Below are 123,215 nucleotides of genomic sequence, written 5' to 3'. Positions count from 1 at the left end.
AGCAACCATTCCGTGTAAAAGCTCAATGCCATGAAGATTGTCACCTTCATGGCCAATATAATAAAACGAAAATACGCCCGAACAGATACTTTGCCAAAGATTTAGTAGTTAATGTTGGTCAGACAATTTCTGGTTAATATCGTGATTTAGATAACTTGGTGAATGTGATAACGCAATCACATTTACTAATTGTTCATGGCAACGTGCAACCAGCATTCTTCAATGTTTAGATAGTATTAAGGGCATCATTTGCTTTTGATATCATGAAAATCTGTTCATGAAAGTTTTTTTTATCTCAAGTTCAAAGGATTTGGGTATGACAATTCAAAGCAAATTTGCAATTAACCCTTTCCACTCCAAGAATATAAATTCAAAGATTTATATGAATTTTGCCGCCGGAGCGATGGCATCCGAGTGGAAAGGGTTGAAATACGCTTATAAAGATTGAAAAGAAAATTGTGCATTGGTTTTAGTTTTTGCAAAAATATGCATATAGTTTTATTAGAGTTTTTTATTTGTTACATCCATAGATAAAAAAGTTGCATCCTTCTTATTCTGATAATGGCAAAGAATATTCTAAAAGATGTTTCACGTGAATTTCAACGCATTCCAAAAAATTCTAAATTTTACTACGCGTGTCTAATTGCTTAAGAAAGAATCTATTCGTATATTTGCATACATTATTAATGAAGTAACAATCATTTGGCAAACTTTAACTTGTTTTACGTGTTTTCACTTGGTTTTAGGTTTTCTTCATTGACTTCATTGAACTTTAAATGTTACTCATTTCTTTTATATATAACTCAGCTTATATGCCTGATGACGTCATAACAATAACTAACAAAAACGCATTTGTGTCGTCATAAGAACATTTATATTAAGTTTAAGCTTTATCAATATAAAATCTTCATGAATCTATAGAGATAGGACAAATCTGGTAATATTACCTAAAAAATATTACGTTTACTTTTAAAACTAATTGCGTGAATTTTTCTTGAACCTCTATAGATCATGAAAGACATGACGACCAATTAATAGATATAAATAAACATAAACCAGAACCGTAGCGATTCATAAAAATGACGATAAAAGGCTAAGTTAGACACATCTATTTTTACCTTAATTTTTGATTGGCTTGAGTTCAAAGTAAAGTTTATGTTCTGATGTGGATCGGGAGTAGACATTGCCCTAATGTCTTTTTCGAAATCTTATCCATTGTTGTGGAATGAGAATGGAGTTTTATCTCCTATCTTTGAGAATCACTGGTAAGAATTGACACTAGGGCTTGTTTTCTCCATGTCCATATTATGGTAGAGGCATGGACTTTCCTTTTGATTGATGTGGATGTTGCACTTGTGTAACATCAATCGATCGACAATTAGAAGAAATTAGATGGAAAATTTGTCATTTTTGATGATTCTCGTGGTTTTGGTTTATTCGTTATTTATATTTTTGTTATTTGTTAATAATTAATTCACTAATTTTGTGATAATTTAAGAATTATTGGACCACACATCTGCTTCTAATTCTGACCGTCGTTCAACTGATCCGATATTCAACATTTTTAATTTAATAGAATTAAATTAATTTTAATTTAATAGTAAATAAGAATATAATTTCAATTCAAAATAACTTTTTTAAGGTGCAGTCATGTGATTACAAATAGAACATCTATTGCACTATTGCTTTATTCTTTACCAATTTTCTTGATCTTTCTTCATATGAAGAGTAGATCATGAATTATTTGATGCTGTTAAAAAATATTAGGTGAAAAATAAAATATATAGATACATGCACTTCGTCTTTGAAAGCAATATCCAAATGGCTACAAATGCTGCGGTTAAAGCATTCTTTTTACAATTACGAAACTTTGGAAACACATTTTAGCATATTTTTGGAAAATTGTTGGCATTTGTTTTGAAGTCTCAGCTTTCAATTTCAACTTTCAATTGTTTTTCGTCCACTATGTGCAGAAGATATTCCCACTAAGATAACTTTTCTGGCGACAGATGTGGATTCCTGATTTTCCAAGCAATGTTTTCTATTTGGACAAATAATTGTTGAATGCTGAAAGGGGCTAAAAGCTCCGTCTTGGTTCAACCATGTATTGCGATTGTAGCCGACAAAATTAATATTTAAACTAATTATTGACCTGCCTTGTGGGTCTTTAAAGTTATCGTTTACATTGTACTAAAAATGTTTCCTGTTGGGTCAACTGACAACATCGGAGAGGCATAAAAGTTTGTGGTCTGCAAATCATTAATTAACCCACTAAATGCATTTTATTTTTATTGTATGGATTTCTTCAGTTATTTGAGGAAATCACACATAATCCTATTATGACTTCTAAATCATACTTTAAAATCGATGTCATTTTCTAAATCTATCAATGACCTCATCGTCATAAATCGACTGATAAACGTTAATTTTATGGCGGATCATCAATATCAGTCTGAAAAGCCAATTAGTTCCGTTATAATAATTAATATAAGACATATAATATTATTATATATCAATAATTCGGAAGTTTTATTTCTGTGTTTGTTTCTTTTTTCTGTTGTGTATTAATTATGTACATATTGTATTTATCAGAATCTCACTTTGATGATAAATGAAAGTTTAAATTAAATAATTGTTTAGTAAATAAATATGTCCAAATATTCCTAATGTTTAGCGTTTTATTTGTGCTTGTTTTTTTTTTTTGTATTTGTTACTTTTTCAGATGCTGAGATGATCTGAATTTCTTAATATTTTGGAAACTGTACTCTATTTAATCTAATTCTGGTAGCAAAATCGCAAAAAATGTTTATTTTGATGCTGGGAATGGGCTTATCTTGAGCCTCGAAGGTATGAGCTTTTAAGAGATCTAGGGCAGCTTTCAAAGAAAGCAGTAGAAATACTTGTATTTACTTGAAATATACCTAAATAAAAAAAAACACGTGGTTAAGAATATTGTCATAAAAGTTCATGGAACTTGCTCAGAAGTTATGATTGCTGTTCAAAAAAAATGTGGAATAAATTTAAAAATCTCAAAAGATTGTTAATTTTGATACCAATGTTGCGATGTTTACCATTGGTCAGTGGTAAGAGCTGTGAAGGTATGAAAAGATATCGGGCGGCTTGAAAATAAAGCAATAGAAATATTTGTTTTTCTTGAAATTGATCTAAAAAGCCACGTGGTTAAGAATATTATCATAAACGCATGTGGAACTTGCTCAGAATGATTGATGTTCAAAAAAATTTTGCGGAATAAATTTGGAAGTTTCAAGAAACTTGATAATTCCGAATTTTTTATATTACTTAAAAGAACCAACATTTTTTGATGATTAGTAAAACAGTTTAGTCGAGTACAGTTTCAAGAAATATGTATATTCGTAATACAGTATCCTGAATTAGATAAAAATAGAAACACTTATTTTAAGGACAATTTCACTCTAAAATTTCACTGAAATGAACAAAATTCTTGGTTTCAAATCTGTTTGAAATTTCTCATTAGCAAAAAATGATAACTTAGTCGTTTTTGACTGCATTTTATTTATTCACTTTTGGCTTTCTTTGCAGGCAAATTTGACGCTGATAATACAAATCCAACGTTTTTTTAATGGTCCAAATTTGCGGATTAATTTATTCATTTTTGTTAACCCCATATAATCAGGATGTCCTTAAAAATAAATATGTGGGCCAAATATTTTTATCCCTTTGAATCACATTGTCATTGCAATTTTGCGCTCTTGGTTTCAGCAGCCAAGAAACATATATAATGTTCAAAAATATATTACATATTATATATTAGTTTTTAACTTTCCGAAGAAGAAGTCCATGTTTTAGCCAGATATTTGATTTTCAAATTCTAAAAGTTTTGGCAGATATTAACCCTTTCCACTCGGATGCCGCCGCTCCGGCAACAAAATTCATATAAATCTCGGAATTAGCAAGGGTTAATAACATTCATATCAAATCTTGAAAAAAAAGACAAATTATTCTTTGTTAAAGGTTATAGATTCCAAAACGACACCAATAGTCAAAAATAATTTATTCGTTTTTTATACATATACCAACATTGATAATAAATATATACACAATAAATATTATACATTAAAAAAATTAAGAGCCTTGCCGTTTTGTCTTCTCTTCGCTCTCGTTTTCTTGTTCCCGGACCAAATTCCAATAGTGTCCTTTAGCCTTTTTAAGACTTTTGTGGTCGCCCATCTAAAAACAAACAAATATAAATAATTTCCATTGTAGGGCATTATATTTCTGATGATATCAACTAATTATATTGAATCATCAGTAAAAGTAAAATTAAAATTAAAAATTCGTGGAAACTCAGTTGAAGATAAATAGACATTTATTGATGCAAACCATCAGCGATTTTCGCATAAGTGAGAAAATTGAATTTGTCAAATTTAACTATATTTAACCACTTGCACCGTTTTCGTAAAACCATTACTTCACATCCCATCCTACCTCTACGATTTTTCCATGTTTCATGACCACTATGATGTCGGCATTTCTGATAGTTGATAAACGATGAGCTATAACTACAACAGTTCTGCCTTTGGTGGCATTGTCAAGGGCTCTCTGCACAAGGGCTTCACTTTGGGTATCTAGGGCACTGAAAATATTTTTTTGCATAAATTACCAGCCTAGAAAATGAGAAGTAAATTTTTCATCTAACCAAGAATGGCCATATGGCCAGTTTCTGTAACTTATCATAGTTCGTCTGATTAAATACTTAATTATTTCGCTTACCTTGTGGCTTCGTCCAACACTAATATTTTAGGATTCTTTAGCAGAGCCCTAGCAATGGCGATCCTTTGTTTTTGGCCACCAGACAGAGCAGCTCCTCTTTCGCCGACTAAGGTTCGGTAACCATTCGTGAATCCTAATATGAATTCATGGGCATTCGCTTGCATAGCTGCTTCGATTACCTTTCGATAGAATGATTTGTACAATTAATTACTTCTACTTTACAATTATTATTAATAATTGTTTTATTATTTTAAATCTATTGGTCAATAAATAAATGAGGTACTATAGTCACCTATAGTCACCTATAGGTGATAATCAGTCAAGGAACCAGATCAGAGACGGGTAAAAGTAAATTTAAAATTTTACTGCTTAACCCTTTCCCGTGCCATTTAGCTCGTCGAAACTTGCACCCCCTTGCTCATATTCATTTTTGGTCAAAATTTTTCTTCACGAGCCAGAAATGTTAAAGCAAGGGAAGGGGTTAAAAAGTTATAGGTAAGTTTCACTTCAATAAATATTCATACAGTATATATTACAAATTAATTTTTACTTGTTCATCCGAAGCAGTAGGTTTTCCATATCGTATATTTTCCATCACTGTGGTAGCGAATAGAGTTGGATTTTGTTCTATCAATCCGACGCTGGTTCCACGAAGCCATGTTGGACATAATTCTGAAATGGTAAGTGAAATCATGTTTAATAAATAAATAAAAAATGTCAATTTGGAATCTATATTATAAATATATAAACATTTTATGCAAGATCGAAAAGACCCGTCTTCCCAAAAGGTAGTTTGTTTTCGCCCAACTATTAAATTTAGGTCTGCGTCAACGGTGATCAGAGAATTAATGTAATCCCGATAATGTGTCCATTGGTTTTAAGAATTTTAAAGACTTTTGATAAAATTCACTCATATTGACTAACTGTAACAAGTAATTAACAGTTGTTAATTGTTCAAAAGCGACGAATCTTGTCCAAAGTTTTTTGGTAAAAATCAATTGAATTCTTTCTCCAAAAATAAATGTTAGCAATTTTTTTTAAATATTTCAAAATTTCAATAATCACACGCTTTATTATTGTTTGCCGAATTTATCTTATAATCGATTCAATATTTATTACAATTTTTCAAGTTCAAAAAATTTTCAGTAGCCAATGGCTATCGTTAGATAGCTTCATTAAGTTAAATATTCGGTTATTGTTTTATCACAATATTACTAGTGGGGTGCATGGCATCGTGCCTTAAGGCAAATTGCTGGAACTTCCCGTACCGTAATTAAAAATCTTGGCCAAAAAAAATTACGCAAAATGTTTACACATTATTAAAATCTCTATAAAATATCTGATAATTTGATGTACATATGTCCAATAAACATTTTTGACCGCCAAGTGTCATTTTTTTTATTTTTTTTTATTGAGAGTCCATAACCGCTGGACCTGCCTTCCCAAAAATTTAATCAGTTCTTCATCTTGTCGATACAAGTAAAATGTTTTTTGAATTATTAAAATCGGACGCTCGCTCCTCTTAAAAACTGAGTTACCGTTTTTGGCACTTTTTGCCCCGTATCTTCGGAACGGCTAGACCTGCCTTCGCCAAAAACTAATCACCACATCTCCTGATAAATACGAACTGAATGTTTTAAATTATTCAAATCGGTTGATCGGTGTTCCCGAAATCGTCGACGAAAATTTGTATCCTCACACACACACACATACAATTTTCTCTAAGGTATGGTATGCCAAAATGTTCAAAAACCTTTAAAACGTAAAGATATATAGAAAATTGTCGATTTTTTTGCAATTACTATAACTTTTCCTACGGAAAGTTAATAAAGATTCTCGGAATTTTAAATTATTAGAAAAAGTATACATGGAAAATGCACTTATTAGCTTGCGTAAAATTACCAATAGTTACCAATTTTTTTTTTGACAATATTAAAAGTTATTAAGTAGGCGCTAAAGTTAGATGAGCAAGCACAATTTATATATCAATAAGATATTGCAACTTGTTTTAGGGTAAATGGCACCACACTCGCACCACATTTCGCACTCTAAAAATTAGTTTATAGATTTAGCTGTATATAATATAATTAATTAAATACGTTCACAATCATCTTTTAAATTGCTCACCTTTCAAATCATATCCATCGATAGATATTGAACCAGTTTTAGGCTCGTAAAATCGTTCTATGAGATTGGCGACCGTTGATTTTCCACTTCCAGAAACTCCAACAAGTGCAACTGTCTTTCCGGCAGGAATGTCTAAACTAAAATCTTTGAGAACAGTCTGGGAAAAAATATATTTAAATTAATAAATAATATATATGGTCTTTAAATAATGCTATTGATCTCAGTTAATTATCAAAGTGTAGAGTAATTTTCAGTGTGCCTCAAAGAACGGACTTAAATAATGATGATGGATATTCATAATATTAAATTAAAATAGATAATAAGTACACTTACATTTCCTGGTCTTGTAGGATATGCGAATGATACCCTACAAAATTTAATATTTCCATTGAATTCATTTGGTGGAATCTCCATCCCGCCTTTCAGTGGAACTTTTGGCTCGATGCCGATGTACTGAAAGAAAAAGTGTATTATTATAAATATGCATATAAAAAAATTACTACTTTAAAATCAGTTTTACTGTGAATATAAGAGAAAATGCACTTTCATGATTTATGCCTTTCTTGTCTAGAATTATACTGATGCAAATAAATTCAAATTTTTCAAGAATTATTATTTAGGCAAATAATTTCAAACATCTTATTAGTGCCTTAACAATAAAAAATTAAAATTATTCGTTTTGCATTGTCAGGCAGTACATTTGATTACTACAATTTTTTAAATTGTATTTTTTTTTAATTTAAAAAGTTTTTTTTTGAATATCGAAAATAATTGCGATTTTAATTGTAATTCTAGCTAAAGTTCTAAAGCGCACTTATATACTTCAAAGAAATAATTTTAACTTTGCGATTCAGTTTATCTAATTCTTATAAATATTAGACTTCATTTTGAAACCGATTGATTAAGTTCTATTTATTTACTTTTTATGTAATATTTATTTTGATATTGTTTATTTCGACTTTAAGTAATATTTATCTATATTTAAAGGTCGTCCTCCAATTCGAGCGCTCCTTTTGTCTATAAAATATAAATTAAAGTTACAGTATTTATAATAATAGATTTGAAAACATTTAATATTATTCGCATATTTATTTCATTAAGGTACGGAAAGTTCGAGCAATTTGTCTTAAGGCACGATGCCACACACCCCTAGTTTTATTTGGCATTAATTTTTATCAATGCCGCTTGTTTTAGATTAACGTAAAAAATAGGGTTGAAAATGCGTGGTCCCATTTTTGCATAATTTCAAATATATTAGGGTATACATTAATCAGGTTTTTAGGGGGAGGGGGGGTTTGACAAAAAATCACGAAATATCACATGGGGGAGGAGGGGTATAGTAAGATATTACGTGTATTTATTTTTTAACTGATTTCTTTAAAAAAAATCAAACATTTTAAAAAAAAATCAAAAAATTTACAGTTTTATCACGTAACTAAAAATATACGTGATGTTTGGTGGGGGAGGGGGAGAAGTAATTTTGAATATCACCATGTATTACCAAGGGCGGGGGGGTCCAAAAATCCTTAAAAACTCGCACACGTAATTAATGGACGCCCCCTAATATTTCCGATAAATTATATCTAATTCAAATTATTTAAAGGACTGATATACATATTAATAAATCCGATAGCTTTGATGATAATTATCTAACATCAACAGTTTATATTAACCCTTTCTACTCGCGAAATGCAGCTGCATCTGAGTGGAAAGGGTTAAAGTATAATTTGTTTCTAAAAATTGATATTTTTATTAATTATTAACTCTTTCCAATTTTTTATTAACCATTTTTCTCAATTTTCACACCTCTCTTCTTCTTTTTTCTCTTCTTTTCATGATCAAACACTCTTTTATCCTCTTTTCTGACATACTGCCCTTCAACACTTTCCAAAATACTCTCAAAATTTATTTCTCCACGATCATGCAATTGGTGCAATACCTCCATAACTCGGGCACCGGCACTCATTCCTCGGACCACGGAACCCAACAGCATAGAACCCTGGGCCAACGATTTTTGGACGTTCTGAGAGGCAACCAGGAATGCCATCAATTCACCAGCCGTGAGCTGGTCGGTGGCTAAAAGGGATCCGCCTGCGTAGAGAGTACCTAGCACCAAACTGTAAGTGAATTGAAATAGATGTATTTGATTTTTAAGATATTCGCAAGAAAATTAAAATATATTTTTTTATATTGTTATGTTTTATTTTAACATAACTTTAGAAAAATGAAAGTGGGTTTGTGTGGTGTATGTATTTGTGAATGTAAATATTTATACAGTCAACTCTCCAATAACGCGGTACTCATTGTCAGGAAAAGCGTTTTCATACTATGCCCGGAGTTGTAATAACGTCAACTTTTTTATAATAACTATAGAGCATTTCTGTTTAACCGACCACAAGTTTCTCCCGCCCAGCCTATGAATTCATAGTCATTCAAATGACTAGTAACTACAGTAGTAATTTTTTGTTGAAAATAGTTTCTTGACTTTCTTTTGTTGAAAAATAGCTTCCCGAAAGATAAGTTATTGTAATCGTCCAAAAATAAAAAAAATGAAAATTTTTGCATATATGTACTTACGTTTTAGAGGTTTCTGAACATAAGAAGACGTGCTGTTTAGTTTTAAGCAAAGACAGGTCCAGCCGTTTTGGCGATACGGAGTAACGATGCTTAACGTAAAGAAACAAACAATCAGTTTTTAGGAAAGTCATTTTTTTATTTCAAAATTTCAAAAAATTTTATTATCGAAAATGAATTGGATTTTAATTTTAACTAGTGGGGTGTATGGCATCGTGCCTTAAGGCAAATTGCTGGAACTTCCCGTACCGTAACGAAATGTTCGAGAAATATTGAATGTTTTCAAATAGATTATTATAAATATTGTAACATTGTCTAATACATATTTATAAGAATTATATAAACTGAATTGCAAAGTTAAACATATTTGTTTAAAGTACACTAGAACTTTAGTCAGAATTACGATTAAAATCTGAATTATTTCCGATATATAAAAAAAAAATTTTTTTGAAAAAAAAAATTGAAAATCCGTGCGCCCGAAAACGTGACTGGAAATTTGTATCCATACATACATACACACTAGAGGTGGGTCGTTGACGGTTTTGCCGTCAACGAAACGAAACGGTTATCGGGGTTTTGTCAACTAGTTAAATAACTAGTTATTTTTCAACTATAGTTATTTTTAACGATTCAACGCTGGCAACGTTAAGAAACTGATAGTTGAAATAACTGTTTCATTGAAAGTTGGTGAAATGAAGTTTGTTCTTATAAAAGTCAAGTTGAGGTTGTCAACTGATTTGATGAATAAAAAGAAATAAATGTGAATTGTCACATTTATTACACACAGATATATATATATATATATATATATATATATATCATATTTATTATTATTAATAATAAATAATGGTTTAATTTATTTTTTAAAAATATTTTTTATGAATATTTATTAAAATATTTTCATTACAGCAAAGCCGTATACTAAAACATTGAATTTACATGTTATATAAAAATAGCAATATAAAAATATATAGTTGCATAAAAATGTTATGAAAAATAAAAAATCAATTTTCAGGTTTAGTTTAAAAAAATTATTACAAGACAAATGCTATAAGAATTTTCTGAAAAAATATTAACCATTGAAAACTATAAAAAATGTAACTGATTTTCTAAAATTAAACGATTTGGCGCGTGTTGCAAGTTTCTATAATATGTGCACGAACATCTGCAATATTATAAAAGCAGTAGCCTAACAAATTTTCATAGTATTAGTTGATCCTTTCCAACGCCAGGTACCTGCGTACGTTCGTTTTCGACAATAAACGAATTCCTATATCGTTGAATAACTGACCGCCATGTTTTCAACTGTTTCGAAACTAGTTGATTTTCAACTAGTTATTTCGTTGCGACGAAACGGTTAGTTAGTTAACGAAGAAGAAACGGTTGAAAATAACCGTTCGTTGATTCAACGCCCATCACTAATACACACACACACATCCATTTTTTCTGTGGTATGCCAATATGTTCAGAAACCTTCAAAACGTCGAGAAATGTAAAAATTTTCAATTTCGATTTTCGGCTCATTACAATAACTTACCCTATGGAAAGTTAATTATAACTAATATGTTAAAGCTCACTTATATACTTGAAATAAATAATTTTAACTTTGCAAACTTGCAATCCAGTTTAAATAATTCTTATAAATATTAGATAACGTATTTTATTTTAATGCCCGTTGATTAAGTTTTGTTATTATTTTGCATATAAACATATATAAATATCGTGTCTAACATAAAAATAATATACGACATCTATAAAATACGAATAATGAAAGTTACAATATTTATAATAATTTATTTGAATACATTTGAAATTCTTTGAATATTTCATTACGGTGCGGGAATGGTCCAGCAATTTGCCTTATTGCACTACTACCCTTAGCCTAAGAATTACTTATATGGGATTACTTAAGGGTCGTCGGTGTACCGGTAAGTTATATTTTGCTATATTTAATATATGTGTTATTTTTTGATATTATTTTTTGTTTAGAAAATTCCGAACAAATCTTAAATAAAGAATCAAATAGAAAATATCTAACATTAGTTAGTTCGTGGATGTATTGATTTGAGTATACCCATAAATTCCATAGATGGCGCAAATGTGCTACAAAACAAAAGCGCTTACGCTAAAGTTCACCATTTATAGGGATAAAATAAATCCGAGTTGTCGGCTCGTCACTCTGGTTTCCCTTCAGAGCGAATAAATCTTTCGCCTTTTACTAAAGATTTCCGTGGAGGGGAGCACTCAAATGAGTATATAACTCAATTTTTTGTGTGCCCGGCATTTACTTGCTGGGCCAATAATCTTCTTCATCATTCTTACAATAAAACGAACATATATATTACTTATGTTAATGGTAATATATTTTATTATAATAATTTAGTGGTGCATGTATGTAATCGTCCTAAAGCAAATTGCTGGAACTTCCCGACCGTAATTAAACATTCTAGGAGTGAAAAATAGTCAATCAATGTTTTAAATAATTTCGAATAATAATTTTTATATATACACACTGTAAATTTAAGAGTGCTTATTAAATTGGGCTCGAACGTATTTTACCAACAACTTATGGGTATATTTACAAGAAATTTGTTCATTTTTGTTTTTAATTTGATTTTTTTTCAGATCATTTTTTTAAAAAAAATTCAAGATTTGAAAATTCTTTTCCAAATTTTTTTTGAATTTTTGAAAATAGTCAAAATATTCTCAAATTTTTGTAAGAAATCGATTTTTTTTTAAATTTCGTTATTATTTTGATATTTTGATAATAACGTTTTGATTTCGATTTTTTTTGAAAATTTGAATTTTGTGAAACTTTTGTGTTTGAAAATCTTGATTTTTTTTGAAAATTTTTAAAATTACGAAATTTTTTGCACACCATCTACGCAAACAAAAGGTTTTTTGAATTAATCTAATCGGATAATCATGATCTCAAACATGACCATTTTTACACCCTTTGCGCTCCATACCTCCGAAACGGCTAGGTACCTTTTGCAAAAACGCCTTGCGATCGAGTACGAACCGAATGCTTTTTCAATCATACAAATTGGTTATTCCATACTGTCGAAAATGTCGAGGACATTTGTTTGAACCATATTATAAATGAACATCAAAATTAAAAATCTTGGTATGGAACCCAAAAAAATGACACAAAATGTGAACATTATTAAATTCTCTATTAAACATCCGATAGTTTGATGTGCATATGTCTGTCTAATGAACATTTTTTAACGCCAAATTGCATTTTTTAAACTTTTATTGAGAGTCCATAACCGCTGAACCTGCCTTCCCAAATATTTCTACCAGTTTTCATCTTGTCAATACAAGTAAAATGTTTTTTGAATTATTAAAATCGGACACTTCGTTCTCTTAAAAACTGAGTTACCGTTTGTGGCTCTTTTTGCCCCGTATCTTAGAAACGGCTAGACCTATGTACAGTCGGTCAAGTAAGAGCGTGGCCGACTTTAACGACAGTTAATGAAAGATTTCGGTCTAATTCTTTCGTGAGCCGATAAAGTGAAGCTTTGTCCTTGATGCATTGTCAAAAAAGGTTTAGTTGTAGTTGATCTTTTGAGGAAAAATCATATTAAACGCCATGAGTGCTAAGTTACGCGTCGCGCTTCGAGGCTGCGCCCTATTGCATGCACCTTAAAGGTACCCAAATGTAGCAATCAGCTGCTGCTAAACATATGAGAAAGTTGAAGACAATTGTACAGAATTCGATACACCTATATAAAGTTGCTAAAAATGTCGATGATTTATCAAAATGTGTTTCAAATAAAAAAGAAGAAAAAAGAACAGTGAATGGGTATTTGCGGAATCCTGCTTTAACACTCCAGCAAGGACAAGCAAAATTATTGGCAAAATGTTTAGAAATATCTACAAAAATATCTACAAAACTATCTGTACCTTTCTTCGTATTCATGATCAGAAAGGCGCAACACAACGGGGAAGCCTCTGACGACTGAAAAACATGTGCTTCTTTTCCGCTTGGGCACATGAAAATATTGTTAGAGATTTTGAAAATGTCATTTTCACTCATGAAAGTTCTATATGAGCACGTACTGCCCTCATCGAGCCGTTAAATTAAAATCCCTTGCCCCTCATAGAGCCGTCAGACTAAAATAATCCGTTAAATTAGTAAAAAGCAGGCGTCGGAGATGCCAGCCAATTGTCCACTCCGGTGGTGACTGGACACATATTGACCGAATTGCATCCTTGCTTTTAACGTATACAATGCATATATAAATATTAAAGTTTCATAAAATAATTATTTTTATAAATTAACCCGGCCACGCTCTTACTTGACCGACTGTATATGTTTATTTACAAGTTTTTGGTACTTCGGAAATTAATTCTTCAAAATTTTGAGAAAAGCAAATCAAGCTACTTAAGTGAAATTCAACAAATAAAACATTCTATAACCATTTGTTGAGCTTTTTTTTAAACTCTGCGAAATTAGATTATGAACCCAATATAGATCGTTGAAAATTATAACATAAAAAATTCACAGAGTAAGTGGGATAAAGAAATAAAAAAAAGAATGAAATAATTTAAAATATTATTAGTAAAAAATATGAGAAATAGTAATAATTCAGGCATCAGCGATTCTACAACGTCTTTAAAACAATATAAAAGATCACCAATGTTATAGAATAGTTTTTATTTCAAATTGCCAAAAATTCGAATGCATATATGGACCAATTTTAATTTTTCATTTGATGAATACCGACGAGACTACCAAAAAATCATTCTTAATATTAAAGTTGTATATGTTTTATCTTACCCATTGAGGAAAAGGTTAGTGGCAGCTTGAAACATGGCAATGCCCACTCCTAAATCTTCGTTCAAGGTTTGAGCTCTTTCGGCTTCCCATAAAAATAAATCCGACTCTGTATCCTCCATCGCGAATGCTCTTACAGTTCTTATGTTTGAAATTGCTTCGTCTAGAACTCCGGTAGCTCTTTCCATCTAAAAATTGAAAACTAGATTTTATATTAATATGTAAAAAGAAAAGTAAAGTGAGCAAATAAGATGACAAATGAGTAAGTACTGAAGACAGTTGGGGAAGAAAGAATTGTCCTGAGCACGATTATGAAAATGAAAGGAAACTGGATCGGACCCATATTACAAAAAGCGTACCTGCTTTGGGCATCAATATGGAATCAAAAGTGTTCAATTGCAGTATAATAATGATGATAGCAAACAAGGGAGATGAATGGAATATATGATACTATTAATATTATATGTAGAAAATTTTTATGTCGACAGCAGTTATAGCACAATTGTAGTGTAGGAGTTGTATTTTAAGCTAAGAAGCGGTAAATCAAATTATATTTTTTATTTTAAATAGAACTTGATCGGTATTATTAACCCTCCGTCGGTCGGATATTAATTTACCCTCGAACGGTCGGAGTGGTTTGGCTGGACCACACATTTTTCGTCCTGATTTTTTCATTGATTGACAGCTAATGAAATTTTAGGAAAACTCCAGAAATTTCAAGTCAATAGTATTACTAAAAGTATTTTTTTTTAAATTGAAGTCAAAAAAAGGTTGGCCAAACCACTCCGACCGACGGAGGGTTAATTGATGAATTACTGCAAAAATATGATTTGAAAAAAAATAGTTTTTCTGTATCCAAAATTATCCTTTCGATCCAAAAACGTGATAAAAATATTTGATCAAGCAACCCATAGTGAATATGCACTTTCTTCATAAAACCAAGACATAAATAAATATCTTTCTTTTAACTTTTCTGCATTATATTTATAAACAACTGGATGTACCTGTTCACGCTTTGCCATGTTTTACTTTGAATTAAAAAGTTGAAAAAAAGTATATTTGTTAAATTTAATCTACCAGTCTACATGTCTATATCACTATCTATCTACCTCTCTACTTGTCTACCAGTTTACCTGTCAACTTGTTTGACAATTCACAAGTACACTAATTTACCAGTCCACCAATTTACCAGTCTACCAATTCACCAGTCCACTAATTTACCTATCCACCAATTTACCTATTCAATCATTTACCTATCTATCAATTTACCTTTCTACCAATTTACCTATCAACCTGTTTATCAATCCACCATTTCACCAGCCTACCAATTTACCTGTCAATCCGTTTCAAATGTCTTCCAATTAACCTATCAACCTATCTTTCTACATATTCGTCTATCTACCAGGTGTCCTGTCTACCATTTTACATATCGTCCAATTTACCTTTCCACCAGTTTACCTATCAACATATAGTCTACCTGCTCATCTGTCTACGTATGTATCCATCTGCTTGTTCAACTATTTATTTGTTTACCAGTTTACCTGTCTGCTAGTTTAGCTGTTAAATTAAAGTTAAATTAGTTAAATAGAGATTTGTGGTAGGAGGTGGAAAATTTAGGGTTATATGCGTTTTTGTACAAATTTACCAATAAATTTTAGAAAAGTCTTCGTGGCGGCCAACTCCTACCATTTGGCTTCAATCAAAATATCCGAAAACCCGTCTCGCAATTTACCTTACAATTTCCCAAATTTTCACGACGATCAGTTTATGAATGCATAACAATTACACACACAGAAAGACAGACATACATCCATTTTTATATATACCTATAGATATGATAATTCTCTCACCTGAGCCTGAGCCTCTCTAGATTTCTTCCTCAGTATGGATCCCACATAGCTTCCAATAATAACAGCTGTCGGAATGCAAACGAAGGCTATACTTGATAATGCCGGAGAAATAATATAAAGTGATGTTGAACCACCAATTAATTGGGCAATTGCTCTCAGTCCCTGAGATATCGTTTGTTTGAAAGATGATTTGAAGTCTTGTACATCAGTCGTTAATCTGAAATTAACACGCAGGATTAAATCATAAAGGACCGTCGTCAAATCACATGATATTTTTCCTATTTTTAACCCTCCCCTTCCCCTTGCTGATATTGAAAAGTGCGTTCCCTTCCTCTTCAGCATCAGGTGTTTTTTAGTGTATGTACCTACAAAAATCGTAATTTTTTTGGAAATTTTGTTAAAAAGTCAATAAACACATGATAATCTACCAGACCCCCTATTTCTCATGTAATATTTCTGGAGAATGGTGAAGAATGAATGAGATATAATGGGCAAATTAAAATATGGACATACCGAAAAAAACTCGGAAAAACTAAAGATATTGATGGGAATCTTATACCTCTTTCTCAAAATCCAAATAAAAATGACAAATAAATATTATTTATTGTTGATGTTTTGGACCAATGCACGTATAATCTTCTGGCCATGGTCAACAATTAGAAAATGATCAAATTTGTGGGCCCAAAGTTAACCAAATTATTTAACTATGTTAATGTTCTTAATATACGAGTTATTCTGAATAAGAAACGTGCGAATAACGTTTTCCTTTTAAAAATGAACTTATTTTGATTGGCATTATTGTATGCGAAATGCAATTGTGTATTAATATTTCTTTAAAAATTTACCTGTTGACCAGTTCTCCAGTTCTATGCTTATCAAAAAATTCAATGTCCTGCTTCAACAACGATTTAAATAAATCATGTCGTATACTTGTTGCTAATTTTTCACCGATTCCGGATAAAAGATAAATGTACATAAACGTGAAGAATGACTGCAAAAATTGAATATGGGCAGTTAGTATTATTAGAAATGTTGTTATTGTTTAATCCAATGTAAATAAATATTATTTTTAATATGTACCTGTGCTCCATACATTGATAAGAGATGCAAAGCCGGAGCTTTCATATCTTTGAAAAAACTTCCAGAAGCCATGTCTCCTGATCCTATTATAGCTATTTCATTAGAATGTTTTGATACAACATCAATAATTCCTCCTAAAAGCTGTGGTATTTGTATGTTCAAATATGCTACGACCAAGGCCGCCTAGAATTAAATTAATAATTTACTAAAGTGAAATGTATTTACAACTTACTCAAAACTTTCTTTATGTCACTTTTTGTCCCGTATCTTCGGAACGAATAGGGTTGCCTTTGACAAAAACTAACCAGCGTGTATCCATATCAATACGATTCGAATGTTTTTTGAATTATTAAAATTGGTTGATCGGTGTTCCCGAAATCGTCGACAAAAATTTGTATCCGCATACACACTCATACAGACACAGATACATCCATTTTTTTAAGGTATGTCGAAACGTAGGACATGCTAGTGCTACGGCCTTGCGAAAATTGAATTTTTTTATATATGTATCTTCACGTTTCAGGGTTTCTGGACATTTTGACATACCTTAGAAAAAATTGATGTATGTGTGTGTGTTCGGATACAAATTTTCGTCGACGATTTCGGGAACACGGATCAACCAATTTAAATAATTCGAAAAACTTGATTCGATTGAAGAAATTTCATTTGTACTGATAAGGAGACGCACTGACTAGTTTTTAACTAAGGCAGGTCTAGCCGTTTCGAAGATACGGGGAAAAGAGCCACGAATGGTAATTCAATTTTTGAAAGAACGGAGCGTCCGATTTGAATAATTCAAAAAACATTTTATTTATGTTGACAAAATAAAGTACCTTAAAAAAATTTTGCTAAGGCGGGTCTAGCTCTTTCGGAGATCCAGTGAAAAGAGTAAAAAAAGCCATTTGGCGGCCAAAAATGATCATTTAGACATATGCGCATGTAATGATCAGATATTTTATAGAGATTTTAAAAACAAGTACAAATATTGTTACATTTCTTTGGGTTTCATACTAATGTTTATCCGTACTAATGTTTACTTATGGCGCTTACGCGCTTTTATATTTCTTCTCTAAAACAGCCACGCAGCACGATTGTTTTGAAAAAAGTTTAAAATTTTCAGAAAAATTCAAAGCATAAAAAAAATTCGAACAAATCAAATTTTTTCAAAACTTTCAAAATTCTCAAAAACATTATTTTGTTCAGTTTTCAAAAAATTTTAAAGGTTTTGTAAAAAATGTAATTTTCGGTACGTGAAGTTCCAGCAATTTGAATTAGGGCACGATGCCATGAACCACTAGTTATTTATTACTATTATTGACTTATTTATTCATTAACTTCCCGAAGGAGAAGTTTGTTTTCATCAAAAAATACGATTTGCTAATATTATGTTTTCTCGACGTTTCAAGCTATTCTGAATAGAATGAGACCAAATTTGGAAAAAGTATTAGTGTGTGTAACTGTGTGTATGCGAACAGATTTCTTCGTTTGCTTTCAACTTATTGCAATTACTTTAGATTATTATATTATAATCTGATTGTTGTAATTAGAAGTATTAAACAAAGTAAGAAGTAATCAACATTTTGAAATATCAACATTTCTCAATAAATTGAAAATAAAGTTAATTATTGTCTATTTTCAGATGTTAAAGTAAATATTAAACATTTTTATTGTTGAAGTTAGTTTTTTCCATACTTACAATTATAGCTCCTAATAAGTGTAACAGATGAGGCTTAATATATTTCCAGAAGAGTTTCCAATCAAATTTGAGGATTTTATCTGCTTGAATTGTCCCATGTAATCGATTTTTATTACTTTTCTTCTCACATAGGACAATTCGCTGATTTCTTAAGGTATATAATCCAATGCCTAAAGATACTCCAAAAGTCGTAGATATAACGTTTATTAAACATTTTTTATCTTCAGGGGCTTTTGGTAAAACTGGTTTATTATGTAGGCTGAACGATTTCTTGCCCACCGGAAATTTGGATAATAAAGATTTTCTGAAATTGAAATGAAATGAGAGGTCTTATAAGTCGGGTTTTTCCTAAATACCTTGTCAATATTGGACATAAGTAATATAAAGATCAAGTTTTGATATAAAATGCAATGTTGAAATTGGTGTAAGTTAATAAATTTTATACAACAGAAATTTAAATAAAACTTAAGGCTGTTATATAAAATATTTGCAACATTTCTTCAAAAATAATTCAGATTTTATAAAATAAGAGACAACAAAAAATTTAAATCGAAGGATATGAAGTAACTGAAGTAAAATTAGAAATTACCATGGTAATGAATGAAGTAAAATGGATAGAAGAAATAAAGTAAAATTAGAAATTATCATGGTAATTTCTAATTTTACTTCATTTACTTCATTGCTGCAGCAATTACCAGTTAATAAAAAAAAATTATATCACAAAACTAAAGTTATTTTCAAAATGCATTATACAAAAATATCATCACCAGAATTAACGTTCTCTAATGTTAAAATTCATGTTCATCTGATTTTAAATTTCGCGCCTTTAATTTGAATGGTTGCGCAAAACGTCAAAATTGCTCCGGCGGGTTTCACCAAGTGTGAAATAATAATTTAAAATATAAATATTTATTATTAAAATTACCTACCTAAAAGGATTTGCACTGGAAGAACAATATTTTATTAATTTGAACATTTTGTTTAATATTCACAAACTTTTCTGTCAAATTAGTTTCTCATTGAACACAAAACTAGAAATGGCGTACCTTAATTATTCACCAATTGTAATAAAATTAAATTTTATGCATAAACGTTTTCATTTTGTACTATTTGGTAACAGTATATTAAATATATTATAGTATTTGTAAAAAATACTTGAATAAAGAGATATGTTAGGTTATATCACTTTTGAAATGTACTTTGATTGCATAGGGTTGGTAAACCTTTAATAATTGAGTATGCATTTTAAATATAATGATATATTTTATCAAACATTTTGTTACAGGAAAACTATTATTAAGAAACAATCGCTATAATCTTAATTACTATTTTTGTACAATATTTTTCCTGCTTTATATAAATAAATACATTTTATAATTGTGCAATAGTTTTTTTTTCAAAATGATTGTCCTGGACGTCCTGGATTTCTCAATTTGACGTTACCAAAGTAAAAATAATCTGATCTTATCTTCAATCTTATGAATTATTTATTTATAATAACTAGTGGTGCATGGTATCGTGCCTTAAGGCGAACTGCTGGAACTTTCCGTGACACAATTAAATATTTGAGAAAAAAATTAGTAATCAATAAATATTGATATTATTAATAACAATTGTTTTAAACATTTTCGAATTAAAATTATAATCAATCCGTATATATTTCATCGTTCACAAAATATAAAGTAACGATCTTATCGCTCAAAACACTTGAGAAAGTTTGCATTAGCAAGAGGTGCCGAATAAATCCATCTGAGGATATATTTCTTACGATTAGAATAACGTGTTTGAAATATATTCATTTTAAAACTGAATTATAAATTTAAAATTCATATTTCAAGAATGAAACTTTGTATATTTCTCTTTTTTTTCTGAAAATTTTGAAATTAGCTTGAACAGTATAAGTAAACTTTAAAAATTAACAATCTTGGTACGGAATCCAACAAAATTAGTTTCCATTTCTAAAATAAAAATATCTGATAATTTGATGCGCTAATGTCTAATGATCATTTTTGACCGCCAAATATCATTTTTTTTACTTTTTCCTCTGTATTTCCGAAACCGCTAGACCTGCCATACCAAGAATTTCATCATTTCTTCATTTTGTCAATACAAGTAAAATGTTTTTTGAGTCACTCAAATCGGATACTCCGTTCTCTCAAAAACTGAATTACCGTTTTTGCCACCCGTATCTTCGAAACGGCTGGACCTGTCTCCACCAAAAACTAATCAGCACTTCTTGTCATCAATAGAAATCGAATGTTTTTTGAATCATTCAAATCGGTTGGTTCGTGAGTCCGAAATCGTGGACAAAAAATTGTATCCAAACATCATCAATTTTTCTTAAGGTATGCCAAAATGTTCAGAAACCTTCAAATCGTGCAGATATGCAAAAAAAATATTTTTGATTTTTTGCGATTACTATAACTTACCCATTATACTTGTTTATCTATGAACTTACCCTGCAGGAAGTTAAATATAAACAAAAGTTTAAAGACAGTATCGTGCATTAAAAACAAACTTAAATGAGAATATTTTGAGCGTATTTAAATTTATTGCCTTAAATAATCATTAAAAAATACCAATATGTAAATAATTTTAATAATTTAGGCTTGTGAAAGAACGAAAAATGTCAATTTGTATAAATGTTGACAACCCCTGGTAGAATTTTTCACTTTGTAATGTTTTCGGCAATGTTTGTTATGACTGTTCTCTAAGTTAGGTTAAAAACGCACGAGTTCTTTGTAATGGGTTTTTAATCATTATTGCTTTTATTAAATAATATTATTATTTATCATAAATAACATGTGAAAAAATATTAAAATTAAATTGCATTTATTATTGTAAATAATTAGTACGAAATAATATTAATTCAGCTTAAACTATTGATGAAATTGTATTCCTTTTAAGTATTGTTTTTTAATTATTTGGTTAATAATGTCTCAAAATGTATGCATAAAATTAGCTTCTGAACGTGTGGATACAGCAATTGATAATAGTACATTTAATGTACGTCTATATACACCTGGGGAAATAATTGTTCAACAAGGAGGTTATATGCGGTAATATTATTTTAAGTAATATATTTAATAATAATACAAATGGTTGCACTTAAAAAAATGCAAGGTCTAATTAGATGATGTATTTTGAGCCAAACTATAATTTTACTTGTGTTTGCGTTGATTACTCTTATTTTTCTTTGCAAAGATTTTGCCTTCATCATAAGCTTATAAAACTTGATAATATTAGTAGCAACTATTCTATTAAAATACAAGTTGTGCAAAATTAATTTAGTGGACTGTAAGTTAGAATTATTCTGTCATCATTAGAAAGTGAAGAAAAGCAACTATTTACTTTGCGATATATATTGATTTTGTATCTTCTCTCATTCCTTTTACTAGACACTGTAAGGTATAATAATACATAGGTATTTGTATGTACAAACATTTATACCCCTACCCCGAAGGGTTTTAGGTAAAGTAAATAGTTCGTTTCGTTTTCCGCGATAGACGGCTTTAGTTACAAATAATTCAGAAAGTGCAGATTACAGAGGCACCAGTGATTGCACCACCAGTTAGAAAGTTGACTCTTTGAGAATTATTTTGATGGTATGATCAAAGAAATTGGTCAACTGGTTGAAAAGTTATTTGTGCTTGAAAATGAACAAAACTAATGAAAAAAAAACGCTATATTTTGCAATATTATTATGATGGAGGGAAAAACACTGTGCAGACTTGTGAAAAAAATTATGCTGTATAAGGTATTCGTTCAAAATCTGCTGATGGCAGATGGTTCGATCTCTTTCGTTCTTGTAATTTTGATGTGAAAGATGTGCCACACTCCGCTCGTCGAATCACTGAAAAATTTGATGAAATTATTAAAAAGGTAGAGGAAGATAAGTAAATCAGCTCTGTCGACATTAGGAGAAAACTAGCCATTGATAGGAATAAATGTCAAAACATTGTCGATATTAATGAAGCATTTGAATTTGAAGCATTTGAGTTTGAATAAATTTATTTGCACCCTATAAAAAAAACTGGACGAGTTTCTAAATAAACAAAACAAACTTTTTACTTGACCCAATACAAAAAAACCCTGGTCAAATCTTGACCAATTTCCTTAAATGAATTATGTAAAATAAAAAAAAAATTAAAAAAAAACTGGTTCTTCTATTTTGCTCAGTTTCTCATTATTGCTTTAATTTGATTAATTATATGCACCTTTAATTATTCTATTTAAATGTGAAGTGTTGCCAAACTAACTCTTCCCAAAAGTTAACTCTTCTTAATCATTAGTTAATAACAAGCATTATTTAGTCAGTGCTTTTAAGAACCTCATTAAAAGTTAAAAAACATTCCTAATAAGTACTTATAAGATTATATTATACTTATGAATTTCTTCAATATTCAAAACCACTTTATTTCCATTTGCTCATGTATCTTCTTACATTTGTAGCTTGTTCTTTGCATCTTTGCATATAAATTATCATTCTTATTCATATAATTCAATCAATTAATTTAGTGGCCATGGAACTTACACTGAAGATGACTACTTAAAAGCTTCAGTTGCTGGAGTTGTAGAACAAGTTAATAAATTGATTTCTGTGAAACCTCTGAAAAGCAGATACGTTGGTGAAATTGGTGATGTTATAGTTGGACGTATCACAGAAGTTCAACAAAAAAGATGGAAAGTAGATACAAACTCCAGACTTGACTCTGTTTTACTATTGTCATCGGTTAACTTGCCAGGAGGAGAGCTGGTTAGTATAACATGTGTAACATTTAACATTCAAAACAGTATAGTTAAATATAATTGCATTTGTATAAATAAGCTTAAGATTTTATCAAAAGTTTTAAAAGTTTATATAAATATTTTTTGGTTTATTTTAGCGTAGACGTTCTGTTGAAGATGAACAAGCTATGAGACGTTATTTGCAAGAAGGTGATCTTATCAGTGCAGAAGTTCAAAATGTTTATGGTGATGGTTCGCTATCACTGCACACAAGAAGTTTAAAATATGGAAAGGTATTGCAGCAATTAGTTTTATTTATTAGATTAATACATCAGAATTTGGATGATATACCATAATATGTTTCTAATATCATTGTGCTTAATAAGAGGCATTTTAAGAGCTTTATTATATTGATAATGGATAAAAAATTGATTATGAACATTATCATTCATTCAAAATTGATTTTGTCTCATGCATTTGTGGCAGTGATTAAAATGCATTATCAATTCATAATTTATGATTTTACTTATGATGTTTAATTTATTTCTCAGTTATCTCAAGGAATTATGGTTAAAGTTTTTCCATCTCTAGTGAAACGGCGAAAGAATCATTTTCATAATTTACCCTGTGGTGCTTCTGTTATCCTCGGAAACAATGGATTTATATGGATATGTCCAACAATCAATCAAGATGTTGGTGGTGCTGGTGGTTTTACACAAAATTTAGAGGAGGTATAATAGATACTTTGACTTATCTATTTTATTCATTATAAAATCATAGTATGAAGCCCTGCATCAGATTTAAAAAATTATAAATCAAGTGCCTCTTCAACTAGTCATATGTCATGAAAATCTAAAATTCTTATCTCTAATGGTTTTATCTTAAGTGTAACTTTGTTGGTTTTCAACTAAGTTTGTTAGTTCGAATTATTCAACATGCATTTGTCATTTTAGGTGGTTCCAAGAGATGACAGAGAAATGATTGCCCGAATTAGAAATGTTATTTTAGCTTTGGCGCATTTCAAGCTTCAGTTGTGTGATACTAGTATAACCTATGCAGTGGAAGAATCTATATCTGCAAATTATACTCCTAGAGATTTAATCACACCGGAATATATGTTAGATGTTGTGATAAGAACTAAACACAGATTACAAGAATTAAATGAGTGAATATATTTTTCAGAACTGAATTCGTTTTATTTTAATTTCATTCAAGTTTAAAATAGCTTGGGATGTACTAAATGCCTTGTAAAAACGTAATTCTTCCAGAACTGAACTTTTGTCCAGAATACCTGATACAATTTAGTGATATCACAATATGACAATTTAATAAATGTGGTCGTTGTTACTACTTATTATGGGAAGCTGGGAAAAAATTGAAATTTAATTAGTTTATTCAATTACATAACTGTATTAAATTATGTAATCAATGCATTTTATTTAATATATTTAATACTGGTGTTTATTTTATATATTTATAAATATATCATTAATGGTATAATGATAGTGTTAAATATACTTTTATAAATGTAAATATGAATCAGTTGCTGCCATAAATTTCATCAAAATCTGCTGAAAACTGGAAGCTAAAATGCCCTTGCTCTATTTGATATTATTATAAATATATATGAAAAGCACTGATTATCTGATCTATTTATCTGATCACTGATAATATGATCTAAATGCAGTAAATTCACTACAAGACTGTAGTAGATAAAATACAGTAATTCTAAATATACTGCTACGAGTATATTAAACCAATGGTATATTGCATGTTAAAGCAAATTGCGGAAACTTTCTGTACTGTAATTTACACATTTCATAGAACTTATAATTTTGATGACGACGTTTATATATGTTTACATGAAAAGTAAATAAGGACTTTATCTCATTACTAAGAATTATAAAAACTGAATTACTAAGTTAAAATCATTTATTTCAAGCAAGTAAGTAAGTATATATAAGTCAGCTTCAGAATCTCAGCTTTGATTTGATAGAAATATAAAAAAAGTTTGAATTTTTGATATCAAAATATATTTTTTTGCCTTCTCCAAAAACTAATTATTACTACACACTGTTAACACAAGAAAAATGTTTTTTGAATCATTCTTCCGTTCTCTCAATAACTATTATTATTATTTGCTTGTTTTGCTCTATATTTCCAAAATGGCTAAAGCTGCCTTTGCAAAAATAAAAACCAGCAAATCTCCCTGTCAATATATATATCTTATATCTTATAAGAATCAAACGTTTTCTGAATCATTGGATGCTCCGTTCTCTCAAAAACTGATATTTTCAGATCTTTTTGCTCTGTTTTTCACATCAGCACGTCTTCCAATCGGTTAATCCGTGCACCCGAAATCGTTGAAAAATTGTATCCATACATACATACACACACACATCCTTTTTTTCTATGGGGTATGGCAAAATGCTTGGAAACTTTCGAAACGTAAAGATATGATACCACCTTAAATCAGGCTAAGAATTTTGACATTTGCATATTTCAGCCAGCATGAAGTTGGCGACGAAATAGAAGTTAGCCGTCAAGTTGAAATGTATTGGATTCATAGATAAAAGAAGAGTATTGATGATTGGATTCATAACTTTGACAGCTAAAACCTGTCAAGATCATTATTATCACAGCCAAACAAGTATTATTATTATTATATTGTCTAATACCAAGATGATAGCCTTTATCTTAGACAATATATTACGTTAAAATACAATATATCTTGTTCCCTCATAGCAAATATTGCAGAAAAAACGAAATATATCTGTCAATTCCAAGACAGTATGAAGTATTTTGGTTTAGTATTATAACATCAGAAGTGTTTCAATTTTATTTCATTTACTGAACCTTCTATTTGTTGTTTGTTGAGTTTTAGTTAGCTTCCACTGAATTAAGGTTAAGATCGAAACCAAACCTAATAATGTATACAACGTAACCCTAACAAAAATAATGAATAAAATGTAACCCTATGCGTAAAACGTAAGCCTAAATTATTTTTTAAAACAAAATTATAACTAAAACATTGTATAAAATCTAAGCTAGACTAAAATGATCTTTGAATGAAAAGAATCCTAAAACATAACCCTAAAATGTAAAAATTAAAATAAGAACTAAATAGGCGCGTAATCAAAAAGCCAAAGCGAATAAACTTGAACGGACATAAAAAAATAAACACAAAAAGAATGAATCATAACGAAAAGCTAAAAAATATTAAATATGAAACAAGCCTACTTAATAAAAAACAATACGCCGACACAACGCTGATATAAAAATGAACAAAATGGCCGACGCGCTCTTGACATCTGAAATGCTTGACAGCTTGATATCAGTCTTCGCCGGCAACTTCATGCTGGCTGAATTATGCAAAGTCTTAGCTTGATTTAATGCCTCCTAAAGATATGCAAAAGCGAATCATTTTCGATTTTCGAACAATTAACTAAATTATGGCAGCGTAATTAAACTAAAGTATTTTGGATTAATTTTAATAATACAAATTATTCACTAATAAAACTAAACTATATTCACCTGATTTGATCACTTAGAAATTCCACATTTACTTAGTTCAGGCAGTAATCAAAGCTTCTGTGTTCTATTATTTGCATGTTAATAATTTAACCGCGATATGAAGTTTCTTATCACATTAATTAACAATTATTAAGATAAATTTTATCTAACGATGCTCTAACGTATATGATTATGATTTCACATATTTTTGCTAGTGGATACTCAGCTACTTCTTTTCGCATGGTCACAAACATCTGTGAAATTAGCCGCATTAGTTTTTTGACAACTAGCACATGTTTAAGTGTTTTGATTTAACCAAACACAAATAAGCATTTGAAATAAAAGTTATAAAATAATAGAGAATGATTATAAAATTAAAAATAAAACGATTCAAAAATGAATTATGTGAAAAGCGTATTCAACAAAAAGTTCTCTTTTCAAAAATCTTCTACGTGGGTTGTACCTGAAAATGAACATATTTTAACTACCCCTGAATTTTTATGCTTTGAATTGTTACAATTAAAGGAACATTTGAATTCTGTGAAAAGTAAATTAAACGTTTATCCTATTGAAGAATGGAGTATGCACACGAAAAAACGGAACCCAGCTGGGGAGGTATAATTATTATGAATTTATTTTATTTATTTAATTTAATTTATTCTAATTTGAAGAATTCTTTTGATATATATTGTTACTTATTTTATTTCATAACTAATATTATTTGTTCACTTGTTCATTGACATTTAATAAATGAAGTAATTAGTACCCAGCTAAACCCTATGTAAATAGTTCTATATACAGAAATTGTTAATGCCTTCTTTAGAGTCGATTTATTCTCTTTGACAAAGTATGTTTGTTTTTATTTGAAATATTTTACCCTATTTGAAATATCACTTTTTCTTCTCTAATACAATTTTTAAATTTCCTTTATATTCTAGATACAATGGAAATTAAGGAACACTTACAATGCAGAGTTTGTCACTCAAGCTTGGTGCAAGATGTTCGAGTGTTTATGTTCTTATGACCTGGTATCATTATCGCCTGGCGATAAAGAATTTAATAGCTTGCATTTATGTGAAGCTCCAGGGGCTTTTATAGCTGCTTTAAATCATTTTTTAAGAACTAAACATAAAGATGTTCGGGTAAGAAAGAACAATTATTTATAGCTTAAGAAAGTTTTTCAAATTATAAATTTTCAGTAACGATGTATATAAGTAATCATACAGCAATGCTGAGTTTTATTAATTGTTTTTATTTTTTATGCTCCTACTGGAAAGATGTATTTGTAAAATTGTTGATAACTAACTAACTAACAATGATCATAGTGCATAGTGTAATGATCATACTATAGTGTCATAGTACTATTTCTAAATTATTCTCAAAATCTTTTTAGTAATAACATGTATCAGTAACAGTTATGTTCCTTCTTTATTTACATTGTGTATCAATAGAGTTTAGTTTATCAACAAACATTTATGTTTAAATTATTTCCCAATTTTCTACAGTGTTAGAATATAAATATTGATAACAGATTTTGTTTTAATACATATCTATCTTTCTAGTTTTCTAATATGAGTGTTGTAAAATATATTTCTAAACAATTAAAAGAATAATTATTATTTCCAGTTCAATTGGATTGCAACTACTTTAAATCCGTATTATGAAGGCAACCAAGTGTATAACATGATCTTGGATGACCGGCTCATGCTGCATACATTGGCCAATTGGCATTTCGGACATGATTTTACTGGAAATATAATGGACATGAAGAATATAGAAAGTTTGAGAACTGAATGTGAAAAAATTAAGCCGGTTAGTTTAATTTAAATATAAAATATTTTTTATATTAAGTATATTAAGAAATAACATAGTTAAAATGATTTGAGTTTTACAAATGGTTCTGCCAATTTTACTGCATTTATAAGATTTGCAGTCCAGTAATCTCTGAAAAAACATATAAATATAATTTTTTAAATTTTCAAAGGAGAAGTTCATATTCTTGCCAGAAAATTACTTCTTAATTTTGTTTTCTCAACATTCCAAGTCATTCTGAATTGTTTGACAACAACATGGGTAACATGTGTTTGTGGAAATTAGTTTTTGGTAAAGTTCAGTCATAATTAATTGCTGAATTTTGTTTTTTGTCTATTTTTATGAAACCTTGTATGGCGATATAGATCATGATCTTATAGGACATACTAAAATATTGAAGGCCTACAATAAGTAGCTCAATCATAAAAATTAATTGTAGACTGAAGTAATGTACTGCGCTTTCAGAAAATGCACAGTATATGTATATTTAATCCATTTGTTAATGAATGAATTGTGAATAGTATGCATTAGTTTCTTTCAATGTAATACTCTACAACAAGGTGTAGAGTATATTTATAAATCAGTCATAAATTAATATACTGATTTTTTATTGATTGCCTTAAGGTAAAATGCTACTTACATCTAGTTTCAATATTATTCAAATTTGAATTTGGACAATTTACTAGATTGTTTTCACATAGATTGTCGATGATGCTTTTAAATAAATTATATTATAATTTAGGTTGTCCTAATTACTGCTGATGGATCCATAGACTGTTTTCGTACACCAGAAGAACAAGAAAATAAAGTAGCACAACTGCACATTTATGAAGTGTTGACTGCATTATTAATTTTGCATTGTGGGGGTTCATTTATGCTGAAAATGTTCACATTTTTTGAATGTTCAAGTATAAATATATTATATTTATTAAACTTATGCTTTGCATCAGTAAGTGTTTTTAAGCCGGCCACATCCAAGGGTGGTAACTCAGAAGTATATGTCATTTGTATGGGTTATAATCGAAGTAACAAATTTTTAGATCTTGTTTATTTACTACTAAACAAGCTTGAAAATAAAGTGCTTTTTGAAAAATCAATATTCAGAAGACAAGATGTACCAGATGACTTTTTAGAGCAAGTGTATAATTGTGCACGGTATTTCATGAATATCCAATGTTCGGTTATTGAAAATAATATTTTGACCTTTCACAAGCCAGTCGCTTATCATCTCGTGCAAAAATATAAAAGTTCAGTTACACAACATTTTTTAAAAGAATACCAAGTCGAAGTTATAGAAGAAAATTTGAAATTAGTATGTGGTGTTATACAGTATAATTCACTTAACTTAAATCCTCGCCTCCATACCGGAAACTATGATGAGCGCACCAGATTATTAAAAGATGAAGAAAAACTTAAATTTCTTCAAGAACGTTGTAATCATTTTCAGGTATACCATTGGACAGAAAAAGATGGTTTTAAGCTTTTAAATATTTGTACAAAATTGAATGATTTTGAATTATTATTTAAGTTTGGTAAACCTGTTAGTATTTTAGGAAGCTCCAAATTTATATTTGCCCCTCTTTTAGATATGCATAAAGAGTGTTTAAGAATATGTAATAACAATGCTTTACAAAAATCAAATGAAATAGCATGGCTTAATATACATGACTTTTTAAAAGGTGAAAAATTTATTTGGACTGTGAATGAAAAAATAGATTTTTATATGAATTATGATGAATATGAGAAAAAAACATTCACAAAATTTTTACAATTCCAATTACAACCTGGTCAAAATATTGCAGTTTGGAATTTTCCGACATATACTTTATTTTCTGTTGGAGTTTTGTATTTATTAGCTAATTTTTATTTTGAAAGGATTGTATTTGTTAAATATAACTGTATATTATTTTTAAATTTTAGAAGCTGTATAAAACCTTATTTAAAAGAAATATTAGATTGTATAAATAAAAGAAAAGTTGACAAAAGTATTTTATCTGTAGTACCAATAAGTAATATTTGTAGCGGACAGTTTTATAGTGATGTTCTAATGTTCAACAACGCGAACTTGATGTACGAGAGTCATATACTTTTATACAATTAATTTATATAAATAATTTTTATAAGTTTTGAAACTGAATGTGTTATTAATTCAGTGAGTGACTCCTTTTAAGTATACCTTTAAAAGCAACTATTGATGGATAAGATGAATAAATTTATGATCATTGTTTTAAGTGAAATATTTTTGCATTTACTAACTTATTTATGAACAGTATAAAGATAAGAGATGTAAATTTTAATTATTATTATGTTTTTGCCTTTTTTCATATATATGTTATCATATAAGTGATTCTCTTTCTGTACTTAATATATAATTAAATCTTGTGACACTAATAACCAATATTGATTGTAATACTAAATATCATATATTATTTATATTTTAAGTCCAAGAAAGTTATTGTTAATAGCTGTAAGTATTTGGTGCAATCACTTTTGGTTAGGGAATGTAAGAAAACATTTGCAATAAAAACAACATTTAATCACATCCATTAAAACAGAAATTCATATGGTGAATACAGATGATAAAAAGTGTATTGATGTTTCAAATGTAAATGATTAATTATAAAATAATATGAAAAGAATAATTAACTCAAATGCCTTAAAATAATTTTAATTCACATTTTCTGGGAAGAAATATATTTGGCGCAGACTTTCTACAAATGAAACAATGTTCGAATTAATAATTTCAAGTGATATTTGCAGAGGTTATGATCAGTTTTAAAACAAAATTAGCCATTAATGATCAAATGTTCGATATGCTTTTTAAATTTGCTTTGTTGGATTTTTCGTAACTCCTCGAAACATATTTTTCTCTGGTTTTTGGTGGAATTATCAAATTGCATTTTCTGTGTGTTTTTAACATTTGACGCAGAGGTAGTCTGTGTTAATATGGTACTAAAATAAGCAATAAATTATCTAATTATTCATAGGAACTGTTATCAAAATTCTTATTAAGATTATTATGATTTCTGACATTGCAATTTATGAGATAATATAATTAAAGATATTACATATAAATTATGGTTTATAAATAGTCTGCAATGAAAGTTATGTTAAACTATTGTTTACAAAATTCAATATTTTAATATTGCGCGTATTTAGCGCAAAATTAAATTTCCAAAGTGACATTAAAATATTGTTTTTACAGATCACAGTTTGCGCAAAAATATTCGAAATAGTTGCATAAGAAAGAAAGGTTTTCATATTTTTCCAAAGCTTAGTTAATTATTAATAATTTTTATTGCATCAAAATTGGAATACTATTTTAATATATCCGTTAACCAGAAATAAACGTTTTTTATAGCTTTTTAATGAAATTTCAAAACAAAAAAAAGATCACTTTTGAATTACCCGCCTCCCTATTTCCCGCGGCTGTCGTTGAATTTCGACAGCGCTGTCGTCGGTTGCGTCTCTGTGACGTCATATTATTGATCGCCGAGCTGTGGCAGTCGCCATGTCGCCATTTTGAAAATTAGAGAAAACAGAGTTTGGTGTAATAATTATTAAACAAATCTTGGATCATCTGCTATATTATAAGTGATTTGTGTGTGTTATTAATTTAGTGAGTGTGTGCACAACTGAACGGATTAAGGTGAGTGAATATTTTGCTAGTTATCTTGTGAATAAACATTGAAATCGAGAACGCCGATTGACGTCTTTGTTTTGTCAAATAACGGGACTCATTTTCCTTCGAGGGCTTCGATAGATCTTTTCTTAATGATGCTTCAAGATGCTATAATGTTAATGGTTCGTTTTGCTAATGATGTGATGATTTTTTGACTGTTCCAAAGTTTGTTTGGGTCCATTTCATCTTGGGTTAAGGAACAAAGTACCCGACCTTCGAAGGAGTTTATCATTAAACATATTATCCTACACGAAATATCATTTATTTTTGTAGACCTCTCCTACAAATGTGCATAACTACTGCGCAATTATAAAAGGTATTGCATTCTGATATTTCTATGGAATTAAAACTGTTAATAACACCCGTTATAAAACATTTCGACCAATACAAATTTTATGGCTTCACAAATTCTTCAATCGGATCTCGAAATAACTTGGAAACGATTTTAGGACATTTTAATTGAATTTCGACATGTTGACAATGTCCTATTTTGAATAAATATGACATAATTACATAACCTATAAAACCAAAATTTGGATGACAATGAAAAATCTATTTTTGCATATATTCACTGATAATTCATTTATGTTTACTTGTATCAAAAATATATATTCACTGTTGATTTCATGTATTGCTATGGTTTTAAATACATATACAAATTATAGAATAATCAAATAAAATAAGATATCAATTTTTCTGAACTTATTTGACGCCTTAATTTGATTTTAATTATGTTTGAGGTTTGGTAGTTGTTAAAAGAGGTTATAATTAAATGAGAATTCATAATCAAATCATAATTTATTATTAAAATGTGAATTTATTCTGAGTTGAAATTTGTACATATGTATTGTACGTGAGTTTTGGGTTTTTTATAATAATTTTGATGTTGAAATATGTGTTTCAAATTCTTCAGGACAGTACATCAAATAAAAAGGGAAGAAAGAATTTATTACTTTCATTCAATTCAGAATTCAGATTTTTCACAATTAATAAGGTAATGAGAATTAATGTCCCACAAAATAATCTATAATATTTTATCGTTCTCTTTAATGTGGATATTATAATTTCAACAAATATTGTATATTTATTATTAAATTATAAAAAATGAAATAAACAATTATTATTATAATATTTAATTATCGAATTGGAAAATAAGGTTCACAAGGTTTCATTTGCATTTACAGCAGCCAGAATCAGGAACATGTTAAAATTATATTATTAAATTTGTAGAAGATTTATATAATTTCTATTCATCTGATTTAGTCCATTAATTATTGATAATTTAATTGCATCTTTGAAAATTACGAGAAAATTTTATTATAAATTAATTTCTAAAATTTAAAAGCAGTTTATGAACTAAAATAACCTATAATTTTAACTTTATTTTAAAACTTGAGTGTTTATATACTTATTACGTTTTTTTTTTAAAATTTGTTAGTATTGTATTGTATTGAAGTATTGTATTGAAGAAATTCCCACAATATACAAGTATACATTACAATATACATTTAACTTGTATATTGCATAAAATATACAAGTTTTAATTATAGCAAATTTAGTTTAATTTTAAGCTGCATCATCCATTGGCTTTTGGTACTCGTTCCTTGCTTTAATATAAAATTTATCAAATTTGATTTTTTTTTGAAATTTTTTACGTCGTAAATAGTAATTTCAATAATAAATATCGTAATGGTTCTAAATTGTTACTTACAATTGTTAATTTTTATTTTTGCGTAGTATGATATTTCATATATGACATGTTTGTGTAATAATTCATTCATAAAATCCATCAACATTCATTTTCATTCATCCTTATCTAAGTATAAATTTTTGTCGATTGTTCCACTACCTCCATTGATTATATTTATATTGAATAAATGTTTGAAGAACATGTTTTGATTGTAAAAATCAGAATGTAAATATTTGAAATCGAGTATATAGTCAATCTCTTTGACATAACATTAATAAACCTATAATATGAATCACCGAAAAATCACAACAATAACATCTCAATAATTCGGCGATTGGTTTTGAAAATAGAATGCATTCACGCGTTATCGCGTTGCGACGCGAATTATTTGCACATTTGTTTATCACACGAAATTTCTTGTCGATTAATCATATCGTGACACAAATTTGGATCTAATGTTTATTCATTGCGATTTTTGCAATAATAAATATTTGTTCTAAATGAGAATTGCGTAATAAATACCGAGATTTATGAGCCAATTCTCCAATACACATCTTACTTATTTCGTTAAAATATTATAAGTGTGATAGCTATTCTCATCGGTGTCATAACATAAAATATTCACATATTTTATGTTATGGACATAACAATAAGCAGCTTAAAATAATGGATAGTGAAGCGTTTGCACTTATAAATAAAATAGGTGTGAAGTTGAACTAATGTCATTTCGACCATTGTGCAATTTTGAGGTTAGTTTTCAGCCATTGGCAGTATCAAAAATGTATAAAAACCATAGACCTTAAACTACATGGACTGCTAGTCCTCATGCTTTTCATTTTATTAGCATAGTAGTTTTACTTATTTGTCCAACTTATAGTCATATGATACAATGTTGAATAGAAAGGTTTTATTAATATAATACAATATCTAGATTTCAAACTAATTCCTTTCGCTTCTGCGAATTATTCACAATTTTTTATACGATTTGTATAATCTCTGGGAGAATATATGCTCGATGTCCTGTTATTGTTGAAGAAGTGACTTATACAATCTAGTCCCCACCTCAGTCACCTCGGTATCAAGCAGTGCGGTATTTATAATCAAGCCGTAATCAATGATAATAAATATTATTTCAGGCGTATTTATAATTATTATATTTCAAACGTATTTATAATTAATACTCGAAGGAAAGTAATTTTAAAATATTCATAGTAAAAAAATCAAATTTTGAGGATGAGACTTCACAAATAATCATGTGGTGGTGGATGGCATCGTGACTTAAGGCAAATTCTCGTACCGAAAATTAAAATTTTTAAAGAAGCTTTACATTGTTTGAAAACTGAAAAAAATAGATTTAGATAGAAAAAAAACATTTTCATGAGAAACTTGAAATTATTTATTACATATTGTAATTTTTTCAAAATTTTGACTTTTTTTCATTTTTGGAACTTTTGTCTCCCATTCTTTAATACGGCTCGACCTGCCTTTATCAAAAATTAATCAGCACGTCTCATCATGAAGATGAATCGAAAATTTTGAACTCGAAACATACATAAATGCTTTCTAAGGCGTACTAAAATGTTCAGAAACCTTTGAAACGTATAGATATGAATATCTAATATTAAGGTGAGCAAACATTCCGGATTGGCCGGGACAGTCCCGGCCATTTTTCGACTTGCGTCCCGGTTTTTTCTAAAAGCAATATTTGTCCCGGTTTTAGGTGTTTTGTCAGGGATTTTTAAAAATGTTTTGATTGCCAATATTCTTTCAAATATATTTCAACTAAAAAATTGAACCGAAAAAATGTGCATAAGTTTTTAATTCAACAACAATATTAAATTATCTATCGACGACTATTTTTAATTTTTTTTATTAACTAATAAACAGCAATCAAAATTACATATAATGCTATAAGCTATTCTGCTATGATTTAACAATAAAATTTTACATAATAGAAGAAATATAATAATAAACAGAAAAAGATAATGATAATGATTACAATAAAACTAATAACAATAATAATGACGATAATACTAATAATAATAAAAATCACTCCATTGAGTGATCATTTACAAAAAAATTAAATCTATTCAAGTAGATCTGTTGGCCAGTTTCTTTTAAGTCTTCTGCTTGTTGGCGCATGCAGAAAGGGTTACAATAATTCGTCGTTTGAATGGTTTTCAATTTTCTGGCTTTTGTCTTTGATAAAATGTTTAATATAAGGTATGTTCAAATCATTGTGAATAGTGTGGTTTGAAACATACTATGGAGCAGCATAGCACGTTTCTAGAAGAGTTTTGGATTCAATTCTTTGCATCATAACTATATTAGATTTGCTGTCACATCCCCATAGTTCAATGCTATAGGTCCAAATTGGTTTAATAATGGTTTCATATATTAAGACCTTATTAACCAGAGATAGTTTGGAGTTCCTTCCTATGAGCCAAAATAATTCTTTTAAACGTTACTTTCCGGATGTACAAGTAATATGGTTAGGTTTTGGTGGTTTGTTTTTTATTTTCAAATTTTTTGCCCATTCTTCAATTAGATTTAAAAGTTGTTGCAGCTTCATAGACGCTGTCTTTGGATTTTCATCAAATGCAAGAACTGATGCAACTTCATCTGCAAGCGTGGCAGTTGTTGTTTGTCTGGTCGAAAAATCATTTGTAAAGAGCAAATACAGAAATGGACCCAACACCCTTGCCTGCGGAACCCCAGCCTTCATAATGTTTGGTTCTGAACAACAATTTTTTGTTTGAAATTCTATTGTAATATAAGTCTATTGTTTAAATAGGATGAAGAAGTTCTTCATGTCAAACCTTATCAAATGCTTGACCTGTATCGATCAATATAACAGTTTCAAAAATACTCTCAAAAGATATTTTTTTAGTATCTCGAGAAAATTTGGAAGATCTGTCGAAGATTGGTCGATAAGTCAAAAGATGATTTGGAAGAATTGAAAGATTGAAAGTTAAAGAATTTTAACAAACATCAATAAAAGTAATGTAGTATATAGAAACTTATAGTAATGCATTGTCGTATACCATCTATAAAAAATTATCGTAGTCTGTTTTATGCAACTTTCGACAATAATTTCAACATATTCTACATGAAGTCTTTGCAGTAATTAATATTTTTATTGTTATTAGTATAAGTTGGATTTATGTTATAAATTTGTAATGGAACTTTTGGGTAACGTTTGGTCTTGCCATATTTTAAAAATTTAATTTAAAAAAGAACAAAATTTTTTGAAGACTCCAACTCTACACTCTGTCAGTGGTGTTCAGAAGAATTATCACGATGACCATAGTTTAGGGAAAATCTGATAAAGTTTTGTATTTCAATTTTCCAACTCCTGAATATTTACAAACGTTTACTCTTCTATGGCAGAGTATTTGTTCCAAATTAACATATAAATTATTAAATTCTCCATAATATAATAAATGGATTTTAATAATTTGTATGCGTAGTACGATTTGTTGTTAATTTACATATAGACATATATCATGTTTTGTTGAACTGCGTTGTGCGAAATAGTTAATCATTTGTGAAATTAATTATTGATTTTATCTTGTTTAGTTCATTATGTTAAAAGCCAAATTGGAAGAAAATTTGTATGCTTTGATAATAATACCCAAATAGTTTAGGCGACAATAAAATTTGCCTGTGCAGCTTGTTTAATTTATACATTATTTTAATTTTTGAATTGTTTATATCAAGGAACTTATTGATTCGAAATACTTAGTTTACCTGAAAGATAATTATAATTTAGTAAATTTATTTGAAGTTTTTGCAACATAGTGTTTGAATAATCATTCAAATATTTACATATTTTAAGCTTCTTGTCCAAATGATTCGTATGGTATATATTACCATCAAAATCTACGTATCTTAATACCTGAGTTTTTATGTTTATTAGACAAAGAATTCTTTGTCCCAGAAAATAGTTTTATAGTTCAAAATATTGCCTTGTGTTTAATTATTTTAGTTTTCTTCTTAATTGTGCAATTCTTCATCACTTGCATTTTCTAGTATAATACAAAAATTTTATGCATAAACTAAGTTTTGCACTGTTCAGAGAAGTTGCGTACAAACCTATCAGTAGAAGCTTATATACCAAATTTTTATTTATTAATCGCTTAAAATTGACCTAGCAATTTATTGTCAGTTGTGAAAATATTCATTAAAACAATCTATTTATTATTGATCATTGCGACATCAATTTAATTTTAATGATGCTCTTTAATTTCTATCGTACCGTGTCTTCTCTAACTTTAATTCGTTCAAGAGTCATTTGTCATGGCTGGAAGATTGCATTTTATGCCTGAAACGTGTTTGTTAATTTCTGGAGCATATCCATACAGAATTAAATAATTTTTGTATATTACCAGAAGTTGTATCAATTGATGAAAAGCGATGCTCTTGAAATATTACTTTGTGTTAAGGTATATACAAATAAAAGTTCACTGGAATTATCATATCGCTGTAATCATGTATAAATTTAACTAAGTAAGTGGTATTTTGGACTAACAATGAGGCAAGTTGCATGAACTTCCCGACATGTGTAAATAATCGATTTAATCAATAAATATTTGATTTGTATATGATCTACCTGCCTAATAGTTTATTTGTTCATCTGTTTAAGGTGTAAGGGGTACTTTGAGGTACGAAAAAATGAGAATTTTCAGTATTTTTTTTTGATATTAAACAATGTTTTTTTACAAAAATATTAATACGCCATTATTATACAATGTTTTGACTTGAAGTAACAAACATTTCAGAAAAAAAAATCCCAAAGTTATAGCTGTTTTTGTTGACCCTGTTTCAAAAAACGGTCCTGGCGGTGACCATCATAACTCCTTCTTGATTCATCTAAAATCAATCAAATAAAAAAATAGTTTTATAAATAGATAATCCTGGGCCTGATCGAAGGTTTTCTTTTTTTTTGCAAAAATTAACAAAATGGCAGCATCAGAAACAAAATTTCTAGATTTTTGGGTAAAAAATTAACAGTTAAATGGTCTTAAAAAATTGAAATTTTTGAAAAAATAAAAATCCTTTGATCAGGCCCGAGTTTATTATGTATTCTAAAAGCTGTATAAATTTCATTAAAATTTACTAAGCGGTTTTTGAGTTACAGTGGTCACCGGTTCAAGAAACATAGTTTTGAGAAAAACGCGTTTAAAGTTTCACATTGGATTTACGTACAGAATTTATACTTATTGTTAAAATCTCTATAAAATATCTGATAATTTGATGTGCATATGTCTAATGATCATTTTTGACCGCCCAATGGCTTTTTTTTACTTTTTTTTATTAGATCTCCGAAACCGCTAGACCTGCCTTTATGAAAATTTGATCAATTTTTTATCTTGTCAATACAAGTAAAATGTTTTTTGAATTATTAAAATCGGACGCTCCATTCTCTTAAAAACTGAGTTACCGTTTTTGGCACTTTTTGCCCCGTATCTTCGGAACGGCTAGACCTGCCTTCGCCAAAAACTAATCAGCACGTCTCCTTATCAATATGAATCGAATGTTTTTTGAATTATTCAAATCGGTTGATCGGTGTTCCCGAAATCGTCGACAAAAATTTGTATCCGAACACACACACGCGCGCACACGCGTACACACACACACACATACATACATTTTTTCTAAGGTATGCCAAAATGTTCAGAAACCTTCAAAACGTCGACAAATGCAAAAATTTTCATTTTTGATTTTTTTGCGATTACTATAACTTGCCCTACGGGAAGTTAATAAATAAAAAATAGTATATGTTAAAATGGAAATGTCAAAGGCAGAAAATGCGTCAAAGATATCATATCGCTGTAATCATGTATAAATTTAACTAAGTAAGTGGTATTTTGGACTAACAATGAGGCAAGTTGCATGAACTTCCCGACATGTGTAAATAATCGATTTAATCAATAAATATTTGATTTGTATATGATCTACCTGCCTAATAGTTTATTTGTTCATCTGTTTAAGGTGTAAGGGGTACTTTGAGGTACGAAAAAATGAGAATTTTCAGTATTTTTTTTTGATATTAAACAATGTTTTTTTACAAAAATATTAATACGCCATTATTATACAATGTTTTGACTTGAAGTAACAAACATTTCAGAAAAAAAAAATCCCAAAGTTATAGCTGTTTTTGTTGACCCTGTTTCAAAAAACGGTCCTGGCGGTGACCATCATAACTCCTTCTTGATTCATCTAAAATCAATCAAATAAAAAAATAGTTTTATAAATAGATAATCCTGGGCCTGATCGAAGGTTTTCTTTTTTTTTTGCAAAAATTAACAAAATGGCAGCATCAGAAACAAAATTTCTAGATTTTTGGGTAAAAAATTAACAGTTAAATGGTCTTAAAAAATTGAAATTTTTGAAAAAATAAAAATCCTTTGATCAGGCCCGAGTTTATTATGTATTCTAAAAGCTGTATAAATTTCATTAAAATTTACTAAGCGGTTTTTGAGTTACAGTGGTCACCGGTTCAAGAAACATAGTTTTGAGAAAAACGCGTTTAAAGTTTCACATTGGATTTACGTACAGAAATTCGAATTGTTGAATTACTTAAACCGAGTCATCTATTTCTGGGCCATATAATAGTTCATCAGTCATTGTGCAAGTTTCCAAAATTTCCATTTGCTGTTGCCTACGAAGCATTTTGGCCTTTCGAGGTGTTTTCGTTGGCGCGCTGATCTGCAACTTTCACACGTGCAATATCCAATTTTTCAGCATACCAATGGGATTCATACCCACAATTATGTCCTAGGGTATCCATAATCAATATTAATGATTATGTATATGAAATCAGCAATTTCTACGATAGTAGAACTAGTTATCACGGTTTTTAGGCATATTTTTTTTACACTAGTTGGTCGAAGCTTTTAATTTTCTCTGATTATGGATTCAATCTTGAACTACTCTTTTAAAACATCAGGAGGTGAGGGAGAATAATCTTGAGTATAAGTATCGAGCTCTTTACTTGCGTCAACGCGCTGCTAAGAGTCCAATAACTCAAAAAGTAATCATCGGATCAACTTGAAATTTTCAAGATATTACACATAATGAAAATGGAAAAAAATAAAAATCGATTTTTCAAAATGAAATTTTTGAAACCCCTTAAGTGACTACCTGTCTAAGTTGTACATTTGTCTACTTCTGTACCTACTGCCTGTCCACGCGTTCATCTGTCTGAATTTCTATCTGTCTACATGTTTTCTACATGTTCTACCTTCCTATTTGTCTACTTGTCTACATGTTCGCCTGTCTATCTGTATACCTGTCTGCCCGACATCTGTGTATCAACATTTCTATATCTGTATAATTTTTTTTACTATTTTCCCTGCAACTCTGAACCCGATGGACCTGCATTCTCCGTGAATACAAGTAAAATTTGTTTGAGTCATTAGAATCGGATACTCTCTTCTCTCAAAAACTGCCAGTTATGCACTCTTTGCATCCCCAAAACGACTGCCAGTTTGAAACATATAGATATGTTAAAAAAAATTATCCATTTTTTGCGATTACTGTAACTTACCTTACTGGAAGTTACTAAATAATTGAACAGACAAGTGCATAAAAAGACAGCTTGCCTTTTTATTTCTAGCTGCCTGTACATAGCTGCGTTTTTCATTTAATATATCACTTTCTTTTATTAGTCATTGAGTACGTTCTAATTACTGGATTTGCAATAAATCGATGCGTGAATTCATTTGTATGATTCTAGAACCACTCGATATATATAAATAGCGTTCTATAATAAGTTTTTTTTAATTGTTAATGATTTTAAATAATAATGTGCAGAATCGAACAAGCGTAACAGAAAATATACAGAAAAAGTGAAGGTCGAGTTTGTTCATTGAGGGTGTATCTTTCCAGTATAATGAAAGGGCTAGTGGGGTGGGTGGCATCGTGCCTTAAGGCAAATTGCTGGAACTTCCCGTACCGTAACGAAATGTTCGAGGAATACTGAATGTTTTCAAATAGATTAATATAAATATTGTAACATTGTCTAATATTTATAAGAATTATATAAACTGAATTGCAAAGTTGAAATTATTTGTAAAGTATATTAGAACAATAGTCAGAATTAAAAATAAAATCTTAATTATTTTCGATATACAAAAAATTAAAAAAAAAAAAGTTGAAACATTTTTTTTTCCAAAATCAATTATTTTGTTAAGGCAAGCAGAAAGTTCTTTGAATCAATTAAATCGGACGCTTAGTTCTCTCAAAAACTGCCATTTTTTGTACATTTAGCTCCATATCTTCGAAATGGCTGGGCCTGCCTTTGCGAAAAACTAATAACCACTTCTCCCAATCATTACTAATTGAATGTTTTTAGATCATCCAAATCGGATGATACGTTCTCTCAAAAACTCGATTTCTATTTTCTGCACTCTTTGCTCTTTATCTCCGTAACTGCTGGACCTGCCTTTGCCAAAAACTAATCAGCACATCTCCTTATCAATAGGAATCGAATGTTTTTGAACCATTCAAATCGATTGATCCATACGCCAGAAAACGTGGACGAAAAATTGTATTCATACATACATACACACACACACACATCCATTTTTCTGAGGTATGCCAAAATGTTCAGAAACCTTCAAAACGTCGAGAAATGTAAAAATTTTCAATTCCGATTTTCGGCCCATTACAATAACTTACTAATCCTACGGGAAGTTAAAAATAATTTTATAAAATTATTCAATGATCACGAAACAGGATTAGTCTACTGTTTTCCACGTTTTTTCATCATGATATTCCAAAGTTTTTATAGATATTTTTGGTTGAAATTATGAATTCGTGCTTCTAGGTTAGGTATGCTCTGTGAATTGGGTTAGTTCAGGACCAAGTTGACTTATTTTTCGATACTGCAGTGTTTCAATGGGCTATATTCTTTATTGGGATTATACCATATTATATCATATTCTTTATATTTTTAAACGATATTGGATAACGCCGTTATTGGAATTAGTATGATTGGGAAATAGGGATCGAACTGTGTACTTAGTTTCAACGGGCTAGAAATTATGTCTACTTGATGTAAAATTTAGAAATTATTTACGAAAATTTCAAATATCAAAAAAAAGTTATGTGGGAAATTATGTGTTTTTTTTTTACTCTTAACTATTTCTAATGAAAATTGTTCATATCCTTGTGATATTGAGTATATATAAACTCATAACTGTTTATTGCTGTTTATCATTTTGTGTTCATCGTTTCATTTAATGCGAGCTTATCACTTTCCGATGTATTATTACGCATTTCTGTTAAAGTAATTCCTTTTATTACATGCACGACGTGGAGTAATGGTGAAGAACGTTGACTAATCCCTCAACCTCGGTTAGCTCGATATCGGGCAGTATGATACCAGATTTCCAGTTGTGATCTTAAATGAAAATAGTCTTTCAATTCTTCTATAAAATAGAAATGATATGTAACGGGTTTATAATCGTACGAGTTGGTAGTCACGAACTGTTGAAAAGCTTTGTATTTGCTGTGCTATAAGGAATTTTATACATAAAACCTCTAAGTCACAAATGTCAAATAAAAGTTTTATCATAAGAGCAGCTTTCTGATGCCTCTTTCATAAAACATGTGAAGTCTAACCAAAGTTAAAACTATGACGTTTGAACCTTTTGGAGGTTACGTTTTATGTGTAAAACGCTTGATCGCACAGCAAAGACTTAGCTTTTTGGCAGTTTGTGACTACTATCACCAAGACTGTAGCTGTAGTGAAATAGTAGATTAAGGGGGTATTCTACTGTAGAGGCATGAATTTCGCCCGGTTTTTGAAGCGCTGTATAAAGGAAACAAATAATATTTTTACTATCGATTTTTTTTTATCATTTGTTTATTGATATTTTATTATTACATAAAAAAATTATTAAAGAAAAAAAATTAAAATTCGCAAAGTTATGAGCAGTCAAAGTGGGGGCTCAAAAAAAATGAGGGTGTCCTGGCGTGCATGATTCCAACCCTCCTGGTGATGTTAATCATAAAAAATAGATGGATTCTTATGCCGCTATCGTATGACCCTTGGATAAGTAAAAACAAAAATTTTTGTTTGAATGGCGGCAGTTTGAAAAAAAAAAATTTTTTTCATGTTTTTTAAACAATTCCGAATTTTTTAAAAATACTAAATGAAAAGTTATAGTTCTGGGCAAGGTTCACGCCTCTGCAAATTTGAAGTAAATCGGTTCATTAGAACTCGAGATATCCTTACCGCCAGCTCGAAAAAAGTAGTTCCGAGAAAAACGCGTTCAAAGTTTTGCAGTTTCCTTTTAATGACATATTTTTGAATAACTAAAATTTGAAAATATGAAAAAAAATTTTTTTCAAAATTCTACAGTATAATACCCCCTTAAGTCGTCCAACAAACAAGTTATAGGACAAGTAGTTGAATAGTTCTAATTGTTATTGAAACTAGTGGGGCGCATGGCATCTAGCCTTAAGACAAATTGCTGGAACTTCCCGTACCAAATATTATTTTTTAAAAAACGATTAACATTTTTGAAAAAAAAATGACTTCGAAAAAATTAGATTTTTGAGAAACTAAAAAAAAATGTTTTCTTTATTTTGATATATTTTGGAAATTCTGAACTTTTTTTCAAAGCAATCGTACTGCTTTAACTGCATAGAGACAAAATGCTAAAGCGCGTAAGCGCCGCGTTGCCGTCTAACGAATAAACATTGGTAAGGAACCCATAGGAATGCATACAGAATTTATACTTACTGTTAAAATCTCTATAAAATATCTGATAATTTGATGTGCATATGTCTAATGATCATTTTTGACCGCCCAATGGCTTTTTTTTACTTTTTTTATTAGATCTCCGAAACCGCTAGACCTGCCTTTATGAAAATTTGATCAATTTTTTATCTTGTCAATACAAGTAAAATGTTTTTTGAATTATTAAAATCGGACGCTCCGTTCTCTTAAAAACTGAGTTACCGTTTTTGGCACTTTTTGCCCCGTATCTTCGGAACGGCTAGACCTACCTTCGACAAAAACTAATCAGCACGTCTCCTTATCAATATGAATCGAATGTTTTTTGAATTATTCAAATCGGTTGATCGGTGTTCCCGAAATCGTCGACAAAAATTTGTATCCGAACACACACACGCGCGCACACGCGTACACACACACACACATACATACATTTTTTCTAAGGTATGCCAAAATGTTCAGAAACCTTCAAAACGTCGACAAATGCAAAAATTTTCATTTTTGATTTTTTTGCGATTACTATAACTTGCCCTACGGGAAGTTAATAAATAAAAAATAGTATATGTTAAAATGGAAATGTCAAAGGCAGAAAATGCGTCAAAGATATCTTATATCTTAATGAGGAGTTCGAGCTAACTAAATTTTTTAATAATCGGTGTTATAACGAACATAATTTCTGCTTCAAAAAATGTGATGTTGCTAATGATCTAAATGATCATTTATTTAAAGTCATGACAAATCTATATTCATTTCTCAGAACGTAGCCAGCCACCTACAATTGTTAGTGATAAGCTAATTAGCGATATGGACGTCTTTTTAATTGAGCTTTCTCTGCTATCATGGTTCATGCACATTGTTCTATATATCGTATTCATTAAAACTTGAAATCGTTTCATAACATACTCGGGTATGTTTTATAATGATATTTAACTGCGAATGTTTCTAAATATACATTTGAGAAATTTTTTCTCACCAATAAAATTGTTGTGTTACCATAGTTTAATTAATCGATATTTTGATATTGTTTTAATTTTTTATTATTTAATATGCTAATAAAATAGCGAAATGTTATCTTGTGCGTATATACGATGATAATTTTATAGCATACAAGTTTGTGATGAGCCAAAATTACTAAATAAAATTGCGCTTTAAGGTCCAGTTTACTTACATAAGATCAAAAACAAGTATTATGAACAGGCAGGTTAGAGTAATCGCAAAAAAATCGAAAATGAGGTTTCTGAACGTTTTGGCATACCTTAGAAAAAATGGATCTGTGTATGTGTGTGTGTGTGTGCGTGTGTGCGGATACAAATTTTCGTCGACGATTTCGGGAACACGGTTCAACAGATTTCAATTATTCAAGAAACATTCGATTCCTATTAATAAGGAGACGTGCTGATTAGTTTTCGGCTCGGGCAGGTCTAGCCGTTTCAAAGATACGGGGCAGAAAGTGCCAAAAACGGGTACTCAGTTATTAAGAGAACGGAGCGTCCGATTTTAATAATTCAAAAAACATTTTACTTGTATTGACGAGATGAAGAACTGATTAAATTTAAGGAAGGCAGGTTTAGCGGTTTCGGAGATCTAGTAAAAAATGTAAAAAAAAAATGTTTTTGAGATCTAAAATTATTATTAGACATATGCACATCAAATTATCAGATATTTTATGGAGATTTTAATAATGTGTATCAATTTTGTTTACATTTCTATTGGTTTCATAACATAGTTTGTCTGTTAGACGGCGACGCGGCGCTTACGCGCTTCGATATTGCGTCTCTATGCAGCTAAAGCAGTGCGATTGCTTTGAAAAAAGTTCAAAATTTCCGAAATATTTCTAAACTAAAAAAAAAAAAATTTTTTTTCAAAAGTTTTTTTTCCAAAAAAGTAATTTTTTTCCAAAAATTTAAAATTTCTCAAAAATCTAATTTTTTCCTAGTTTAAAACATATTTAATCTTTTTTTTTTTAAATTTCAATCTTTGGTACGGGAAATTTCAGCAATTTGCCTCAAGGCACGATGCCATACGCACTAGTTAACTAAATTTAAATTAATTAAAATTAACAATGAAAATGTAATGCTTTGGTTTAATGTTATATACCAAAAAACTCTTGGTGTATACACTGCCTTTGGCTTGAATAGTTATATTTTATACACTAGTATAAGTTTAACATGGTATTAATTTTACCGATAGTTAGTCTTTGGTCAAATTGAGTCTTTTTACTATTTCAGATGAAGCGTTCGCGTGCTTCACAAGTTTACTTCGAAACAACTATACAATAGTCATTAGATGTGTGCATTATGTCTGAGTTTACCAATATACTTGCACTTTAATTCTCGAAATTATTTTATATAAATGAATTGAATCAATAACTATTTGCTTCATTTATCAATAGAAATTTATATATTGATTTTCTTTGCTATGGCTTACTTGTTCCATTTAAATAATGTGCATTAGTGCACCATCATTTCCTAGAAAATAAATATTGGCGTTTGTGAAATGGATTCGATCAGCAGCTTGTTTTAAACATATACAAAACGATTTTTTAGTATCTGGTTTTGTGAACAGTCTGTGCAAACCAGAAGACGCAAACAATTTATGCAAAAATATTTACTATGGAAATCGAATTAGATCGATATGAAGATTTATGTGTGATACCATCCTAAAATATTGTTTAAATAAAGGTGAAAGTTACCTATTAAGGGGGTATTCTACTGTAGAAGCATGAATTTTGCCCGGTTTTTGAAGTACGGTATAAAGGAAACAAATAATATTTTTACGATCATTTTTTTTATCATTTGTTTATTGATATTTTATTATTACATAAAAAAATTATTAAAGAAAAAAAATTAGAATTCACAAAGTTATGAGCAGTCAAAGTGGGGGCTCAAAAAAAAAGAGGGTGTCCTGGCGTGCATGATTCCAACCCTCCTGGTGATCCGAAACATAAAAAATAGATGGATTCTTAATTATTATAGATGCCGCTATCGTATGAACCCTTGGATAAGTTAAAATAAATATTTTTGTTCGAATGGCGGCAGTTTGAAAAAAAAAATTTTTTTTTCATGTTTTTTTTAACAATTCCGAATTTTTTAAAAATACTAAAAGAAAAGTTATAGTTTTGGGAAAGGTCCATGCGATAAAGCGATGTATAGAGAAGATCCTCTCCAAATTTGAAGTAAATCGGTTCATTAGAACTTGAGATATCCTTACCGCCAGCTCACTAAAACGGATATAACTCAGGAAATAATTGTAATTTTGAAAAATCCTTTTAATGACATATTTCTGAATAACTAAACTTTGAAAATATAAAGAAAATTTTTTTTCGATTTTTTCAAAATTCTACAGTAGAATACCCCCTTAAGCCCTGACTTTGTTATAGGAATCTGCTTAGTTGAGTTATTACCAATTTTTTTTTAGCACACATTGGCCTCAAAAATTGACATTATCTTCTAATTCACTATAATATTTTACTACGAAAATGAAAATATATTGCTTCCTTTTGATTTTTTCAAGTTATTTTTTTAAATTATTTATATCTTTTAAGTTATTTTTTTTAATAGTTTTTATTTAATGATTTTTCCAGTAACACCGTGTGAGGATTTTTGAATACATGAATGGTGTATATGAAACGAAATTTTTGTTTAACCGTTTGTTGAGGGTTTAGCAGCTCAACAAAGATGAAAACTTTTATCTGTATCAAAAGCTAGAATTTTTCATATTTTTGACTCCAAATGTTTTGTTCATTTATTGGGCTAAACTATTATCTATGGTAATACAAATTATCCACTGGAAATTTGTAAAATAACACTAGACAGAGAAAAATATTAAGATTAGTATAGGTCTGATTTATTCAAAAACTCCTGGCCAATTTGCAAATACTATCTGCTGTGAAACTTAAATAAAATCCTGCCTATGATGTGCGTGTGTGTTTTATGAGAAATTATTAAAAAAGTTATAATTTGTTTAAAAAATATTCAATTAGGTTTATCACTTTTAGATGCAACCATTATTTTATATTTTCCTTTTCCTAGTTAACTTGCCAAACTCACATTTTCATTTTACATCTCTTACAGGCATTTCGATAAATTCAGTATTGTAACTAGAGAGAAAAACAAGACTTATTTCTTCAGAACCACTGACCGCTTCATAACCAAGTTAGATTTTGACAGAAGAGGAATTTCCAATACCCACCCATAAATCGTCATCCGATCAACGCAAAAACTCAACTCGAAACAATCGAGTCGAGTCGCTTCGAGTTTGGTCAGCGTGGTCGATTCGCAACTTCCAAAATAAATCGTAGATTTGAACTGAATTCTCGTTTGCGAGTGTGTGTGATAGCAGGCTGAGATCGCCTCTCATGTGGATGGTGGGGCAGCATGTCTGCTCTGGGAAGCAAGGCTGAACGCCAGCCCAAATCCCGGTTCCAATCGCTGGACATCAATAATCTATACTGCACAAGCAGGGTAAGTTGAAACACTTTAAATCTATATTTGTTTATTAATAACACGTTCCATCCGGCGCGGATCACCGGTGGTCCACGGTCTTTGTGCATCTACTGATCTACAAATGTTTGTCATGTCCATGTAATTGTTCTGTTTATCATTTGTATTATGGTATTTAATTTTTCTTGTGTAATAATAAGAATGTTTCAGTTTTGATTGACAAAAATATTTTTTATAGTAATCTACAAATATATCAATCATTTTTTAAATTAGAGTTTGAATGAATATATATATATATATATATATATATATATATATATATATATATATATATATATATGAGTGAGTTCTTGAGGGCGATACATCAAACAAAGAAAAGCCAAAGATTTATAAAATAATCTTTATTTCCAAACGTTTCGACATTCAATTTAATGTCATCATCAGTGGATCTAAAAACAGTATGAAAATTAGTATATCTAGGTAATTATAATATATGTGGATTGGTAAAGGAACTATACAATAAGAGAAAAATTAACAAACAGCAACACTTAACAACAAACCAAATATAAAAGATAGGAAAGGTAGTAGAGACTAGAATTAAATAAATAATTAAAAAATATAGGTAAAAATATATATATATATATATATATATATATATATATATATAAACATACAATATATGTAAACTCGTATATATGTAAAGCAAACAAAATATTTATGAAGATGGATAATACATATAAAATACAAGTGGACTTACATTATGTTGGATTGGTTACATATAGAGAGGTGTACACAGCACTAGAGATTGGCACTAACATTTATACAACTAACTTGTCAACACTATGCATTTTTTATAATTTTTTGTATGATGTAAACAGAAAAATGATAGTTTTATTGAACAAAAATGTAAGTAGAATTATGTAATTTCTGCCACGACTTCTGTACTTTGCAAGTACCGAGGCATGTATAAACGCCAACACGTGTTTTGAGAGATTTTTAAGGGTCATTCCAGGATTGTTATGGGCGGGTAGGTAGAAAATGGTCGGAGTTGAAACTAGTAATGTTAGGCTAGGTTTGTATGGTTAGAATTAGGAGAAAAAAATTGGAAATGTTATTTAGTATTACTAGGTAGTTATACTAATAACTCAAATAACTAAAATAAAAAATATTTAGGGTTTATTCAAAATTTGCTATGCATGGGTAGGTAAAGCTCGGGTATCAAGGCTGAAGTTAAACTAGGAAGTGTTGGCAAAGTTAGTAAGGTCAGAATTAGTTTTGTTCAGAGGAGATAAATTTGGAAACATTATTTAGTATTACTTGGTAGGTACGTATTCGCATATTTTTCGATATTCGCATTTGCATTCCTATTTGCAAAAAACGATGCGAATATTTAGCGAATGTATTTAACAAACAAAAAGGAAATTATTATATAGTTGCATATGAAATGATAACACAACTGATAAGATTTATATATTTTTATTTAATCATACTTATTTATTTTTCCATTTCACTATATATTTTCTAAGAATTAAATATGATGAAATATAAACTTAAAAAACCAAATAATGAATACTTGACTATTTGTAAATAACCTTTTTTTTTAAAAAAAAATATTTATTTCTATTTAAAACAAAAGTAAAGTTCTAATATTCATAATGTTAACATTTGGTTTCAATTGCACATTTTTTCACTAATTTTCTTTTTTTATGAATTAAAAATAATGAAATATAAACTACACAATTATAGTTTTGCTAATAACAAGTTGACACAGTTGACTATTAAAATATTTAAACTCGCTGCAACTTTAAATTCGTAGTAATTAAATTGAAGTAAAGGAATGTTAAATTTTAAAAATAAAAGTTTTGAAGCTCTTTCTCCGTGCAGCCTGTTTCGATGAGGTGTGTAAAGAAGTCAAGCTCCACTGAAAACTCTTTCACTTGTGGGTGGAGTTACCAAATATTCTCTGGCTACAGAAGAAAGAATTTTATATATATATATATCCAATACATATTCATTAATATTTTTTTTAATTAAAACTTCTACAGTATTAGGAATTTCATTTTCTAATTTTTCCTCGCTTTACTTGAGTCCATCATCATTTTCATAGTTTCTTTTAGTGATACAGATTTTTCTGAAAGACTGGCACTGGAGCCAAAGTTTTCCTTAACCTGATTAGTCATTTTAGAACGCTTTGAATTTGAACATGAAGGAAAGCTTAAGTCCTCATTTCCAATTAAATCCAAAATATTTTTCACGAGCTGATATTTGGTTGAAGGATTTTTGAAAAATTTCGATTTGACCCGTGTTTCTTGTAGATTAGCAAGTTCATCTTGAGCTACATTAGAGTGGTAAAAATGTGTTGCTATCTTTTTACATTTGAAATGTCAAACATTTTGCGCGCTTTATTTGAAATTTAACATTCGCGAATATTGAAGATGAGTACTCGCTTTCGCATTCGCATTCGCGAATGTGAAAAATCCAACATTCGTTACATCACTAATATATGTATATGTGTATACATGCTGGAAAATAATAAACATCTATTTGCTTGTGCTTGTTTTCAATAGATATAAATAAAAATTATTTTAAAGAGCACAAATATCGTCATGAATGAAGGTATCGTTTCGGCGATCGAAAATGTGTCGTGCATAACGTGTTAATGACAAATGGCTTAGTGCTCTAGAACTTAATAAAGGTATATAAATCCAGATGAACCAGAAGTTTCAGACGATAAATTAAACCTCACAGATCTTATGTATTATTTGTCCAAATATTGAAAACAAATATAGCATTAATTGGCTAATCACATTACATTTTTTATAGTACGATGGTATATAGAATATCGAAAATAATGCTTACGCTCAAACTAGTGTAATGATTCATTTGGTTTGGTAACAGCTTGCAGTTCAGAAAAAAGATTAAGTTAGGATGACAAAATATTTGACAAATGAGTCAATATATGAGATAAGCGAATTCGATTATCAAATAATCATCAGTTTAGACAAAGTTTTATCAACGTAGGTAAAGGAGGTAAAGGTATATTAATGAAAGTTATAAAGATAAGACGTATCTCGTTAATCTACTTATCTTCAGAATCGAATTTAAATATTTTGAATTAAACGTTACACTATAAAATGAGGATTACTATAAAAAATACTTTGTGTATTAATCATTTGCTGCACATTGTCCTTCTGTCAATAATGATTTCACTTCTTATGATTAAATATTTTTTTAAATATATTTATAAATCCCAATATTCGTGCCGCCTCAGCTTGAACTACCTTATACAAATTTATCCCTAGGATCGTCTAGAATCATTCTATAAAATTGGTTAAATAAAAATCAGTAAATCATGTACATTATTCCATAGAGTTCACGACAAAAAGTGTTAACTAATTTATCGAATATAACATTCAGTATATCAATATATGTTATCGATTTAGGGTGATACCGTCGAACAGTTGACGCAGAAGAGCAGCGTACCGCGCAAACATGGCATGCAGAGTCTGGGTAAAGTGCCGACGGCCCGTCGCCCACCAGCTAATCTTCCGTCGATAAGAGCCGAGGCAACAACAACAAGCAGCAACACTACCATCGTTAACAACTCTACATCTACTTCAGCGGCTACAACAGATCCGCAACAGCAACAGCAAGTACAGCAACAGCAAGCAGGAACTACCGGGCCAGTCCCAAACGCAGCAGGTCAAGTATCAAATAATCATCAGTTTAGACAATGTTTTATCAACGTAGGTAAAGGAGGTAAAGGTATATTAATGAAAGTTATAAAGATAAGACGTATCTCGTTAATCTACTTATCTTCAGAATCGAATTCTAAATATTTTGAATTAAACGTTACACTATAAAATGAGATTACTATAAAAAATACTTTGTGTATTAATCATTTGCTGCACATTGTCCTTCTGTTCAATAATGATTTCACTTCTTATGATTTAAAATATTTTTAAATATATTTATAAATCCCAATATTCGTGCCGCCTCAGCTTGAACTACCTTATACAAATTATCCCTAGGATCGTCTAGAATCATTCTATAAAATGGTTAAATAAAAATCAGTAAATCATGTACATTATTCCATAGAGTTCACGACAAAAAGTGTTAACTAATTTATCGAATATAACATTCAGTATATCAATATATGTTATCGATTTAGGGTGATACCGTCGAACAGTTGACGCAGAAGAGCAGCGTACCGCGCAAACATGGCATGCAGAGTCTGGGTAAAGTGCCGACGGCCCGTCGCCCACCAGCTAATCTTCCGTCGATAAGAGCCGAGGCAACAACAACAAGCAGCAACACTACCATCGTTAACAACTCTACATCTACTTCAGCGGCTACAACAGATCCGCAACAGCAACAGCAAGTACAGCAACAGCAAGCAGGAACTACCGGGCCAGTCCCAAACGCAGCAGGTCAAGGATCATGGGCGTCGGACTCGAAGAATGTTAGTATTATATTATTGCACGCATTGAATGCTTATTCAAACAAAAATTGCATTACATGGTTTATTATATTTTTAAAGCCTGCCGCAGCACAGCCTGCGGTGTCACCGCAGTTGCCGCAGCCAGTAAGTGGCGTCACTTCGCCGGCCCCCCGGTTGGCGGAGCCACCGCTGGAGGTGCTGGAGCTCCCATGGGGGGCCCGGCCCTCCAGCAAGTGCATCCACAGTTTCAAGCCATCATGCCATCTTTTGTAAGTTCAAATCAAAATTAATTCAATCAGGTCAATTGAAAATGACAACAAATGGTTTACTGGTAACTTCAAAACTGATAAAGTTTTCTACTTTTTTTATTTATTATTGCTCTTTGTCATACTGGAAACTTTTATCAGACTTAATATTTTTTATAAAAAAAAATATTACAAAATATTAGATTGCTAAACTTTTATTTCGTATTGACCACACTAGTATCAGAAAAATGACCGAATCGTATATTTGAATTTGATTATGAAAAAAATTATCTTAGGAGTTAATTTGGGCTTGGAATTCATTTGTTACTGGCATTTCTACTATCATATAGTTTTAATAAGAATATATATGGTTAACATAGATGTATCGAGGCAGTGGTGGCGCGGCCGGCAACTTTGGTCTCCCTCAGAACTTCGGCGCAGCTCCGACCACGGCTAGAAACCAAGCCAGACCGCAAAATAGCTATAATGAAACACAAGGGTGAGTTTTAGTGCTATATAATTTTATGAAGATATAAATAATAAACTTTACCAATTAAATACTTCTTCAGGTCACGAGACAATAGACGCGGACCTCCAATCTCTAAGCGCGATATTGATTTGTCCGACGCACCTTTACAAAGACCAATCATAAAAGAAGAGGATTTAGATAAAATGGAAGACATTGCTCGTGATGTAGGATGGGCTGCTCATGATGACATTGACTACAAGTAAGTTCATTTCTAATTTCATATTTTGCTATTGTCAGTTGCATATTTGAGAAGATTGTTTTAATAAAATGAATGACCATATAAAGCCATGTGGTCTGGAGCTAAATAATCAGAAAGATATAGATTTTTTTTGCATAAATGTAACTGCTTCGACTACTATTACAATATGTACATTCTTATTTTGAATAGGCACATATCTTTCAAGGACTGGATTTTATAAAGGATGTTATGATATTTGGAAGATGATTTTTCTTCTGAATAAATGTTATTGACAGCTATGCGAACAAAATCTATTACAAACTTGTATCATCATTTGCCCTTCTTGTTGAAAATATTTCTAAGCATGTCCTAATTGTTTTATGTTTGAAATGTAAATGCTTTTACTAATATTTTTTGGAAAATAATTTCTTTTTGTTACAGTCAAAAACTTGCCTTTTCTGATGATGAAAGTTCTGAACCTGCCGCATCGCCTGCTCCAATTCGTGAAAGTTCTAGGGAGAGCTCTCAAAGTCAATCCAACCGTATAACTCATTCTTCATCTGCTCCTCCGCCTTCAACTATTACTAATGACGCACAAACCAATCAGCGTCAAATTTCTCCAGCACCCGGAAAAGTTAAATCTGCTTCAATTGAAAAGAATATTGAAGACAGTAATAATGCAAATTCAGGGAGCGGTGCGTCAAGGGGTCCAATGTGGAGTTCAAGAAATACCCAAAGTAGAGACGTAGATTATCGTCAGAATGGCCATCAGAGAAATGCGCCAAGAAACGTATTAGAGGATGATGAAATTTGGATACAACGGAGGAAACAAACTCATGAGCGAATTGAAAGAGCTCAAGAACTTGCAAAACTTAGGAGAGAAGAGGAGGACAGAAAGTTCATGGAAACTAAAATGGCCGCTAATAAAAAACTGTTAGAACTAGAACAGAAAATCAGTGCAAAAAAGAACTCTACTTCACAAGATGGCGTTAAAGATTCGGCTTCAGATAATACTATAAATTCCAGTAGCAACCAGGATTCACACTCGAATTCAGGAATGCATCAGTTGCAGGGATCTGTCAGCAGTGATGGTCTCGAGTTCAGACAGATGTCTCAGATTGGTAATGGTGGACCTAGTTCAGTTTCCGGTAGAGGATTTGTACAATGGAATGCCTCAGTTCAAGAGCAACAATCTGCAGGTGGAGATAGAGGTGTGTCATCAATATTATGCTCATTTTTAACAATGTTGCATAATTTATTTGTTTAACACATAGACAAACATGTAAAAACTTTTTTTTTCAGATCATCATCGCGATCCGGAACCTCGAATCATTATGAATTCACATGAACGTGATCGCAATGGTCCGATCTCTTCTGGGAGGGATTTAGATAGCGGCGGAGGTACAGGTTCTGGGGGCGGTGGCGGTGGTCCCAATTTCTCCAAACAATTCCAAATTGATCTTCCGCCAAGGTTTCGCAATCAAGCAGAAAAAAATCATATCGGTGGTCAGAGAGGGGGCGGAAGCGTTGATAAGGTAATTGCATTTTTATACATATTTTTTAGCTATTTAATTGAAGTTGACTAGTCATTGTGGATAAAATTACTATGATAAATGATCTTAATTACCAGGTGAATAATGTACCGTTTGCACAACAATATGATACTCGTTGGGTGCATCCTCCTACACAGACATATACAAAATCCTCAAGTATGAGTGGCGTTCAATCAGGTGGTGGTAGTAACAATAATACAATGTCTAGAAGAGCTCCAAGTGCTGACGATGTAGCTCAGCAGCATCGTGGAAGTAATAATAATTTATCCAGCACAAATTTGCAGCAATATCAAAATCTTTCGAGGCAACAAAGTGGCCACTCTTTGAATAGAAGTATGTCTGATACCTCACAACGGAAATTGTCAGGTATTTTTGAAAACTATTTTGAAATAAACACTAATTTTAGCATATTATTTGGATTACAATTAATACAAATAAGTGTGATAAAAAATGTACTAGTTGATGCAGACACTATTCTAATTAAAAATAATTCTTTATATGTTAAAAAATTTAAGTAATAATTTGATGTCATTAGTCAAATACAATTTTTTTTATTAAATTTGTTAAAAAACTTTTGACAAAATGTCATTTCATTATTCTAAATTTTTTTATCTTTATTAAGATATGATAAAGTTAAATTTTTATATTATTACAAAATTATATTATTAAAAATTAATTATAATAAAATTTATCAAATTATTATTAAAAAAATTTGAAGTTCAAAATTTACATACTACTTACATAAAATTGTATTAAAGATTTTATGAAATTTAAATATAGCAATAGAGATTCTTGGTATTTGTTAGATCCCATGTGGAAATTTGCAAACCATTTTTTTCACAATTAGCAATATAAATAAAATTTTCTATTCATACAATATTATAGAATTTACAGCATAGATTCAGAAGCTGATGCACAACTCTCCTATATACATGTATTCTCTGTCTTTTCTTCTGCTTAACTCTATGATAATTGTATCAATGTTTTTGTTTTAGTATCAAGCGAAGACAGAAGCAGCACAACTTCTTCTCACAATCTAGAAGGTAGTCCTCCTAAATCTGAATTGAAAACCAGCGAGTCTTGCCGTGAGTTTGGCTCTTCTTGGGCTGATGAGCCTTTGGAAAATGAAAAATTGTTATACGGAAATAACAAAACAGAAGATGATAGAAAATCTATTAAAGATTCTGATAACAATGAAATGATAAAATTGTCTGATAAACAATCCTGGCCTGACTCCACAAAACATACTGTTGATGTTTCTTTAAAGAACTCTAACAACAATAAACTGAATGAAACTACTAGTTCAAATAAACAAGTGATTGAAATTACTCAAGTTTCTATCAGTAAGAACAATGACTTAAAAACTGATAAAGAATTACTCAATGAGGATTATAGAAGTGGAAGAGACTCTGGGAATAACAAACGCATGAGTCCTAAAGTCAGCACAAGACAAATGGGTTCTCGAGGTGGAAGAAATTTTGATAATTTTAGAAGGGGACAGGACCAAAGTGGAGTAAACAATCCTAGAGTGGAGGGACATAGGAAGAATATAGGCGGTGGTGGACGTACTAGAGGTGTTGGAGGGCATAGCGGTGGAGATCATGCTTGGAGCGAGACAGATGGGTCTGAAGAACACGAGGATGACAGGAAAAAGTATGTACATTTTATTTTTTTATGATTCAACTGTTGCATTAAGGCAAGATGCAAATTTTATCGATACATGTAAATAATCAATTTATTCATTAATAATTGGGATTTAGCTATTTAGATTAAATTCCAATATTTTATTTTGAAAATATGAAGTTTGCTTTTAATAAAAAAATAAATAGTACGATTTTAATTTGATATGTTTCAAATGAACTTGTAATGTAAGTAATTGAATCAAATATGGTGCATAAACACTATCTTGTTTGACCCAAAAGAGCGACCCATCATTCTTTAATGAAAGCGCAATATAATGTTTAATTGATTTTGTTAACAATTTTTTTGTATCGATAAACTACGACCGTTTCGGCTTGACCGATTTTTGTCGAAAACTAACCATCACGAATCCCAACTGAAATCTTTCGAACGGTTTTTGAATTTTCAAAATCGGTTCAGAAGTTTTCGAAAACGTTGATGAATTATTCTGCTTTTTTTATATTTATTTAAAGTATCGGCTCGGCCGATTATCTCAATAAAACAATGTGAGTGCTTCATCGAGTTACATTGAATGACTTTTAAATTTTTGAATTTGGTTTATCAAGAATGATTAAAGTTTTTTGAAAACCTCAAAAAAAAGTTCATTTTTTCATACTTATATTTATTTCTAAAATTAAACGACTAGTCGTAGGACCTTGATGTTTTAGTATCTTTACGAATGATATTGTCAAAAAAAGTTTCATAAAAATCGAAAATCTTTTATTCAAGAATTAATTACGGATCATTACTAAAACATAATCAGCACTATTCTCAACTATTATCTTTCAAATAGTTTTTGATCTTTTAAAATTGAGTAAAAATCTGGAGAAAATTCTTTTTACACTTATTTAAGCTTTTTCAGGATTAGTTATAGTAATCGCAAAAAAATCGAAAATGAAAATTGTTATATATCTTTACGTTTCAGAGGTTTCTGAACATTTTGGCATACCTTAGAAAAAATGGATGTATGTGTTAGTGTGTGTGTGTGCGTGCGGATACAAATTTTCGCCGACGATTTCGGGAACACGGTTCAACCGATTTCAATTATTCAAAAAACATTCGATTGCTTTTGATAAGGAGACTGTGCTGATTAGTTTTTGGCATAGGCAGGTCTAGCCGTTTCGAAGATACGGGGCAAAAAGTGCCACAAACGGTAGCTCAGTTGTTAAGAGAACGGTGTGTCCGATTTTAATAATTCAAAAAACATTTTACTTGTATTGACATGACGATTGAGTTACATCGAATATTTAGAAAATATATTGATATTTACATAAAATCATCATTATAATATAAGCAGGTCAGTAAATTGTTACTTGCTTTGATAGTAATTCGAATATGTTTTTAAATAAATATATAATAATTATTTTTCAACACTTTTGAGAATCATAACTAACTAATTAAATTAAAATTACATAAACTGACTAATTAAATGTGAATTAGAAATAATTTCTAATTCTAAAAACGGTGCAAAGAGAAAGTAGTTATATAATTCACTACATTTATATAACTTACGCAAAAGTAAATCATGAATTTATATTTGAAGTTTTCCATGAAATTGTTTCAATGATAAGTTATTTGATTTTTGTATAATAATACTAAAATAAGTTCTTTGTGATGCTCATGACCATAAATTTATCAACAGGGGCCGCCGAAGTCCTAAGCAACTTCAGCAACAGCTCAGTCGAGATTCAAATCATCATCATCAATCTCAGCAACAACAATCGAGTGCACAAAATCAACACCATGGCATGCAACAACGTTCTACCAGTTCTGGCTCACTGAAACAAGAACCTAGGCAGCCTGCAGAAAGATCAAACACTCAAACATCGCTCAATAGAGGTTCCAGCCATCAAGAGGGTTTTGCACCTCGAGGGGAACCATCAAGAAGGGGTAGAGGTTCAGCATATCGTACCTCAAGAGGCGCAATGAAAAATGTGGATTATGGACCCCCTCGTAGAACATTTGGTGGCGATGAAATGAATAAACCAAGAAATGAAAGTTCAAGTGGAGACAACCAAGGATTGACCTCAGGTAGATTACTGATGAATTGAAGGAAAAATGGAATTTGGAGTGAGATAGAGGATAAAAGAAATATTTTAAATGCGTTTCTGATAAATTATGGTATGAAAGTGGTTTGGATGTTCAAATTGGCAAAGTATAAATGACGGTAATTATGAACAGATTTAAAATTGGTTGAATATTTAATGCAAGTGATTTGTTATTTAAACAAGAAATTCAGGTAATAACTGCTTATTTTTGTGACATGGCTGGCTCACACAAATTATATTATCTTACTCAAGAAAAATTACAATTTGTGTAACAACATCTATATTGTTTTTCTTTATTATTTTTTTTTTGTCATTTGTCGAATGAATAAATATTTGTATCTTGTTTTATGCCATTTTTTATTGTATTTTTGTACAATTTGCAAGTAATTGTTTAATCTTCATAATGTATAAATGTTATCTAACTATTATTCATACATTATATTTTTTTCTTGTTATTGGAAAAGTGAAGACTGTGATAGTACACATTATTTATTAACACATTAAAAAATTAGTCTGATTAAATTATTACTAATTGAATTAATATTATCTATTCTATATTTGGACATACATGGGAAAAGCAAATATAATGTAATAAAATTATTTTTAATGGTTACATTTTTCTTTTTATTAACATTTGTTATCCTATGTGCATTACCTTTACAATTTATTTATAATTTTTTAACAATTGCTTTAATGAAATAGTTCATTGCCATCAAATGTTTCTTTCAGGAACATAATGAACTTTATTATATTCTGTAATTTTTTTAATTAGATTTACTTATCTTTTATAAAGTTTGAGAAATTATATTTTATTTGTTTATCAATCAATATTACATTTAATAATGCAAATTAATTTTGTGAAGGCAACTTTTATAATTTGTTTTATTACTTTTCACACAGATGACAGAACAAAGTTGAAACAACAAGCCTTGAGTGCAGGTATTGGAATCTCTACAAGCTCATCAGGCACAACCTCGACCAGCAACACTGCTTCCAGTGGCAATGCCAACTCATCAAATGTTGCAAGGTCTGGTGGAGGAGCAGGTCAGTTTTGTAATGTTTTAATAACAATTTTTTTTAAGGTGATTTAATGTAGATAGTCGAAACCAAACTTTCTAGTCATTTTTTATTGTCAAATATTTTCTTACTCAATTGTTTTTAAATAAGTTGTCAAAAGTTGACATAAAAATTAAATTAAATCCATTTGTTAATGTTTATTAATATCTTCTTGAAAATATTTTTTGATTTTACTGATAGTATTAGAAAAACTATAATTATATTTTCAACGACTTCTTTTGAATTCAAACTTGCAGTTTAATATTCAATATATATATATATATATATATATATATATATATATATATATATATATATATATATGTTATGTATATATTGTAATTTTGTAATTTTATATTTTAGAGCATAATATTTAAAGAATGCAACAATGAATTATTTTAATTAACTTGCATAAGAAGTTTACCACAAGAAAACCATTGCTATTTTTATGTTTTATCGACATTTTAAGTCATTCTGAATCTTTGTCCCAATTTGGAAAAAGTGAGATGTTTTTTGACCTTTCGTTGAGTTATCAAAATATGTCTTAGACCCACTAGTTATAAAATATGTCTTGTAGGACATACGAGCGCGTGTTTATGCATTGTAATTAATACAATTACAAATATTATGAATATGTTTCAAAGATATAAATTAGAAATGGCATTGATTAGTTTTTAGTGAAAGCAAAATCTTTATTTACCAAATAGTTTAAAATTTTATGTAATTTCATTTTTTTATTTTTTATTAAGTCGATTATTATCACATGTTGAGAAGTTTATGCAACTTGCCTCAAGGTACTTAATGCTAGATTTGACTGCTATTATGCAAGCATAATTATAATCAATTGTATTAAATACTTGCGTATGAAAACCGACTAAGATGTATGAAAAAATTTTTTTTCAAATATTTATGCGGTTATATTTACAATTAGTTAAATATATTTGAGAGCGTTACATTTATATATATAAATCACTTCACTCAATAAGTCTGTAGGATTTTCTTCGAATATGATATACCAATTATGACGAACTTCGAACATTTTTGTAGTACCATTTGTACTTAGCCACAAAATTCGGCCATCATCTAATCATTTGGCAAATATTTCTTTAGAGCGAGCATTCTTTTAAGATCTGAGAACTGGATATGGTCGCTGGGGAACAGATCTAGAGAATACAGTGAGTGGGGAAATAATTTGGAGCCTAATTCATGTTTTTTTTTGCCACTGTTTTAACAGATTTGTGAATTCGTGCGTTGTCCTGATGGAGAAGCACGGTTTCTTTTTTCAAATTGGGCGGTTTTTCCGATTTTGATTTTCAAATGTTCCAATAACGTTATACAATAGTCACTCTTGATGGTCTAGCCCAGAGGTGGGAAACCTTTTTGCCATTAGAGGCCACACTTACATTAGGCAGCAATAAAAGAGGCCGCATAAGCTGATTGACCTAAAAAAGTGACTTTTGTGAAATTATTATAGTTTTTGCATTATATAGAAAAAAAGTAAATAAAATTTAAAAATAATATAATATATAATAATAATAATATAAAATAATATAATAATATTACAAAGCATACAATAAAAAAATATTTTTTAAAAACTAAGTGACTTATTTGGCTTTGTTTTTTGCTTGGCAACTGAGCAATTTATGACAAAATTACTAATAAATGTCGAGATATAAAATTCCTGGGTGTCGAAGGAAATCGAACAAAATTGCATTCTTTTTTCTTGAAAATTGGAAAAAAAAGTTTGTATGTTTCGCACGTATGTAATGAAATAAAATCGACTTCGTTTCGATAAAATCGAATTTTAGTTCGTTTTAATTTTATTTAAACATTCATTTTTTATATAAAAATGATATTAAAGTCTTTTGATTTGAATTTGATTTTCATATTCTTATTGTTAGGTACATAATTATTTAAAATAAAAAATTATATATTTTTCTTATACCATTGAATTCACTGATAGATTTTTATTTTGCAAACTAAGGTGTTAACGGCTAATTTGGGGAATTTCGGGCTTTGGAAAAACCAGATTAAATTCATTTGTGAACTTTCGGTATGCATATTCCTTGCTTCAAATTGTTCAAAAGAAACGCCAACAGCTGGAAATCACGAGAAGAAAACTGTACTAGTTGTTAAACCGAAAATCTCAGTTGAGCAAACTTCTTCTGTACAAAGTAATGTTGAAACCAATTTGGACGTACGGAATACAGCTCTGGGGAACGGCACGCAAATCCAATATCGCCATAATACAAAGATTTCAGAATAATATTTTGAAAGAAATTATAAACGCACCCAAGTATGTCTCAAATTGGTTGGTTCATACAGATTTGAACATTAACACTGTTAAGGAAGAAATTGAAAAGTTCAGTCTGAAATACAAGGATAGAATTCAGAACCACCCTAACATCATGGCCAAAAACTTAATAAAAAAACATGGCATTGAACGGTTCAAAAGAAAACGGCCCCTTTTTGATATTCTTTAGTAATCCTATAGAAGCAGAATTACTCGTAGGCTTAATTAAATATTTTCACAACAGGACTACATCTATATAAATATATAAACTTATCCAACATCGAATCGATCACCAATGCGTGACCTTTTGACCTTTTTTCCTTTGTTTAATAAATCATCAAAATTACTGAATGTTGAAATTGAAGTTACTGAATTACTGAACGACAGTTTGTGATTCTGTAATGTAATTAATGTAAATAAAAAAAAGCGAAAAAATCCTGCTTGTTGTCATTCATGATTCATATTTCAAGATTTAAATATAAATAAATTCTAAATATTACGCGCAAATAAATACGGACACATATTTTGCCTACAGCAATTTTTAAAAATTATATTTTTGTATTCTATGAAAAAAGTTAGTTTTGTCATTTTTTAACTACGGTCTCATAAAATTGCCAATATATCTAGATAAAATCTGTTTGCTCCGATCTCCGCCAAAGCTGCGTATTTGCTTTTGGTTGCGAAAAGTATAATTTTTTTTCATTTTACTACGGATAAGCATAAAAATCTTCAACCCGGGTGCTAACGATTCTTTTGCACTGTTAATGTTTTTATAATACTTCTTGAATCATATAATAGGCGATGTCTTGCTAAATCGAAAATATTGCTTATAATAAATAATATTAATATAATATATTACATCTCTATTTTGTATCTGTCTAAGAGTCTGTGTTTCAGGCTTGTAATCTGATGTCATATTACAATATGACTGTTTTTGGTGGGATTTTTCGCGGAACTTTCATGACGTTGATGTACAATAGTTGTTTGAAAGTAACTGCTATTTTGTACTAGGCGGCAAGGGGCCGCACGAAAACCTCCCGGCGGCCGCATGCGGCCTCGAGGCCGCAGGTTCCCCACCTATGGTCTAGCCCTTTTCAATATGCATATAATTTCTTGCATTTTCAAAAACTGACGCCATAACCTTACCAGCTGACTGGTTGCATTTTTTCTCGTCATCGTGTCTAGTCCACTTGGCTAACTGTCTATTCGACTCGGGAGTGTAATGTTGAAGCTAGGTCATATCCATGATGACACTGATGCAAAAACTCGTTTTATTTTGATTAAGCAGCTCCAAATACTCCTACGAATCATCAACTCGTTATGCTTTTGGTCAATTGTGAGTTTGCGCGGCACCCATTTAGAACAGAGATTTTTCCTGTTTAAAGATTTGTGAACTATATGTCCATATTGATATCTTTAGGGTGTCAGTTATCTCAGATAATGTTACTTTTCGGTTTTCCGAAACGTTTCGGTGGACTTTTTTTTTATATTTGTCTGTATAACCACCTCAATTGGTCTTCCAGAGTGTCTAAGTGGCCACGATTAGTATCAGCAATCAACTTCTTCACCATTTACCTTGATTTGAAACAGTCCAGATAATATTTATCAACTGATACTTTGTCAGCAATGGTATTTTTACCCATCAAAAATCAGTGTGATAAATCAACAAATGCAATTGCTTTGAATTCATGGTTTCGAAAAACTCAAAAGTAGCGTCACTTGAACCTCTTAAACTTGTAAACTAATTGTTTGATTGTCATATTTTTCATTACCAGGAGCTTCTAAGACATCTACTGGCGGTTCCGGCGGAGGATCGTCGCGAATGCGCAGTGGAGGACGCGGTAAGAATGCATCTGGAAAAAACAGCGATGAAGCTTGGGACACCACTTCAGATCATTCTGAATCTGGAGGCAATCTTGGTCAAGGAAAGAGACGAGAGAACAGGGATAAGGATAGAGACAGAGGTAAATTCAATCAGTCAGCAAATCAAATTATTTCCATAGACAAATCAATTTTATTAAGTGAATTCGTTTATCTTTACTAGTATTGATTTTTTTCTTATAATTTACGCTTCATTAAAAAAAAAGGCATAGTAATATTTTATATTGAATTTTCACAGTTGATCAAATTCAGATATAGATTCAGATTTAAATGTTATTTTTGATAAAACACAGTTTCTCCCCAAATGAATGACTATTATTTTAAAATCTTTCTTTAAATAAAAGTTTTTTATTTAAATATGCAAAATTTATTCATTTATTTTTGTAATACACAATACACATTTAATGTGTATTACAAATTTAACAAACATATTTAATAATATGTAATACCATATTTTTTAATAATTAGAATATAAATTATTTCATCTTGTTTTTTATCATTTATTCTAGGAAATTCAAGGACAGGAAAGCCTAGGAATGAAAGAAAAAACAATGCTGCTCAAAATAAGAATAGTGGGTCAAGTCAAATAAGTGGCAAATCTGATGACTCCTCCAAGAAAACTTCCGAAACAACAAATAATACTTCAAGTTCACTCAATCAAAACCAACAAGCAAATTCTAATGCAGGAAGCAAAAAGGATGCTTTAGAAGGTATATATTGATGTTATATTACATTGACCCATTTAAATCATTCAGTTTAAAAATTTATTATTTACATGCGTTTTTCAGGTATTGATCTTAACAACTTTGCTTCAGTTGTTGTGATTGATGAACAATTGGAGAAGACTTCCAGTGCACAAAATTCATCAGGCCAGCAATCATCTTCTGATGGTGATGGTTTTCAAGAAGTTCGAAATAAAAAGGGAGCAAAGAAAACTGATGAACCTGCTATCAGTGCTGGCAATGCAAGTAATCAGACTGGGAACCAAAACCAACAAGCTTTGAATCAAACATCGGGTCAACAGCAGGCAGCTCAACAGAACCAACAACGTTCAAGCTCTACACGTGGGGAGAAGAAAGAAAGATCTTCAAGCAAAGGTATTATTTATATAAATCTTATATACATACTTATAAAAATTTCTATATGTACATATATATATACCACATAACACGGTAGTTATGTTCTAAATAAACTAGCATGTTACGCCAATCCGTGTTATACGAGATAAAGAACTAGCACAAAAAGAGGAGTTACGTTCCAAGAATTCAAAACATGCTACGTAGCATGATTTTTTACTGAATAGTAATATTTTTCTTAAGAGGTAATATACATTACATGAATTATATTACTTTTCGTCATAATTAACAAACAAGTCTTCCCTTTCTTTTGCAATATATCCTCATCCTCTGAGCAGGTTTCTGTACTTCCTTCAGATCTGTGCATTATTTTGTGCAATAAAAATTACATTTGCGATTACTTGCTTTCAGCTAAAAGATACTTATATATTTACCATATACAAAGTTATCTTTATTAAAATGTTATGCTCATTTAAAAGATCTTTAAGAATAATTGACTAATTGTTTGGATAAGCGTAGATTTTTTTTTTTATATAGGACGTACGCGCTCGAATAATAAATATCGAATTAGTTATCTTTTTTCGTTAGTTTCATAACATTTACTGAAATATTGTACGGCGTTTTTACTAATTTTAGATTAAATAAAGTTTGATTTTCGTAGGTTTTACTATATTTTTTATTTTATTAGGGTTTTGCTCAATTCCCAAACCTTGTTAGAGCAAACCGATGCTTCAAAAGTACCATGTTATAAGGGGGTTGTGCGGGGGTTACCTGTATATAAATATTAAATATATCAAAAAAATATTTTTCAGAATTACAGTTAATGAATTGAATTATTGATAAATTGAACTTCTCAATGTAGTTATCAATTTTCAAAACTAATGTTTTCAAACAAGTATGTCAATATCTCCATCTGCACAAGTTAATCTTTTTATTTCTTTCAAATATCTCATTATTTTCTGTTTATAAATATTATTGTTACATTCTGCATTATATGAAATTTTATCTTAGCATTTTATGTTACTAACTATATATTATAATTTGTATATATTTTAATTGTTATTCATTATGTCAAATAATTGTATTTTTGAGTCCTCTTGGAGAAATCTGTGGGCTATATATTTAAATAAATAAATAAATAAATATCAATCATATTCTATAGTTACTAGTTCACAATTCTTCTGATATTTTTCAGAAATCTTAACAGTGTATTAATTTTAGATCAAATTAATGACATCAATACTACTGTTTACAGGTGCCTCGAATAAAAATGCTCAAAGTAAACAGTCTACCAATGCTACAAACAATGCATCTCAGCAACAATCACAGCAAGTAAACAATTCTTCTAACAATGCCTCATCTAAAGCTCAATCTGATCGTCCAAGACAATCAAAATTGCCACCGAGATTTGCACGTCAAAAGGAGAACATCAGAATGCAGCAGCGTGCTCAGGCACAAGACATCAATGTTATGGCTCCTATGCCACCGCCTGTTAATGCTTGGGATAAACCTATCACAGCAAGCCTGAGGCCAAATATAGAATCAGACAATGCAATGACTATAGATTCAGAAGCTATAGTTAACATCACCAATGAATCTGGACAAAACAGTCAAAGAAGTACACCGGGCACAAACAATGATGGTAAGCTAGTTCCTACCAAGGCCCATACTGACCCAAAGTCTGCACTGGATGGAACCACACCTCCTGTACAGACCATTATATTTGAGAATACGAATTACAAATCTGGACCTAATCAGAATCAAACTGTAAAACAAACTGAAAAACGTGACAATGATATTTTTAAAACAAGCAGTCTAGATATCATGGAGACTACTACGCCTGTAAGCAGGGACGGTCAATTGTCTGGATTACAGCTTTCTTTTCAAAGCAAAACAGAATCAGATTATGATAAAGATATGAAGTTGTCTTTCAACTTTGATTCGGATTTGGCACAATTAACTGAAGATAAAAACACCAAGGTTCTAGGACTGCCTCGTTCAATGCATTCCAGTTCTTCACAGAGCACAATTAGTCCATCAACAGCAGAGCTGAATCTGAAGATACAAAGTGTTAAAAAGGTTTGGGAGAATGCTCCAGTAATGCCAACTGTTTTAGAGCAACAAGCTTCCAATGAAGACGCCCAGCATAATTTATCATCTCCACATAATTTAGGATCTCATCAGGCACAGCATAATTTGAGCAAACATCAGGCACACGCAAACTTAAATCAAATGAATCAAATGGCAAGCCAAGCACATGCTCACAACCATGGCCTGGTAGGACCTGGTCATAATTTGACCTCACAGCATAATTTATCGCCAGCTGCTACATATGCAAGTAGTTTTGGCGGTGACCCATCTATGGAACATTTGGAAAATCTTCAGATGGTAATGACAATGAAAATGTTTACAGTCCAGGACCTCAACATGTTACTCCTTATAATCATGTACAACAAATGAACAAGCATAATGATATGAACAGTGTTTGTAAAGTGAAACAGCCTCAATCGATGCACCCTTCAGGTTAGTGGTAGCTAGAAGTATATATACTATTTGTTTATAATTTTATTCAATATAAAAATTTAAAATTTAGGTTTAGGAGGTATATCAGGTGGTTCTCAAGGACTTGGTCTTTCACCGCCTCCGTCGTTGCAACAGCAGCAGCAAGCCCCGCAACAACAGTATTATCAAGCCGCTCAATATGGCAGTATGTCTGCCATACCATCACCTCCAGCAGTCTTGTTTAATTCAAGTATGTGTACAGCTTTTTTGAATATGTAAACATATATATTTCTGCTTATTTTTTCATGTTTTTTACAAAAATGTATCCTTGTTATTTATAGTAACAAGCAGTAGTTTTAATGTCATCATTTCAAATGAATTAAATGATGATGAAAAAAATTTATATTTTTATAGCAGCTGCCGCAATGCTTGGTTCAAGCCAGTTGGCACCACAGCAGCAACAGCAGCAGCTTTATGGTGCTGCTGCTTTTCAAATGGAACAAGGTCGAGGCGCCTATTCTCAGTTTCCTGGACACTATGCAGGTAATATTCTGACAAATGCTAATTTGCTGGAAGCAATGTAAAAAATAAATTTAAAGTATCATCAGCATAAAATCTATATAATTGTAATAGTCTTATTACATTATACTTTATTTTTTCAGGTACGCCTATTATTTTTTTCATAATAGTGTGCTTTTAAAAACAACAACTATATTTCAATAAACGTGTTTCTGAATTAATGTGGCACTTTTTTATGTAAAACTAATCATTTTTATTTTCAGGTGCTAATGCCCCATATAATTACATGCAGACTACTCCCAGCCTTCCACAACCAACACCGGATATGTATCAGAGTCTGACATCCCAATACAGAGCAATGGGCGGAGCACCATTTGGCCAATCGCAACAACTCAATAATCCGAGCACTGTGCTTATTTCTTCTACTTCAAATTCTCTTATGTCAGCTAGTGTGAAACCTTCAAATCAGGTTTGTGTTTAATATAAATTTTGCTAATAATAATTAGAATTTTGTTACACTTTAGTAATGTTTTATTTATTTATTTATACTTAATATATTATATACTCATTGATTTCATTTCATTTAATTTTTATTTATTCTGTTCTAATAGAATTTCAAAGCCCCAAAAACTTGCCATTTTTAATATGAATCTTTTTATTACAGATTGGAGCCATAGGCAGTAAATCTGGATCTGCTGGCCCGGGACACTATGCTCCGCAACAGCCTCCGCAGTACATGGGCGTTGCTTACCCACCTCCACCACAACCTGGTCCTTTGACAGCTGGATCTTCTTACTTTGGCGGTGCTGGCACTGCTGCAGGTGGTGCAGGATCTGCTGGCGGTTCCCAAGGTGGATCTCAAGGTGCAGCAGGTGGAGCGGGAGGTGGAAGTGGTTTCTATGCTCCGCCCACTGGAGCTGCCCCAGGTGGTTTTTCATTGGCGGCAGCTGCTGCTGCGGCAGGAATGTTTGGAGGTAATCAGCCACCACCACCGCCGCCCGGGCCACCGCAAGCGCAGGTGCAAGGACAAGGATATGCGTCACAGGTAATTATTACATATATTAGCTGTAAATTTAAATTATTAGTATTTTCAACTTCTTGCAGGGTAAGTTATAGTAATCGTAAAAATCGAAAATGAAATTTTTTAATGATTTATATATCAAGGGTTTTTCAACATTTTGGCATATCTTAAAAAATGGATGTATATGTAATATAATCCGCGGATACAAATTTTGGTCGACGATTCCGAAAGCGGATCAGCCCATTTTAATTATTCAAAAGAACATTAGGTACAGCGGTTTTGGAGATACTATCTATTTCGCGGTACCGCAAGTTCCAGCAATTTGCCTTAAATCATGATGCGCTTGCACCACTAGTTTTTACTGATATTTAATTGTAAAAGTGGCAAATGTAATCATTGAAATTTTTTAAAAGTTCATAAAATATATAAGTAAAGGCCTGTTGATTTTTTTAGAACCAAATATTAAAACCAATATTTGTCATGTGACTGATTACTAGTTAAATTACATCTTCCGCTGTGAGGATTTATTAAATAGCGTAGTTGTTTCTGCAGCCAAATGACTGATGTGAATGTTTTTCTTCCAGTTTTTAACATCTCCCTTACAATTGGCAGCGACTATGCAACAGTACAGAGGTCCCCAAAGTGCCTATCTTAAAAATTTACCAGATCCAGTAAGTTATCAAATGATATGCATATTGATCATGAATGTGATATTATGTAATACTTGAATAATATTTATTATTTTTTATATAAATAATTCTATTTTTCTCTTGGTATTGCAGTGCAGCCGACCATTGAAGAGCCCAATAGGTGAGTCATTGGGTCAAATGAAGCAGATTCAACCACAACACAAATCTTATCAGTCATCCGTGAGTTTTAATTGTTTGAGTTCTGTCTTTATTTGTTTTTTTTTTAATCCGGTTTATTTACATGTGGGTTATGATTTTTGTTTTGTTTTTTATGATTTTTCATAATGCAATTAATCAGTTTTTTTTACTAATTTATGGCAGAATTTGAAAGAAAATTATTAAAAAAAATTCTTAATTTGTAAAATGTTACACATGTTTGGATCTGTTTTATAAAATGGCTTAATTTTAAGGTATAAACACATGCTATCAAAATACATACACATACTAACCGTACTAAAACTGTAGAATTTCATGAATAATCATAACCATAATGATGATTATATAAATAATAATAATATTTGAAGTAATCATACTTCAAATTACTGATTGAGAAAAACTTTCGAACTATCTTTCGAACTTTCTTTTTTTTAATCATAAAACTAGTAGTGCACAATAAAATTAGTACAAAAGTGTTTTATAACTTAACAAATATTTAAGTTTAAATATTATTGAAAAAAAAGTTGAAAAGAATTTTAAAGAGAAGATATTCGAGTATGTGAAACCAAGAAAAAGATTTTAATAATATAAGCAAACTAATGAATTAATATTGCCAGTATCATAACAATTTGAAAAAAATAGTCACTATTTTCCGACTGTTTGTTTGCTAATTTAAGTTTATTTTTAAATAATAAAATAAGATTTAATTTCTTACTTCATTTGTACTTGATTAAAATATGCCTCCGGGCTAGATTGATAATGTTAAGTCTTTCCAATTTTTTTAAATTTTGTTTTTTGTATTGCATATCATTTTAAAACAGTATTTTCGAATCTATTAGCTAATACATATTTATTTTATTCACACATTTAAGATTTTGTTTGATTTTCAAAAACTTGTCTTATTGACAATTCTATACATATATACTTGCAGCACTAAAGGAATCAAATTTGGTTTGAAGAAAGGCATTTTTGTATTTATATTATTTAAATTTGAAATGGAATACAATTTATGTATAAATGATTTTGATTATGCAGGTTATGCAGGGCAACAACAACAACAGCAGTGGTGGTGCGTGTCGAACGATGCAGGCAGCGGCGGGACAAGCGGGACCGGTTCTGCAGGGGGCGGGGCCATCGCCCCACCATCACAGCAGCACCTCGGCGGCAGCGGCAGCAACCATCACCACCACCAGCAGCAACAACAACAGCAGCAATGGTCAGCAGCAGCAGCAAATCGGAGCGCGTTACCCCGGTCCGATACAGAGACCAACAACCAACACCGTTCTGGGGGTGGGGGCGTACCATCCCACGCACCCCACTCATCCCACGCATCAAATGCATCAGCATCAAATGTTGCATCAGCAGCATCTGCATCAGGTTCATCATCATCAGCAAATGGCGCCAAATGGGGTGCAGCAGCAGCAACAGCACAGCCATCAGCAGCCAAGGGGACAGCAGTCCACCAGGCATAACCAGACTGGCTCGGGAAACAAAAATTACTATTCCAGAGGTAATTAATCGATCTTCTGAAAATATCATACCGATCAATAATGAAAATAAATTGTTCGTATGGCATTTATATGATCTATGATAGTTACCTATCTTTAGGTTTGTTTTGTATATTTTTCTTTCATTTTTATTGTCCAAATTTCATTGCATTCTATGAACATTAAACGTTTATTAACTTCCCATAGGGCAAGTTATAGTAATCGCAAAAAAATCGAAAATGAAAATTTTTGCATTTCTCGACGTTTCAAAGGTTTCTGAATATTTTGGCATACCTTAGAAAAAATAGATGTATGTGTGTGTGTGTGTATGTGCGTGTGTGTATGTATGTGCGGATACAAATTTTCGTCGACGATTTCGGGAACACCGATCAACCCATTTGAATAATTCAAAAAACATTCGATTCGTATTGATAAGGAGACGTGCTGATTAGTTTTTGGCGAAGGCAGGTCTAGCCGTTCCGAAGGTACTGGGCAAAAAGTGCCGAAAACGGTAACTCAGTTTTTAAGAGAACGGAGCGTCCGATTTGAATAATTCAAAAAACATTTTACTTGTATTGACAAGGTGAAGAACCGATCAAATTTTCATAAAGGCAGGCCTAGCGGTTTCGGAGATTTAATGAAAAAAGTAAAAAAAAATGCCATTTGGCGGTCAAAAATGATCATTAGACATATGCACATCAAATTATCAGATATTTTATAGAGATTTTAACAATAAGTATAAATTTGGTTTACATTTGTATGGGTTCCGTACCAATGTTTACGTGTTAGACGGCGACGCGGCGCTTACGCGCTTCGATATTTAGTCTTTATGCAGTTAAAGCAGTACGATTGCTTTGAAAAAAAGTTTAGACCTTCCAAAATATGTCAAAATAAAGAAAACATTTTTTTTTTTCAAAAAAAAATTACAAAAAAAATTTTTTTTCAAAAAAAGTAATTTTTTGTCCGATTTTTAGTTTCTCACAAATCTTATTTTTTCGAAGTAAAATTTTTTCAAAAATGTTAATCGTTTTTAAAAAAAATAATAATTTTTGGTACGGAAAGTTCCAGCAATTTTCCTTAAGGCACGATGCCTTAATTGCCTTAAGACAGAATTCCACTTACAGCTAGTTTAATGATTATGATATTAATTCTAGGTGGGCATAATAACAGTGGAAATATGGAACAGCAGCAGGCAAATACTGCTTCTAAGCAAAGTGAAAAAAATGAAGTGAAACAACAAGTGTCGAATTCTACGGAATCGAACAAGGACGATGTGACAAATGAATAAGTGAATCTGAAAAAGTGGGGCGAGAAAACTCACATAAAAATCTTTTAACTCAATATAAATATTAACAGATTAATGAAAACAAAATGGACTAAATTTCAAATCTATCAAGTGTATTGATAGTTATCTTCTAAAAAAAATTCAACTTAAAATATAATTAAAAATATAAATTCTATCGGTAGATATTCAATGACAAAAAAATCTAAAGATGGCGTGATGACTTTTTAGTTTTTTCCACATGAGAAACATTTATTTATCTCCTTCAATTTTAGTTCTTAACTGCATTTCAAATATGTTGAAATGATTATCTTTGGTAAAGTTATACGGTTAACTCTGTGTGATTTTCCTTTTCCATGCTCTACTAGTAATGTCAGAAGATCATATTACGGCAGTTTCTAGTAGGGATGTGTATCGATATTGACTTTTTGACAAGTGTGATGTCATACAGATTTTGACATGACTGGTGGCATATATAAGGACCTTGAAAAATTCAATCTTTACCGAATCAGAAATGTACTGCATTCTTCTATTATTTATGCCAGTGGAAAAATTTTCTAATGTTGATTTGAAGCCTGGCACATTTTCCCACAACATATTGAAGAATTTGATGTGCCGTGGAAATGTTTCAAATGGTCAATGTAATATTTTCATTTTTCAATCATATTATATATTTATATATATATATATATATATATATATATATAATAAAAATAATTATGTGAAAACAAGGAAATACTTTAGCTAATGCTCTAATGCTAAATAACGTTGACTGATTCCTGTTTATATATTTGTGGTTTTTTTCAGCATTTATGATTTGGGGTTTACGAATATTGTTGACTCGACAAAAATTATAATTAGTGTATAATACAATTAAATTTAGATATGCATTGTGATGTTATTACTTAAATAATATGTATTTGATAAGGCAGATTGACAAAAAAACTGTATATGGACTTTATGAAATTTTTATAATGGCAGAATTTTATGGCGATTTCAAGTTGAAACTTAAAATTAGTTTCTATTTTTAGATACAGTAAATCAAAGTACTTTACTCGTAATCGTTTGTGCCGTTTTTCTCTATTAAAGATTACGCTATTTTCTGCCAAAATATATAATCAAAACAAACATTTCGTCGTGAAATGAATTGTTATAATTTTGACACAAGCAATTTTGATGGAAGTTGCAATTATATCTTCCATCAATTGTAAATGGTTGTACAATGAAAACAATCATTATTACTATATCAAAATAAATGCTTTAATGCAAAAGCCAAGAGTATATTTTATGACACTGGAATATAATTAATCTAGTAAAATTATTTTCTCAACAGAAAATATGAAATTTAACAGCAAAATTACTATTTGATGCAGATGATTTCAATCAGCACATATATGTAATGAATATATAACTCTTGAAGAGTAACTTGAAAATATGCACACTCTAGATCTATTCTTCGGGAACAGTTTTTAATGCCAGAATAGTAGATCAGCTCATAATTTCATTTATAATATTTTAAGGAATATTTTATATAAGATCTACTAAAAAGACTGTTCAATGTTTTTAAACAAACTTAATGATATGGCACGTGTTATTTGAAAAAGTGTATTTAATGGTAATATCAAATAAAAATATTACTATATATATATGTGGAATATACAAACTTATAAGTTTTAAGTATCTAATTTTCATAAATGAGTCTGCATAAAAATATTGTGCGGAAAAATGTCTTTATCGGTACTGCTTTTTTAGAAATCATTTATGCATTATTTTGTGGAAAGAAATTTTCTTTAACTGTTCTTAAAATTGTTGAAATACACATATTTCAAAATTTTCATAATTGAAAAGTAAATAGCGAAGAAACGTAATTAAAGAAAATTATATCTGAACAAAAATTTCTTTCTAAATCTCATAACTATTTTCTAAAGCTAGCCGACTAATGACATCATAAAAAATGGGCGATATGATATTAATGCAACAACAAATCATAATACGAATTGAGTATTCAGTATGTTTTTCTTTCAGAATTAATTTTTATAGTTAATATGGGTAAAATAATAATGTATTTGTCTGGTGAAAATTGATGCTGGAAAAAGGATTTTAGAAAAATGATTAATGTATATTGTTTTTTTTTAAATTTGTGTTATATAAGTATGTTATAGGTTGATTCCAAGATCTTTATTATTAATGCATTAAAGTAAGGGCAAGGTCGAATGACATTGTCTTTGGATTATATGATACTTTGTATTTTTTTAACCTCGCGATTTTTGAGCAAACAAATGAATGTTTCTCGCTATGTTAATCACTTTTAAAAACAAGTGGAAAAGCTCTTTAGGATTTTGTAATCAGTTGAAGTAACATGTGATATAAATTTTATAATTAAATGATTTAAAAACACTATAAATATCTCTGGATCAACTTAAAGTCAATGTATTTGTTTTTTTTTTTATTAAAACTTGATCATTTTTAACAAATTTATGGACAACTGACACTATTTAAGAGATATATTAAATTATAAAAGCATAATCATACAAACCCAGACATCTCACATAAATATATACATAAAATATCATACAAAAGAGTATGAAATTTGAGTGATATCCAATTAAGAAAAATATTCATGAAATTAAAACAAAGATGTTTTATTATTATTATTATGATTATTTAATATTTTTTGCCTGTAACATTAGTTCTAATGAAATATACAAGCATTAAATATATATAAATGGAATAATATTTTTCTTCCGAATATTTCTTTTTTTACCAATGACGAAATTCGATTTTTTTTTCCTTATATTTCAGATTATTTGGACATAACTGCGTAAAAATAAAGCATTTTAGCTTTATGCGAGCTTTATGACTCGGCTACTCCTAAAACGATTTGATAAATCTCAATCTTCATTTAAAATTAAAACATCTAACAATTTAAGTTCTGTTTTTTTTTAACTTTTTATAGTAAAGGTAATTTTAAGTCAACATAAATTCAATACCGTCATAATACCGTTTAATACAGTTTGATATCAATTGAGTAGTTAACGTGCCGAGTTGACGAACGGTCGGCAACATTTACGCATTAACACATTTTTTTCTTCAGAATGTTTCAATAAAATTATATTTAAATGCATTTCATTAAGATTGATTTAATTTTTTAATTTTATTACTATCAATCACACACACCATTCAATCAAAATTCTAGTGCCAGTCTTCTAGCCCAGTATTTTGGTGCAAAAAAAACTGTTGCCCTAGAAGTTTTCTGGAAGTTTTGAACATTGGTGTTTTTATAGATTTTGAAGTGATAATTACGAACATCAACTTAGCGACCTCGAATTTTTGCCGTTACCGCCTCCATATTGGCAAAATTGTGTCAAAAATAAGTTTTTTTAACGAGCTTTTAACCCCTTAACTTACAATTTAGATTCGAAAATGTCGGCCCAAAGTTGTTCAAGCTGGCGCGGCGTTGTGACTATTTACCTTTATAGTGTACGGTTTATCACAAAATTAAAAATAATTTAGTGTTTTTTAGTTTCGTATGAATAAATATTTTATAATACTTGCGTTCACCATACCGTGCCATGCAATGACCGTAATGCGTAATAATTGCTTCTGGCCCGAAAATCGTACGCAGGCTATGCCCGTAATATTCACTTTTGGCCTAGTAATGGTACGCGGGCTCTTCTCGTCATTTTAAGTTAAGGGGTTAATTCAGCATTGAAATTATTTATTTATTAGAGAGACTGCGTGAAGTGGTAAGAGCGGCCAAATACCGCGAGGTCCGATGGCGGCGCGAGCAGCAAATATTTTGCGGCGCTCGTACGCTAAAACTTTTGATTTTACAGAAAATCGTTATTGAATAAATTATAGAAATTTATCTAGTTTTATTTTGTTGTAACATGAATAGGAAAGGAGATATCGTTAAAACACTGATTTTTGACGCAATTTTTTCAATATGGCGGCGGCAACGGCAAAAATTCGAGGTCGCAAAGTTGAAATTCGTAAAGATCACATCAAAATCTATAAAATCACCAATTTTCAAAACTTCTAAGGTAAAACTACGAAATGACTGAACTATGCCGGCCGGACGCCGGTCATGTGCCAGCCAACTGTCGGTTCTAGGGATCAACGCCGGGTTCAACGTGTTAACTTCCTGAAGATGAAATTAATGTTTTTGACACAAAAACCGACTTGCTAATTTCATATTTTCTTGTCTCTATATAACGCTTCAAGTAATTTCGAATCGTTAGAAATCAAATTTGGAAAAAACAATGCGTGCTGTGTATATGAACCTACGTCAATGTTTTCTAAAACAAACGGCTGGACCAATTCCAAAAATTTAAAAGCTATTCGATTTTACTCGATAAGGACTCCCAGTGATCAGTATTGCCCAACGACCGGCCAAGCCGCTTTTTAATCATTACCTTTACTAAATCAATCATTGGAAGTACATTTTTAGTAAATGAATAATTAGGAATGTACAGTTATTCGTCTTTGTTTTCGCAAAAAATCTTGAAAATTCAAAAACGGTTCGAAAGATAAGTGTTGATTAGATTTTGGCAATTATCAATAGGGCCACTTTTTACGTTTTTTTTTGCGTTTTCAATGAAACTTGCAATGGCGATAGAGTTTATGGTCAAAACCAGAGTTGGCAAAACTCAATTTTGCAGAAAACCATATATTAAATTTTGAATTTGTTGGTGAGCCAGATTGAATCAAAAGAAGTCTAAAAGCTTTCAAAATATGAATTTTCTTACTGCTACATTCTAAATAGCTATATAAGTCGCATTTTTTATAGATTAAACCGCGTATATTTAATTTAAAGGCATCGGGAAGTTTTTACAACTTAGGTATTCCGAATAATTATAACCAAAGCAGGTAAGTATTTGTTATAAAGTACAATACAGATATATTGTCATTTAAATTGTACTAAATATTTTTTACCCACTTTATACAGGAGCAAACAAAAATGAATCTTCATCATCTCCTAGAGGCAAGGCGCAAATTTAAATTAAAGAAATTGTTCGAATAGTTACCATAAATGTTTATAATGGCTTGTGGATCATCTTCCTGACAAGGTAATTAATATGCTATGAATTAATAAATTAATAGATAGAATTTCGTTTACATTTCTCTTATTTAAATGCAAAGGAAGCAATTTAAATTCTTGATTGCATTGAAATGTTTTTTATTATATTATATATCTGAATTATATATGTATACATACATATATGTATGTATGGATCTGTTTCAGACAAAACATTCAGATGATGTATTTACTCTTATAAGATTCCTTTAAAAAACTTTCGATTCGAACTAAAGATTCGTTGTAAGCAAACATGTGGGAGGTTCAGAGTTTAGTAATGTTTTTATTAATTAAATTAAGAGTTACGTACCAATAATAATGAAATGCAAAAAAAGACTTTTGAAGGTAAAAGGGATCGATATTGGGGGAAGGGGGTGGGTGAAAGAACTGTATTTGGGTTTGAAGTTTTTAAAAAGGGCAAAGTTATTAATAACTAAATTTAATTGCGTTTTTATTTCCCAAATTTCAATACAAATTAAATTATCACTCTCAGTTGGAAAGGATCTTTTCCAACTGAACTTACTGTTTTCCAAGTTTTGATTGCTGTTCAAATAATTTAAATATTTTTAAATTTTGGTCTATATTAATATGTATGTTCTTACGAGATATAACGTAATATTATAATGAAATGGTAGGAAATTTTGATTTAAACAATAGCCGACTTTGTTAATAAAGAAATAAAACAGGTTGTCTCAAAAACAGCTCCGATCTTATTCATATTCTTTTTGTTTTTTTTTTTTAAAATATTTTTCAAAATCAGAAACATTCCAGAAATGGAAAATATTTTTTACTACAACAACGTGTATGATATTTATACAAGAAAATGTAAGTTTTTTTTGAAAAATATTTAAAAAAACATGAATAAAATTAAATTTGAAATATTTGTGTATTAATTTTTGTGCTAACTTTTGTGTAAAAATAGTTATTGCAAGAACAGTTGTTATTAATAATTCTATATATTATATCATGAAAATTTGTGGGCCTAATATGAGAGTGATACAAGTTGTCAGAAAAAGACCGATATTTTTCTTATTATACATATTTCTGACTTATTTATATATAACTTACATATTTCTGATTTTGAATAATATTAGAAAATTTGCAAATAACAAAAAAAACTCTGGCAAGTTGGAGGAACTTTCCGTACTTGGTGGAATACCCGCTTAATTAAAATAATCAACAATAAAAAATTATCAACGAGTATAACAATTGTTTTAAATATTTTCAAAAAACTATAATAATTATTATACCGTGAAATTCATTTATTTGTATTTTATAGATCTCAAATAAGTGGTTATATTTGAAGCGACGACGTTTATCTATTCGTATGTTATCTTCAAAAGCAAAAAGATAAACAAACACAAGCAATACGCTTTATAAATCACTCTAATCGAATGCACCGTTCTCTAAGAAACGGCTATTTTCGGCACTTTTTCTTCCGATGAAACCGATGAACCTCGAAAAAATGTAATTATTATTTCAATCAATACGAATCGTATGGTTTTTAAAACATTCTAATCGGATGTGTCGTTCTCTCAAAAACTGGTTATTTTGCGCTCTTTGCTCCATATCTCCTGACCGGAGACCAGCTTTTGCTTTTGCCAAAATCTAATCAGAACATCTTCCCGTCAATACAAATCAAATATTGTTTTAATTATTCAAATCCATGCTCGCGATATCGTGGATGAAAAATTGTGTCCGAACACAGGCACGCGCACACATCCATTTTTTCTAAGGTATGCCAAAATGTTCAGAAACAGCTGAAACGTAAGGATATGCAAAAAAATGCATTTTCGGGAGCATTTTTGCGATTACTATAATTTACCCTACGGGAAGTTAATAAATTGTAAATTATATTATAAATATTTGCAAATTTTAATAAAAATCTTTGTAAAGCAAAAAAATGTATTAACAACTAGCATAACAAGACATAATAATTATAACATGGTTGTAATTCAAATTATTCTAAAATGTTAGGAACTAACAAGCGAAAGTAGTTTATTCTGGAAGAGCTAATTTTATTTAGCAAATGCTTTTAAATTTTTGGAATCATATTATAGATTGAACTGCTTCATCGATTTCCATAGATGCTTTGTCGAAATTTAGTTCCTGATTTAGTGGCTAAAATAATATCATTATATTAATAATGAATTTGAAATAAATATCTCACATACAAGGCAACGCCAGCAACCTATTATTTTCCACCGCCTAAGGGGTAAAAAGAACCAGATGACAAATATTTGAAAAACAGCAAAAAAGAAACATTTTTACAATAATGAAGTAGCTGAGAGTTTTACTAAACATAGTCAGATAGTTGTTTGTTTGATATGTGTAACTTTTTTTTATTTGCATATCGATCAAAATAATATAATTTTTTAAGACAATATGATATGTACTTGTGATAAATTCTTTGCAAAGAGTTAATTAAAGCTTGGTTTTCACGATATAATTGCTTGCACAATGGAATTGCTCAAAGTCAAATTGGATATTTGCGTCCTGCCTTATCCTACCTAATATACATTTTTTAAAAAATGTAATTTATTAGAAGTTGTAATTTTTCAAAGCTTTTGCCTTTCATTTGTTTGCCGAAATCTCCTGATTATTTCAATAGATTATTTTAATACATCAACCTCTGAATTTTATAATCGATACATGTTGCTGACGTCGGCATTGCATGGAATTACTCTTTCTTAATTAAAATTACTATTATTCTTAATTCAATTCTTAACAACGTATTTAATTAAAATTATATTAAATGAATGTCTCACTTGGCATCCATTGCTCAGGTTGTTGAGAATATGCAAAAAATCGATGTCGTTTTGATCTGCATACTGCATCACGTTCTGTTGAAATATTTATTTTTGATGTAATGATTTATATTTTACATATCTTTTATAAGTTTAGTAAGTTTTTTTCAATTATTACACTAAGTCTTTAAAAATTAATGATTTTGTGAGTTTTACCAATTATCTTATATTAGCTGAATATGTCAAATAATCTAAATAGTAACTGAGTATTCGTTACAAGCCTAAATATTATATTGGGTCGAGGAAAAACTCCATGTCGTTTTTATAGAATGGTTTATCTGTTTTTTTTTTATACTGTGAAAGTCAACTTATTTAAACGAAATATGCTTTACTTTTATCGACAATGTTTTGTCATTTTTCAAGTAGGAGCATGATGCCATTGCTGAAAAACTTCTGATTACTGGTTGAGAAACTAAGTCAAAAAGTTTTCACAGGCTTCTTTTGGAAGCATTTAAACTCCGGTGAAAGGTTTTGCAGAGATGCAAACGATGCGTAATTCTGGACTATATGTTGGATGCATTAAGACCAGCCAAGATTCTGTAGTTTTTGGCGAATCATATTTGTCATGATAAAAAACAATACCTTCCTTATTATTCAATTTAGGCTGTTTTCTTTCAATTGCTTGCCGTAATCTCTTTAGTTGTTTACAGCAGAGTAGAGAAGTAGATTATGGTGGACAAATCTCTGCCAGTCCTACCTGTCCTTGTAATCTCATGTCATAACCATGGTCTTTTCTGCTTTTGAATGTCTACGTACGATCGGATTTTGATCTCCGTTTATGACACGTTTCGGAAATGGTTCGATTTGATTGCATTCCATCAACAAATATCAGACATTGAGAATGTCTAAGAAATGATACCTTTGCCATTCTTTCGAAGCTAGCTTTGTGGAAATGGTTCAAAGCAGGTTTCGGTAAACGTCCAGCTCCACGCCAATATCGGCAGTGCTGATATGCTTACTTTGCTTGATCTTTTTGATAATTTCATCCACGTTCAGTGACCAGAGCATGGTTCATCTTTTACTTGAAAATTATCAGAATGAAAGAAAGCAAACCATTTCCGCGCAGCAGATATTGATGTGGCACCTTCACCGTACACAGCTCATTTTTTTCAGAAGCCTGCATGGCGTTCTATTCTTTATCATAATAATATAGTAAAATATAATATACACATATACATTCTTCATTACTTTTGTCCATTTTTAATAAAAATATCTTTCCAACCCCTACACCAATTTTGATGTGTGTATTCAAAATATTGCTTGAAGTGTCACTTTTCCAAAGAGCATTTATTGGTTATCGCGATTTGTATTTGCTCAATTATTTGCAACTAACGATGTGCATCGAGAAGAACGTCATGAAGTTTTTCCTCGACCTATAATTTATACTTAGCATATAAAAATATGAGAACTTATATTATAGTTTTATTAATATAAATTTTTATTATTTGCATCTCGAATCTATATCTAGAGTAATTTTGACATGCCAAAAAAAATAACAATATCCCCAATTTACCACGGTCACAAAAGATCAAGTTCCAAGATCCTTTTTGATTATGAATATGCATATGATTTTTCTATATTATTTAAATGTCTCTAACTTTATCGTCCGAGGAGTGATTTTAAAGGAATATATCTAATAATTAGTATTACTACTGCTGTAAATAATAATGTTAGTATCCTAAACAACATTTCACTATCTATCCACTATCCTCTATCCAAAAGTTTATAAAACTTAATAAACGAACCGCAAGAAGCGTAGCATCATCCATTCCTGCGAGCAAACTTGTTGTTTGATCATCCATTTCCACAAGCCCAACTGTGTGTTCGAGGTTTCTGTGAGGATCCATTGGACTAGTGTTGACCTCGACTTCACGTCCAATTGGTAGAACCTCGCCAAAGATTAGACAATTATCTAGAATAAGAATCAGTATATAATTTTAAATATGGAAGAAAAAATCTATTTCAGAAATATAAACATTATCTAATATTTTGCTTTATACTCTAAAGTTTAGAGTCTACTTAGCTAAAGCATGGTGACTTTAGCTTACATTAAACTTCCCGTAGTGTAGTTATAGTAATGGGCCAAAAATCGAAAATGAAATTTTTTTGCATTTCTCGACGTTTTGAAGGTTTCTGAACATTTTGGCATACCTCAGAAAAAATGGATGTGTGTGTGTGTGTTTTGTATGTCCGCATTTTTTTCGTCCACGTTTTCGGGCGCAAGGATCAACCGATTTGAATGGTTTAAAAAACATTCGATTCCTATTGATAGGGATTTGCGCTGATTAGTCTTTGGCAAAGGCAGGTCCAGCCGTTACAAAGATACGAAGCAAAGAGTGCAAAAATACAAATAGAGTTTTTGAGAGAACGGAGTATCCGATTTGAATGATCTAAAAAACATTCAATTAGTAATGATTCGGAGAAATGGCTATTAGTTTTTGGCAAAGGCAGGCCGAGCCATTTTAAAGATACAGAGCTATATATGCAAAAAATGGCAGTTTTTGAGAGAAATGTGCATCCGAATCGAATGATTCAAAAAACTTTCTGCTTGTCATTTTTTCTCAGTCATTTTTTATACTAATAATTTTCTAAAAATATTTTTTGTGCGGCCCGCCATAAAATTTTAAAGTTTAAATTGGCCCGTGGGTTAAAAAGGTTGCTCGCCCTTGGTTTAGCCAGTATAATTACTCAGTCAAATTGGACTTTGTGCCCCGCACTACCCTATATATAACAGTAAATAAATACCTTGACCAATATATTGTCCTTTTTCATCAAACACATTTGGATTGTAAGTATCTTGGATAGTGTTCATCCTGGGCGTACTCTCGGCCATAGGTCCCATGGCTGCAATAAATAACGTATTTTGATTTTTAATTATTTTCACAGATTCATTTTAATATCATAGTTATCTTGAGGAATATGATCGAAAAAAATCGTATTAAATTATATAAAATCGATATATGTACGTAGAATACATTCATCTATTTTAAAGGAAAAAATAATTTATTCTATAAATAAATGCCAATATTCTATCATATGAAACCTTTTTGACATTTTTTAAAGGTTCTAATTTGTATAGATATTTTCTGAACAGTAATTAGGGCGTTAGAGTTCTATACGGTTGTGACCTCTTAACTACAAGGCTTTTTAGAAGACATTTTTATTTTTATTTACAGAATTTTTCAAATTGTGATATATTTTCAACCTAACACAGTAATGCTGGCAAAAGCTATTTTCACTTTAAACATAGTTCCTTTGAAAATGAATTTCAAATGTATCATATTTTGTTCAAGCAAGTAAAATTTTACTCAATTTTAATAAATGATATTAGCAGTATGAAAATACAAGAAATCTGAAAATAAAAAATTAATTAGTTTATCAAGGAAATATATTGACAATATGTTGTTAGTACCAGAACTACTTCATTAATTTCCAGAAGGAGAAGTATATGTTTGCGCGTTTAAAATCCGTTTTGCTAATTTTATGTGTCGTTCTGAATCAAATGAGACCAAATGTGGAAAGAGTATGTGTGTCAAAAACCGGCTTTTCCGATTTCAAAAATTTTAACGCTATATATCTCGATGAGGGCTAGTATAGCGTTTATAGTTGCGCTCGATGATCGGACAAACCGTTTCTTTGTAATTATCAAAAAAGTAAAAACTTTCGTCCACGTTTAGCTCACAATCCCGAATCGATTTTCTTGACAAATCGTTTAATTTAAAAAATTCATCAGAGTTTGAAAAGATCGGCCATGCCGTTTTTTCGCAATTGATTGTTAAAAAAAAATTCTCGATTGTACCTGGTATGACGATAGAGTACCTGGTCTTAATATATATACTAAAACATTATAGTCCTGCGGAAAGTGGTTTAATTACAAAAATTTATTAAAATTAAAATCATTTGGTCGCGCTTTTAGATAATACTCCAGTTGTATTAGACACATGTTCAATTTTCAATCCTGTGTAATAAAAAAAAATGTACAGAATTGAATAATCTGCAATAGTTTTTCTTATTATAAAGCCAAACAGCAATTAGGACATACTTATATATTTATTAACTTCCCGTAGGGCAAGTTATAGTAATCGCAAAAAAATCGAAAATGAAAATTTTTATATATCTTTACGTTTCAAAGGTTTCTGAACATTTTGGCATACCTTAGAAAAAATGGATGTATGTGTGTGTGTGTGTGTGTGTGTATGTTGTATGTATGTGCGTGTGTGTATGTATGTGCGGATACAAATTTTCGTCGACGATTTCGGGAACACGGATCAACCGATTTGAATAATTCAAAAAACATTCGATTCGTATTGATAAGGAGACGTGCTGATTAGTTTTTGGCGAAGGCAGGTCTAGCCGTTCCGAAGATACGGGGCAAAAAGTGCCGAAAACGGTAACTCAGTTTTTAAGAGAACGGAGCGTCCGATTTGAATAATTCAAAAAACATTTCACTTGTATTGACAAGATGAAGAATCGATAAAATTTTCATGAAGGTAGGTCTAGCAGTTTCGGAGATATGGAGGAAAAAGTAAAAAAATGAGCCATTTGGCGGTCAAAAATGATCATTAGACATATGCACATCAAATTATCAGATATTTTAACAATAAGTATACATTTTGTTAACATTTCTATGGGTTCCGTACCAATGCTTATACGTTAGACAGCGACGCGGCGCTTACGCGCTTTATATTTTGTCCCTATGCAGTTAAAGCAGTACGATTGCTTTGAAAAAAAAGTTCAGATCTTCTACAATATGTCAAAATAAAGAAAAAAAATTTTTTTTTTCAAAAAAAAAAAAATTAAAAAAAAAATGTTTTTTTAAAAACAATTTTTTTTTTCAAAAAAAAGTTATTTTTCGTCCAATTTATAGTTTCTCAAAAATCTTATTCTTTTAAAGTAATTTTTTTTCAAAAATGTTAATTGTTTTTAAAAAAATAATAATTTTTGGTACGGGAAGTTCCAGCAATTTGCCTTAAGGCACGATGCCTTAATTGCCTTAAGACAGAATTCCACTTACAGCTAGTTTATTTTTAATTTGGTCGAAAATTTACACATGTCGAAAAGTTCAAGCAACTTGCCTTAAGACAAAATGCCACTTCTTTCAACTAGTTAAATTCTGATTTCTAAGTTGAATATGTCAAGTTTAGCTATCAAAGACACTTTGAACCATTGATAAATCTTTTCTTAATAAAATAAAAAACTACAATATACGAAAAAAATGTCTAATCTCACCATAATCCGTGCATTCCATTTCCAAATTTTCCTCTGTCGGCTCTTCGACACGAATTGTGAAAGATCCATCTTGGCCATAGGTTTGAATTGCGCATGCCACGATACAGATCTGGATTTATTAAATTAAATTAATAATTAAATTAAATTGAAAAAAAGATAAAATCATTATTAAAAATTCTATATTTACGAATCTACAATTACAATTCATTTAGCCCTTTTACTTTGTTATATTTTGATTTGGTCAGATGATAAACAGGGTAAAATACCATTAGTGCCTAGATCTTTTTGCAATAATAAACAAACAAAAATTATTTCAATTTTTGACAAAAAAGCCTGCATGTTGTATTTAATCTCGGCGATGAATCAATAGTTAAATAATAAATATCATATATCAAGATGTATTCATGAAAATATATAACTTACCCTTATTTGTTCCGTGTGTTTGTAATCAGCATCTTGCATAATAACTCTAACTCTTTCGTTTTTCCGCAAATCTTCTATTGTTACAGGAATCAGCAACTAATATTTTATAGATTAGTTTAGCATTGTTGATGATTTATTTTGTACTTCATAAACAATGATTAATGTCTTTACAAAGAACACTCCATGCAATCTTTGTATGAAACTTTATAAATTTAAATTTCTATTTTTAACTCATTTTTTTATCTATATTCTATTTCTTATTGTTCACACCTTGCTGATGTAAAGGTTTAGGTGTTCCTTTTTATCCCAATCACATGTAGCTATTCTAAAGGTTTTATTAAAAAACTGTTGAATCTAAAAGAAACCTTAAATAGGGCATTACGTCTTATAAAACAAGTAACAACGTATATTGTTGAACTAAATAATAGTGCTCAAAACCAAAAAGAGTAAAAATACAATACAAACAATTTAGAAAATTGACAATATCGATGTTGACAAAGACCATTTACCTCGTGATAACAAAGGCGCACGATTTAAGGCAATGGTACATATCTTTTGCCATGTACTTTAAAATAGTATCGTTAAATATACCATAATGTATTAACTTCCCGTAAGGTAAATTATTGTAATCGTCCAAAAATCGAAATTGAAAATTTTTGCATATCTTCACGTTTTGAAGGTTTCTGAACATTTCAGCACACCTTAGAAAAAATGGATGTGGGTCTGTGTATTGTGTCCGCAATTTTTCGTCCACGTTTGTGGGCGCACGGATCAACCGATTTGAATGGTTCTAAAAACTTTTGATTACAATTGATAGGGAGATGTGCTGATTAGATTTTGGCAACGGCTGGTCCAGCTGTTTCGGAGATACGGAGCAAAGAGTTCAAAAAATAGAAATTTTTGAGAGAATAGAGCATTTGATTTGAATGATCCAAAAAGAATTCAATGCGTAATGATGAGGAGAAGTGGTGACTAGTTTTGGTACGGGTAGTTCTAGTAATTTGTAGCAATTGCAATTATCTTAAATAAATAAAATAAATGTCCAATAAGGGCATAGCGATTTTAATCATTTTGTGATTTGATTTTAATTTTGTATTTTATGCATAAGTAGATAAAGTGATCAATAACAAAGTTATTTAGATATTGCACAGGTATTCAAGCAATTGCCAAACAGATAAATTTATAAATTAATCTTTTCGCCACGAGAGAAACAGCATGCCCATTAGTAGCTATTATTTCCTATCATTATCATAGAAAATGTGTTAAAAAATAAAAAAATACGCTTCTAATGAACTAAAAATTGCAATAGAAGACTAGAATTCTCAAAAGGGTTCTCATAGTGATAAATCTTGAAGTGAAGGCAAACACAAAATGTTGACAGCCGTACAAACAGGATATCAAGCGGATGCCGTCCATGGACGACCGTTGTATGCACAGGTAGTTGAATTTCGCATTTCATTTCTTTTTTATCAAAACTTTATTGCGTTAATGACAGTTTGCGATAACACAAATAATAATAATGCTAATAACAATATAACCTATTCAATAAATTGTATGAAATGCATGAAATACCATTATAAAATATTGTACCAATCGGTATTCTTAGGGGGCGTCTATTAATCACGTGATCTATTTTGAAGGATTTTTGGAACCTCCTTTTACCTTAGTGATACAAGGTAATATTTAAAAACAATCGCCCCACACACATCACGTGTACTTTAGTATATAGAAAAAATCGTAAAATTCTTGGTTTTTTAATTTCGGATTTTTTTTCTCAAATTGGGGTAAAAAATAAGTACACTTGATATCTTACTAGACCCTCTCCTCCCCGACGTGATATTTCGTGATTTTTTTTTATCAATCCCTCCATTCGCGTAATTATCCCTACAATGGTATTGTGCTTAACAAGTGATTTTTTATCCTTTCAAAAAATATAAAACTCTGATTTAGTAACAAATAGTCTTCTTATTTTTTCAAAATTTCCGTAACAAAAGTACTTAATAAAAGTACAAAAGTCTGCATGTACGCCTCAGAGGCGAGCAGATACCTTTCTAGGGTTAATGAACGCCCCTAAAGAGATTACAGTGACTTTGTCTTTGTTAATTGCCCAAAATTGAATATTTTAATTGTCGCAATAATGCAACATGATTTAATTATAAATCTAAACGACATTTCCTAAACATTATCAGTATTTATTATTTATTTATGATTTTTACTCACGTGTCTGTCTGGCATGCCATTATCGATAACCTTGGCCAAGGCAGGAGTTCCTTGCAGAGGCCGAACCAGAGCGTAATAAAGGCTACCCATTTGTTCTGCATATCTCATTGCTTTAGTGTTGATTCGATCGACGACCAATGCACTACTAAATATGAAAAATAATATATTTTAGTATTTTCACATTACAATTCTTTATAGTGACAAAATAGGTGATAAACATTGAAGTAGTGGTTAGAGCTATAGGACTTCAATCAGAGGTCTCAGGTTTGATACCCGGGTTCAAGATATATTTTCAATGGATATCGCTATTGATAATAATGTAATACAAAAAAATTTATATGAAATTAGTCCAAAGATTTATGATTTGATGTTGTGCACTCCTGATGTATTACTAGTCATATAACTTTAAAAATAAATATTTATAGAATGATATAATGTAAGAACGAAAAATAAATACCAATAGGGTATATCTACATATATGGAGAAATAAGTCGGGTTTTTCTTCCTGACGATATAACTCCAGAACGCACGAACCGATTTCGACAATTTTGCATTCGTTGGAAAGTGCTTTAATGCAAATTGCTGGAACTTCACGCAAAGGCGCACGCTTGACGCACCGTAATTAAAAATTAGAGTAATGACATTAGTGAGAATTATCAGAATTATTCTTGGTTAAGTCAACGAGCAATTCTTTCCGCAAAGAATAATGATGTACACGCACTGAATTTCACCATTCAATCAAAAATTGCTGGCGATTTGGTGACATACCAATGATTCCGACTGGTCTCCCGTTTGTTTTCAAACTATTGAAATTTCCAGTTCGCCTTGCGTTCGCAATGACAATTAACAAGTCGCAAGGCCAATCGCTTAGTTTTTGCGGGATAAATTTCAAATAGATTATTTAGAAAATCATTGTTTTTCACATGGGCAGTTATACGTTGGCTGTTCACGAGTTGGGAAACCATGCGCTTTGTTTGTGTTAACGTCAGATCAAAAAACAAAAAATGTGGTTTACCAAAGAGCACTTCAATGAAACGGATAATTTGCGGAATCACTTTCATTTACTTAGGAAAGTTTAACTAAAAACACTTCATTTTTTTAATCGAAATAAATTCATTACTGTTGTGTAATAAAATCAAATTTTGCCTTTTCAAATATAAAACAAACAAAAAATTTCTTCATCTTTCTCACGAAACCATCTGGTGGCGAAAAGGAGTTTGTCGGGTTTGCTAGTATATATATAAAAGACGGTATGATATTTGATAAATTTAATAAAAAATATAAGTAAAAAAATTGATATAAATGTTATCTTTGGATACCAGGACAAGATTAAAGAAAAAACATCCTATTGATTTACTGTAAGTAATAAGGGCTCTCATTGGAGATTTTCCTAAACAAGCCACATTTGCGAACTCAGTTTTGAGTTCAAATACATCTCAATAGCTTATAGAATAATTAGATTCTGATTGCTATTAAATTTGTACATTAAAAAAATTTTTTTTGATTATCTGTTAGCAACGGCAAATATAAAAGAAATAGTTTTTAAAAAATAATGGTGTAGTAGTAGGGGAGATTGGGTGCGTTTGTGCTTGGGTACGGTAGTGACAGTCGTCATAACAGCTAAACTATACTGATTTTGATAAAGGGTCCAAAGGGAGAAAGATGAAGTATGATTGTTCGAACGAGTTTACATAATTGCTTTCAGTCAATGTCTTACATTACCATGACCGCATTGCTTTCAAAGAGTCAAAAGTAAGTTTTCATGTTTGAATTCTTTTAATCATAACTCTTAATTGTATAAGATAGATTACTTTGTTTGCTGTAAGTTGATCATTAGTAGTTATTTATCAGCAATTAGTTTTTGTTTATTGTTAGATAATTAATTTAGCTCAGTCATAATGATGATTTGTTTTCACAAGTGTGCGTTGAGCACGGTTGTGGCAAATTTTGGAGTACGGTTGTGACATGTATTTCTTGTCCTGTTCGGGCGACGATTAAACAGATCAAAAAAATCTAAGAACAAAAAAATAAGACAAAATACGAAAAAGAAAGTAAAAAGATAATTCAATATAAGAAGAAGAAAATCACAAAGAATTCTTGTCAACGTTGTTTAAAAAATTAATATTTTATTATATATTGTTGTAATATTTTATTTATAAGCTTTGTTAAAATGTTTATGTTGTGTTGTGTTAAATAGTATTGCTATTAACAGCAATAAAAGTCGTTATAATTTTGCTGTTTATAGCTATTGTTTTATAACCTATTTTTATGCCTGTCACAACCGTTCCTGGGGTGTATGTCAACTAACTGGTAAATTAAGAAAATTATTGCTGACTAAAAAAAGTGACACAACCGTACCTAGTCTTCCTTAATATAATAATTTTTTATTATTTTTATCAGTTTTTCTTACTCATGTTGAATTTCCTTGCTACAATCTTGGCTTGTCACGGTTGCCGTTTTTTCCGAAGAATTATTGTTCCTCCTGTGTTTTGTTTGACTCGTTTGATTACCTGTAAATAGTAACCAAATTTTAATTATTTGCTAAAATATTTCAAAAAGTTTAGAAAGAAGCGAACATTCTAAAATATTATAGACCTGCTAAAAGTGGTTTAATTATAAAAATGCATTAAAGTTTCGGAAAAGTTCATGAATATTGCAACTTATCGTTAGAGCAAGATTATTTTTTAAATAATTGCATTATCATCAAGGGCTACTGGTTAGCTTTTTCTGAGGATGATAATGATCTTGCTCTGTGTGAATTGATGTACCTGATCCCCGATTCTTACTTGGTTTTGCAATGGTGACTCCATGCTTCTTCATCTCATGCGATTGTAGTTGTCCTTGTTTTGAAAATTCACGTTCACAATAGTTACAACGGAATTTCATTTTTGTAGCTGCATCAGTATGCACCTAAAATTTAAGAGATTTAAGTTGTACTATCTTATAAATGAATGGTTATACAGATTATACAGGGTGTTCCAGAACTCAACGACGGGGTGGCTTTGACTAATTTGAAAATTTTGAATCCATAGTTTATTTTAATAGTTTTAATTCTAGAAAACTTGGAGCAAATTTGAAATTATTTTGACTGTAATCTTCGAAGTGTTATTTAGGATTACGGTCCCAACATTTAAATGAACAAACATAATGAAAATTAACCACAATAACTCAAAAACTGTTACAGTTAGCTCTTAATTAAAAAGCTCATGATTGTTAAACAGCATAGAATACATTCTTTTTTTTCAAATTTTGTTTATAATGATTGCAATAAATCTTATTATTCGCCCAGTGTCAGTCTGTCGTTGAAGTCTGGGACACTCTGTAAATTGTATATAAGATATATAACGTATGAATAATCCAACCTTGACTTTGTGGCACACCAAATTCGACATTTGGTTAAATCCTTTATGGCATTGGTCGCACTTGTAAGGACGCTCATTTGTATGAGTGAAAATATGATTTCTTAAGTTACCTAGAATATTCATTATTATTGTTATAAAAATTTAAGCTCTTCAATTATTTGTAAAATTACATTGATTATAAATGTATGTTAGGAAGCGTACAACTGTATACTGGTAAAGGATGCTCGTTTGTAAGAGTGAAAACATGATTTTTTAAGTTGTCTAGAAAATTTAATATTATTATTAACAATTAAGTTTTGTTTTTAACATTATTTATAAATACGCGATGGAGAAGGTAGAACTGTTTTAGGGTGGCAATTGTGAGATTAATTATCCAATTATTATTAGACATAATGATGCTAAAATAGAGTTGACTTGTTATTAAATTGAAATCAAACTAGTGGGGTGCATGGCATCATGCCTTGAGGCAAATTGCTGGAACTTCCCGTACCACAATTAAAAATCTTGGTTCGAAACCCAAAAAAAATTACACAAAATGTGTACAAATCATTAAAATCTCTATAAAATATCTGATAATTTAATGTACATATGTCCAATGAGTATTTTTGACCGCCAAATGACATTTTTTTAACTCATTTTCATTGAGAGTCCATAACCGCTAGACCTGCCTTCCCAAAAATTTAATCAGTTCTTCATCTCGTCAATACAAGTGAAATGTTTTGTGAATTATAAAAATCAGACGCTTCGTTCTCTAAAAAACTGAGTTACCGTTTTTGGCACTTTTGGCCCCCTATTTTCGGAACGGCCAGACCTGCCTTTGCGAAAAACTAATCAGCACGTCTCCTTAGCAATACGAATCGAATGTTGAATGTTTGAATTATTCAAATCAATTGATCGGTGTTCCCGAAATCGTCGACGAAAATTTGTATCCGCACACACACACACACGCACACATGCACACACACATACCCATACAAACACACACACGCATGCATACATACACATACACACACATACATCCATTTTTTCTAAGGTATGCGAAAATATTCAGAAACCTTTAAAAGATAAAGATATATAAAAATTTTCATTTTCGATTTTTTTGCGATTACTATAAATTACCCTACGGAATGTTAATAACTTTAAGAAGATTGTAACAAATGTATTAGTATAAAAAAATAAAATCCTTTAAAATTAATGCGTGTTTTAGGAAGGCAAATATAAATCAACTTTAGTATACAGAAAGAAAATTCAACATGGTTGAACAATTTGAGATATTATTTGTTTTATCTAGTATAATTATTTATTTTTGAACAAAAATGTAATTTAGGTGTCATTTAAACGCCATTTAAATGAAATGTATTTTTTTCTTCTAATTGTCGTTAAATTTCTTATTACTAAAATTTATAAGATTCGCACATTTTCAAATTTCGCGCTTTTAATTTTTTGTGGTTTTGTTGTAACACCTAATCTCTTATTGACATGAAGTTGGAGAGGAAGAACCACGTCCAGTATTGGGTTGAACGTTGATCAGTAATTTTTTGGGAGTTCAGTTACTATCGTCCTCTCTTTTATTCGTAAGTAACTCCTTGCGCGAGGGAAAAGGATGGCTTGATTTTCAAAGTGTATATGCAATAAGGAAGAGTATTGTACAGAAGTTTTAAGCAACCAGATATGCTGTTAAAGTCAAATTTCATGAAAGATTGTAAGTTTTATCATTTTAACTCACTTTTTGAATATCAGTTGATTACCTTTCTGATGAAATCCGCGGCTGCAGATGTTGCACTTGTATGGCTTAAAATCGCTGTGTGTTTTTCTGTGCGAAATCAAAGTCGAAATACGATTGAAGGATTTGTTACAGATCTGTAAAGACACAATAAATAATTAAGTCAAAATGGCGTTTAACGGTGTTTATCAGGAATGTGATATATCAAAAACTAAGGTTTGTTATCAATATGTATTATTTATTAAGTTATGTTTATGGGTCGAAACTTACCTAATTGTAGAGATATTGGAGCCATTTGGTTTGAGCGATACATAATTTTTTTTTGCGGCTCATTTTAGAAAACAAATGCCAACGCAACATTATGAGCAGCATTTATGAGTTTATTTGTTGCTATTAATAATATTACACTTTTTTAAATATAGGATATGATTACTGATAAACTGATACAATACAGAAAACATTTTTTGGACTATAAGTATTGGCTGCCATAAGTTTGGCTACAGTAATAGATAAAAGAACAGTTTGGCTGCAGTTATGGGAGCCATATTTAATTCATGGTGGCAACATATTTGGAGAAAATTATTAGAACCATATTCACTGGTAGGTGGTAACATTTTTTCTTTTATCCGATACTAATTAATCAAATTTATTATTAATAATAAATACTAAAATAACTCTTTATTACAAAAAACTGCTTACGCATTTTTAATGCTATTTTACTTTGATTTATAAATGATCAATTTTCTTTTATTTTTTAGTGGTGTTAAAAATGATCATATGTAAACATATAAAAAGGATTTCTATTGTATGTATTGACTTTTTATTATCTAACTACGTTTGAATAATATTTTCTAATTAGAGTTATATATAATCATAATGATGATAAAGCTCAATAACACTCTCTAATAATAAAATATGGGCCAATGCCAAAATAATCGTGTTTTTCAAAAAAGGCAAATTGTTTGAGGTAATGTGGTAACATGCCATTGAAGCTTTATTTTTACTGTTAGTACAGTAATCTATCTAAAAATGACGGTTTACTTAGTAAATTTCAGAAATTATTGTTGGTTTAACTTTGTACAAATAAAGCACTTCACTCATTTATTTTCCAAGTCGTGATCGAAGTTGATAACTATAATGTTTGTATTTTCAAATCAAATTTAGAAATAAGAGTTAATTTTGTCATGACTTTTTGTGATTTTTTTGTATGATTTTGTGATTGATAAAACATTTCACTAATTTCTTTTTCAAGTTGTGATTATAGTTGAATCCTATAATGTTTCTATTTTAATGTCGATTTCAGAGATCAGAGATGGTTTTGTCACGATTTTTGTAGCTTTCTTTATGTATGACTTTGTCCAAATGAAACGCTTCAATAATTTCTTTTTCAAGTTGTAATTATGGTTTTTTTATGATTGGCAGGATTTTTGTGGCTTCTTTTATGTTTAACCTTGTCCAAATAAAATACTTCACTAATTTCTTTTTCAAGTTGTCATTATGGTCGATTCCAATAATGTTTCTATTTTAATGTTAATTTCAGAGATCAGATGGTTTTGTCTGGATTTATTGTGGCTTCCTTTATGTATGACTTTGACCAAATGAATATAAACTTGTGATGATTAATGATCATATCTATAATGTTTCTGTTTTGAAGTTAATTTTAGAGATCAGAGTTGAATTTGCCAGAATTGATTGTGGTCTTTGTTTATGTGCGATTTTGTCCAAATGAGGCATTTCACCAAGTTCTTTATCAAGTTGTAATTACGATTGATTCCTTTAATGTTTCTTTTATTAATTTTAGAGATCAGAGTTGGTTTTGTTAGGATTTTTTCTGGTTTCCTTTATGTATGACTTTGCCCAAATCAAGGATTTCACTAATTTCTTTTTCAAGTCGTGATTAAAGTTAATACTTATAATGTTCCTATTTGAAGTTAATTTCAGGAATAAAATTTATTTTTGCCATAACATTTTTCGGTCACTGTCTTTGTCCAAATGAAGCACTTCACTTCACTTTACTTTTCATGTCGTAATTAAGGTCGATTCCTATAATGTTTTTATTTTGAAGTTAATTTCAGAAATCAGAGTTGGGTTTATAAGGATTTTTGTGGTCTCTGTATATGTATAGGGTGGTCCATTTAAAAATTGAAATTTATCGATAGCAACTTGCCCGTAGGCCACACCGTGCAGAATTCGAAGTTGCGATATATTGAAAAAAAACTAAGAATTTTGAGACCTTTCTAACGTTGTATAATACTTTATTTGTTTTCTTTACAGAAATATCTAAACCGTAAGATCACTAGATCACCAGGACCACTAGATGGACCACCCTGTATGACTTTGTTTCAATGAAGCATTTCTCTAATTTTTTTCACAAGTCGTGATTATGATTGTTTAGTTAGGATAGGATTGATTGGCCACGGTTTTACATCTGGTATTTAGTAATAGTGTCCTCAACTCTTTACAACTCCTTTATCTTTAATTTTTTTAAATTCATGGGGTAATTCTGCCGTAACAGAGCTCATGACATAGCATTGACATGGCAACGCTATCTTATGCTTGTTTATTAATAGTGACAATTGTAAAAATTTCTATCTCTTTGCCTGATCGCACCGGCGTATTTTACATATAAACAAAACAAGGAAGAATGTTATGATAACAGAATTTGCGATGATGCAGTTATAGCAAGATTCTTCCTCGCTTTGTTTATATGTAAAATAAGCCTGACCGCGCAGTAACTGGATAGACATTTTTAAATTTTCTCTATTAATAAACAAGCATAAGAAAGTTATGTTATGAGCTCTGTTACGGCAGAATTGCCTTATCAATCTTCATCAATATGTTACATTTTTTTTCAAATATTGCTTAATTGTGCATATGCATAACATATTCATTTTGACTAATGCACTTGCTTATAAGGCCAAGAAAGCAATTAAAAACATGTCAATTTTTGAGATATGATTTTTTTGAAATCAATGCTCGAATGTGTTTTATAATAAATAATAAAAAGAGGTCAAGGATTTAAAATATTTCTGTTTAAATATTTTAAATTAATGGGCCGATTCTGCCGCACGACAGACAATTGTTATGGCAAGTCCATGTTACGCTTAAAATTCCATACATTATGCTGCTGAATCATACTGAATACTGTCAAAATGTCATGTATTTGCTGTACACTCAGGCGTTTCACATATAAACTGCAACGTTATTTGTATGTTATGAAGCTGGGTCAGAAAGACTCTGTTATCAATGTTATCTAAGATCGTTTACCTGACATTTGTGCGGTTTCTAGGTTAGACTGCACAACCAAACTATATGGCTTTTGTCAATATTTAGTATGGGAAATTCTTCATAACAAAGCCTTGCCATAACATTGGTCTGTTATACGGCGGAGTCGGTTCATAAATGTCTGGGATGAATCAATAATGCGAGGAAATAAAAGAGGACACACAAGGCAGGAATTCATGGGTGTAGTATGATAATAAATTGATACCGTTTACGTTTGATTAAACTTATTTATTCCATACATAGACCTACTTTTAAATAATAGCTCAAACATATATTTATATTATTAACTTATAAATCGAACCTCGCATTCATAAGGCCTTTCCATGCTATGTATGGCCTTGTGCTGGCTCAAAGTTGACAATTGACGGAAAGCCTTATTGCATTGGGTGCACTGGTAGTTTCTGACATCAGTATGCGTTGGCAGGTGACGCATCAGGGTGTACTGGTGCTGGAATTCACGAGAACCTAGGAACGGAAAATCTATCTATAAATCATTATCTATCATAATATTTTAATATGCAGATATAGGTGCCACCAAACAAAATATTATCGACCGTGTATTTTCATCTGAATATTATAAAAATATTAAAGTGATATTGCGATGTTTTGGCTATAATAATGTGAAAAAAATAATAATTTATGTCTTACTACGTTCCTATCGGGACAAAAACCGCAAAGTTTGAAAATCCATAACAAAAGTATTTTCTTTTAAGTTTTTTTGGTTGTGAGCACTGTTGTTTAGTTTACGAGTTATCAATTTATTTATGTATAATTATATATAAATTTTAAGTACACGCTATTTAATTTTTTATAAGATGTATTGTTAATTTTAAGTTAGGTTCAACGTTTTTTATATAATCTTTATAAAACTCATACCATCAGAAAAATGGGAGTCAAAAGTACCAACTGAACCTTCACCTTGGCAAAGGTCTAAGCAATAAAAAATAGTAAATAAAAAAGTAAATTAGGTTAAAAAAGCAATTTTACAATGGAATAATTAAATAAAAAGTTATTCCAACTCTGCGGATAAATATTTATGACAAAATACCAGATCAAGGTTATATACAGTGTTATCTCTGTAAAAAATAGACCCATGAAATTTGTATTTTGCATTGGTTGAATAATATAACAAGCTATCTCTTGTAAAATCCCTTTAAAATTTTAAATAAGACACCGAACTGACTGTCCCATTTTACCCCGCCCATGAGGTTAAAAGGGCCAGATGACTAATTTTTGAAAAATAGAAAAAACATATTTTTACAATGAAGAATTAGCTGGGGGTTTTACTGAACATAGTCAGATAGTTGTTTGTTTGATGTGTGTTATTTAATGTGATATTGTTAGTTTAGTTTTCATAGTATAATTGGAATTGCTCAAAGTCAAATTGGACTTTTGTGCCCCACTGTACTCTACGATTTTATAGAATATATTTGTCTTATTTGTATAAAATTCAATGATCCTTAATTATTTCTCAGATAATTAAATAAATTTGCAGAAAGAATACTCACAAACTCCACATTCCCAAAGTTTGATGGTTCTATCATTGCGTTTAACATACTTCACGAAATGCAAGCGATGTTTCAAGTCAATTTCACCATCAGTTTCCTAAAAATGAATTAGAACTATATATTATTTATCAATATATATGATTTGAAAAAACTTGTGTCCAGATAATTTAACCATTTCGTTACTAGCTTGACGATATGAAACATTTCTGATAGAAAAGTCTGGTTCAAATTTAATTTTTAAACCTACCTTGTCATTTTTGTATGTGCTGCTTGCGAGACGTCCAGTCGTCTTATTGATGTCATTTTGCAAAGCCGACAGGTAATCGAACTCTGTAGGATCGGTGCTTTTGCTCTGTCTAATTTCTTCAGAATAATCATAATCCTAAAAAATTAATCGATTATTATCTGCAGAAATTTATCATACATCCAAACACTCTGCAGCTATTGTGAGTGTAAAATTATAATGTGAGATTTCTTCGGATCTAAAGATTAATTATATTCAAATTTAATGTGCAAATTTAAATATAACAATGGTATAAATCAGAATAAATCAATAAAATTAATCAATAATTCCTGGTTAACATCCTGCACGGCGCTTCTTAAGAACTAAATGGACCCATATAAAGCAAAAACAGTGTTACACTGGACCGCCTAAAAAGTATAAAAAATTGTTGATAAAAATTGAATATGTTTAAGATTTATCAGCAGTCATCAAGATTTAGGAGTATTAGACTACTTTAGATGCATTTTATCGTACAATCGCCACACAAATGACGTCAAATTAATAAATATGGAATGCCAAAATATAGTATTTACAAAAGTGAAATTTGTGCTGGCATTTTTTTTTAAATTTCAGTGGTTATGGAAATTTTAGAGATTTCAGTAGCACACGTCAAATTAGAAGATTATAGTCGAAATAATTGTTTAGAAAATATTGAAAACGTAAAGATATTTAGAAAATCATCAAACATTAAACACTCATGAAAAAGGTAAAAAGAAATCATCAAACATTATTAAAAAGGTCTTTATAATCACACCAATTGCATAATAATCATCATTTTTATTTTTTTATTGCTTTTTGTATTTACTATTTTTTAAAACTATTCACTTTTTTTGTAACAAATTCGATTTCAAATAACTAATGGTCAATAATCGAGTTCTTTTGTTTTGTTATGCATTTTATCTACACAAACTGTCTCAACGTTGATTAACAAACGAAATTTAAATTTATATATAAAAATGTATGTGAATAAAATTAAATATCCAATTACAAACCAATAAACCAATATCCAATAATTAATCAATAAACCAATACCCAATAAACAACAAATAAACCTTGCCAAACAACGTTTCCATAAAACCTCAGAAATCCACATGTTAAATTCACATAAGTTTTATTCTAATCATTTATTTACTAATTTATTCATAAATTATTTATTTAATAGAAAATACCTCTTTGAGAAATATAAAATAAATATTAGTACCGTTTATAACATATTTTACTTTACCAAAAGGAAATAATTTTTAATAATGATGATTATTTTTCAAATATGTTAATAAATAATTTACAAATATGTTAAAGATTAATTTTCAAATATATTAATAATTCAATTCAAATGAAGAGACAACTCACGTGTATTTAACCTTATTAATAATAATTGTTAAATGTTAAATATTAAATCATTGTTTCATAGTTTCGATAACGGTTTGAGCTGAGGTTTTACTCTTAATCCACCTGTCTTTTCTACGGTTATCAGCCAGCCCTTAATTGTCTAACTCAAACTCCTTCAAATTTTCGAATTTCGGCTGCAACTCTCAAAACCTAACAAATGAAAATTACAACACTGACCTGGCTCTGCAATATAGAAATTTTGGAAAATACTTAGTTTCACGCCATTTTCACACCAAATACGAATTAGTTCTTTTAAATTTTACCCAACATGTTTAAGCATTGTTAAAAGACTATTCACTTGTTATTGAAACTAAAATGTTTTGAAATATAATTATTTTCAGTTGCTAGGTGATATTTACAATAGAATAAGTATTTGAAGTGTTTTTAACCTGATTTGTATTAAACTCTTCAATACGATATAGATGGATGATGTGCAAATGAAATATAACGAACATTTATCCATAATTAAAATTGTGCTTTCTTATGGATATACAGGTATATTGATAATTTCTTATAGAATAATGACTTTGGGTAAAATGAAAGTTAGTTACCTAAATAAATGAACAACTGCATTTGTTAAATAAACGAAAATATTTTATATTATGAAAAATAAAAAAACATCATAGTCGAAATCCTTAAAATAATTCATTTTAAATATTTTTTGACATATTTTGTAATTTTTATGGAAAGTAAATTAGGAAATAATTTGAAGCTGAAGATGATGGTGTTGACTGATATTCTATGGATTGTATTAGGTGCACAATGGAAACTGTACTTAATTAATTACATATGTGCGAAAAATGAAAAATAACTTGAAGATTTTTAGGTAAGATAATATTTTTTAAATTTATTTTCTAACGAGGAAAACGAAGCGTTAAGAAATGAATTTGCAGCAGTTTTAAAAATTCAAAAGCATGCTTCTAGCAGGGTGTCTAACTGTGCTAAACTGTATTTGCCCAAGCCATCTATTTGACTTATGTTTGATTATTCTGACATATTCATTGTTATTGGAAAGCGTCTTCAAACATCAAGATTCATTTGTGAATTTTCAGTTGCAATTTTAGAGTCTTTAACTTTGAACAAGTGTCGCATTTATATCAATAGAATATTTAAGGCAACCACCAGCTGTCTTATGCTACTCTGAACTGTGATACAAATATCTGAGACTAAGAGGACAACAGAGTATGCTCAGTTGCCATTAAGATATTAATATCCTTTCATTGTAATTTTTCTGCCTTTGAAACCTTTCGAACAATGACTGCATTTCCAAATTTCAATTTCTAATAATTCTCTTCTTATACCTTTTAGCAAACACCTAAAATAATCCTCGATTCTTTTCGACCTGCGTCATATTTTTACATATATTGAATTCGATTTACAACATGTCTAATTTAGTACCTATCTATTTTAGTTTAGATTGCTGCCTATATTGTTCTCCAATACTTTGCTCCTTTTCCAAATTTTATTCTTAGTTTTGACGTACATTCTCAATGTTCATAAGTCTAAAAAGAATTCTATGGTTTGTAATGAACAAGAAGTATAAACTAAATCAACACTGAATTTTTTCCCTTTCCAAGTGAAAATCTTTGTCACTGCTGCCATGACAGACTTTTAGTTATCTATTTTCAAACTCCTAAAGTCAATTTTTTTTAGTTTTATGGTGCAGAAAATGATATAGTAAAGATACATTTCATAAAAATTAAAAGATTTTTAACGACAAGGTTGCAAATGATAAAGTTTTGCAGAGTATGCGAAAAGAAGAATTTTCTGATACGATGGAACGGGACAAATTTTATGTGTTTGGGAAGTTTAGGCAACTGCCTTACCGCAAAATACCACTCACATCTAGTTTCCATTTGTCTTAAGAAATTATTGCAAAGGAGTGGAAATAATCATCAAGTGCTAACCAATTGATTATATTGTCACGGTTAGGTATTAGTATATTTCCATTCATGATCAATGCTCAAACTGCCAGACAACTAACATGCTGAATAAAAATCGATTTCATCTTGACACTTTTTTTTACAGATCCTTGTCTACTTTTCAATTTGTTCTGCACTTGACGTGGCTTTCATGAACAAATTAACTTCCCAGGTAGGCTGCTATGATGTATGGACTATTATTATTCTTATCGACAAAAATATTCACCGTAATTGAAATTTGTTGAAATGTTAGAGAGATTATTTTGGTAGACACCACCCAGCAAAAATCCTAACTGCGAAAGGTAAGCTAATTTTGTCAAGTGAGCTACATAATATTTATTCCAGAGTATATATCTGGACAAATCCCACAATAGACAGCTTAAAATACATTTGAAGAACTTTTACAATTTTTAAATTTTACTTTTTTTTAAATATTATTTGTTCCTATCTGTTCATACCGCACTGTACAGGATTAGTATTCAACAAGAGTTTTTATTATTCCTTAGCATTTTGCATTCCCTTACCGTAACAGGCTAAATTTCCCTAGTATCTCCTGCCGTAATAAAAATGATAAGTATAAATAATTATTAAATATATTTTATTTTATAATATCTTAAATTTACAGGTACCCACTTCAGCAACCGTTGGTCCTCCTTCCTCACCATTAGGATAGATATTCTTGTCCAGCTCGTTTTTATCGTAGCGTAAATACACCTCCTTCTTGCTAAGAAACAATAAAAGGTAAAATTGACGATATATTAATAAATAATAGATTGTATAATCATAATTTATAAGTAAGCAATATATTTCCAAATGGTATTTTTTAATGAATTTTGAGATTTTAAAAATCGGTTCAGGATTTTTTGCTAATACGTGGACATTTGTTTTTTGCAATTATCTGCCTATAAAAAAATGGTTTGATCGAACTTCGCGCAAACCAGATGAATGCCAGGATGCGAGTTCTTATCAAGGGGGCGCCCATTAACCCAATTTCAAAATTTTTCAAAATTGATCACGAATGGCCGAGGTCGTAATGGTACGGTTTAAGCCAGAATAATAGTTCGAGGTTCGTCAGTTCGAACCCCGATAAATCATGATTTTTGGATCTGTCCCCCTTTTCCCTAGTGATACGTGGTGATATTTAAAATAACTACCCCCTCCCCCACTCAATACCCGTTTAGTACCTAGGAAGAACTTTGAATTTTTGGATTTTTTTTTAATTTTTTGATTTTTTAAATTCGGGTGAAAAATGAATACGCGAGATATCATACTATAGTACTTTCCCCCACGTGAAATTTTTCCGATTTTGTGTTTTTTTTATTTTTTTGCTTATGGTTATTTTTAAAATCGTGTATAACAAATAAAATATTTTTTTGCAGTATATATTTTAGATTTTTATACTTTTATTTTTTAATTGTTCTGGTGCTAAAACGTCTAATTCGCGAGGTCGAGCTTTAAATTATACATTACAAGCATCTTGCTCTTTCTAAATAAATCTTCAAGAATAAAAAAATAGAAATAACGACTATAAATGATTAATAAGTATAAATAACGTCAAGTGTAGTATTAAGGAAATGATCTGAATGGGACTTCTCACGAAAGTGATCAAACATTATGCGAAATTGATTTATTTCTAACTAAACTTATTAAATATACGTAAAAGCCTTTTATGGAGTCGCCTCTTTATTACTTTGACACTTATCAGCTGATTTGCTTAACACCTGTTAATTTGGAGAAAACCTTACAATTATATATTCTTCATCTTGCTATTTTTTGGATACAAACATTCGCTGTACAATTGAGGATATACGAATAATAGCAAGTCTATCTTACAGGTTACTGTCAAATCGCCGATCTTCAGCTTTTAATAATTGCAAAAAAACAAATTTTAACAAAAGCAGATTATTTGGTTACCTGATAACGACATCCTCGGATTTTGTATTGCGTTTATTCATTTTGAAACCTTCATTTGGATTCATATTCGGACAGATTACAAATTGTTTTCCCAACTCGATAGCTAGAACACTTTCATTTATTTTTGTCTCCTTGCTAAGTTGATTAACCTATATAAACAAATTTTTACCATAGTAACCACTGATATTTGAACAATTTTTTCTCGAAAAAATTAGCTACAGTATGCTATGTGCAAATGACACTTATTTTACATTTTTATTAGTTTAACATATATTGCACTCTGAAAAGAGCCTGAAATAATATTTATTTATTATCAATTGCTTCTTGTTTATGAGTAAATAAACAGGCATAAGCTATTTCTTCGGCAAAAAAATTATATGATTTATTACAATTTTCACATAATAGGTAGGTAAAAAAGTCAGAGATAAGTGAAAAATTGATTTACATTAACCACTACATTTTTTTATATAAATTACAATCAGTATCTATATATAGAAAGACATTGTGTAATTAATTTCATCCCAGAAAAATCCAGTAGTGGTTTACCTTTTATTAATGTACTAAATTATGTCTAAATTTAGTTTTGGTTTATCATTTACCATTAAAAAATAATGTAAAAATTATTTATTTAGATTTTAAAATTATTTTTTTCCATTCCACATAATCGAGGAACCATATAAAAAGCAAAATTATTAGGCAAAATTTAAAAAAAATAAGAGTAATTATTTAAATGAATGATTTACTTTGGATTTTGCTTTGAACCACATCTTAATAATTACCTAATTAATATAATTTCGGTGCTATTAGCTTAAACTATATTAAAGAATACAAATAAAAAACCCTTAAATTTATTTTTTATCTACTATGCCTATAACAGCTTGATATTTGTATTTTATACAATATTTTTTAAATTAAGAAATTTAACTTAAAATCAATTTTTGTAAATTTAAGTATATTCTCTTCTACTACATAAAGCTCTTTATTTCGAAGATTCAATAACAAATTGTTTTTAAATAGAATTTTAAAATTGAAATATTTTTGTAGAAATTTAAAGATATTGCATAATAAATTAACTAGTACTCAAAAACATCAACAAAATTTTAATAATAAATAAGAAAACAGTTTTCATACTCAATTATATTAAAATGGCTATGCATTATTCATTTAACATTTATGTTTATTTCATGGCGGAATATTTGCTATTTTGTTAATAATAATTCTACAAATATACAAAATTCTACAAAATATTTATAAATTATATTACTTACTTATTATTGTTAGTAATGTACTACATTACTGCATCGGCATCAACTTAAATGCATGTTTACTTCACTAATTAAAAGTCACTTTATTAATCAATTCATTTTTACAAAACTGCTTTGGGTATATTTTTTGTATTTTGAAATGAAATATTTAAATCGTATGCATATACTATATATCGTAAGTTCACTAAATATAGATCTATATATTAATTATTAATTAAGTTTCTATTTCAGGAAAACATAAAAGGTCTGAATAATGAATATATATGCAGCCATGTCATTTCCACCTGTGCACAGTGGATGATGTACGTAGTAATGTAACCTGTATCTTTATTAATTTTTTAATAATAAGAAAGAATATTTCATATTTTCAAATACTATTTCATACTTCGCGCTCCGCGAATTTTGCTAGATCATTGCTACCAATGCCAAAAGACTAATTTTTTGACATTTGACAAGTTGCACTAGTTGCTTTTCAATCCTTTCAATAGTCAAAATGGCAGATATTGACAGGTGGATTGAAATAGCTAAAAATTGTAAATATCTGCCTGAGACTGAATTAAAAAAATTGTGTGATTTAGTTTGTAGTTTGTTATTAGAGGAATCAAATATCCAACCCGTCAGGACACCAGTTACAATATGTGGAGATATTCACGGACAGGTATTCTAACCTAAAAAAAATTACGTTTGACATGTTATCTTGAATTTAAATTAAATAAATTCAAGGTAATAAAATGTATTTTTAATCCAATATAATCTATTAGTATCAGTATGGTATTGAATTTGTCAAGTACTATGTATTTCAAACACAATTTTATTTGTAACACTTATAACGAATCTTGTAAACACAACTACAAATTCATTTTTATTGTTTAAAACTGATTAAAAAGTTGAAATAAAGTAGTTTTGAAGCTAATATCTCACCCCTTCATGTTTCTCATTCAAAATTTTAATCAAATTTAATTCAATATTAATACTTTCAAATATATATATATATATATATATATATATATATATATATATATATATATATATATTTTGATGACTCATAGCCAGAATGAAACCAGTTGTCAGTTGATAAAAAAATTGAGAAAAATGGATTAATTAAAGCTGAAAGGTGATTATTTTAAATGTTTAAATTATGCTTTATTTTTTAGTTTTACGATTTAGAAGAATTATTTCGATGTGGTGGACAGGTTCCTGATACGAATTATATTTTATGGGAGATTTTGTTGATCGTGGTTATTATAGTTTGGAAACATTAACAAGACTAATGACATTGAAAGTGAGTATACTTTGCAATGCTTAAAGAACTACAATTATAGTATAGATGAAAAATTTAGATTTATTTTTTCTCACAACCATTTGAATATGCTTAAAAATACTTCATAATATCTGATAAAACATGTTTCAAAATTGATTTTAGTGTGGATTATAGTTGAATAAATGTTTTCATGGGGTTTTATTGATCAGTATTACTGTATTAAGTGTACAATGTATTACTAATATTATATGAAGAGTTGCAGTATATAAATAAATATTCAAAAGTATGAACAGAGAATATGAATACCTTCACACATGAAAGTGCAGTCAAAATAAAATTCTTATCTAACCCTGAACAATATTTTCATACAAAAGTGGGCGTCACTACTGCAGTTATGAAATCTAATATCCTTTGTATAAGTTAACATGAATTACGTTTGCTGGTAATTGATTAAGTAGATTTGATAGTTTTTTTTTTAATTTGAAGGCTAATCATCACTTCATAAATATTGAAAAAATTGGTTAGATTGAAGCAGTGATTTTCAAATGATAGAGATATGTTGAACTAATCATTGCGAATATATGGCCAATTATATTTTTGTATGGTTGGTTTGAATGTACACACATTGATTATAATACAGCTATAATTGATTGAACTTTTATCTTTTATTACTTTTAGGCAAGATATCCAGACCGCATTACACTTTTACGTGGAAATCATGAATCTAGGCAAATAACTCAAGTGTATGGTTTTTATGATGAATGTTTAAGTAAATATGGTAATGCTAATCCCTGGAAGAATTGTTGCAAAGTTTTTGATTTACTTACAATAGCTGCGGTTAGTATATTTAAAAAAATCTGTTATATTAAACCACATTAATTAATTGAAGAAAGATCTCTTTAAAGACAAATTGATATAGCATTATGTTCAGTAATAATGATATATATTTTCAGATTATTGATGAACGAATTTTATGTGTGCATGGTGGTTTAAGTCCTGATATACGTACTTTGGATCAAATTCGTACAATTGAAAGAAATCAAGAGATTCCACATAAAGGTGCCTTTTGTGATTTGGTTTGGTCTGATCCTGAAGATATTGATACATGGTATGTAAATGAGTTTTTGATTAAATTTCTATGAAAAAATATATTAACTCCAAAGTAGAGATATTTACTTGTTATTTGAAGGGTGAATTAGAGTTACAATGTATATTACTAACATATAACCATATTGTTTACTAGATAGATGTTTCATTTTATCAAAGTATGACATAATTATACTTTGACCCTTCATTTTTGCTATATTACCTTTATATGAGGTACATGTTTTAGCACAATTAATTGCATTTTATAAATATATGTTCATATTTAATTATAATTTCAAAAATTCTTTTGATAATCAATTTTAGGTCTGTTAGCCCAAGAGGTGCTGGTTGGCTCTTTGGCGCTAAAGTTGTGGACCACTTTATGAGAATAAATGATTTGAGTTTAATTTGTAGAGCACATCAGTTAGTACACGAAGGTAAGATTTGATGCATTTAAAAACTTTTTAGTTTGTAATTTATATCTATAAATATATATTTATTTATCAATGAGTTGATCTTTAAATGGTATAATTTATTAAAGCCATTCATATATTCTGAAATTAATTTCACGCTGTGCATTATTATTATTGTTTATTATGTAATTACTACCTTATAAAAGAACAAGTAAAAATTAAAGACTATTAAATTAAATTATATAAATTTTCAGGTTTTAAATATATGTTTGATGACAAACTAGTGACCGTATGGTCTGCACCAAACTATTGCTACCGCTGTGGAAATGTTGCCTCTATATTAAAATTCAACACAACAGAAGAAAGAGAAGCTAAATTATTTCATGCCGTGCCAGATGCTGATAGAGTAATTCCTCCCAGAGTAACAACGCCTTACTTTTTGTAAATTGTTGCATCCGTTAAAATAGACATAATATTCCATAAATCATTAAAGTATTGCCTATTTCTATACTGTACTTGTAAGTAAGTTACATATCTCCGATTTATTAAATTTGTTATATTTTGCGAATAAATATTTTATAAATAATTGAATTAGTTATTGAATAGTGTTACAGGAAAAAGACATGCTTGGTTTAGTTTTTTTTTAATGAATACATACAATGGAAAGCTGATACATAAAGAATGAATAGTAGCCAAATGTTCTTCATTATTAATAAGTCAGAATATTATTTTAATTGACGCTTGTTTAATCATTATTTTTATGTACACAGTTTGCCTCAGAATATTTTTATATTATATATCAGAATGATTACATAAATATGTGATAACAATTGTTTGTATGAAACACAAGTAAGAGACCATAAATTATGTAGTACGTAATCAATATAAGACGTTATTGATCAAATATTATAACCTTTGTAACAAATTCGAATTTAGCGCGTTCGGTTCGTCATTCTAAAATGCACGTTGCGTTGAAAGAGTGCGCAGCTGTCATTTCATTGATTCCTAAGTACATAAAAGGCGCAAATACTGTTATTGTCTCCAAATTTTAATTAAAATTCCTTAAATTGATTAGAACCCATTCAATGCAATACCATGATAAGGAAAAAACTCATGTTTTTAGTAAATATGCGATAATTAAAGTTATCGACACATTGATTGTGTATATATCCCGATAGGACGCTCGCTCTTTCTAACATTCCAGTTAAAAAGAGATAAAAACACAAAAGATATGTTATTCATAATAACACGTTAACTGCCGATGCAGAGCTCACTTGAATCGATTATGGTAAAAGAGTAATTACAAAATTCATTTTATATGTTAGATTGTAATAAACAAAACAATTTTTTTGAAGCTGTACTAAAAAACATCGTTTTTGTAATTAAATTAGAATATTAAAAAACAATTAATTGTCTATATGATAAGAAAAAACTATATCATTTCAAAGTGTAAAATCTATACAGAATTAAAATACGCAATTTTTGTTAAACTCTTATAAATTTACGATCAGAGTTTCTGGATATAGTAATATCTTGCTTATAATAATATTACATTATTTTTTTTAGTGCTGTTAAGGTTAAGAACTTTTTTATTTTAGCCTATAGATTTACCAAAATTTGGGTAGAATTTTACAAGAAATAGTAGAAATTGCAAAACAAACCTGCTGAGATTTCATAAATAATTGAGTACCTCCAAATACAATCATTCTAAGACAGTAAGTGGAAAACTGAAATGTTGATGGTAGTGATTTGGGAGTAAAACAAATAAAACTTTGCTTTTCAATGGTGTTTGTAAATAGGTCTTTACAAAATTATGGTCCAACTTTTGAAAAAAAGTTACAAACGTTCAAAAACAAGAAATAAGCAGAAAATATTTTTTTGTATTTTTGTATTCTATCATTAACTATACTTTTTCTCTAATTGGCCTCATTTGCTCTGACTCTTTCATGGAACATACCTCCATAAATTCTTCTATTTTGCGAATGTGCTGCAACACCATGGTGGCGTTTACCAGTAAGTATGTTGCAATTTTTCCATTCAACATCGTTCTTATTTTAGCATGTTGCAAACTAACATCTGGGCAAATGAAGAAAACTTCGCTTTTACAACTTTGCCTGGACAAGATGGGCACTCTGGTAAATTGACGTGGTTTAATCGGTGTTGATATGCACGAAAACAAATGTGTCTGGACAACATCTGTGCAAGATAATAGTTGACCTCCCCTTAGCTCCAATTCAGCCAAACTTTAATTTCTGGGATAATGAATGCATCTGCCCTTTACTGCGAGATCCCACTGGTGCAAGGTAAGTAAAAGGTGAAATTGAATTCTGATTTTGTTTCTATAGAAATTATTTGAAGGTAAATGTGCAGTTTGTAGTAAATTTGTATTGCGAGTATTTGATGTCAAATTGATAATTTTCTTCCATAAAAAAAAAAAATAGTTTCATAGAATTTTTTACCGTAAATTGTCAATCCAAAGAAATAACTGATAAGAAAATATATTCGATTTCAAATTGCAAGCATTTATTACTAATTTCATTGCGGTGGGATAAAAAATTTCAAATTATAATTTTATAGTCAACTTATTCTGAACTTTCTACTCGGCATCGAAAGTGTTTCACACAGGTCTGAAGCGCGTGCGCATTGAAGCGAGCGCCATATTGAAAATCACTAATATCATTTGTCAGTAGTCTTCAGAGAAACGGAGTGAAAATAAGTGTTGAGTGAAGTGGTGGAAAAACTTAAATTTTCCGGCTTCAAAATGGCTGGGAATCAGGGAATGGAATCTCTAATTCCTATAGTGAATAAATTGCAAGATGCTTTCACACAACTGGGCGTTCACATGTCATTGGATTTGCCGCAAATCGCGGTCGTGGGCGGACAATCGGCTGGAAAAAGTTCCGTTTTGGAGAATTTCGTTGGAAGGTACTGGGGAATGTGATTTTATGATAAATTAAAAGATTTTTGGGGCCTTTTGCGACCTTTGGATCGATATGATAAGCCCGAAAGCAAAATGGTGTAAGCTGTCAAAACATGTACGTTTGACAGATCAATTCTAAGGGAATGCTTTTCGATCGGCCTATTTTCAAGATACATATATCCATCTTTATATATATATATATATATATATATATATATATATATATATAAACTGCAAAGCATTCAAATCTAAAGATTATTCAGTAAGTGTAAATAAAAAGAATTTCTTTAAAAATTATTTTTGATAATGAGAACTTCAATATCCAAAACTAAATAGGGGCGCATGACGTCATTATGTAAATATACATATATATGTATATATATATATATATATATATAATAGGCATGTGCATAATATACATGTGCAAATTTAAAGATAATGCAGCTAAACATGGATCATTGTGAGACTGCACACAACTTGCTTATGCAGACGATAAACCAAATGTAAATTGATGTTGTCAAAACTTAACTATATTTTAAATCGATTCTCTTCTTTGGTCATCTTCATTTCTTTCGGAAGCCCATTGAATAACTTTATAGCACTCCATATAGTGTTCTGCCCAGTTTTATTTGTTTTTGATTGTTTTAGATGATAATTTTCTTGTTGTCTAGACTTCACTTTCACTTTCACTTTCAATTTCCTAACTTTTCTTGATTGAAAAGACACAACAGGGTAAGTCAATATAAAAACATAATTAGTTCCAGTTTCTTTGAAAAAGCTTTAGCATTGTACATTTCTTGAAAATTGTGCATTTTCCCGATTCTAACTACAATAACACAATCATTAACACAATCAATGTACAAAATATGTTTGTCCAAATTCTTTAATAGGTTTTGCGTTATACATCTCTTGGAAATGTTACATTTTCTATCATTTAATATTTGCAATCCCTTATCCTATCTTATCTTTTATTTCATTTAGATTTAATTAGATATCACAATAATAGACATTGACTCAAAGAATGTATAAAATATCTTTATTCAAATTCTTAAGCGGGTTTAGCCTTAAACATTTTATCTTATTGCTTATTTCTTCCAGTAGCACAGAACATCGATGATTCATCTCAATTCCTGAGTGTTTTATCTGGATTTTCTATTAAATTTAAATAGACAATACAATATTAATAATAATTTATTGACAATGAGTATATATACAGAATATTCAAAGAAATCCAGTATTTATTTATACTTTATGCTTTGTTTTCAATTGTACAATGCTGTTTAAAAGTTCAATTAGAAGTTTTTTCAAACTAATCAATTTTGTTAATCGAGCTAATTTTATTATCTAATACAACATACTATCCATAATGCTATAAGTTTATTGTATTACAACATATTAAATACATATTACTCGAAGTGATTAGATTATAGATATCTGAATTTCAAAATCATATATAACTCCAATATGATGAATCATCTATAACTCGAATCACATATAACTCGAAAGGTGCAAACAATATTGCAATTACCACAATCATGTATATAAAGTAGAGTAATAGCGATCAGTTTTTGTCCTGGTTAATTCATATTAATTCTTATTAGAACTACATATAATAAAACAATGTGTAAGGCCTTATTGCAGTTCTAGGTGTAAGATGAATGTGTCGCTCGATTTAGTACTTTATATTACATTGCAATAAGTAAAATAATATAATTTTCTATTATAGTTTTATATTTTAATTGCAATACAAAGGTATTGAATAACCTATTGATTAAACAGTGAATATTACTTTTACTTTGAATATTTAAAATTGTTAACAATAACCTTTAATATGCAGGGTATATGTTTGTCGAGCAAGCTCTTCCACACCTCATCATATATCGAGGATAGCTTGAAAATGATAGTTTCAAAGATATTAAATTTGGGCATACATTTGTTTTATCTAATAATTAGAATTTTGTTCATATCCTTAATTCATTTTTATCTCGAGTAAAAATTTCTCAATTTTTTATTGAGTATTATATGCTATTCAGATTGAATATATATTAATGTTTTTTGCTATTATAAGGTTTGAGTAAATGTTTCAAACATTCTTCTTTATCTTTAAAATTTCCATATATTAATTTACACTCTATTTTAATTCTTGATATTCTATTTATTTAGTGCTAAAATTGTATACAAAATTATAATTCTTTTAATACTACAAATGCATGTTATCAGTGTAACAATATTTATTGATTATTTGAATTCCTATCTTATGTTAATTAGTCTGAAAATCTCTCTCTAATCAAATATTAGATCAAATCAGAATTCTGTGTAATAACATAAATATTAATCAAAGTTAATTAAAACTATCTTTTGATTACAAAATTCTTCTATATAAAACAAGAGATTGTGTACAAATGTTGTGACTCAAATAAATATATATATTACTGATTATCAATAACTGGTTAATCAATTAGCATAATCAATAAATATGGATGATTTAGTTTAAATCGCTCTGGGGGATTTGTTAGAATTATTCTGTTATTTATTTCTTTGCAAAGGTTAAAACAGTTAACGTTCGAAGAATTCGTTAGAAATTTCACTCTCTTTTAACAAGTGGCGATATGACTCACACGCTTTGTATTCGTACACACCGGCCAGAGATTCTCAAACTATGCGTGATTTTTATTGATTTTGAAGTAATATGCGAAAAGTATTTGTAAACTAATGGTGTATGGCAAATGTTTTCAAATAGATTATTATAAATATTGTAATATTGTCTAATATTTATAAAAATTATATAAACTGAATTGCAAAGTTAAAATTATTTGTTTAAAGTATATTAGAACTTTAGGCAGAATTAAAAATAAAATTTAAACTATTTTCGATATGCAAAAAAAATTATTTAGAAAAAAAATTTTTTGAAAAAAAAATATTTTGAAACAAAGTTTTTCTTCCAAAAGCAATTATTTTGTTAAAGCAAGCAGAAAGTTCTTTGAATCATTCAAATCGGACGCTTAGTTCTCTCAAAAATTGCCATTTTTTCACATTTAGCTCTGTATCGAAATGGTTGGACCTGCTTTTGCCAAAAACTAATCATCTCTTCTCCCAATCATTACAAATTGAATGTTTTTTAGATCATTCAAATCGGATACTCCGTTCTCTCAAAAAGTCGATTTGTATTTCCTGCACTCTTTGCTCTGTATCTCCGTAACGGCTGGACCTGACTTTTACAAAAACTAATTAGCATTTTTAGAAAATTTTCATTTTTGATTTTCGGCCCATTACTATAACTACTCTATGGTAAGTTAACTAATATTAATTAGTTAGTAATTAGTAGTAATTAAAAAAATGCTAATATTATACCAAAATGACACAATTTATGTAATAATAATAATACATACTGGCATTAATACTAGATATTCAAACTGACCACAGACATCTTACCAAAAAATTCAAATGAAATATTGATTCGATTCTAAACTGTATTAACTCGATAATAGTGTATTATATATTATGATTATTTACGGCAGGAGAAAATGATCTTGCTTAATATCTATATATGCATTAAAATATTTTGTACAAAATACGATTTGAAATAGACAGAAGATGACGTTCCTCGATTTATTTATTACATCAACTGTAATCCATGTCGGTTAAGCGTACCGCCTCGTGCAGACGGAGTTCCCCGCTCTGGATAACCTGATATCAATTTTCACTTAAAAATATAGATCAAAAATACCTTTCCAATTCAAAATAAGCCCATTTAGGGCACGGTGGGGCCAAATGGCAATTGGAAATCTCTCACAATATTCTTCCATGAATCGAGTTGGAGATTAAAGGGAGAGCCTGCTTTAGAGGCTTAAAAAAATCGTTTTTTTTGCAAAAATGTCTTTCAAAACTAGCTAAGTATATTTCCCTAAAATTTCAGGAACAAATTCAAATTATTTTCGGAATTACAGAAGAAATAGTGAGCAAGAGTCAAACTGTATACAAGCGGAACGAAACCTTCGACAAGCGATTCTTCGGTTTTGAATTTTTTTTTCGATTCTTCCTAGATAGGAAAAAAGTATAGGTTAAAATGAAATTTTTGCAATTACTTGATAATGAAATTATAACTATCCATCAGATATCTGAAAATGATTTATGTTGATGCAATGAATATGCTTATTTAAAACAATACGTTATGAATGAGAATATTGGCGAATACAAAATTTCAAAGGTGGTTTAAAATAGCCTCTCATATTAATAATTGCGAACTTGTTTTTTTTAATTTCGCGAAAATCAACTAATATTATGCAAACTAACGACCAAATGCTCTTTTTTAACTTCCCGTAGGGCAAGTTATAGTAATCGCAAAAAAATCGAAAATGAAAATTTTTGCATTTCTCGACGTTTCAAAGGTTTCTGAATATTTTGGCATACCTTAGAAAAAATGGATGTATGTATGTGTGTGTGTGTGTGTGTGTGTGTGTGCGTGTGTGTATGTATGTGCGAATACAAATTTTCGTCGACGATTTCGGGAACACCGATCAACCGATTTGAATAATTCAAAAAACATTCGATTCGTATTGATAAGGAGACGTGCTGATTAGTTTTTGGCGAAGTCAGGTCTAGCCGTTCCGAAGATACGGGGCAAAAAGTGCCGAAAACGGTAACTCAGTTTTTAAGAGAACGGAGCGTCCGATTTTAATAATTCAAAAAACATTTTACTTGTATTGACAAGGTGAAGAACCGATCAAATTTTCATAAAGGCAGGTCTAGCGGTTTCGGAGATCTAATGAAAAAAGTAAAAAAAATGCCATTTGGCGGTCAAAAATGATCACTAGACATATGCACATCAAATTATCAGATATTTTATAGAGATTTTAACAATAAGTATAATTTTGGTTTACATTCCTATGGGTTCCGTACCAATGTTTACGCGTTAGACGTCGATGCGGCGCTTACGCGGTTTGATATTTCGTCTTTATGCAGTTAAAGCAGTACGATTGCTTTGAAAAAAAGTTTAGATCTTTCAAAATTTGTCAAAATAAAGAAAACATTTTTTTTTCAAAAAAAAAAAAAAAAATTTTCAAAAAAAGTAATTTTTTGTCTAATTGTTTGTCAAAAATCTTATTTTTTCGAAGTAATTTTTTTTTCAAAAATTATAATCGTTTTTAAAAAAATAATAGTTTTTGGTACGGGAAGTTCCAGCAATTTGCCTTAAGGCACGATGCCTTAATTGCCTTAAGACAGAATTCCACTTACAGCTAGTTTCAAGTTTATTTTGAAGAAAATTCAATAGAATTTTATGGAAGGCTCAAAAGCGTAAAAACATATTGTAGATCAGATATAACATCATAAGAAGCGGGCGTTCATTAATCACGTGATCGATTTTTTAAGAATTTTTGGACCCCCCTTTCCCTTGGTGATTTGTGGTGATATTCAAAATTACCCCCCCCCCTGCCAAACATCACGAGTATTTTCAGTTTCAAGAAAAAAATTTAAAACTGGATTTTTTTTGAAAATGTTAAAGGATATTTTTTTAAAAAAAATGATATCTTATTACACCCCTTCCTCCCCCATCTGATATTTTTGTAAAACCCTCGTGATTAATGGACGCCCCTTAATAAAGAGTAATCAACTCTCCTCCCCCCATCCCGGTTTTGACTTTAAAAAATATGATCACCTTATCTGTACTCTGGGCATAACCATTCGAGTTACTCTTATTGATTTTGATGTAATATGTGAAATGTATTCATATATGAATATTAATGACAGTATTAATTAATGAGTTTTTCGTATTTTGCTTATGTTATATAAGGTGTTAGATTCCAAGACGATTTGAATGCATTGAACCTAACATTAGTTATGTTTTCTAATTAACTTTGCTCAGGGCGGGTGGCGAGTGCTACTGTGCTCATAGTCCCTAGATATAGTGTATTATATGATTATTCAAGGCAAGAGGTGAACTGCTCTATATATGTTATATACACTGTTGTATAGTTTTAAATACATGTAAAAACCCCCGCATAACACGGTAGATACGTTCCAAAAAACTAGGGTGTTATGCGAATCCGTGTTATACGGGACAAGGAACTAGTACAAAATAAGTGGTTACGTTCCAAGAATTAAAGAAAACCATGCTATATATCATGAGTTTATAATAAATATTATTACATTTATTCATTTTTTTAAAAAGTAATATACATTACATGAATTATATGGATTTTTTCCGTCATGCTATCCAACGCGATCCTTTTTTACAAAATATATTCACCCTCTGAACACTTTTCTGTACTACCTTTAGATCCGTACATTATTTTATGAAAAAAATATATTTGCGATTAATTGCTTTTAGAGAGAAGATATTTATATATCTACTACATGCAAAATTATTTTCATCAAACTTTTATGCTCATCTTATTTAAAGGATCTTTGCTCAAGACTAATCGACTAATGTTCAAATAATTTTAGATTTTTTTAAGAGTAATAAATATCAAATTAGTTATCTTTTGCATTAGTTTCACCACATTTATTAAGCTATTGTACGGCAATTTTACTAATTTTAGATTAAAAAAAGTTTAATTTTAATTGGTTTTACTATATTTCTTATTTTATTAGGGTTTTGCTCAATTCTCAAACCGAGTTAGAGCGAACCCGTGCTTTAAAAGTAGCGTGTTATAAGGGAGATGGTCTCAAATCCTAAACCATGTTAAAGCGTATCCGTGTTGTAACAGTACCGGGTTATGTGGGGGTTACCTGTAGTTTCCATTTCAAATATTTGGAGATGTAAATGCCAATGTTGCTAGATATTTTCTTTTATATTAACTGAATTGGTTTATGCAAAGATTTTGTTTAAGATCTGAATTTACTCGGGGCAGGGGGAGAGAACATTTTTAAATTATTCTTATTGACCATAAAATGGTGCATATACGTCTTTTTCAAACGCGATCAGAACGACCTGTTCCATGAGCTGTGTTTCGGGCAACCCAGAGGTCAACCACTCATTTTTCTCAGGTGTAGATATGGCGCATATGTATTGTGGCAATGCATTTGCAAGTCGATTTTCACATGAGATTATATTTGAGATCCATAAGCTCAAGTGGAAATTTGATATCATACTGCTTGATACCGAATTTGCCGAGGTTTGGATTGAACCTGGGACTACTTTTTGTGTTAGGACACGTTTTCAACAATTCCACCGATTATAGATGGCTTTGAATTCGATTTATAATAGTAATTTTTGTAAAATAGATTTATAGCCATGGATATACAAAACATGTGCTTTTATTATGTGAAATTCAAAATGTTTGTAAGACGATTTTAATCAAAACATTCAATTTTATGATTCAATTATGGTTGATTATTTTGTTTAAAATACATAGTTTTATACTGTTATTTTTTCCCATTATTGATTCTCTAATTGTAACTGCGTCTGGTCAAATAAAGAAAAAGTATTTAATCGATTTTTCAAGAATTGGTGCCATTAAATTATTAATCATGATTCTAATTAGAATCGTGCCAGATTCTTATTTAACGCGCACATCTAGATCAATGCTCGATTACAAGTGCTTATCAAATTCTCTATTTCAAGGTGCATATAATTATTGACTTCTTTTAAATAAACAAACAGATTGCAGTTGATTAGAGTGACCGATATTGTAAACTTGCTGTGCAATATTTTATTATATCCAAAATAATAGCAACTTTCTGTGCTAAAATGTTATGGTTTTGTTCTACGCTTGAAAATCACTTTTCTTAAAAGTAATAAATGGAATATATATCGAAGGACTTTCAGAAATTAGATTAGATGCTGGCAATTTCTAGGAAAAAAAGAAAGGGTTCTGATAAAGAATGCCACAAATTACGTAGAACATTATATAAATATACTTCTATGAATTTGATCCCGTCGTGGTGTATAGTTCTAAAGAACGAGGACTAGCAAACACCAGTTCCAGACTTGACTTTGGCTTCTGCCAGCTTTATATCATGCAGTATATCAGATTTTTACTGGAGGTTACTCAAATATAATTTCAAGTAAAAATGGCCTCTCGGGGGTATTGCTGTAACATATATATGCTCATCAATATTAGATATACTTAACCAATGTAAATAATCTAAACGTATATAGAAGAGTGGTTAAGATGAACAACAGAAACATTTTATAGATCGCTGTTTAATTTTTTTTTCTCTATAGATCAAAATATGTTTTTATCCCTTCCAAGCTGCTGGCTAATTTTTCTAAAGTCTTCGAAAAGAATAATTTATATATCGAAATAATAGCAACTTTCTGTGCTAAAATTTTATTGTTTTGTTCTACTCTTGTAAATTACTTTTCTTAAAAGTAATAAATAGAATTTGAAAATATAAAAAAGAAATTTCGATTTTTCCAAAATAGTCATTTTTTTTAAAAAATATCAAAATTCTCATTCTTTTTGAAGTTTGCAAACAAAATTTAAAGCTCTAATTTGCTTTAGGTAACATTGCCATGCACTACTTAAATTTTTTTCATAATGCGTAGTTGCAATCACTACTGTCACCCCGTTCCAGTTCTGAGACACCCTGTATATAGATTTAAAAAATAAAAAATAGCTGCTTATAATATTTACATAAAATTATTAGTAGGATTTTTTATTTTATGCATATAGATTTGCTGTTTTCTTTTAATAACATTGCTTTATAGATAGCAACCCAAATGGTTGTGCTATCTCTATGTGATGAATTTTTTTGTTACAATTTTTGGGATACTGATAATTTTTTTTTATTAGTGTAGCAATGGGCAGGGGCTAGGGGTTACTTTTACTTGGAAACATCATCTATACTTGTTAGGGTAAATTGATGCCACTGCTACTTGACATCAGACTGTCCAAAGGGGTCATTGTACTTGTAACTTTTGAATAAAATCCTATTGCTTAACCGCTAACCCACGAGGAACCCAAATTATTTCTAGATCATATCCACTGAAATATTAAAATTAACCCTTTCCACTCGGATGCCGCCAAAATTCATATAAATCTCGGAATTAGCGAAAGGGTTAAGTTTTGGATATTATACTGAAACATTTTTTATCAGCAATCAGAATTACCTGTTCTCTGAGCTGTGTTTGCAAATTCACTTTCCTAATTAGTTATTTTCTTGGAGAGTGTAACCCAGTGGTTAACCACTCTTTGATATTACTATGTATTAAGAATTAAATATAAGAATCCTAATAGTTTTGGCTTGTTTGTGATGCCTTCGAAAAGCAATTTTCACTTGATATTGAAGATCTTCAATTTAAAATGGTAATTTCATATAGTATTGCTTGATATCAAGCTCGGCCGAAGTTGGAATCGGGCACGGGACTAGTTTGTGCAAGTCTTTGCAGGTACACCAAGGCTGGCTCATTATACTGAAACATGAATAAATAAGATATAGTTAACATAATTCTTTATAGTTTCCAATTTTTTTGGTTTCAAAACGGACAGGTTAAAGTTATGTTTTCAGGGAAGCATGTTTCCCTGGGATATGCATATCCCATTTAGGCTGATTTTCAACGTTTTGAGGAATGGATATCTGTCGAAATCTAGATCGCCTTCATTTCTTTATTAATACAGAGTTTTATGTGATAGTGCTCCTCATTTGTACATTTATCGACCAATTTTATCTTCTTTATTTTTCTTCTTCATGATGTTTCCCAATATTATTTTGGCTTTTTCTGACCTTCACCTGTCTCTTCTCCAATGTTCCCCAGAGTATTGCTCCAAATGCAACAGTTCACTTTTCTTCTCTTGGAGGATTTCAATTCTCTCTTGAATGTAAACATATGTAAAAATAAAATTATATTAGTAGAAGGGGAACACTGGTGTTAAAAATATTGAATAATTTATCAATATAAGGGCTAACAAATTGTTACGTAAATATTCATTAAAATCATAAAAAGCCCTTTACTGTGTAAGATCGCGCTACGATAATTTTTTTTACTTGTATTTTACCTGTTGCAAAATAACGTAGAAATATAATGCTAATTAGACTGCTTCGTTTATCTATTAGTATGAATAAATTAGACTCAATGAACGAATTTATTGGGCCTAATGACCAAAATATTTGTTTTGCGTTGATTTAATATTTACAAATATTATTGTGTAATATTTTAAGTAAATAGTATGAATAAGTAACATGTCACGATGCTTAACATTTTTCAAACTCGAATATATGACCTTTGTAATGTTCTGTAATTATGTTCTTACGTGATCCTACGTTCTTACTGTTACACGAATATTTAATTTGCGCAATTATAAGCAGCTATTTTTTATTTTTTAAATGTATATACAGGGCGTCCCAGAACTGAAACGGAGTGATAGTATTGATCGTAACTATTATGAAAAAAGTGCATGTCATCGTGCCCTAAGGCAAATTGTTGGAACTTTAAAGCTTTAAATTTTGTTGAAAACTTTAAAGAGAATGAGAGTTTTGAAATTTCTGAAAAAATTGACTTTTTTGAAAAATATGATTTTTTTTTTATTTTCAAATTTTTTGATAGCTTTTAACTTTTTTTGAAAGCAATCGTGCTGCGTAATTGTTTTAGAGATGAAATATAAAAGCACGTAAGCGCTGCGTGGCAGCCTAATGAATAAACATTGGTACAGCCCTCAGAGATGCAAACAAAATTTGTACTTATTATTAAAATCTCTATCAAATAGATTATTTGATGGGCATATGATCTAATTATTTTTGACTGCCAAATAACATTATCTTTCACTTTTAATATTGGAACTCCAAAACCCCTGAACCTGCCAGTTTTCAATTCTAGAAAACTATGAGCAATTGGGTCATTTTTTTTGACTGTGGTCCTACCATGTTAATATTTATGATTACGGATCCCAAGCTTAAATGAACAAAATAAAAAAATTAAATAATTAAAATTAACCACAATAACCGAAAAATCGTCACATTTTAACCAAATCTCCATGTTGCAGTTAAAAGCTCATAATTTTCAAATAACATGGAGAGGAAATTTTTTTTTCGAAATTTTAGTATCAATATTATCACCTCATCTAATCGAGC

The 123,215-nt window shown here is 30.0% G+C and overlaps 6 protein-coding genes and 1 non-coding gene across 7 annotated transcripts in view; 6 read left to right on the top strand and 1 right to left on the bottom strand.

Annotated features, from left to right (window-relative positions):
• Window positions 1-4,446: 4,446 nt before the first annotated feature.
• Window positions 4,447-17,341, bottom strand: LOC113363376 (ATP-binding cassette sub-family B member 8, mitochondrial-like). The gene is made up of 10 exons (XM_026605870.1): window positions 17,167-17,341; window positions 16,932-17,077; window positions 16,087-16,303; window positions 14,240-14,424; window positions 8,819-8,996; window positions 7,213-7,332; window positions 6,880-7,036; window positions 5,303-5,424; window positions 4,753-4,931; window positions 4,447-4,615 (listed from the first exon to the last, which is right to left on the bottom strand). The coding sequence occupies exons 1-10, from the start codon at window positions 17,236-17,238 to the stop codon at window positions 4,447-4,449; spliced, it is 1,545 nt and encodes a 514-aa protein (XP_026461655.1). The 5' UTR covers window positions 17,239-17,341.
• Window positions 11,628-11,751, top strand: LOC113364342. The gene has a single exon (XR_003366047.1). It is a non-coding gene; the product is annotated as a U5 spliceosomal RNA (small nuclear RNA).
• Window positions 17,342-21,641: 4,300 nt separating the features above from the next.
• LOC113386847 (exosome complex component RRP4-like) lies at window positions 21,642-24,759 on the top strand. Its single transcript, XM_026624610.1, has 5 exons — window positions 21,642-21,921; window positions 23,381-23,618; window positions 23,749-23,883; window positions 24,142-24,321; window positions 24,544-24,759. The coding sequence occupies exons 1-5, from the start codon at window positions 21,797-21,799 to the stop codon at window positions 24,757-24,759; spliced, it is 894 nt and encodes a 297-aa protein (XP_026480395.1). The 5' UTR covers window positions 21,642-21,796.
• Window positions 24,760-27,449: 2,690 nt separating this feature from the next.
• LOC113386834 (cap-specific mRNA (nucleoside-2'-O-)-methyltransferase 2) lies at window positions 27,450-30,846 on the top strand. Its single transcript, XM_026624599.1, has 6 exons — window positions 27,450-27,718; window positions 28,042-28,245; window positions 28,730-28,915; window positions 29,658-30,362; window positions 30,444-30,594; window positions 30,836-30,846. The coding sequence occupies exons 1-6, from the start codon at window positions 27,500-27,502 to the stop codon at window positions 30,844-30,846; spliced, it is 1,476 nt and encodes a 491-aa protein (XP_026480384.1). The 5' UTR covers window positions 27,450-27,499.
• A 1,578-nt stretch (window positions 30,847-32,424) lies between these two features.
• On the top strand, window positions 32,425-74,729 carry LOC113386824 (putative uncharacterized protein DDB_G0282133). The gene is given in 26 exon segments (XM_026624590.1): window positions 32,425-32,564; window positions 49,111-49,500; window positions 52,923-53,181; window positions 53,910-53,945; window positions 54,020-54,189; window positions 54,546-54,664; window positions 54,735-54,893; window positions 55,314-56,083; window positions 56,175-56,407; window positions 56,503-56,791; window positions 57,421-58,078; window positions 59,748-60,136; window positions 61,054-61,197; window positions 65,278-65,466; window positions 65,893-66,093; window positions 66,172-66,480; window positions 67,715-68,829; window positions 68,832-68,982; window positions 69,053-69,211; window positions 69,376-69,504; window positions 69,744-69,949; window positions 70,145-70,525; window positions 71,086-71,172; window positions 71,284-71,370; window positions 72,382-72,856; window positions 73,988-74,729. Coding segments are annotated over 25 exon segments (6,936 nt in total). The 5' UTR covers window positions 32,425-32,564; window positions 49,111-49,413; the 3' UTR covers window positions 74,122-74,729.
• Window positions 74,730-107,012: 32,283 nt separating this feature from the next.
• On the top strand, window positions 107,013-109,778 carry LOC113372074 (serine/threonine-protein phosphatase 6 catalytic subunit-like). The gene is given in 7 exon segments (XM_026612413.1): window positions 107,013-107,180; window positions 107,677-107,731; window positions 107,734-107,804; window positions 108,462-108,620; window positions 108,737-108,891; window positions 109,194-109,306; window positions 109,537-109,778. Coding segments are annotated over 7 exon segments (909 nt in total). The 5' UTR covers window positions 107,013-107,015; the 3' UTR covers window positions 109,728-109,778.
• A 2,202-nt stretch (window positions 109,779-111,980) lies between these two features.
• Window positions 111,981-123,215, top strand: part of LOC113363958 (dynamin) — a 107,330-nt gene continuing 96,095 nt past the window's right edge. Inside the window, exon 1 of the mRNA XM_026606433.1 lies at window positions 111,981-112,207. Coding sequence (XP_026462218.1) covers window positions 112,044-112,207 — 164 coding nt within the window. The 5' untranslated portion in view covers window positions 111,981-112,043. The remainder of the gene's footprint in view (window positions 112,208-123,215) is intronic.

Source organism: Ctenocephalides felis, unplaced genomic scaffold, assembly GCF_003426905.1.
Source record: "Ctenocephalides felis isolate EL2017-DRISC unplaced genomic scaffold, ASM342690v1 CF-g0.4_SCAFFOLD_00845, whole genome shotgun sequence".
In the NCBI taxonomy this organism is placed as follows: Eukaryota; Metazoa; Arthropoda; class Insecta; order Siphonaptera; family Pulicidae; genus Ctenocephalides; species Ctenocephalides felis.
This window is presented reverse-complemented; position numbering and strand designations above follow the sequence as displayed.

What these genes read in the sequence shown, in the direction of transcription:
- LOC113363376 (XM_026605870.1), bottom strand. Translation starts at nt 17,238, where the DNA reads ATGGCTTCTGGAAGTTTTTTCAAAGATATGAAAGCTCCGGCTTTGCAT. An exon ending in CCGGTGCCCGAGTTATGGAG is followed by an intron (nt 7,333 to 8,818) that starts GTATTGCACCAA and finishes TTTTTCTTTCAG; the next exon opens with TACATCGGCATCGAGCCAAA. An exon ending in GTGTTGGACGAAGCCACAAG is followed by an intron (nt 4,616 to 4,752) that starts GTAAGCGAAATA and finishes AAATATTTTCAG; the next exon opens with TGCCCTAGATACCCAAAGTG.
- LOC113386847 (XM_026624610.1), top strand. Translation starts at nt 21,797, where the DNA reads ATGTCTCAAAATGTATGCATAAAATTAGCTTCTGAACGTGTGGATACA. An exon ending in ACTTGCCAGGAGGAGAGCTG is followed by an intron (nt 23,619 to 23,748) that starts GTTAGTATAACA and finishes GGTTTATTTTAG; the next exon opens with CGTAGACGTTCTGTTGAAGA. An exon ending in TTACACAAAATTTAGAGGAG is followed by an intron (nt 24,322 to 24,543) that starts GTATAATAGATA and finishes TTGTCATTTTAG; the next exon opens with GTGGTTCCAAGAGATGACAG.
- LOC113386834 (XM_026624599.1), top strand. Translation starts at nt 27,500, where the DNA reads ATGAATTATGTGAAAAGCGTATTCAACAAAAAGTTCTCTTTTCAAAAA. An exon ending in CTAAACATAAAGATGTTCGG is followed by an intron (nt 28,246 to 28,729) that starts GTAAGAAAGAAC and finishes TATTATTTCCAG; the next exon opens with TTCAATTGGATTGCAACTAC. An exon ending in AATGTGAAAAAATTAAGCCG is followed by an intron (nt 28,916 to 29,657) that starts GTTAGTTTAATT and finishes ATTATAATTTAG; the next exon opens with GTTGTCCTAATTACTGCTGA.